General features: G+C 38.2%; 2 protein-coding genes across 2 annotated transcripts in view; one reads left to right on the top strand and one right to left on the bottom strand.

Moving 5' to 3' along the window:
* mylkb (myosin light chain kinase b) overlaps window positions 1-3,344 on the bottom strand; it is a 40,046-nt gene extending 36,702 nt beyond the window's left edge. The window contains exon 1 of the mRNA XM_083524102.1: window positions 3,058-3,344. The gene's annotated coding sequence lies outside the window, so the exon portion shown is untranslated. The remainder of the gene's footprint in view (window positions 1-3,057) is intronic.
* A 46,545-nt stretch (window positions 3,345-49,889) lies between these two features.
* Window positions 49,890-109,319, top strand: asic4b (acid-sensing (proton-gated) ion channel family member 4b). Its single transcript, XM_083524125.1, has 10 exons — window positions 49,890-50,932; window positions 87,807-87,951; window positions 90,029-90,156; window positions 92,771-92,924; window positions 93,463-93,516; window positions 93,702-93,855; window positions 94,823-94,914; window positions 95,171-95,250; window positions 96,527-96,694; window positions 106,846-109,319. Exons 1-10 carry the CDS (start codon window positions 50,354-50,356, stop codon window positions 106,948-106,950), a joined length of 1,659 nt encoding a protein of 552 aa, XP_083380251.1. The 5' UTR covers window positions 49,890-50,353; the 3' UTR covers window positions 106,951-109,319.
* Window positions 109,320-111,835: the final 2,516 nt, after the last annotated feature.

Genomic DNA, 111,835 nt, shown 5'->3' with positions numbered 1-111,835 from the left:
TAGCTTAAGCACGTATTCTGGATACACACAGCATTCTTGATGGCTGTTTGGAGAGTTCGGTTTGGGTGATGGTTCAGCAGATAGCATAGATTTTTAGCAACCACCTAGTGGACATTCATTGATTGGTAAATGCAATTAAGATACTGTTTGCTCCTTTTCCCAAATACTAGAGTTTGCTTTTGATTAAACTGCTTAAAAAGGTATATCTTCAAAAAGAAACAGTTTTAATTAAATCTCATTATACCTTATAGCATAAAAGAAAGAAATTAATTAAATATTATTATTATAATAGAAAGGGTTTAGATATAAATATAGCTTCGAAATAAACTCCCAGCCTTACAGGTCATCTACCACACACAAGGCCTGAGGAAGGCTAAAAATCACAGCTGATCGCAGTCACCCAGCACACAGCCTTTTCAACAAACTGCCTTTGGCCAGGCGATACCTCATTCATTCATTCCAGAACCAATAATCTGAAGAATAGGTTTTACCCTCAGGCTATCAGAATCATCAACAAACTGTAATACACTCTCAACGCAGACCACAATGTCCAACTGACTTTGTTATACATTTCATTCATATTTGCACCTGTTTGACACACCGGGACGGCACAATTATTAATTCTCAGAATTCTTAAAACACTCTGTTCTTTGCACCTTACTTGCAAACTACGTATATTTGCGTATTTTTGCCCACCTACTGTATTATATATACATTCTACTTGTAATCCTCTCTTTTCCATATTTCTATAAAAAAATACCTCTAATCTAATATCTAAAGCAGGGGTCATCAACGTGGTAGCCAGCAAGGACCACATGAGTAGCCCGCGGGCGTTTTCTAAAAATAGCTGTTTCCTACTTTGTTAAATCATTGTTGATAATTATTATGAGAAATCATTAACATGATCAGTGTCTTCACATAGATAAATATCAATAATTATTTAAAATAACATATAATAAAAGCACCTACAGGGTGCTGGAGGGTTCATGGGAGTTTGCCCAACCAGTCCACATGTGTTTTGTGGATTTGGAAAAGGCATTCGACTGTGTCCCTCGCGGCGGCCTGTGGAGGGTGCTCCGGGAGAATGGGGTCGGGGGCCCTTTACTAAGGGCTGCCCGGTCCCTGTACGACCGAAGCAGGAGCTTGGTTCGCATTGCCGGCAGTAAGTCAGACTTGTTCCCGGTGCATGTTGGACTCCGGCAGGGCTGCCCTTTGTCACCGTTTCTGTTCATAATTTTTATGGACAGAATTTCTAGGCGCAGCCAGGGGTCGGAGGGTGTCCGGTTTGGTGACGACACGATTTCGTCTTTGCTCTTTGCAGATGATGTTGTCGTGTTGGCTTCATCAGACCAGGACCTTCAGCATGCACTGGGACGGTTTGCAGCCGAGTGTGAAGCGGCTGGGATGAAAATCAGCACCTCCAAATCCGAGGCCATGGTCCTCAGTCGGAAAAGGGTGGCTTGCCCACTTCAGGTTGGTGGGGAGTTCCTGCCGCAAGTGGAGGAGTTTAAGTATCTTGGGGTTTTGTTCACGAGTGAGGGAAGGGTGGAACGGGAGTTTGACAGACGGATCGGTGCAGCTTCTGCAGTAATGCGGTCGATGTACCGGTCTGTCGTGGTGAAGAAAGAGCTGAGCCGCAAGGCGAAACTCTCGATTTACCGGTCAATCTACGTTCCTACTCTCACCTATGGTCATGAGCTCTGGGTCATGACCGAAAGGACAAGATCCCGGATACAGGCGGCCGAAATGTGCTTTCTCCGCAGGGTGGCTGGCCGATCCCTTAGAGATAGGGTGAGAAGCTCAGTCACTCGGGAGGAGCTCAGAGTAGATCCGCTGCTCCTCCACATCGAGAGGGGTCAGCTGAGGTGGCTCGGGCATCTGTTCCGGATGCCCCCTGGATGCTTTCCTGGGAAGGTGTTCCGGGCGCGTCCCACTGGGAAGAGACCCCGGGGAAGACCTAGGACACGCTGGAGAAACTATGTCTCCCGGCTGGGCTGGGAACGCCTTGGTGTCCCCCCGGAAGAGCTAGAAGAAGTGTCTAGGGAGAGGGAAGTCTGGGCATCTTTGCTTAGACTGCTGCCCCCGCGACCCGGCATCGGATAAGCGGGAGAAGATGGATGGATATAATAAAAGGTAAATTGAGAAAATGTATTATTTCAGATCAAACTGAAAACTGTGTGTATCAAACTGGTAGCCCTTCACATTAATTGGTACCCAAGAAGTAGCTCTCAGTTTTAAAAATGTTGGTGACCCCCTGATCTACAGTATCTGTATTGGTGCTCACTGAAGCCTCAGATTCATGTTCTTAGCTAAACTGGGATAGACTTCTGCTTAGTTGTAGCAAAATTAACTAAATTCTTTACATTTTGCTTTATTTTTATGCTCACCATTGATATATAGAGGGGTTACTGGATTTACTTTTGCCTTTCTCTCATATTGAACAACCATTAAACACCTCTGGCATAATTTCATCGATGCCATTTTTTAGAACTATTTTTTTGCACCGTTATTTGCAAACTGCATCGACACTGCGTGAAAATCGCTGGAGATCAGCATTTCTAAAATACTCAAATCAGCACATCTGGCACCAACAAGCATGCCATGGTCAATTTCTTTCCCCATTCATGATGGATGTGAAGGTTAACTGAAGGTCTTAAACTGTACCTACATAATTGTGAAAGCATTAGATAATTGCAGCAATGAGCGAGTCTATGTAGCACATTAAGTACTAAATTGTTCAGCCTAAATAAACATACAAAAATCATTTCCTGATGGACCAGTAAAAAATAAAAGGAAAGGAAAACATTTGAAAATATATTCACGCATTAATGTCAAAATGAAGCGAGTGCTCGTAGACAAGGAAAAAAGAAAAAAGATTGGAGAACTTTTCATGTGGCATTTACCAATACAGAATTGTAAATCTCGAACACAAAGATAGTTTGCAACCTACTTATATTAAAACAGGCAGTCAGAGCAGGAGATTGGATATTACAATTTTTTCGGGTTCTCTCTTAATCCCAGCGAGTTCCTCCTAAACAGGAAATAATGCATTCTTACCAGGCAGATAATATGTCATTCTGTGAGATGAAAACCTCCCACTCGCTCTCTGTAAACATGGTTGCTATTCACCGTGTAGATTGGAGCCGAAGAGGGTTTAATGGCCCCCTTTGTCCGAGGCCTCTGAGCAAGTTTGCCTTCCTTACACAACATTTAAAATCCCAGTGTGAAAAAAATTAAATGATGTAGACAGTGCCTTTTGAATTTGTTAAAAAAAAAAAAATACACAATTCTGTTGGTGACCAATGTCTGTGAGTGTTTTGGTGTGTGTGTGTTTGTGTGTGTGCATGCAAGAGAGAGAAAGAGAGAAAATAGATGAATACATAATAGCTCCGCCAAGAGACCATTGCAATCTTTTGGACAAAGTAAAGAAAAAGATTCAACACACACATTTCAAAAGGATTAATTAAATCTACGTTGGTTTTAATGTTAATAATTGAGCTTTATGAAGTTGCGATGTTTTTTTTTTTTTTAATTGTCATATTTTTGGAAAAATCAAAACAATAAATCTTTTCTACCAGTGTACAAGCACGCTAAAATGAAATTTGGTAGATAGGCAAAGCATATGAATATGAAAATGCATTTATTTATTGATAACATGGTTTCGGTTATCTCAGTCTTTGCATTCACGTGTTATCAGTGTGGCTATTATCAGTGGAAAGGTTTGTGGATTCCTTTGCCAATTTCATAGAACCTTGTTTGCCGTCAGTAACTGGATTTTGTCTGTCGAGAGAAATCTTCTGTGAACATATTGGCAGTCGGTGATGCGTGTGCTGTGGATCAAAGTGCTTAACATGTTTATGCACATACACGCTGTCTAGACCCCTGGCAAAGATAATGCTGAGTGTATCTCGGAATGTTATTTTTTTTTCATGTTTACGTTTGTTCGATATCCAAACCAACTGTGCATCCCATCCAGGTTCTGTCCCTGTCTTGTGGCCAGTGTTTCCGAGATGGTCCTAGGATCCACAGCCAGCCTGAACAATACTTATTAAACATAAATTATTGGTTGGATGTCCTCAGGATTTTTCTTAAATAATAATAAAAAACTCTTAGCTAATATTAAAAAGTTAATATAAAATAAAACAAAATGTATGTTTACAGAATAACAGAACACACAGTATACTGTATATAAGATCACTATATAATGTAGCTACACACACATAATGCATTTAATACTGGAAGACTAAAAGTCTTCATTTAAAGTTTTTTAAATTTGAAATAATTGAATTTTACGACCTAGTCAATATCAAACATGCTTGAAGGCTACACTTCAAATGCCAAATCTGTAGAGAGAAATAAACATCCCTGGCAAATTTTTAATCAGCTTACTTTACTTAATGCTTTGTAGGAAACTGTGTGATACTGATTTGCACATTTTGCTAACCAAAGCCCATAGAGCTATCAGCATTTCACAGATCAATACCTGACCTGAAAATCTGCAGGTAAGCCATTAGACAGGTGAAAGAACTAGGAGCATCTTTACTAAATAACTATATATCTTGAAACACATTAACATAAGCTAATAAACCTAGAAAGATACTGAAACCCAAACAACATTTGGCTAGCCAGCTATCTTGCCTTTCTTTATGTAATGGTAATAACCAGGTTGGTGTTTGCTTTAACATAGCTCACTTTTTTGTTTTGTCAAAGCATATTTGCAAAAATTCTGAACTGAGATTAAGAGCATTTTCAGATTAGAGTGTGTTTTGGATCAGATCTGAAAGGGAGCTTTTCTTTTGAACGGAGTTCATAAACAAACCTCTTGGAATTATGAACATCAAGATAGCACTGTTTTATTAACAAGAAACATTAAAGTAACACAGTCTCTTTGGTATCAGTGGAGCTGATGGAAATATTTTTAGAATTTTCTTAGCATTAACATTCTATCATCCTGTCTGCATCAACGTAGTTCAATTTTGAGGGATCAGCACACCTTCTTATCCTTTTCCCTTCTGTGAACTCCATTTGATCTAAAGAGTTTGAGCCCATTTATGAGAAGTGATCCTCATTTAGATTCTGTGTTGTTTTGATGAGCTAGCTCTTTTTTCCATGTGCTATCAGATACGATTGCACATCATGTCCACATCAATCCTATAGTCCTAAGGGTTTTTGAATAATGTAAGAGAATCTCCCTTCATGAGTATATTTATAATTGTCTTTGCTCTGATTTGAGATTAGAAGCTGTCAGACTCGATGAACCCCACTCTTTGGCGCAAACTAAGCTTAGTGCTTAGCCCACCCTCGCTGTGCTAGCACCTGTCAGGCCTCTGGGCTGTGAAGACATTTTATCTCCTACAGCCAAGTTGGAAATTTAATTAAAAGTCTCCTGGCTTTGTAGTGCTGTGTGTGTGTAGAGGGAGTTCTAATCATTCAGCCATGTTTTGCTGATAAAACCTGGGTCTGATGTTGCATTAAAATCCATCAACAGATGGATGCGTTTGATACATTCAGCTGAAGGTTAGCTAAGTGACCTGAAAGGGTTACGCCCAAGTAAATTGGAAATGACAGGAAAGGAAATCAGAAATGCATTGCCCTACTAATTAATTCATCACACTACATTATTTATGGCTTAACACAATTAAGACAAATAGCACAATACAATAAATGTATTACAGTATACAGTTTTTTACACAAACAAAAATTGTAAAAGAAATTGTTTATGATTTGAGATTGGCTATCTTCTATCTAGAACATATAGTGTGAAGTTCTTTCCAGCAAGACAGACAGTGACAAACCTCTGGTTTGGGTAGTTGCATAGTAAATGATAGATGAGCACCAACACCAACAGGTCACTTTTCAAGTTTGTTGACCTGGAACTTTGGTTTTTCCTTCCAATGCTGATTGAGCTCAGCTTTCTTGTGAATAAGTTTGAGAGAGATCACTTGTGAGGGATTCTTCTTCCTTTTTATTATTGAAAAATTAGCATTTTTTCTCCTTCTGCAAACCCTGGATCTTTTTAGACAGCATGTTGCTGATTAACATAATAAAATGATTATTGTTATTCGTTGTACACCTTTGTAGACAAGGTGAGAGAGGCACGATTGAGATGATTTGGACATGTGCAGAGGAGGGACATGGGGTATATTGGTGGATGAATGCTGAGAATGGAGCCACCAGGAAGGAGGAAAAGTGAGAGGCCAAGAAAGAGGTTTATGACTGTGGTGAGGGAGGACTTGCAGGTAGTTGGTTTGAAAGAGGCAGATGTTGAGGACAGGGAGGTATGCAGAAGGATGATCCGCTGTGGCGACCCCTAATGGGAGAAGCTGAAAGAAGAAGAAAAAGTTATTTATGTACACCGAACAGGCATTTCATTATGACATTATAACATTATGACCAGTAAAGTGCATAACACTGATTATCTCTTCATTATGGCATCTCTTAGTGGGTGGGATATATCAGGCAGCAAGTGAACTTGTGTGTTAGAAGCAAGTGTAAGGATTTGAGCGAGTTTGACAAGGGCCAAATTATGATGGCTAGACGACTAAGGCAGAGCATCTCCAACACTGCAGCTCTTGTAGGGTGGTCCTGGTCTGCAGTGGTCAGTATCTATTAAAAGTGGTCCATGGAAGGAACAGTGGTGATCTGGTGACAGGGTTATGAGCAGCTAAGGTGCATTGATGCGAAAGCTGACCCTTGTGGTCTGATTCAATAGACGAGCTACTGTAGCCCAAATTGCTGTATTTAATGCTGTTAATGCTCAATGGGTCAAGATTGCCAGCAAAAGGGGGACCAACACAATATTAGGCAGGTGGTCATAATGTTATGCCTGATTGGTGGACATAATGTTATGCCTGATCAGTGTAAGAGAACACAGTAATTTCCTTTTTTTTCAGGTTCTTTAGGATCTTCAACATATTCACTGACATAAAGAACACGCATTATCACACACGCTATTATAAAATATGTCGTACAATTTAGCATGTAATAATGTTAGAAGTCCTTGAGTCCTTGAGCATAATGGGAGTCCATCAACCAGTGTGTACAATAATTTCAAAACATTTTATGAATCATTTGAACCTTCTTCTTCTATTTTACTGTATCATGTGATCTTGTGTTCTACCTAATGGTTGTTTTTCATGACCGTTATACAATAGTTGGTTTGTTAGTATGAATCTGATTTTGTTGACTTGGTCCTTTCAAGTGGTAATTGTGGGTGAGTCAGAAAGAGACATTTGACCACTCTAATAGTATCCTTTTAAATGCACGGGCCATTAAAAGATCCTATTGCTAAAGATCATGCTCTTTATGATGCTTTTTTGACCAGGACCCAGATTTGTCCTGTGAACAAGAACCTTAAGAGGCTGTAGTAGAAGTGCCATCCATTCTGAAAGCACAATTCAATTCTATCTTACAGAGTGGGAACCTAAGCTCATAACTCCTAGTTGCTTGTATATCTCATCCCACATACAGGTCTATGCCTGTATCTCTGAATGCTTGTAAGCCTTAGCATTTGGTCCTGGTTGCTTAGGGACTGTTTCAGGCCATCCTCCAAGATACTTGATCTATGACTGGGTTTTGAGATCCCTGCTCTATTAGCAGTTCCTGCCTGGACAATGCCTTCTGCCAAACCCTGCTTTGCTAATGCCATCTGAACCGTCTGCTCCACCATGATTCTCTGGACTCAGCAATATTCACTTTAGTCCCTTGTATTAACAACAATTCTTCTTATTCTTCAATTAAAATTCTGCCTCAGTTCTACCGCTCTCTTTCTTATTCCTGTACAAAAAAATAACTAAGGAAATATAAAGCAGGCATCTTGATTATTCAAAAGCTCCATGCAAAGCGGAACCCATTTATCACAGTGAGTCCATCAAGTTTAATATCTGTAACCTTATGGAGATAACCATATTATATTATATTGTTAATTTTGCTGTTAAGAATGGTGCGGTGGAGCAGTGACAAGCTTTGCTACCTAATAGAGCCACGGTCCCTTGTTTGACCCTGAGCTTAGTTGCTGTTTATGTAGAGTTTCTCTAACTGATATGTTTAACTGTATAGGTGAACTTGTGTGAGAGTGTATGTTCAATGATCTTTTATCCAAACACCATCTCTGCCTCATGCCCAGTGTTCTAGGGATAGCTTCTGCATCCACAGTGATGCCAAAGTTAAAGTGGTGAATGAAGGATGAGTGAACTTTGCTGTTATTGGGTGGCGAAATGTACTGTACATCGTGTTGTGCAGAGGAGAGCTGTGCTATTTCAGGAAGCCATGCTTGCAAATTAGCGAATAATATAACCTAATGTTGTTTACACTGCACTACTCAGACTTTTTATACAGTAATTTATTCCAAATACATCCAAAAACAATCAATCCAAAATTCTTCTTTTACTGTAAACAGGGAATCCACACCTATTTTATGAGCACAAAATAGGATAAATAAGAAGTCTTTCAGTCTTTGAAAAATACCTCTTGTTATTCAATGTCAATACTGCACTGAAAAACATGTTTATGAACCAATCTCAATAACAAGGGTGCTCTACATACAGATAATCACAGCTGTTCAGCAATGTTTGAAATGGAGAATAAAGTAAAGTACTTCCTTATTACATTTAATGGTAAGCTTTTTTTGGATGGAGAGATGCCAAAGGCCTTGGGTACTATATATGAGTTAAAAAAAAACCTTTGCAAGCATCTTTTTAACTGTGTTTTGAATAAAAGTAATAATAAAAAAAAAAAACCTTGACAAATGTTTGCATCTATGTTTGGAAAAACAGCAATATAACAACATTGTTGTTAACACGATATATAAAATGATATAGTGTAAAAAAAAAAAAAAAAAAAATCAAAAACAAAAAACCCAAAGTTACACTTCAGATCAAAGATACTGCAAGTCAGAAAGACAGAATGGAGTGAAACAAATGGGTCATATCAGAGACCAGGAAAGCATGAAGGCAATTGTAGAATTGGCGACTGCACAAAATCCTAACACCGTTCCACAATCCTTTTCTTTTCAATTGATTTTAAATGACAGCACCTTACATTGGGCAAAATCTATTTCCCTTTACAAATAGGCAGGGTCTTGATAATTTGTCCGAATGCATCAGTTTATTGGTCTGCAAATTAGACTAATCAAAATAAAAGGTGCAAGAACAGGCTGGGTTTCCTTCCCTAACCTTTCTAAAACCAGTGGACAGGATCAAAGAAATGCAGCATGGGCTTAATGAGGAGTTGTTACTAGTATTTCACTCACAGCCAGTGCATGGAGTGACCAATGAGGTCATTAAGGCAATGTATAAGCCATCAGTCTGGAAGAAACAGTTTCCTCACTAATTTGGAAGCTTGTTTTTCTTTTTTTTTCCCATTGTCTTTTCCACCATGCCAAGATGAAATGTGAGGAGAGACCTTTGTTTGCATTGCGGTGCAACACAGTTTCGAGTAGCCTTGCAGTAAAATTAGCTCCCTGATCACTGTTCAGTTTCAGTGAAATGTCAAACATAGGGTAAGCGTACTGTACCAGTGTACTAGCTAGACTTAACTTTCTAAGTGAAAAAAGCTTTAGTTGAATGTGATCTAATCAGCCTACCACATTAGTAAAAAATCATGCCTTCAAATCTGCTATGCTACCTTACATGTAACATTGATCACAAATGTTGAGCTCAGTAGCTCCTACTTTTATACCAAAGACTGTAGAAAGAACATTACTTATACTCCAGTACTCATGTTAGTTCTCACTCTCCAGTGTTCTGTATTGTTGAAATATTTATGATCAAACTCTTGATGTCACCCAAATAAGGATGGGTTCCCCTTTTGTGTCTGGTTCCTCTCAAGGTTTCTTCCTCATAACATCTAAAGGAGTTTTTCCTTGCCACAGTCACAGGCTTGCTCATCAGGGATAAATGCACACCATTCACCTTAACTGTTGATTTCTGTAAAGCTGTTTGAGACAATGTCTGTTGTGAAAAGCGCTATAGAAATAAACTTGACTTGACTTGACATGACATGTAACATGAAAAATAACTTTTTTCACCCATTAGTGCATTATTTCATTTGTGATTAATTATACTATATGGCTAAAGTTTTGCGGCCGCTTGACTATCACAACCAGATGTGCTTCTTGAAAATCCCTTTTTAAAATCATGGGTTTAATATGGAGTAGTCCCACCTTTGCTGCTATAACAGCTTTTTATCTTCTGAGAAGGTATTTAACAACCCAAACATTATTGAGGTTGGGTAATGATGTGGGGCAAGAAGGCCTGGTGTGCAGTTGGCACTCTAATTAATCCCAAAGGTGTTCCATGAGGTTTAAGTCAAGACAAGATTGGCAAACCATGTTTTAATGGCCCTTGCATTAGGCAACTGGCAGTGGTTGGTCAGTTGTTAAGGTTTTGGTTTATTTTTAAAGGGTTGTTGTCATGCTGGGACAGGTTTGGGTGTATCATTTAGTTCCATTTGGGGGAAAAACATTCTTCAAGAGACAAACGAAAGGAGATATGTGCAACTTGTTTCGAGCTAGGGTGAACCCAAGGTTACCGGGATGGTAAGATTCACCGATTCGCATCGGTGCATCGGCATAAAAGTGATGCATCGGTTTTAAAAAGTGTGCATCGGGACATGCGGAAGTTGGCATTTGTATTGTGATGTATAATTTGTAACAATTTTTTATAGATAAACAATTAAGTATCTATATGTAATTAGTAGTAGATGTGTTGTACTTTGATTATTTAGAAAGTGACAAATAATTTGTGACCAGTATTTTTGATGTAGATTGATTTCTCCTCGCTAAACTGTTTCTCAAGTGCATTCTCTTAGCTCCACTGCTGCTACGTGAATGTGATGAAAACAAAACTACTGAGACCGAGGCATGTGCTGAGAGTTACATAGAATACCTTTTTTGTAAAAAATTTGAATTCAGAAGGCACTTAAGTACTATAAACGGACTATAAGCCGTTACTGTTTTCCCACGTTTTGAACAACGAAGTGGCTTATTCATTAATTTTTCCTGGGTTTTTTTCCGGTTTCACAAACTTCAAGCCAAAAAACTGAGCCCCATAACATTAGACCAAAGAAATTTCCAAACGGAAACGAAAAAACGCACCTCACCTGTGTTCTGAGCTGCACGGCATCGGGAGAAAAAACGTTTTTTTTTTTAAACGCACGACGATGTCAAAAGATAAACTCCCGAGAGAAATAGTTCTGAAAGGAAGGGGGAAGACAGTGAACAATGACTTTCTTGATTAGACACAAGCCGTTGTAACGCGTTGAGTCTGGGTGAAAGGAGAGCTCGCTAACTCCAGTTGCAACAGAAATCATATAAGCACAGACAGGTTTCCAAAACTCGTGCTTTTTTATTTTTCTTGGCAACAGCGTTACGGGTTAGTCGAAGAAACTTAGAAATGAGCATCAGAAAATAATAAGGACATATTCCTCGTCTTGCACACACGCTGTAATAGCGGAAAAATGCAGTGCCAGGCTATTCCCAAAATACCGCTATGCTCCTAAAGGACGCGCAACATATTTCACCTGTTACACCGTATAAATGTATTATTTGCTATCTGTTTAAACCAAAAAAATTCAAGCAAACTATCTGTAATATATTATATTGCATAACATCATATTTTTTTCCATTGCATTGTTTTGCATTCAATCGCATTGTGTTAAATTCAAATCGAAATTAGATCGCACTGCATTGTAATAGGGGTGAATCGTATTGCATCGCATCAAAATGCGAATTGCATCAGCTTTAGTTATGGAGACGCACATTCCTACAAGGTTTTACAGTATGTGTAGCTTCTCATATATTGCACTAACGCTTGGTGCATGTTAGTCTTTCCTGAGTTCATCTCCACTTTGCGCTGTATGACACATTCTTAAAAGTGTCTATTGTTACCACAGTCAATAAGTATAACCTACTGTCATTACCTGCCAAATCCCACTTCCCTTGGTTGTCAATGTTATCTTGAAAAAAGTCATTAAGAGACTTGTTCAGCTTTGGCAGGCAAATCTGTTTTCTTGCATTGCCCTGGGAGACAGAATCAAGAGATTTGGTGTGGGTTTTGCATTTTACAGCTAGCTGAATATGTTTAGTAGCCTTGGAATGTCCTACACATGTATATTTTTACATATATAATGTTTTAAACCGCACATATTTTCCTGGTTGTATATTGTGTTCTCTTTTTGTCACAAGCAAAGTTTGGTAAGCAGATAACTCAAAGAAACAGACACATTGAGCATCTAAAATAAAATGCTATTTATTTATTTATTTTAGTTGCATTTTATTTAATATATGACAAATGAAACATAAAATTAATAAACGCGATCATAAAAACGATCTCTGATTTTATACCCGCGTTTATTTATAGCCCACAGACTAAAAGGCTATTCAGAAAACCGGCCCATCCATCAGTCATTCTTTTTTTAATAATATGCTTTATTCGATAGGAAAAAAAAAGGCAGCCAAATATTATCACATTTGAAATGATTATAACCTAATTTTACATTATATTGAGCATATTATTCTGTGGCTTGTCTCAGGAGCCCTATTTTAGAGAGTTTGAAAGAGCTTAGTGTCTCTGGGGAGGAATGAATGCTTGAAGAGTGTTTTCTAATATGTAGGATATGTGTAGGCCAGCAGAGCAGCATTTCAAGTCAGGTCAAGAAGCTTTTTTAATTGTAATTTTTATCATATATAGCTGACGCAGTAACATCTTGCATTAGACGGGCAATTAAGATGTAAATCACTAGGGTTGTAGTATAGACAGCAATAGAGAAGGGTAATACAAAAGAGCAAAGTCCATTAAAAGTAACTTTAAAAGTCCAAATTAAATGTTCGGGTTGAATGTAGTAGTAGTAGTGAAATGTAGTAAAAGTGACTCCAGCAAAAGTAAGTTAAGTGTAATGAGGTCTGAATAGGTAGGATGTCAAGAGACGAAAAGTAACTCTGGATGAGATGGAGGGGTGGAGGGAGGAGCAAGTCAGATGCGAGAAGCGGTTAACAGGATAAACATAGCACAATGATAAATAAAGCTGAGTATAATTGAAAGCTGGTGAAAAGAAAGCTAGAAAAAATGGCACATGTTGTGGAGAAGGTTCTCTGGTTTGTTGAGGCAAAAAACAGTGTGACAAACTCTCCTGAGCCTCTCAGTAAAGCATGTCGGTGGCAGCGTCACGTTGGGAAAAAGCTCAGAGTTGAGGACAAAAACAAGCCAAAGCATGCTGCCAAAGCTACACTAGAGTGGTTCAAAACCAAGAACCTGCTTGTGTTCGAATGGCCCAGTCTCAATCCAATTAAGAATCTGGACCAAGACTTCCCTCACAAAATTGACTCTCTTATATGACAGTGTTTGAGTCATGCTGTCAAGAACAATGGGCCCCATAAGGCATACAGCTGCAATTTCAGCTCAATATGGTCCTACCATGTTTCTGAAGACTTTTGGTTTACAGTTAATTGACATTAGTTTAAAAATTGAGAAATAATTTACTTTAAAATTTGATACATATAATAAGAATTGAAAATAATACCAATTAATTTCATTTGAATTTTTTTTGCAACATTTCAAATCGTTGAAAGGTAAAAAGAAGGTGAATATTTAATCCAGGGCACAATATTAAGTCAGTCACCACATCTAGTCTTACTTGTACTCCTGCAATATTATAAGGCAGTTGAATGCACTTGAGAGATAGAGAGAAACAAGTTCAAACTTAAGAGCAGTCTTAGTTACGCTCTCTTGGACTCCTTTTTACAAGATGGTTGCGGTGTTATCAAAATTCATTCCCCAGCTGAAACAATCTTGCAACCAGAGCCAAACTCTTGACCAAAAGTCAATTGTCCAGGCAAATTTTCTTACAAATGAATGATGGGAGTTTTACATGGGCTATTAAAGCAACTAGGATATCATGTTTTTCAGAGAGGGAACAGACACAATCCTTGTTAGAGCTTCACAGCTGACTGGGCACTGACTAATTTGGGGAGAGGTTTAGAAGGGTTCACTTCAGAGTGAAAGTGGCTATACAACCTACAGTACTATAATAAGAAGCCCATAGGTGATGTCTAGAGATCAAAGCAGGAAGGAGGAGCAGAGAGAGATGAGAACCGAGAAAAGGAAAAAGACATTTGGAGCAAGGAAAATGGCTTTTGCTTGAAAACGAATTTCATCCATTTTACCAAGAACAATCACAAACTAAAAGATTCCTTTTTGTTGTCCTGTGGGATAAGGAGGTGGTGCTAAAAAAAAAAAGAAAAAAAAAAAAGAGGACAGTTGTAAATATTTGACAGGAAACACAAGCAGAATTGCTACAGACTGGTGCTCCATCTGTGTCTACAATACACAAAAAAGGATGTAACCTGTCATGGTGATTTTTTTAAATAAAGGAAATCATCCTTTATTTAAAAAAATCACCATGAGATTTTTAGTTTAGTCTTACAAATGTAAATAAATAAATAAAAATTACGGAGAAGCCAGATGACTATTATACCCACACTCATAAATTACATAAAAGAGTCCCATTTAACACAGTTGCACATTTTGACTGTACAGTATTCAGCAGTGGTGGGCCGTGCATTTGGTACCTGGGCCACCTCTTAATATCACCACTATAACGTCGCAATTACAGAAATCATCAATACTATACAAAAATGCAAAAAAACAACACGTGGCATTACAGTATTTGTCAAATAACATGACACAAACATAAACATTTTAATAAAATACAACCTACTCACCAGATATGCATACTTATAATTTGCACGCTCCTCAGAGGTTTTAATCCAGTGGTACCGCTCGTATTCACTGGTCTGGAAGTGGTAACCAAACCCTTTCCCTTTTCTTTCCTCTCCTCAAAAGTGTAGCTTTGCTTGGAATTTTTTTTTTTTAAGGATGTCCGAAACCAAATCAATTTCTCTTTTTTAGTAGGCATAAATAAAGTCTAACTCAGATGTATTAATGTGTGAAGAGCACTATAAATGTGTTTTGCCAGTTGAACTCGTCTGTAACAGTTTCCCTCTGACCAACCAATCAGAGGATGGAAAAATGCTGATGCTATTCTGGGCCAGATTGCTGAAATCTGAATATGAAATCTGATTGGTTAAAGAAACAGAGCTATTTCTTAGGAAGACTATGGTAAAAAAAAAAAAAAAGGCCTGACTTTGCAGGCCCTGGGCAGATTAGATTGACATGGCAGGACATAGAGGCTGAAAATACACGTACTGGATGCAGAGCAGCCAAGAGAAACACTATGAAATGAAGAGAATAAACTGTTGGGAATAAATTAAAACAATTTGATGGAACAAATATTCAAATTTAGGTCATAAATGTAGGTCAGTGCTTCTAATAGTGTTTAGGCCAGCAAAGAAAGCTTTGCTGGACCTTGAACGCCCGCCACTGGTATTCAGTTATAGACGGAAAATGATCAACCAACTGTAGATGAGGATGGGTTCCTTTCTGATTCTGGTTCCTTCCTAGTGTAGTATGGCAGTCTAGGTACCGCCCTAGTAAACGTGACTGTCGCCTAAATGACTGGTGTGACAGCCTATTGGCTGCCGTTCCCCGCATATTTAAGACGTTGTTAATGCCACCTGAGTGTGCATGATTCCAATCATTGTCGTTTGTGGGCGGGTGCACGCAGCTTTGTGTTTAGGATTGGCGCCACATTGCTGTTGGGTACAGGCTGTCTTTTACTCCAGTCTGTGTATGCACTGATGGAACACCTGCATATTTGCAGCTCGTTGCTTTTGGATAAAACTGCGAGTAACTGAACCTGTGTGTTTAACAATCTACTTCTGGTGGGGGTAATTGCTCGCGAGCAGTTCGTCATTGTGGACTGCAGGGCAAATAGGTTACTCCTTATACCACATTAAGACTGCAATGTTTGTTCTGCTGCTATTTTTTTTATTTTATTACTCTGTGACCATCTGTATTGGATTTGTCCGTTTTTGTTTCGTTGCCCCACGCTCATTTTGGTGGCTTAAAGGAAGAACACTCAATATCTGGTACCTGGGAAGATTAAGTTTTTGTTCCCTGTTTGACTGTATTGATTTAAGTATTTATTGAGATCTTTCAGTTTCCTCCTTGATTAATGTTGCTGTTTTTCGTGATTTGATTTGAACCCTGATTTTTCGTTTGTTTGTTTTCAATTGTTTCCCTTTTGCTTTTGTTCTTCTCTTGAACTCTTTGTTGAGTCATTGTGACAAGGTTTATGAGCTTGTGGTTCCAACCTAGCGGAGTTCCTGCCTCTCTGAACATTTGTGGCAAGTAAATGGTCCATACTTGTCACTCATGGTTTGAACTTGATCCAATGCAAATTGTTAAATTGTATGTGTGTTTTGATTAATTGTTTGTTTTTGTTTATTTCAGGAGCTGAAGGCGTCCAGTGAGGAAAGCTAGCTGTTTTGACCCTGTGGTGGTGGTGTTTCTCTCACAGAGTGTTTTTGCCATGACCATTGCATCCCTCTCACTTAGTGTGTGTGTGTGTGTGTGTGTGTGTGTGTGTGTGTGTGTGTGTGTGTGTGTGTGTGTGTGTGTGTGTGTGTGGCGTGAGTGTGTGTGTGTTTGTGCGGAGCATACTTGGGTGAGTGGGGTGTCTTAAGATACTCACTGTGCAGCTAGCCACCCTACTGGTAAGCCTCAGCCTGAAAGTATTTTATTTCCTTTATTTTATTTCTGCCTGGTCAACAGTCTTCTATATTTGAGCTAATTATTCTTATTGAGAAATAAAAGCATTTTTGTATTTATATTCACGTCTCCTGTGTTTAGTGGAAACAAACCTACTGTGCTCTATTTTGGGTCTAAATTTCCCCTGTTCATAGAAACGGGGTGGCGTAGTCAGCTTTTCATTCTAGTTGTATACTAGTGTCCATTCTTACAATCACCGCCCCGCCACACTTTGGCGTACTCGGCAGGATTCCACATTTGACAGAGACGTGAGTGTATATACAGTTGTTGTTTTTGTTTTTCCTTGGTTTTTTTTTGTTTTTGAGTATTGCAGGATTGTTTTTTTTTCCTTGGTGTAGAGTGGCAGCAGGACAGCAGTGTAGTCTTGTATTAAACCTAGCCCTTATTGTGGGCATATTTTTCACCTTTCATTGGTAAGTGCCTCTATCGTTCAAGTATGGAAGAGGAGTTACAAGAGTTAAGGGAGATGATTGCTCAGTTAAGAGCAGACAATGAGAGGTTGCGTCAGGAGCGTACTCCTGTGCCCCCAGGTCCCAATGACTTACCTGCTTCTGCCCCTGGGCCTTCTGTTTTATCACAACCCAGTAATGTAGATGTCACTAGACCAGAACGATTTGTTTTTGTACCACGAGACAGAAAGTGTCGGCCTTAGTATTGAGGAGTGGGTTGAGGAGGCCCAGGCTTGTATGCGTGCCCATCACCTTTTTGATACTGACAAGGTGTTCTATCTATTTGACCACTTAGAAGGGGAAGCAAGGGAAGAGATTAAGTACCGCCCAGAGGTAGAGCGTAAAGACCCAGACAAAATTATTTCGGCTTTGCGGGAACTGTATGGTTGCTCGCAGTCATATGTTTCTTTGCAGGAGGCCTTTTTCTCGAGAAAGCAACAGGAGGGTGAGAGCCTGTTGGAGTTCTCCCTCGTCCTGATGGGTCTCCTTGAGCAATTGAAACAACGATCAACTCATGGTATGCCAAATTCACATGTTTTACTACGGGACCAATTCGTTGAACATGTTTTTGATAGCACCCTGCGTCGTGAATTAAAGCAGTTGATACATCATCAACCTGCGTTAACTTTGTTGGCGGTGCGTAACGAAGCCATTAGACGGGAGCGGGAGGGCATGCCAGGAAGTACAAGGACCAGAAGTGAAGTAATTCTGTTCCATTAGTTCATGGGCTTCAATATGGAATACAAGGGGATCCATTTGTTGGCATGAGTAGGTCATCTGGGAATTCGGAGATGGCTGAATTAAGGGATATGCTCAAATGCCAGCAAGCACAGTTGACTAAACTTACACAAAGTTTTGCCCGTTTACAGGCTCCCTCGTTTCGGGGTCAATCTTTCCGACAGGGACCAGTTATCTGTAGAAGGTGTCAAAAACCTGGGCATTTTGCCAGAGACTGTGACGAGGAACGTGTCCCTTCTCGCCCTCAGCTTTCCTCACCCTCTATCCCGTCGAGAGCTGGAGGTAGACGGCCTGGCCCATCAGCAACGTCGGAAAACTAGCCCCCACCGTGCTTCAGGGCCATAACACGGGTGGGGAGGTAACTGGCTCAAACGTTTCAAATATGTCGCACTTAACGTCATCGTGCCCACACCTTGTCGTTTCAGTTGGCAGGGTTCGAGTGCCCTGTCTGGTGGATACTGGCTCCATGGTAACTACGATTACTGAGAGTTGTTTTTGTAAACATTTCGAACCATGGGGCCAGGATCGACCTGGATCGTGCCAGTGGTTGCAGCTTAGAGCCGCTAATGGTCTTTCAATTCCCTATATTGGGTATATGGAGTTGAATATCGAACTGTGCGATCAAGTAATACCAAAATGTGGTGTGCTTGTTGTGCGGGATCCTCCTGGTGGCTTGTGTACACGGGTCCCAGGTGTTCTGGGAATTAATTTCCTTAGTCGATGCTACCAGGGGCTTTTCGGACAACATGGCCCGGCCTTGTTTAAATCACTCTCAACCACAGATGTTCCAAATTCTGTTTTACAGGCACTGCAACATTGTCGTCGAGTTGATAATCAGTCACCTGTGGTACGTTCAGGAAGGGTTAGAGTACGAGGGCGGAGACCATGTCGCATCCCAGGTGGCATGATGAGGTTTGTGGCAGCAACTTGTTCCAAGCAATATGCCAAAAGTACTGTTCTTTTTGAACCCCCAGATGCCAGGTTACCAGCTGGTCTGTTGGCTTCTCCTGTACTAGTGCAGGTTACACGAGGTACTGTTTATTTACCTGTGGTAAATGTGGGAACCACTGATGTGTTGCTCTATGCTAACACTGTCTCTGGGTACCCTGACTAATGTTTGTGTGGTTAGTTTGCCTTCAGGAGTTAGTGAGGTCCGGTCGGTGGTGGCCACACTGCATTCTCCAGCTGGTGAAGTCATCCCCGGCATTAAAGAACAAATTGACGCACTCGACTTGTCTGTTTTATCAGAAACAGAACAGGGTCTGGTAAGGGACCTGCTTTATAGGTTTTAGTCAGTGCTTTTCACTCATGAGGGTGATCTAGGATGTACCGGCCTGATTTCGCATGATATTCCCCTGCTAGATAACGTCCCCGTCCGGCAGCGGTATAGGTGTATACCTCCGTCGGAAAATATGAAGTGGTGAAGTCCCACATTAATCAGCTGTTGGAGGCTAACGTTATAAGAGAGAGCTGTAGCCCATATGCATCCCCAATTGTTCTTGTTTAAAAGAAAGACGGTAGTCTGTGTATGTGCCGCCAACTGAACGCAAAGACCTGTAAGGACGCTTTCCCTTTGCCGCGCATCGAGGAGTCGTTACACTCTTTGACGGGGGCCTGCTGGTTTTCCACCATGGACTTGGCCAGTGGGTACAATCAGGTCCTCGTTACTGAAAGAGACAAGTTTAAGGCCGCATTTTGCATTACTTTTGGATTGTTCGAATGTTTAAGTGTAGATTAAAAACATATCTTTTTAGCAAAGCCTACACATAACACACATCACATATCATAACTTTGTGCTCCAGAACATCTGATCACATGCACATTATCAACTTGTGCTGTTAATATCATGAACAGCAGCTACGCTAATTCCTCTCCACTGCTTCTCTTTCTCTCCCCATCCCGAGACACCCTGAGGTTTGGCCAGCTCCAGTCACCTCCCACCTCGTGATGATTACAGACCTTTGAAGAAGTAGATGCCGAACTCGCAAACATCCCGAACCATCTAGAGACGTACCAGTGCCATTTGGATCCCGCTACATGTGTGGAGTTTGACATTGGAACTCCTGGAGTGTTTAAAGGCTCTGGCATGGAGAAGCTGATGCTGGATCTGTGATGATCACAAATGCTGAGCTTATAAAACTAGGAGCTACTAACCATATAGACTGTATAAGACTGCAGAAAGAACATCACTTATAATCTTATACTCCAGTAATCATGTTAGTTCTCACTCTCCAGTGTTCTGTATTGTTGAAAGATTTATGATCAAACTCTTGATGTCACCCAAATGAGGATGGGTTCCCCTTTTGAGTCCGGTTCCTCTCAAGGTTTCTTCCTCATAACATCTAAGGGAGTTTTTCCTTGCCACAGTCGCCAGCGGCTTGCTCATCAGTCAAATTGTTAAATTGTATGTGTGTTTTGATTAATTGTGTTTTTATATTCTTGTTTGTTTTTGTTTATTTCAGGAGCTGAAGGCCTGCAATGAGGGAAGCTAGCTGTTTTGACCCTGTGGTGGTGGTGTTTCTCTCACAGAGTGTTTTTGCCGTGACCATTGCATCCCTCTCACTTAGTGTGTGTGTGTGTGTGGCGTAAGAGTGTGTTTTTGTGCGGAGCATACTTGGGTGAGTGGGGTGTCTTAAGATACTCACTGTGCAGCTAGCCACCCTACTGGTAAGCCTCAGCCTGAAAGTATTTTATTTCCTTTATTTCATTTCTGCCTGGTCAACAGTCTTCTATATTTTAGCTAATTATTCTTATTGAGAAATAAAAGCATTTTTGTATTTATATTTACGTCTCCTGTGTTTAGTGAAAACAAACCTGTGTGCTCTATTTTGGGTCTAAATTTCCCTGTTCATAGAAACGGGGTGGCGTAGTCTGCTTTTCGTTCTAGTTGTATACTAGTGTCAATTCTTACAATCACCGCCCCGCCACACTTGGTCTTCTCATGGAGTTTTTTCCTGTCACTACTGCCTCTGGCTTTGCTCATTAGACATAAATACTTACATTTTAGACTTATATTTGGAACCCATACATTTCTGAAAGCTGCCTTGGTTTGTGACATGGTTCATACTTAAATGAACTACACATATAATTGAATTAAATTAGGTTTAAATTTAAGGAACAGGAAAGCACTTATTTAGTAAGTATACAGAAACCCAAGATTGGACATAAATGACAATAATGCACAATAAGGCTCATAGGGTACATAAGAAACATAGGTACAAGGTTCAAGGCATAATAAACAAAAGCCATGCAGTGAATACGTGACATTTTTTTTGTACAATAAAACAGGCATTAACACCTAAAAGAGGCTTACTACTTTTGGCATAATAACACTTCCCCATCCTCTTCAACATTTTTGCCTTTGGGATGTGTTTTTTGCAGCTTGTTTTAATACTTAATAACTTAATATGTGTGTAATCCAATGAAGTCTTTCATGCATGTGAAAAGTCTTAAGTATATTATGTGAGACAGGATTTAGTAGTCTAGTTGCAAGCATAGCATTGAACCAGGTTTCTCCAGAATTTACTCAAGGAAAACACATCTTATCCTTATCGCTATAAAACCTCAGTATATTTTCAGTGCTTTGGTGAAATCCATAGCTTATGCATATTTTGCTCGCACTGAACTTTGATGCAAATTATTTTTTTTTAGCAAAAAAATATATTATATTATGTCCCTACAAATGACTTTTTGCATGATTGTTTCAATAGAGACCTTCATTGGCCATTTAAAACTGCAACAAGGACCAACGAAATGGGAACAACAAATAAGAGAGACACCATGGGCTGACTGAATTACCAGTGCAAGAAAAATCATAATGCATAAACGAAGGACTTTGTCACGTTTAGGAAACATTTCCCATGAATCCCTGCCCTGTGTCCATGGCAACACTGATGGCTGCCTTGCAGCACCGACTCCTGAAGTAATTGGGTCAAAGCAATGCATACTTCCACCAAATTAATACGACTACCGCTTCAGATCTCCCATCTGCCCTCTCTGAGATGCACTGGGACATGGGTGATGCAGTTTGCATGTAAGATACAGTTTTCTTAAAGGGTGCATTGGAGCATACCTAAGTGAGAAGAGTGCTGTATACAAATGTGAGCATGAATGGCATTAATCTGAAGCTCAGTGTTGAAGCTTTGTACATTTATTGATTCCTCTGTTGAGAACTGACATTGTTGTGTATCGACTATAGAAGTGAGATCCATTTCTTTCTTCCGAAAATCGTATTTGCAACATCCTGGTTTGCAGCACCTGCTGAGAAATTTATTTATTTATTTACAACAGTTTTAATGTATGTTCACTCACCACTCACTTTTAATGGGACACTTGTACCCATGCACATTCATGCGATCATCCAATTATTGGATTTTCACAAACAGTCCACAGAGTTTACACTTTAGAATGGTGTAAAAACCAAAACAAATAAATCCTGTGAGAACAGAACTGCCTTATTTAAGATAGAGGTTCAGAGGAGAATAGTCAAACTGATTTAAACTGACAGGAAGTCTACAATAACTCTACTTTAGGTGAGCCTGTGCCCACTGTAGCATCCCAGTGTGGCTTTCTGCTGTTCGAACCCATCTTTCTTGGTTTGAAGTGTTCTGATTTTCTGCTCAACACAGATCTAAAGGGTGATTATTTGATTTTTTCTATAGCCCTCCTTTCAGGTCAAAAAAGTCCACCCATTCTCTTCTTTAATAAGCGAGGCACTCTTGCGCAAGGAACCTCTTTTTTTCCTATTGTGTCTAAACTCTACATTAGATTTTTTGCTTTTGTCAGACGCCCTTTTCCAGAGCGACTTACAATTATCTCATTCATACACCTAAGCAGTTAACGATTAAGGGCCTTGCTCAAGGGCCCAGCAGGGGAAGCTTCTTGGTGGTGGAAATTAAACTCACACCCTTCTGATCAGAAGTTCAAAATCTTAACCACTGATCCACCCCTTCCCCTAGAAGGGGAAACTCTAGAGACTGCCATCTATGAAAGTATGAAAGGTTAAAAAAACACCAAATCCATGGTCGAAGTAACCAGGACCAAAGCATTCAGAATCTGTAAGATTGATGATTGGCTGATTGGATAATTTCATGAATTTAGCGGGTGTATGTCCTGTCAAAGTGGCCTGCGCGTGTATATAGAAATCTGCTTTTAAACTGTATGTATTACTCAAAACTATTTGGTAAAATCTATGCTCTGGATCTTTATTATGCTAATGCATGACATCATTTTCACTTTTGTAAATAGGCAGGCATGCAATACTCGATATGATTAATATATTCAGAAACACCCCCAGGCTGATAACCCCTGCGTAATGTTTATTTTGACCCGTGCTTCTCATCTGCTCGCAGCGAGTTAATGTAGTATCGGGAGTAATTTAACACAATTTAACCGATTTCAGCCAGATTCCATCTTACTTTGCACGAAATGAAGAATCGTCACATCCCGAGGAGGCAAAGAGAATGAGCTTCCTCGCTCGATAGCTTTCGCTTGTCCTGATTCATCAGCATGCTATGTTAGTCAGACATTTTATCTTATCTGAAGGCATGTTTTACATCCACAGGCACATTTGTTAAACGCTCTGTCTGAGACGACCTGGTTGACAGGGGGTGTTTCACCAGTTTCAAAAAATCAGCATAACATGCCGCTATAATTAATGAGAGCATCACACCCCTGGTCCCATCCCCGGGGTGCCATTTTGATTTGGGTCACAGCCTTGATTTGTCTTGTAAGTCAAATACTTAAACGTGTTAACCTAAAGCTATTTTTGTGCCATCCTGATGAGTCAAGGGGGCTTTAATTAGCTAAAACGAAAGTGTAATTTAATCTAATGAGCCATGCTGTGCCACTTTTGGCACCCCACTGCCGTACTCAGCCGGAGTGCTGATAGGTTAGCGGCTGTTTAAGCACTACCCCGCTACGTTTAATAGTGCGTTACTTTCAGCCACCATTTCACCTAAACATTACCATTAGTGGAACCAGCTCCCACATTTAAGTACGAAGGTAAATGTTAAGTGCAAATGAAACTCTAATTAATAACCTTCAAGAAGGATTGGTGGAAAATACAGTAGGTAAAAACAAAAGACCCTGTGTTCGGCGTTGCATAAGAGAACATCATCGAGAGATTTAAAAGTGAAGCGTTAAGTGCAGACGTTGCCCACTCACTAACCCTCGTAATGGCTTGAATGTTCACATTCGCAGTGGGGCTAAGATTCTGATGGTCCGTCCTTCGACAGAATAATAATGTGCATTTAACATATTCGCAGCACTTCAAAAGGCAGATACGTGAAGGGTGAGACTTGTGCTGTCTGAAAGCTTATGATAAGTTGTCTTCGGCAGTGAGGACACTGTGATAGCATTTGATTGTTACAATTTTAAGCTCCATCTCACCAAACGCCTAAAACCTCGGCGATTCATCCATTAGTGACATCTTTCAGCACTCGCCAAGACCCTGGCCTGTGCTGTATGAAATATTAAAAAGTATCGACAAATTTATGCACATTACACATTAAAATTGCATTTATAGGAACGCGATAAATATGCTGTCCTCACCGAGAATCCTACCATGTCCGAGCAAACAGCTCGCAAATGTTTTTTAGTGTCTGATGCAACACCCTTTTGTAGTTCTTTTTCAAAAAATCAGCCAGCCAGCCATGAAATTTTTCAATTTTTTGGTTTGATGACAGTTATGTACACAGGCAAAGCAAAGTGTGTTTCTGTAGCGACATGGTGAAACTCATATAGGCATGATTTATTTAAAAAAAATTTCTGCAATCGATGGAAGGTTTGCATAACAATTTTAATGCTCTCTTGCAAAAGTATTTTTTAGTATTTTTAAAATATAAAAATACAGTAGATTATTTTGGTGTTTGGTGTGGCTGCTGTATTTTGTTGTTAATTTTGATACAATTTAAGTTAAGGTACTTGGTGTTTTATTTTAAAATACATTTTGATGAATCTTTGCCCAACCCTGATTGGTGGTATATTCTCATTATTGTTAGATTGGGGTGATTGCAGGGGGATGGTAGGGATGATGCCCTCTACAGTTCGGGAAGAAGTTGCACATTTTCCTGATTTAATGATCCTGTACCTAACAATTGTGTATTGGGATTGGGTGGATTCTTTGATGATTATTTATAGCATTACATTACTCCCAAATAAAAGGTATTACAAAATGTTATCATTTAATAGTTAGTATCAGCCATAGCAGTTACAGCAGTTATACGGATTTACAATGTAGGGAACTCGGAAACTGAATGAGACGTAACTCTCAATCGCTTTGTCAAACGATATTGTCGCATTCACAGTCGATCTTACTGCTCACTGCCTGAAATCTAATAAGCTTTGTTTTTCTGTACAGTTATTCAGGTTCTGACATTTGTTTAAAACTTGTTTATACATTATATAGACAAAAGTATTGAGACACCTGAATTTCCCAGCCACTTGTGGTTCTTTCCCAAACTGTTATTGCAAAGCTGAAGGCACACAATTGTATAGGGTGTCTCTAGATTCCGAAGCATGAAATTTCCCCTCAATTGAACTAGGAGACCCAAACCTGTTCCAGTATGACAATGCCCCTGTGCACAAAGCACACAAAATTGAACATATGCTTTGCATGGGTTAGAGTGGAAGATCTCCTGCTATTACCTCAACCCTCTTGAACACCTTTGGGATTAATTGGAACACCAAATGCACCCTAGGCCTCCTCAACCTCACCTACATCAGTATCGGACTTTACTAACACTCGTGTCTGAATGAGCGCAAATTTCAACAAGCACGATAAAAAAAACTAGTAGAACATCTTCCCAGAAGAGTGAAGGTAATTATAAGAGCACATTGGGAATAAATGTGGAATGCAAAAAGCACATACCGCACTTATGACCAGCTGTCCGATAACTTTTTTGATCACGTTTTTGGTATCTCTTTTTTCAAATTTCACACATTTTACAGTCTTCACAAAAACTACAAACTGTACTCGCACCTGTACATTCTAAATTCATTTCTTTATCATTTTTGTTTGTTTATAATTGTAAATTTATAGTTAGATTATTTTATATAATCTCATTATCAATGCACTCTTCTTATAGATATTATATACATATGTATTCTTACTTTACTTGCTGACAGCTTCTGTACTTTTTCACTACTTTTCTATTTATTTATTTGCTGTAAATATATTTACATATTTATCTGCACTTTTTCACTTCTGGTAGATTTTAAACTGCATTTTCTTGCTATGTATCTGTACTATGCAATGACAAAGTTCAACAGTACTTTTTTAACATTATAAAACTTTTACCAGTGTTGTCTTTTGTCAGTAATGGTGATTGCAGGTGTGGATCATTTTATCTAATAAAAAAAAAAACTAAAACAATACAATATAAACCATAACCTAAATCTGAACCTTAGCTCAGATTAAAACCTCAAGCATAACCTGAGCCATAACCTGAGCCATATATATGTGTTAATAATATACAATAAGAAACAGATGTTTAGTGAGTGACCACTAAAGTCATGTGGTATGTAGGGGCTGATGGGTAATGTAGTTTATGGCCAACTATACCATAAAAAGTCGACAGGCCATTCTGACTATTGTCCAGAATACTTAAAGTAATGTAAAAAAAAAATTATTTAGTCCAAATAGATTAATAGAGATTCAGCAATTCACTTTTTAATAGAGAGCCAAAAAAGGTTTGACGCCCCATGTATAATAATTTTAGTTTCCTCAAATACTTGTCTTGAGACTCTTTATGTTGCTAGACAAAATCCCATTGAAACCAAAAGCAGTGGGTAAAAAAAGACAGTAAATTTTCCTAGAATGACTTTGCCGTGAGTGCTGCGAATTCACATAATGTGAACACAATTTAAGTCTGATTACCAGAATGTCTTTCTATCAGAGGAAAAAGGGGGGGAAAAATTAAATTGAACCTCAGGGCTTAATATAGCCTTTCAAACAATTTCAAACAGCTGCTCTGTTAATTCAATGTGAATTCAATAGATTTTGGTTTGGGAAAATCTGAAAACAAAGACAGTAATGAGTTATGTATTTCACACTGCCAGTTTAATCTTCATCCTTCATTTTACTTTTCCAACTTAAAGCAAAGCATATGGCAGCACGAGTAAAAATTAATTGCAAGCTTTCAGGGACAGATTTTTTACCCATCTGGTATATCAGAGCCACATAAATGATCCAAACCAGTGTAAATACTGTAGCAGGCTGCTTTTTAAGGTAAACGCAGACACATCCAGCAAAGGTATTATTAAAGGTATCAACATATAGCTCCACATGCTTCTGCTGTTTCTGTTTACTTTTTTTTTTTTTTTTATGATAGGAATCAGAGAAGACTCTTGGAAATCAACATTCTCAGAACTATTCCTGCCATACACTTCCAGAATTAAAGAAATCTATATAAGTATGAGGTGCCTGTACCTCAGGTTTTATACCTTACATTTGGTGAAAATGCATCATCAGGCATTACTACGAAGCACATCACGTCCCTTTTTAATACTAATGCACTCAATGTGTAATATCTTTAGGAGCTTATATGATATAGAGCTAATCACTAATGATGAGACTCATGAGTGCCAGCATTCTGATCACTGCAGTTATCCAGGTTTATAATTACATGACAGATTTAAAGTAACCATGTTGCATCATGTAAATATTACAGGAAAATATGGAAATGTGATATGTGAGAACAAATGTGAATATAAAATTACACATGCTACAAGTAAAACAAAATGAGCATAAAACTATTAGAGAATCATTAAAAAAGAAAAAATAATCATGTATGAGCATAAATAAACCATGGAATTGAAAATTAGCTTCAAAATATAACTGAGTGAAAAAATCGCATGTGAATATGAATTGCGACAACAACAAAAAAAAATCCTGTGTGAATAATTAATGAAAAATTAATCTGCACGAAAATGCACAAATTTTATAATGGTAACAACAAAAGATTTTAATTATGACAGAACAAGGCATAAGATTAATTATCATGAGAGAAAAAAACATTGAAATAAATAAATCATGAATTAAATCACATATGAAATGAAATTTATTGTGAAATCCTATAAAAAATGGTATATACATTGAAAGTCCAGAAAGTGTCATGTATGGAACAATCAAAATAATTTAAACATGTTTAAAACCAAATGTTTTCCAATGGGAATCATAAATATTCAGATGTGAATTTCATGTAGATTTCCTGTAAGTGAATACTGTCCTGACCTGTTTTTCTGCAGCCCTGAGGGCTGGGTTGGCATGATCATGTTCTCTATAACTCTATCCACTGTCACACTTTCAGCACACCTTGTTTATTCAATCTGCTTCATTTCCCATTACCTCACTCGCCTTTCTTCTTCAGTAAACTGGAATTGATGCTTATCGGCAGGTAACGGAGGCCGCTGATGAAATCACCAGAAACGTTTTTGAGTGAGGGAAAGAAAGGAAAGGTGCTCTGCTATGTGTGGCGAAACCAGTTCTTATTTAATACATACGCTCTCTGATTTCACAGCATGTCCGAAGCATTTCATTCCTGACAATATCAATGATGGTCAACTTTTAATGAACATTTCCAAAAAAAATTTCCATACCCTGAAAAAACCCCACACATATTATATGAACAAAAGTTTTGGGACACCTGACTTTTCCAGCTATGCTTGCACTGGACACAGCTGGTGTAGCTTCTCCTAGTCAGTTGCTTGAAAAAGAGGAGGATAGAATGCCTGCAACATGACAGGTCATGGGGGAACTGAGGGCACCATAGGTACACTCCCCAGTTTGGGGTAAAGAAAGGCACTAGCCATGCTGGGAGTAAACTCCAGGAGGGACAGAGACACTTTAAGCCCCACTATGTTGGCATACAACGAGACATGTATCCATAGAGTGTATTTCAGCATCAGTTTTGAATGCAATAATAATAATAATAATATTCAAAATGATCAGATACACATTTCATGTACTGTAGTTCTGCATCATGCATTTTCTAAATATAATACAAGACAATTACAGTAGCTTTAACCAACATCAAGACATTGTGCATTGACTGGTAAGACTGGATTTGATATTTCTGCATTTTCTTTTTCTTTCATGAAAAAACCCTCAGGTTATTTTAAAATACCCACTGCCTTCTCAGCTTATATCACACTTACTCAGCAAAGTTTGTGTGTTGCTGTAATTCTCACCTTAGCAAGGCTGTTGTAGTGTTCTATTCTTTTCTCACTTTTGGACTCACATAGAAGTGATGCTCATATCTCCATCTACTCTTACAGTATGTAGATGGTAACATGAGTATTATTCTCTAACTTGTTCTGGTCATTACTGCTGTTCTTCTCAACTACAATTATCATTCTTTTATTATAATATTGCAGGGCAGTACAAACTAGGGCCCGTAGGCCAAAGTTGCCATTTGGTCTGCTATACCATATATATGAAGAAAAAAAGGGAAAAAACACAGAAAAAGAGGACCAGCTTCATGTCTCACATTAGATGTCACTGAATATATGTATTACTCACTGAACTCTATTATACAATAAATTGGATTCTCATTGTACTAGAAGATTCAGTGAACCAGAACTTCTTCAAATTAAATTTTTCTATCATCTGTTTATTTATTTTTCAATATTAGGAAATTATGAATGAGAGGAACCAATGCAACATTTAATTTTGTCTCTCCATCAAGTTAGCCCTTTATAGGAAAAAGTTTTGGCACTGCTGTAGGGTCATGATTTTGATTTTCAAGTCAAGTCAAGAAGCTTTTATTGTCATTTCAACCATATATAGCTGACGCAGTACACGGTGAAATGAAACAATGGACCTTGGTGCTACATAAGAGAATGTAGAGCTACGTTACATAGGGCTTAATACTTAAAGTAACTTTATGTAAGGTGATGAATTTTCATAAAAATTCATTAGAAAATCTCCAGTAATCCAGTTACTTCAAGTTTTTAGTTATACAGTAAGACCAGTGTAGCCATGATACATGGATTTATTGAATTTAATGGATTTTTAATGGTCAATGGACCATCCTACTATTTACCAACTGCATAAACAACAATGTCTGCAAACAGTGGAAACAAGATATAAATAAACCAATGGAAGCAAAGTAATGTCCAGATTGGATGTGCATGTAAAGTGATTTCCAGACTCGCAGTAGATTTGTATGTGAAAACCTGTCACCTTTTCACAAATGTCTGCTAGTCGCACACCTCTTAGTGCTGCCCAGGAGTTAACTATAGCCTGTGTCAAATGGAATACAATGCCTCTTATTGCTGCTAGATTTATTGCTGCTACACTATACACTGGTTTACAGACAATTGTCACAACAGTTTCCTAACACTTCTCTGTTACTCTGTAGGGTCAATGTACACTATCCTGTGTTTTTATTGTCCATTGTTTTTGTCGACTTGTAATTGATTCGCATTGTTTTTGCACTTAATGTAGTCCTGTGTACTGTGCCAATGTGCTGCACTATGGTCCTAGAGGAGGACCATTTTCTTCTGATGTATACAAGCTATATAAAGGAATGGTAATAAACCCACCTAGACTTAAACCACTGGCCTGCTTGCAAGTATTACTGCATGATTATTTTCCTCACCAAGACCAAAGAGCTCATTTGCAGTTCTCCTCAGAGGACACAAACAACTTGGGCCTGATCTCATCTGCAAGTGCAGTTTGATTGATAGGTTTGAACACGTTTTCGACAAGTTTGAATCCTGGTTAATCACATAGGCATTTCATAATGGATGCAATTCAGTGACTTCATGTCTGGCCATAGTGATGGCTAGCAAAAAAACTTGGTTTATGTGAACGCCGTTTTATACCCATATCTTGTACAGGTTCACTGCAACAAACTGACAAACACCATTATTCAGGTCTCACTCTAGGTCCATTAAATTGCTTTGGGGACATTGGCAGGTACATTCCTTACAACTGAGAAGTGCTTTGATCTGCTACGAACATCAGTAACATGTAGAACCATAATCAGTTCATTGCTATCAACAGTATCAAATCCAAAGTATGTTGGATGAATTGCAGTACAATCTGTAATAATGCCAGAAGGAGAAAATGCATTCAGTCTTAGATTTGGTCAGTCAAGTGCAAACATAACCTGGCCCAGAGCCCCTGTCCCTGTCCTGTCCCAGCAATTTGTCTTCTTTGAAATAATTTAAAAATTATTGACTGTGTTTCTTTCCAGAAGCCATCAGACTTCTCAACATAAAGGAACTGGACTGATACACACACACAATCAACAAGAAAAAATTTTTTTAATGTTAAACAGTATTTAATTTTGATTTGTAAATGGACAATCTGCTTGCACAACGTTTTTTAATGTACTGGTGTTAATTTATGTTGTTTGATGGACCACCTTTGTCCTGTGGAAACGTTGTTTCGATTCGGCCTACTTGACTTGACTTGACTTGACTTCCTGTCTGCCATTAATGTTTTAAATTAGCTGAAACACTTGTGAATCTCTGGACAAAGGTTTGCTGTGAGACCGCACATCCTTTGTCTGATTAAAACAGCCTGATAGGTAGGTAGCTTTCCGAGACAGAAGGTGTGCATCTGCTCATTTTCAGTTTCATGCCAGTGAACTGCATGGCCTTTGCACGACTGAAATGGCTCTCCTCATGATTGACTTTTAGTTCCAGAGCTTCCAGATGTGAAATCAGGAGCTCCGTCTGTCTTGTCGCTCGCTGCCGAGAAATCATCTAGACAGGGAAGTGCACCCAGAACCTGGCACGGCAAGACTTTTAGGGTGACAACACACTTCATGAACACCCAGGATGCTACAGCTACTGCAAACTCTGAAACGAAAATGTCACTGTTTATGTGCAAGTGGAGAAATGGTTCATATTTTCGTTTAGGTCTGTGGATATGAGACAGCCATGTTTGTTAAATGCTTGGACCACATCTAGTATGCACATCATATGGAATGGCACCATGTACTGAAGGTCTCTCAAATGTAGAATTAGAGCAGGTTTTCTCTCCTTTGTTAAGAAAAAATAAATAAATAAAAATGGTGTCCATGTGCAAATACCTATTTGTCTAGAAATGACTGTCATTATAGACAATTGGCTTTGTTCATACACCTCTATAGGATGGTCATCTGTGTGCCCTTCATTGACTATGTATTCACAAACCCAGTGACAGCATTCTTCAGCACTTCCAATCATTCTTATGAAGTTTGCTCAGACTTCATTCAGACTTCATTCCGACTTTTGTAGAAAATGGTGCATACTCTATTATGTACACGGATCAGGCACAACATTATGACATTGTAACATTATGACAAGTAAGTGAATAACACTGATTATCTCTTCATCATGGCACCTGTTAGTGGGTGCGATATATTAGGCAGCAAGTGTACACATTGTTCTCAAATCTGATGTGTTAAAAGCAGAAAAAATGCAAGCATAAGGGTGTGAGCAAGTTTGATGAGGGCTAAATTGTAATGGCTAGACGACTGTCAGAGCACCTCCAGCTCTTGTGGGGTGTTCCCGGTTTGCAGCGGTCAGGTTCCAGCTGCTCAGACAACTTACTTTGGTCCTTAGCTCTGTGTTCTGTTATGTAGCTCTATCTTGTGTGATATAGCTCAATGTTGTTTTATGTAGCCCCAGAGGCCATCAAAAGTGTTCCAAGAAAGGAACAGTGGTGAACAAGTGTTAGGGTCATGGGTGGCCAAGGCTTATTGATGCATGTTGGGAGTGAAGGCTGGCCTGTGTGGTCCTATTAAACAGACAAGCTACTGTAGCTTAAATTGCTGAAGAAGTTGGCACTTAAGCTTGCAGCCTGATGTTCCATATGCTAGTTACAACCAAGGAGAGAAGATCATGTAATACCTCCTAAACCTGTGAACCACTGACCTGCCCATGCTCTAGCAGCAAGTGGAGCATAGAGCTGTCATGAGCCTGTGGCAATGGCATTTCAGTAAGCCAAGTCTACCTTTCATATTTGAGTCAACCGGGATTCACCATGCACTTTTTTTATGGCTCCCAAAGATCCTAGAAGAGTTCCGCATGTAAGTCTTTGGTGCTTATTGAATCTTTGGGTGTTGGCTTTGAGGTCCATAAGAGCCAATGAAATTATGTCATTGTATTCGTGATGCGATTTACTGCCATGCATTTAGTGTGCTTTGTAAACCAGTGTTACAGCTCTTTATATTCAAGTTTTTTCCCACAGCACTTTATCTTTGAATTCCACATCTGCTACATTAGAATCCAACATCATACTAGTTTCCTTTTGTCACATATCTAACTCTTAACAAGTGTACTATACCAATTTCATTAGTCTTTAACCTATATAACATATAGAGAGGCCATATAGATAGGTGGAAGTGGTGGTACTTGGGTGGTGGTATTCAATTCCTAAGGAAGTCTTTGACAAACAGTATCTGCCTGTGGCTTGTGGAATCACCTGATTACTGAACATAGCGGCATGTTGTTTGCTGTGTCTGCTCTAAGTACTGCTGACAGGGCATTATCTTAACAATAAATGATCAATGATATTCCTAAACACTCAAGGGCTGTGTGTAAACAGTGCCTACACTCCATCAGTGTTTAATGAAGAGGTCAGTGGCTATCATTAAAAAATGATAATGAACCCGAAGCTATTTAAAAAAAAAAAACAACTCTTCTGAATGTGGCATAGTCTACTGTGCTTGGCAGTAATGTAAAAAACCAATAGTCTACAACCAAATGATTAAAACTCTATACCCACTATTAAAACCATGTAGCTTTTAATTAACTAAATCTTTCCCTGATCTGGGCACTGTGTTTATCAGTCATAATACAGAAGCACCATGTTTTCTTGTTAACTTCTCCTGTTAAACAGCACTTTCACAGTGGGGTTTTCCATCCTGATGTATAATTAGCTGCTAGCGTTTAGCCTCTATCACCCTGCAATCACAATCACCAATTAAACAGTCCTTTTTGTTGTGCTATTCACTGCTTACTGTGTAATGATTGCGTTTTTTTTGCCAGCATGAGGTAGAGGTTACTGGAAGGTAGTTTGTAATTTCACAAATGTGAATAGAAAATAATGACAATAAGATGGCCTCCTTAGATAGTGCTTAGTATGATCAAACTTTGTGCATTTTGTGAATGCTTTTCCTCATAAAAATAAAAAAAAAACACATTCAGGACACTAAGCACTTAGTGTTTGCTGCGGGTTGTAAATACAAGAGATTAGATTAGGAGTTTAAATCCTATTTCCTCCCACATCATTACTTATTTTAACGTTCAGTACGGCGTAGGTGGCAAAACGGGACGAGGCAATAGCCTGCAGGGACAATCTGGGGTTTGGGTGTAAGCGACAGTGTTCAAGCACACAAACCTAATTTCTTGGAGTCTGTGTTAGTCGTTTCGACACCTGGAGGCCATCTGAAACTGGCCTGTAATTCTCTCTAACTCAATCAGACCTTTTTTGTGATGTGAGCTGGAGGTCGAGTCACGAGCAAACTGTGTGACTGGGTAGAGGCAGTTATATTTAAGTATTTTGAGAAGCTATTCATGATCTTTTGCCTTCAATATGGTTAAGTCGAAATTCAGGCCAGTCTTTACCGACTTTAGTACCATAACAGCAATAACAACTATATATCCAATAACAGCAATGACGTAAGAGTGCATTTTTTAAAGTACTTTTAACTATATATAAAAAATATATATAAACGTATGTATATATACAGTATATATACAGCATATCCTGTTAAAAACCTGTTAAACTGATTGCCTTAAGGTAATTATGGTCAATCATCATGTCTTCAGTGTGTCTTATCAAAACAATAGCTAATTTCCGAGACTGCTAAATCAATTTGCAGAAGATTGCCATCAGCCCTAGGCTGTATTTAGGAGGGTGATTATGACTGATTAAAAAAGGCGCTCTAATGACCTCTTAATTGACTTGAATCATGTGTCATCAAATTATCATTTCGGGTAAAGATCAATTAGCCCGTGAGGAGAGGTAATACAAGCAGATTAATTAATTGAATCCAGCTTTATTAATATGGATAGGTTTGTCTAGGGATATGTTTGCCTAACATTTCATTGCAAATGCCAAAAATGATTCCGTTGACAGGGCAGGAGTGAAATGTCATATTAACATATGTTTGTCCTTGCAGAGGCTTTAAATAGCCTTTCCTCCGGCCACAATTCAACAAAAAAAAACCCTGTCTTTTTCACTACTGTAGAAGAACACAAATCATAATAACAATGGCAGTATGATCCAAGCAGCAGGTGTGTATGTCTATGTGCATGCAGGTGTGTGGAATCACTGGCCCTTCTGGGCACCTCAGGGCGTCCATCAGTCACCGCCCCAATAACATGGCAACATTTGGGTGTCGCTGTGACATAAAATCGATACAGGCCCTGTTTCTGTGACTGTTTAGCAGTCAGGACAGGGCTTGGTGCAGAGTGTGGGTCTCTATTAGTCAATGAGGCAACACACAGACACCGTCTCCCAATAGGTGCATAGAGCATGAAACTAGTAAGGCAGATAAAGACAGAATTAGATATCCATAGCAAATATCTGCCTAGGCTTGTCTGCTTAGGTTCTGACTCTCTGAGAAAAGTCGAATACAAAGATGTCTCTTAAATTCAGCCCTTTTCAATACGTCTTATTGTAAAAATGAAGATCTTGCTATAGGCAGTCTAACCAGCTACGAGTGCCGTTCTGCCAACAGGCTTACAAGTTCACATGAATCCTCTCGTGTTCTTGATATTACTGACAACGTGGTACCATTTTCAAATGTCACACAATGCTGCAAAGCAGGCTGAGAGGACTGTAAAACTTGTGCTGACAATTTAGAGAGAATAAGAAAAACACCCCCAGTGCACACATCTTACATCTTCCTCCGATCTTTCTATTTCTCACTCCCACCTCTACACTCTCCATCATACCATTCTTCTTATGAAAGATAGCAACAACCGGCCGGTGGATCACACCGACTTTCCATTTTGAAAAATGACACGACGATAGCGGTTATCAAGCTTTATAGAGCTATGAATAGAAGCAAGTATGTTTTCTTAGCGTTCGTATGCCAAATCCTGTTGTCATGACCTTAGCATTATTTTTTCTTTCCACCCTGCATGGTGTCGGATTTAAAATAAATGCTTGTGTGTTTGCCTCTACAGCCGGAGTCAAGATATTGAAGTGGACAAGTACTAAGCTGCGCAAACATTGCCTCTAAGGTCCTATTTGTGTGTCTGAACCCAGTGTCAAACTCATTACTGTGGAGGATGGCAGGTTCATCTGGAGCCTGAAGCCAAAGAAACACACCGCTGCATTGAGAGGAATTCGCTGATCTCAAATCAGTCTCAATAAATGTATTTAGCTATTCCCTGCAGAGGGATAATGAACAGGGTCAATCATGGGCTGATCAAGAATCTCAGGCTCAGGGAGTGTTCACTTAACATGCTATCAAGAACCCGGTTAATCACTGTGGATTCACGTTTATGTTACAACACAGCTTAAGTGTCTACACAGCTTTAAATGGTGGAGGAGGAGGGAAAGGATTTGTGTTTCAAGGATTTGCAGTTGCGGCGTAACCTACTCTGACCCTGTTCGTGCAGCTGAGAATGAATGATGACTGTGTATATGTAGTCATGATGTGCTCTTTAGGCTCTTATTCATCTTTTATCATACAAAAAAGGAATTCTCGCATCCATACGAATCTTTTCACATTACTTACACTTTTACCTTTCAAGAGTATAAGAGGGTGAAACTCGCATGCATAACTATGTATTTATGCTGAATACGAATTCGACTTCTACCTTGTACGTGAGGCTGGGGGCATCGTGTCTGAATAGCGCAGGTTCTGAATAGACCAAGTACAAAGAAAAGGCAATACTTGTTCATAGTGGTAACCCAAGGACAATGCAGTGGACATTAATTATTAGGGAGGGCATCATGTTGAAGCTCGAGCTGTCTTTTTTTTTTTTTTTTTTATAAAGAAATGCTAATGGTAATGATTTAAAGGAAATAGAGAGGAAGACATAAAAAAGATGGCAGTCTCACACACCAAGAGCACCATCACAGGGCACCAGAAGCACATATCATACACTCATTCACACCAATTTATTTCATTTAGCATAGTTGGGGAAGCCCAAGTATATATCATTTTCATTATAAAAAACTCCCCATAGGCACTAAAAGGAGCTTCATGGAGTAAACAATGTACATTTAATAGCAGGGAATGAAATGAAACAGTTGATACTTTTTTGGAACATATCTACTTCTTTCAGCTGCTCGAAGCAGACCATTCATTCATTCATTCATTTTCTCCCGCTTATCCGTAATTCGGGCAGCAATCTAAGTACGAAGCAGACCATTCATCTCCATATCGCTCTGTCCTCTACATCTGCCTCTTTCAAACAAACCACCTGCATGTCTTTCCCCACCACATCCATAAACCTCTCCCTTGGCCTTCCTCTTTTCCTCCTGCTTGGCAGCTTCAGCCTCATCATTCTTCTATCGACATGCTGTACCCCATGTCCTTCCTTTGAGCATGACCAAACTCATCTCATCTCACCACTCCTACTTTCACGGTCCCGCTAAAAAACCTCCCTTCTAATCCTGTCCATCGTCGTCACTCCCAATAAAAATAGCAGCATCTTCAACTCTGCAACCTCCAGCTCCACCTCCTGTCTTTTTGCCAATGCCACTGGCTCTAAACCATACAACAGAGCAGGTCTCAGCAAAGTCCTATAAACTTTCTTTTTCACCCTTGCAAATACCCTTTTATCGCAAATCATTTTTGCCACGCTTTGCCCCTGCCTGCACTCTTTTCTTTTCTCCACTTCTCTAACACATTCTTCATTACTTGACCCCAGGTATTTAAACTCAGCAGTTGATACTTAACAATTCTTATTATTATATGGTTGTATGACTCACTTGGCTATTAATGTAAAGAAACTGTGATTTTCTGATATGCTAAAGAATGGATCATGTTAATAAAAGCATATGTTCTGTACTGTGTTACAGTTGTGATTACTGAATAATCATCACCCAGGTGACCGAATATAAATGTTAAAAGTTAATGAATTCACATTTGTTCTGTTCAACACGAGGTCAGGGACATTGAGTCTGAATGGTGCGTGTTCTAAATAGAGCGTGTTTGAACTGACAGAAGCTGTGAGTATCTGTCATGGCAGTAACCCATACACAAAAGATTTACAATCCCTTCTGATATTTATCCCTTTTTTGTTTTTTTTGTAACCCAGAATTTACCCCATCCACCACCATAATACTATACCTACCACCAAATGTTTACATGGAATTGTGATTCAAAACCATTGCTGTTCAAACCTATCGTCTACTAATGTTATCTGGTATTACAGAATATTGTATCTAATCCCAGCCTTAGTTCAGGATTTGCCCTAACCTTCCCCTCCTTTATTGCGCCCATGTGAATGTAAGCGTAACAGCCAGCAGCATCTCATTTATTTCTCTTGTTCTAAACCATGTCTTTCTCTTCAGGCCCGAGGTGCTTGTTTACTCCAACAATAGCATAATGCGTCGTGAAGGAGAGCCATTGATCACAGTGCACTATGAAGTGTCACAGCATACTGTACCTACAATTTGCCGAAGCAAGCTATCAACCATGTTCTACAGCTTTTAGAAATCCAGCCCGTACTTTGCCTACAGCCTCTTTGTACAGTAAGGTACAACAGGTCTGTACAATAAGATCATTTCTCGTTGCTTTGATCAAATTGCAAATTGATTGTGTACAATTGTCTGCTGTTTCTTACATTATCAGTTGTTTATGTTATGTTGTTCAAAATATATTATACTGGTATCACCTGAATAGTCAACCCCCAAAACATCTAGGCATCAGTTTATTGAAAAAGTCATTGAATGCAAAATGATTAACCCACATGTCATCATTTGGCATCTCAAATTTAACGAATTGTGCAGATGAATCTTGAATGTTAATAATGCAGTTGAGTGAATGACATCAGATCAACCAATAATCAACTAGTTCTCTAAAATAGGTCAAAGGTTAATCTGGTGAACCTTTATTTAGTGAGTGTATAAAGACAGAGCAAAACACAGAACTACGAATTCTAAAAATGGATGAACAACCAAGAAACGAACGAACACTAGTACAGTACAGTAAAAGTGGAAATCCTGTCCGGTCTCTTAGCAATCAATATAAATCTTATATGCAACTAAATAAAAAAATTGTGCTGCTGAAATTCATAGATGCCATAAAGAAGAAATTACATTTTTACAGTTTTTCTCAGCTGCTTTGAAGCATTTTTCGAATCATCCTTATTTGCAATATTTGCAAACCAGTTTGTATGTTTCTCAAAACAATTTGTACACACAGCAAATTTTGTACTTTTCTCAAATCCTTAGTTCAACTCTCAGTAATTCTGTCAATGAACATCTCATTCACATAAGAATGAAAAATCCCTTTGTCATTGTTTACAAACAAAATCATTAAGATTTCTTGATATAAACTATGGTTTGGATCACAGTGACGGTAAATACACAAACATTTGACCTTCTGTTTGACATTTATAGACATTTATAGACCAGACAGTATACACACTTTTACTGTACTGTACTAGTTTTATTTTGTTTCTTAGTTGTTCATCTATTTTCAGAATTTGTCATTCTTTTTTTTCCGCTCTGTCTGTATACACTCTTCAATTGAAGTTTCACAAGATGAAACTTTGACCTGTTTTAGAGAACTAATTGATTAATGTTCTTACAGTTTTTCTCAGTTTCTCAGATCAAAAATGAAAATTTCTAAACTACTTGTTCAACCGCCACATCATTTAGTCAGTGTGCTCAGCATAAGAACATTTTCTTGTTGCTTTGATCAAATTGCAAATGCTTTTGTACATCATTTATTTGACGCAAATACTTACTTTTGAGAGATGAACTAAAACTTTTGAGAGCAGTTTGGGCTTTTGCAAGAAATCCAATGTGTTGTGCTGTTTGCACACATTGTTTTGAGATTGCACTTACTGGTTTGCAAATATTAAGGATGCTCCAAATATTAAGAAATGCTCCAAAACAACTGAAAAAAAAAAACTGAGTCAATAATCAATCTTCAATGGGACAGTGTAAAATTTGATAATTTAACATGGATGAAGATGTTTTTATTAGCAAGGATCAAGTTATTGTTGATAGACAACCTTGTGAACCTGATTTTCAGTATTTATGTGCATAACTCAATGTGATAACAGTTAAAAAGGAATGTGAGAATGCTGCTATGAACCTGAGGTATAACCCCAATCATATCAGATTTGACAAGAAGCACCTCAGTGCTGTTATTCTCTTCTAAGAATAGGCTCCTGAGAAGGCTTTCCCAAACATTAAATATATTTGGCTGGGCAATTGTTGTGAAAATCATCAATGTAAATGTAAAATAAAATCAACACAGTTTAGGCTTACCCTTGTGGTTAAGCCTAAACTGTGTTGATTTTATTTTACATTTACATTGATGATCATTTTTATGGCAAGGATGCTGACTTTTTAGTTGATGCAGTGGATGTCGAGGACTGAGAAGCTGAGGACTGTACTCAGTGTATTCACTGTAACTTCTATAGAGGATTCAGATATATTGAACCCTTTTGGTCTGCTGAAGACTTGATAATTTAAAAAACATTGTATTTGAAACCCTTTTCACCCTTTCTTTGCTTTTTCTGCTGTCTTGAAACTTACTTGTGCCTTGTACAATTCCTTCATAATTAACTCATTGAACCTAATGGCTCCTGATCCACACGGGAGTCTCGAACTAAGTTATGTTGTATTCATTAAAAGATGAGTCAAACTATACATTTTAAAAGGCAAAACTTTTACACTGATTATGTTTGGAATCGTTTAAGAATTATATCATGCAAAAGGAAAAACTGAAGCCAAACTGTCATGGAGTTCCCCTGCCACATGGCCTCTCCTCTTTTTTTTTTTTTCTAAAGTCAAGTACAGTGTTTACTTTGAAATGCTTTCCGGGTATTTTTAGAATTTTTATCATATAAAGGGTATTAACGATTCTTTCGGATATAACGGAGAGGTTTGAAACATTAGCACTTGCATTAAGAAAATTCATGAAACATTAGAAACTTGCATGAGTAGTGTGCATGATGTTTATGTACATATTGTTCTATTATAATTATGAAAAGAAGCACACGGTTCAGACTTTGTATAAAATATCAGATGGTGAAATTCTGTTTTCTAGCAAACAGCATGCCAAGGTTACACACCATCAACCAAATCCAGATCACAGAGAAAGCAGATAAGGAAGTAAATAGAAAGAAGTTATTATGTAATATACTTGAATATAGGACAGTGCCTCCTTGGGCCCTTTACAAATAGTTGAATACGCAAATATTTTCACGATCACAACATTCTGCAGTTTTCTCTTGGTAGCTGTGCAACTTAGGTCAGCACAGAGTATTTCAAGACAAGTCTCCTGGTAGCCATAATAGCAGGGCAATTTCATCCTCGACTCAGTCTGAAGTAAAACAACAATCTCTCCGCCTCTACCTCTCACAACTGAATTGATGGAAAAAAACATGCAGGACCAGGACCACCTACCAAACGTGAAACAAAAGCACTTCATCTAACCGAGAATCTGAGAGAATATGTCATGATTCTCATCTCCTCCACCGTTACCTTGCCTCATAAAAAGACAACAAAAAAAACCAAACAAACAAAAAAACAAAAAAAAAAAAAAATATATATATATATATATATATATATATACATATATATATATATATATATATATATATATATATATATATATATATATATATATATATGTGTATATATATATATATATATACAGTGAGGAAAATAAGTATTTGAACACCCTGCTATTTTGCAAGTTCTCCCACTAAGAAATCATGGAGGGGTCTGAAATTGTCATCGTAGGTGCATGTCCACTGTGAGGGACATAATCTAAAAAAGAAAAATCCAGAAATCACAATATATGATTTTTAAACTATTTATTTGTATGATACAGCTGCAAATAAGCATTTGAACACCTGTCTATCAGCTAGAATTCTGACCCTCAAAGACCTGTTAGTCTGCCTTTAAAATGTCCACCTCCACTACATTTATTATCCTAAATTAGATGCACCTGTTTGAGGTCGTTAGCTGCATAAAGACACCTGTCCACCCCATACAATCAGTAAGAATCCAACTACTAACATGGCCAAGACCAAAGAGCTGTCCAAAGACACTAGAGACAAAATTGTACACCTCCACAAGGCTGGAAAGGGCTACGGGGAAATTGCCAAGCAGCTTGGTGAAAAAAGGTCCACTGTTGGAGCAATCATTAGAAAATGGAAGAAGCTAAACATGACTGTCAATTTCCCTCGGACTGGGGCTCCATGCAAGATCTCACCTTGTGGGGTCTCATTGGTCCTAAGGAAGGTAAGAAATCAGCCCAGAACTACACGGGAGGAGCTGGTCAATGACCTGAAAAGAGCTGGGACCACCGTTTCCAAGGTTACTGTTGGTAATACACTAAGACGTCATGGTTTGAAATTATGCATGGCAAAGAAGGTTCCCCTGCTTAAACCAGCACATGTCCAGGCACGTCTTAAGTTTGCCAATGACCATTTGGATGATCCAGAGGAGTCATGGGAGAAAGTCATGTGGTCAGATGCGACCAAAATAGAACTTTTGGGTCATAATTTCACTAAACGTGTTTAGAGGAAGAAGAATGATGAGTACCATCCCAAGAACACCATCCCTACTGTGAAGCATGGGGGTGGTAGCATCATGCTTTGGGGGTGTTTTTCTGCACATAGGACAGGGCGACTGCACTGTATTAAGGAGAGGATGACCAGGGCCATGTATTGCGAGATTTTGGGGAACAACCTCCTTCCCTCAGTTAGAACATTGAAGATGGGTCAAGGCTGGGTCTTCCAACATGACAATGACCCGAAGCACACAGCCAGGATAACCAAGGAGTGGCTCTGTAAGAAGCATATCAAGGTTCTGGCGTGGCCTAGCCAGTCTCCAGACCTAAACCCAATAGAGAATCCTTGGAGGGAGCTCAAACTCCGTGTTTCTCAGCGACAGGCCAGAAACCTGACTGATCTAGAGAAGATCTGTGTGGAGGAGTGGGCCAAAATCCCTCCTGCAGTGTGTGCAAACCTGGTGAAAAACTACAGGAAACGTTTGACCTCAAACAAAGGCTACTGTACCAAATATTAACATTGACTTTCTCAGGTGTTCAAATACTTATTTGCAGCTGTATCATACAAATAAATAGTTTAAAAATCATACATTGTGATTTCTGGATTTTTTTTTTTAGATTATGTCTCTCACAGTGGACATGCTCCTACGATGACAATTTCAGACCCCTCCATGATTTCTAAGTGGGAGAACTTGCAAAATAGCAGGGTGTTCAAATACTTATTTTCCTCACTGTATATATATATATATATATATATATATATATATATATATATATATATATATATATATATATATATATATATATATATATATATATATATATGTGTATATATATATATACATATATATATATATATATATTGTATATAATGTGCACCCCACCTTTCTGATGAACTGAGATACACAGCACCCAATGGTAGAAATGTTCTCACATACAGTGAAATATGAATCTTCCCTAGTGGGGAAAATAAATCTTAAAAAGATATCTTCTTATGATGTCTGTAGTTTTTTCAAGACAGCAACGAGAAAAGAGAACGGAAATAAAAAGAGAATCTTAAGAGTTTTTTCTGCTGAAACAAAAACGTGCATTTATTTCACATATGTCTCCTGTAAAGATCTCAACAAAGTCATACACTAGGCTCAAATCTGGCAGGTTAACCCATTTATGTTTATTCCAAGCATTTTAATCAACTGCAGTAATTATTTTTGATATACACCTTTGATATACAGTTTATTAAGAACATTAAAAATTTCATTATATCAATCAGCCATCAAGGTAATGTATAGTTCAAACATCAGAATGGAGAAAATGTGTTCTCATTGATTTTGAACATGGCTTGTAAAGTTTGAGAAACAATCTCTAGAGTTTGTGCAATTAGTCTAGGAGAAGGATATCCCTTAATAAGAAAACTGTTTAGAGCAGAGAGGACAGATATGTATTTTCAATAACAACTCTTTACAACTTTGGTGAGCAAAATAACACCTCAAAAACACTGAAATTATGAGACTAAAATTCAAAGTTTTAAAGTTTCTCCATTGGCATCTGCTGCTACACAAATGTTTTTAGTTTTCTGCACCATTCTGTAAACTTCAGAGATTGTTGTTTGTTGAAATCCAAGGTGATCAGTAAATATTTAAACCACCCCATCTATCTCCAACAGCCATAAAAATAATTGCTATTAATAAAAATGACATATCTATTAAATAAAACTTGCTCTATATACAAGCTGTCTTTTAAAAGTATGAGTATTGAGCTACTGGGCAAAAAAGATTCTATCCATATTGTTGACTCGATTGCTGGTGATGGATGGGAGATGCCACTGATTTTCTTTTTGAGAGTATGTCAATAGAGATACACAGTAAGATGCCCTTTTGACAGTTTGGATACAGGTTGAATATGCAGTGTCTATAGGCAATGATTGTTGTTATATAGTATGGTGCTTTAATTCCATGATCAGTAGTCTTCCTGACTAGACATCTAATGTAATGTATCTAATGTGTGTAACGATTGCCTTATTAAACAGCAACTTAAGGACAAAGGCTTGTTTAATTACAATTCACTGAGTTTACAAATTGTTGTTGCCACGAACAATCCGATTGATTCGGCAGGGGAAAAACAGGGATAGCACAAAAATAATGTCTCAATTTGAGCATCAAACACACTATCATACTTCAGATAGAGTTTTCACTCTTTGGCATAAAAGACGAACAGCACGCCTGCAGCTAAAATCGGGCCGCATGGTGATTGTTGATTTCTGAGTTAATGTATTCATATTTTTCTCTCCCCCCACACACACGCAACCCCTCCCTTTTTATAATTTTTTTCCCTCATTGCAAGCATCAACAATGGCATTCACCATCTCATTAAAGACCCGGGCGCCTGAGGCGGGCCGATAAACAGAAACCATTTGCATAAATATGAAACACCTCTATTTCGGAGAGGCGCCGGGCTAATAAACCTTGTGCACCTAGCTTAGGCATAAAAGCGCATTGACTGGCGTTTGATCCTGCTGGAGACAGATGGACTGCATCCACCTGGCAGTCTGATGTGTTAAAGCTATTTGTTGAGAAAGAACACTTGTTGATTTGCCATGATTATTCCCCCCCCCCCCTCTCTCTTCCCTTGCTGTTCAGTTAATTAGGAGATTCAGTACAACTGCAAACATATAAGCGAGATAAATTGGGTTTTTGTTTTTTTGCTAAGTCAAAAAAAGGTCTTACTGTGTCCCAAAAACAGCCAGGGAATTTTTTCTCTGGACACATATAAAGCCTAATTCTTAATTGCAAAATGTCTCAATTATGAGCATGAAACTCTTTGGTATGAAACGCTTTGTACGATATCTGGCCTTGTAAATCAGTATTCATTAGAGAACAAAAGAGTAGTGAAGGATGAGACAATAATGCTTCCCAATATACAGCACGGTATTAGATGTTTCTTTTTCCCTCTGTGGTTAACAAACACTAAGTAAAGTTCGGTTCTCTTTATTTGTGGCTTTTTTATTTATTTATTTATATTTCTATATTTGTTTTTCTCCGATCCAATTATCCAGTTTGCATTTCTCATACCCAATTAGAACATTTTATATTCCCTCTGTCCTCTGAAAGTATATTTATGTCTTTGTTAATGTAGCGCAGCCTCTGTATCAGAAAGTGCCACCAGCAGCATGGGTCACGGAAGCTAAGCAAAGTCAGAACCGCAAACAATCCTTGTTAGGATTCTTGTGCTTTTGTATTGCTTTCACCATTTTTATTCAAAGCATTTGAGAAAAAAACATTGTCTAAACCAAAGCATTTCTGTCTGACCGAATGTGTGTGTGCACACGCATGTCTCCGTGTGCCTGCATTTTCACGCACACAAACGATCGGTATCCTCACAGCAGACACGAGAGTGCTCTCTGTTTCCGTCACCTACTCTCCCCTCGCTCGACAGCTCGTCTCTGCTCTCCATCTCGCCCTCATCTTTGCATGTCAAATGATGAAAGCGTTTGCAGAACAACTCACTGTAGTAAGGGTTATGATCCAAAAGCATCAAGAATATCACTGCGGGGCTCGAAACTGTTGAAAACTGTTTTAAAAATGCATACTGACTTGATGAACTGAGTTAGATAACAAAAAACCTTCAGTGTCACAATCCTGCAGTGTGCGACAAAAAAACAACAAAAAACATTCTAAACTCAAGAGCTATCACGTCGTCGACTGGAGTACACTATTTGGGGAGCCTTCAAACACAGCAAGGTGTCCTGAACATTTTATTTTCGATTTATACACCGAACAAAAATCATACATTTCATTTGTACATATTTATACTTAATGTTGTGAAAGGTTTGTATGAAAAAAGGGTTGGTGCTGTTATCAATATTATATTGTCATGGTGACTGTAAAGAGTCGTTCCCTCACCAGCTTCTTTCTTTGTTTCTTCTCAGTTTTTAGAATAAGACAAAAAAAAATTCAGCTTGATGAGAAGCTGGAAATCCGTCCATAAGGAGGACTTGTTGTAAAAACAAACAACAACTTAGAGTTAGAGCTTTACTTTAGATTGCTACAATGTAATGACCCTGTGGACAAAATACAGACAGACAGATAGATAGATAGATAGATAGATAGATAGATAGATAGATAGATAGATAGATAGATAGATAGATAGATAGATAGATAGATAGATAGATAGATAGATAGATAGATAGATAGATAGATAGATAGATAGATAGATAGATTGCTTAGTATCACTGTGCAAAATGCAATTTAAATATATAAAACATATACCATAAATAAACAATGTGAATATGTGCAACAGTTATTGAGTAGATCACAAAAGCACTGGTAAAAACATTATGATAATAATTAAAAAAACTCAAATATAATATATACACGCATTAGAACAAGCTCATTAATATAGTCATGTTATTTGCCTTATTTGCCAGTTCAGTTGTTATAGATAATCAATCACTAACTTCTATCCATATCAATCCATATATATCTAAGCAATACACACTGGTGGTATAAATCACCTTGTTTTTATCTTGCACATTTTGTTGGAGTTATATAGGCAAAATTCTAACTGGTACAGAAAGTATGTACACATTTCAGTGAGCTTCAGTAAAATAGCAGGCTTCTACACATAAATAGTGTAGAGTAGTGTGATTACAGCCTCTCACTATCCAAGAAAGAGCCATTTAAAATGAATACTTGTGTTTTTGGTATTTGAAAATATGAAAGCTTTGGATGTGTCTTATTTCCATCAATTCTTTGCAGCTCCCTTGCCTCTTATATACTGTAGGTTGATATGGACTAATGTCCTCTGTGTGCAATGTACTGTAGTGAAAATTGGTGCAGTATTTATATAGCACTTATGGACTATTTACATGCCAAGAGCTTAATGTAATGTTCATAAAGATTAGTTCTTGGGGAAAAATGCTTAATGGATGAGAAAGTTCGAGAGGAGAATAGTCTGACTCCTGAAAAGCTACAGTAACTCACGTTACCAAGCTTAACAACAGAGCTGAGATGCTTTTCTGCTCACCAGAGATGTAAAGAGTGGATATTTAAGTTTTTGTGGAAGAGCTTTTCTGACCTCTCTCATAAAGAAGGCTCCACAGAGGTTTTTTTTTTTGTTACTGAAAATATCCTGAAATACTCAGAGTAACCTGTCTGGCACCAACAACCATGTCACTGCTGAAATGTATTTTTCTCTCTCTCTCCAGATTTAGGAACTCAACATTAAACTGAAGCTCTTGACCAGTATCCGCATGATTCCATGCATTACACTGATGTCTGACTGGATAAATGCAGGTTGTTTTCATGAGTGTATATTGCCGCACACTGCAAAGTGCCACCTCATGTATTGGGGATCCACTCTGGTGATCCATTATTCAATTAAGAGCGATTTTGGAATCATAATGGTTGTCGTAAGAGAGTAGCTGCAGTCCAACATGGCGCCTCAGGCCTCAAAGCGCTTGGTCAAGAGCAGCCCAATTAGCCTGTCACTCCTGAGCCATGAGGGAAACTACGTTGCGGCAACTCGGTGGAGGAGGAGAAATCACGCAGCACTTAGTTTCATATCAAATCTTTCTCAACCTTGGTGTGTGTATATATGTGTGTGTGTATGTCTGGCAGTGTCATTACCTGAGGGGAGTTTAATAATTCATGAGAATGTCGGCGAAACTCAAAGATTCCCTCTGCATGGCAGGCCTTTTGTTGCATGCTAACGCGCTCGACTTCACCACGGTACACGACGCTACACACCCTGCAGTACAGGCAGAAGACAGACTGCGCTTCTGGAACTCTTGGATGTCTTGATAAATATTAAAAGTGTCTTTGGTCTATGTGACTGAGAACACGCTCAGATGCTTTTTGAGCAGTTTGGTGGCCAAAAAGGTGAAAAAACATTGAAAAATGTGTAGGAAATTTTTTTTTCCGTTGTTGTTGTTAAAAAAGCATGGAGAAAGAATAAACATTTTGTTACAAAAGTGGCTGGAAAGTGGCCTATATTGCTGCATTGAACTGAAGAAAAGAGCACTCATGCCTCAAGTGCTCATTTTGTTTTCAGAACGGGGTTTTGTGTAATGTTAAAACTGTATCACCTGAAGGCACTAAAGGAACCTGCTGTGATTTTCTTGTAACCCAACATATTATTTTCAGACAGTGACGAAATAGCATGACTTGACATCTCTCTCTCTCTCTCTCTCTCTCTCTCTCTCTCTCTCTCTCTCTCTCTCTCTCTTTCTCTTTTTGAGCTATAGATATACAGTATTGGCATAAAATAATTCAGTTATTCATAGCAAATAAAGCTTCAGGTTGCAGCAGAAGTAGCAGAGTTTTTCGTTAATTCGATTAAGTCTTTTAAATTAAAAATGCTAAAAAATAAATGTATGGTACTGATGATGGGGTGTATTTGTGTATGTATGTATGTGTGTATTTATACCGACAGAGCTGGCGGGTCACACTCCTCCATAATCACTCGTTCACCCGTCTGTCTGATCAATAGACTGTCAGTCTCTGCCTGAGAGGGAGATTGATCATCAGCAGTCACCCCTTGCTCGTTACACTTCTCTCAGTCTTCATTACGTACACCATTAGTCTCTCCCTGAGCCTTTCTCTCTCTCTCTCACACACACACACACACACACACACATTCACATGCAGCATAACTCACAGTAGTTAGACAATTGTCATTGTGTTAATATACACAGGCAGGCAAGCAAAGACACACACACACACACACACACACACGCACGCACGCACGCACGCACGCACGCTCATGCAATCACATTTAAGTATTATTAATACATACAATTTAAGTTTTAAGCACAAATGGGACAAATTTCCTTTGTCGCACATATACATGAGCAGAACACATATTCTGGAATGTACATAAACATGACACACACATGCACCTTCTTACCAACACTCAGAGCGCTGCTACAATGGGGGAGATGGAGGGGGGGGTGTTATTGTTGGGCTATGTGTATGTGTGAAATATGATTGAGAAATCTCTTTAAGTGAATGTAATAACCTGTCACTGGGAAATACAAACCTCACTGCATGTGGATGAGGTTTCCGACACAGAGGAAGAAGTAATCACAGCCTTCTCTCATCATGTGCTATTAAATGCCTTTCCTTTTCTCTACTTTCTGGTTTTTCTTGCCTGCACCTTTCTCCCCTCCCTTTTCTCTTCCCTGTATCCGGTCCTTTCCAAACGAGTTCTGTACTTTGCACTGGTCTGCAAAGCTTAGAGTGCATGGCTAGTTACCATACTGTCTCTCTCTCTCTCTCTCTGTTTCTTTCTCTGTTTTTTTCACTCTCTCTCCCTCGCAGTGAAAATATGTGTGAGAGGACTTTGGGCAGCAGCTACGTCAGAGGCAGAGAGGAGTCGAAGAGAGAGAGAGAAAGAGAGAGAGAGAGAGAGAGAGAGAGAGATGTGGAGCTGAGTTGACAAGCAAGGCAGCGTCTCACTCGCACTCTGGAGCATACAGCACTGAGCCTCTACTCTTTCCTTTCTCCTCGCTCTCTCACTACCTTCACTGGAAGACTTTTGCGCTGCTTCTTTTCTGGAGTTTGAGGAACCACAGCTTCATTTAGAGTTCGCAAAGGTAACAGAAGACCAGAATAAACACAAAGGATGGAGGAAAAGAAAGCGCAGAGAATGAGAAAGTGTTAAAAGAGACAGGATTTGTGTAGGGAAGCGGGGGCAGGCAGTGGGAATAAAAACAGTCAAGAAAAAAGTCTGCAAGCACTGAAAAGTAAAAAGAAAAGTGAACTCTGGAAAACTCGAAGAGTAAGGCTGAGAAGCAAGACTCAGGTCCACGGGAAGTGTTGCAGTCCTGGCGGCCCACATGCCCATCGAGTTTGTGTGCAAAATCAAGTTCGCTGAAGGAGATGAGGCCAAATCGGCCCCACCTAAAGGAGGTGGTGGCAACCCAATGGACAACGGAGCAGGTATGGCTGACCTGGCTGCTTTTGCTAGCTCTTCATCTCTGCATGGCCTCGCCCAGGTGTTGGGGTCATCAGGATCAGGCCGAGCAAGCATTAGGCGGACAGTATGGGCACTGGCTCTGCTGGCATCATTGATGCTCTTCTTATATCAAGCATCTTGGAGCACAGGTACCTACCTGGAGCACCCACATGTGGCGGCACTGAGTGAGGAAAGCCGGCGTGAGCTTACCTTTCCCGCCATCACGCTGTGCAATGTCAACCGCTTCCGCTTCTCTGCACTCACTGACGCTGACATCTACCACCTCGCCAACCTGACCGGGCTGCCGCCAAAAAGCCGTGGTGGCCACCGACCAGGTGAGCTGCAGTACCCACCTCCGGATATGCTGGACATCTTTCAGCGTACTGGCCACCAGATTGATGATATGCTGAAGAGCTGCAACTTTAGCGGACAAAACTGCTCAGTGAATGACTTCAGAGTGGTGAGTATGACACCCTCCGATTGGCTATGCCAAGTAGTTAATCGCATTTGCTCATTGGATTTTCTTGTTGGGTCTTTATTGGTTTTCGAACATTAAAGCTAAGGTTTTTTTTTTAGTTGAGCAACAATGTTAACCTCCAAACCTTTTTAACTGACAGCCATTTGAATGTCATAACACCCCCTGTTGATGAACTCTGTCCAAACATATTGTATAGTTTCTCGTTTCATATGCACTATATGCATTTTTTTGGATTTGCAGTCTAATGCACCTATTTCAGAGATATTGTGTTTGACATCTTGTTTTTGCTCTCAGATAGCTTTGAAAAACCTTTTGCCGAATGGCCAGACATGAATCCTCAATAATATGTGTATATAAGTGTGACTGATCAAAACATCTTGTGTAAAAGCTATGTGGCTGCTGAATATAATACAAATATATATATTTTTTTTTAATCTTGACATAATTGTGGTTTATAATTTGAACAAGATATATATTTTACTGCTAAACTGTAAAACTGAGAGGTTGATTTAAAAATGTTTCTATTTTGGTCTAAACTCTGTTCTATTTCTCCTTTTCTGCTTGGTATTGTAATATTGCTCATAGTAAAAAAAATCATTTATAGAAATATAAACAGATCAGCCACAACATTAAATCCATATGCATTATAATGTGTAGGTCCTTTTGTGCAACCAACACAGTTTTAGTTTGTTGAGGCATGGGGTCCACACTGAGTACACCTATACTGTAGGTGCCCTTTGGTACCTGAATTCTTTGTTGTTTAAACCATTTCTGAACACTTTTTTTTGTGCCAGGAAGCATAATTTTGCAAAAGAGGCCACTCCCATAAAGGCGTAATGTTGCCATGTACCTATTATGCTTCCAGATGCTATCTCTTTTATAGGTAAACAACGTGCAGAAACCCACCAATCCACATCATGTAAAAGAGAAATGCTATTTTTCAGACCAGGCCATGTTTTTTTTATTGCTCTTTGGTTGACAGGTTCAACCTGGGTGCTGTGACCAGTCTATAGCTATGAAATTGTGGCTGTAATGCACTGTGCATTCTGACAACATTATGTTATATCCAGCATTAACCTTTCAGCTATAGGGATAAACTTATAGGGACTTATTTATGACACGAAAACGCATGTTCGCAGTCTATTTAATTATGTAAACCCGCTTTGGGCCAATGTCCATTGTTAAAAATGCTAGAAAAATATAAATAGAACTGAATTAAATAGAATAATTTGTGCTACAGTAGCTCTTCTGTAGGATCAAATCAGGCAGTCCAGATGTCAATTGAGCACCCATGACCCTTTGCCAGTTAACTATTGGGCCTTCCTTTTGCATTTGTACAGGTGCTACTACTGCATACTATGATATGACCCAGTTGTCTAGCTCTTTTTCAAAGATACTCACATCCTTACACTTGCCCATTTTTTCTGCATCCAACACATTAACTTCAAGAACTGATTATTTTCTTGCTGCCTAATATACCCCAAACCTTTACAGGTGGCATTGTAACAAGAAAATCAGTTTTATTCATGTCACCTTGCAGTGGTTTTTGTCCGGTTGTTCTGAAATTTTCATTACATTACCAGTGCTGCTTCTGTCTTCTATCCTCTTCTGAACTCTTCATCGCCTACCTCTGTCTCTTGCTCTTTCTGTTACATTACGGTTTGTCTCTCCTGACGAGGAATGTTATTTTGGCCACAGAACAAATTAAATATGCAGGAGATGGACAGAAGACATGATTCTTGCATTAACCAAATCAGCTTAGAGGAGAAATGCACGTCAGACCATGTCTCTGCACAGCCTTTGGAATACCTACAGTGTGCTGTGAAAAAAGTCTTTAATTTGAGAAATTAAGCTTCGAAAATCTTACATAAATATTTCAACTACTAGTATCCACTGAGGCTTGTGGTCTAAGTGGGTGTTTTAATAGTGGGTGTTTGTTTCAATATACACCCAGTTGCCACTGTTTATTTTAGGTTTTGGAGCTTTATTTAAGATTCGGTTGAGGTCAGTTTGCCTACAGTTTACTTTTTATTTTTTTATTTATTTCCAGTGCACTTTATGTTATATAAATTCCTCAACATCTGCAGGAATACATCCTGGATGAGAATCCTTTTTATCCTTAATACACTTCACATTACACTGATCGTAAATAAATGAGCTCTAAGTAAATAAGCGGTGTGACATCACTGTCCACTTCCGTACAACGTCTTAATGCCGTGGAACTCAAATGATTTTTACAGCTTAAGTTTAACAAAGCATAATGCTCGAATCCTAAAATGTTAATTACCCTGAGTGTGTCTACGTTCTACCTTTCAGAAAAAACACCACAATACAATGTAAATGTCTGGGTGCATATATGGTGTGTGTGTGTGTGTGTGTTATAGTCCTTCCTCACCTCTTATTCTTCCATCCTCTCACAGGATTATTGCTTGTTTTTTTTTTTGTTATTCCTCGCTTGTTTGGATGTGAGGTTCAATTCGGCTGCACTCCATGAAACCATGTGTGTGACATATTGTCTCTGGATTGTCTTGTTATTCGCGAAATCCTGCCGAACATATCGAACAGGATTAGAGTTGTTCGAACACGATCAGAATGCGAAGACCTTCGAACAGGCAGAGGACGACTCTTTCTATTTTCTCTTTAAAACGTGAATTTTTCCCGATTGCCTTGTGGTTTTCGATTAAACAATCTAATTACAGTAGCAGAGATAGTAGCTTGTATTGTGGCGCTTCGGGAGTAACATGAGCTAAAATGCTTCGCCTAAAGGATATAACAGAGTGAGAGTGAGATTAGGGACACACTCATCTCAGATTAGTGCATTTTGTGTGTGTGTCTGTGTGTGTGTGTGTGTGTGTGTGTGTCTGTTTGCATGTGTGTGCTTGTTTCATATGTTTGTAGTGAATATGATAACAAAGCCTCATGCAAGACTGGATCTCAAACCACTTCCATCTGTTGCACGGATGTGTGGATATAAACAGAGAGGTTTGTTTCAGTCCCTCTAATCTCTCTCTCTCTATTACCGATCTCTTTCTCCGACATGCTTGGTGGCCGCTCTTGAGTGAGTAAATAGCACACTAGCTTCGCACAATTTAATATCATTTAATAAAGGGTAAATGTGCATAAGGTCAGAACGGTTTCATCTGAGTGGGCTCCCGTGCGCTTTTTTTCTAAATAGGAAATCTGAAAAGTCACACACACACACACACACACACACACACACACACACACACACACACACACACACACACACACACACACACACACACACAAACGTGAATGCCCGCACGCATCTGAGCAGTCAAGCTTATATGAAATTGCAATCGATATTAAACTTTAAATCAGTTGAGATTTGTCGAAGTGCCTCACACACGACGCCTGTGTCCACATTTGTCAGCGTGTGTATCATTGTGCACGAGGTGTATGTGTGCGTTTGTGTGTGTGTGTGTGTGTGTGTGTGTATGTGTGTGAGTGTGTTTGCGGCAATCTCTTCTGCAAATAATGACTCCACACAACAAGCTGGGAGACAAACAAAAGCAACAAGCTAACCCCCTGAAGGTCACCAGAAGCTCGAATCATGGATAAGCTTGCGCCCCAGCCGCTGTCTTTCGGCGCCGTAATGATTTTGCGTGTTTGATTTTCCACAGCAGAGCCGCATAAATTAGTGAAAGTCATGTAAAACATTAATCAAAGCTTTCCCAAGCTGGGGGTGTAATGGATGGCTCTGTCCTTGCTACGCACCTCATCAAGACTTTAACTAATCACCTATCACACGCTCAGACAAGCGCACATCACGTCATGTAATAGCTTTAGGGTAGCACGTGCATTCACCTGTGTTTCTGTGTTCGCTCAAAAGCAAATCTAGGGAACCATCTCTTTGAAAGATCCTCAGGCCATCACGTCCGCACTTCTACGATATGCAACAAAATGAGGATGGAGCCATATGAAAAATTGACCATGCAGCTAACATTATTTCAGTGAGTCATCTGGTTTCAAAAAGGAATGCCATTTAAATGACACTGCAACAGAACTGCAAATGTGCATTATTTATTTTTCAGACCAATCAGAAGCCTAGAACAGGCAGAAATTGTGAGCGGGCTATTAATTTCTTATGCGTAGTTGCTGAGTAGGTTTTAACAACCAGAAGAACAAAAAATAGACCCTACTTCTTATCAGCAAATGCAAAATTTTTTATTGCTGTATGCATATTTAAATGTAATGCATTTTATGGTGGTGCGGCGGTAAGTATAGTGTACGCCCACTGCTTGCTGGACTACACACATTGGACGACATGGGAACAATGTTTACTAGGTGGATTAATTACTGTGCATAGTGGGGATGTGCAACTCTTTAACTAAGGTCGATGCAATTCGCATCTCGATGCATAGCCAACGATATGATACAGTAAAGATACATATGAAGCAGCTACCGATGCGATGAGATACAAATCAACCCTATTACGATGCAGTGTGATCTGAATTTGATTTGATTTATCACAATGAGATTGAATGCAAGGGAAAAAAATATGATGCTTTGCAATTCAGTATGGTACAGATTGTAATCATTTCTTTCGTTCAGACAGACAGAAAATCATAAATGTACTAAAGAGCCTTCTGACTTCTTACACATGGTTCTTTCACAAACAGGACTTTGTAATGCAAAAAAAAAAATAAATAAATAAATAAATAAATATATATATATATATATATATATATATATATATATATATATATATATATATATATATATATATATATATATATATATATATATTAAAGATGCAGCTCTACCTCTGCCATGTTAATCTATATTCTATGTGACTTTCAGGACATGCCTCAGTCTCCATAGTGTTGTGATACATCTTTCATGTAGCAGCAGTTTATCGAGGAGAAAGTAATCTACAGTCAATCTATAAAGAATTAGTCACAAATTATTGGTCACTTTCTAAATAACAAAAGTATAGTACATCTACTAATAATTATATATAAACAAATAGTTTTAACCAATGCAAATATGTTAAAAATGAAGCCGATGCTAACTTGTATCGGATGCACACTATTTTTAAAATACAATGCCAATCGGTCACTCTTACCATCTCTAGTGCATAGATGACAGATAAAGAAAACTAGGGTATGTGAAGCTGTCCTATAACTTTTCCTGCTCTCAAATGATGCACACTATATCATCTCACAGTCAAACACGTAGGCTGAAAAGAAAGACGCCACCGTATTCAGACCCGAATAATATTTAAACTTGGAATGCAAGGCTTGAGAAGAAAGCCTTAGTTCATCTCCCTCTCTCTGGGAATTCATACTCATTCATTTCTCTTAGACTGTATTAATGTATTTAAATAGCAAAAGGGCTGAAGCAGTTGATATCTGCTGGCGATGTTAGATGTGAAGGCTAAAATTTAATATATCTATCAATGGCTCAAAAATGAAACTATTAAGCTGGAACGATGCATCATGATTGAGTAATAAGAGTGATGAGAAAATACAGAAGTGGCAGCACAGTGGAGATTGTCTGTTCAACATTAAGCAGGTTTTATTACCTCCAAATCTTAAGAGTTTTCCAATGCTAAAACACACCTGATCTAACTGTTTATGTAACAGTTAAGCTGTAAATGAGGATGCCCATGTGTGATGAGGGAAATTAAAAATTTCAACCATTGCTTGTTGAGTCTGACCTAAGGTAGCTCTTGTTCTCTAGATGGAGTCGGACAAAAGTTTAAGGTTTAAATTGTGTTTCCTGTATTTCTGTAGTTTTGGTTCCAGTGGTTAAGATGTTGGACAACTGATCATAAGTTCATGAGCTAAATCCCCACACCACCAAGCTGCCAATGCTGGGCCCTTGAGCAAGGCCCTAAACCCTCAACTGCTCAGTTGTATAAATTAGATAATTGTGAGTCGCTCTAGATAAGGGCATCCGCCAAAATGCCATAAATGTAAATGGTAATTGTATTGTACATTACTGTTCAGCAGCCAGGGTTACGCTTATAGTAGGAGCTAGATCAGGTCCAGGATATTTTTGTTTGTAGCAAAGACTTAGAAATGTTTTCAAGAAATTTTTTAATTTTTACACATAACATCATTGAAAGTTAGCTCTTTATTTTTTTAACGCATATTCTGCAGTATAGAACGCACCTAATTATAACACATCATTCACATTTTCTTATTGCTGAATATCACCGGAGAACAGAAGTCCTGTTCTAGTTTTCCTTTTTCCACATCCTCTGCTCAGAAACAGACGCTCTTTGCTGACATTCAGGTCTAATTGGTTGCTTATACTCTGATTAACTGACATGTTTACCTAGATTACCGTGTACTTCATACTTCTAAATTCTCTGCACTGCGCACTTGCAGACTACATTATCTGTGACTTCCTGAAACACATCCTCTATGGCACTATTGATAAAATGTACTCCGAATGACATTCTGAGTCATAGGAAATGAGTCACAGACGATGAAGTGGTTTATGTTCAAATACCCAATAAAGTCACATTTAGCGCCACTTCCAACTACAGGATCTGTTATTTCGAAACGTTAACCCCTGCATAACTTGTATTAAAACCACCCCGAAGTGATGCAAAATACAGCAAATGATAGGTGTTGGTTTTCCTTATATATATATACCAGTTCTATTGTTGTCTTCTATTAAAATGGAATTTGAATAAATGCTTTGTTCCCAAGAGGGGTTGAAAATGAGAACAGATAGGATCCAACAGTAACAGCTGCAGGCTAAAGCTTCTGTTTTTTGGAAACTGGTGATGCTCACTGATAACATGGTTCGGCTTTTTAAATGCAGAACTGCAGATTTCACTGTGTGTTAGCTTCAGTACTCCTTTTGCCATAGGATTTTGCATTTTCAAAACTGGAGATTTCACATTTCATCTTAGAAGAAGAGACACACTTTATGTTTCACATATTCACCAATCGTTACCTTGTAATTTAATGGAAAAAAGTATGCAAAAACAATGTTGACTAAACAAGCAACTGAAGAGCAGCCAATTTTTTTATAAGCATAAAAGTTTTGGGAATAGCTCTCCAGACATGAGCTGTGTCGTTCCACTACATGTGTTTAAATGTGAGGTGATGTTACTTTGTACTTTCATTAAAGTTTTAGATTGGACAACATTGCTGGCCCTAGAAAAGCACTGTATATAAATATAAATAATTGATTATAATGTTTCATACCACCTTTTTTTTATTATCAAATTTGCTAAAATGCTTCAGGGAGAATGTTCTTCAGATCAACACAGTCTCAGGCATGTCATGATATAATCACAAACTTTAAACTAATGCTTCCTGTTCACAGACACAGATTTTCCTCTTTTTCCGTGTCACTCAGCACAACTGTCTCCGTAGCAATGAAGGCAGAGGATCATGGGTAATGCTAACATAAATACTAAAGCTAAACTACCCCCCCCCCCCCACACACACACACCATTTGTACCAGAGAATATATACGGTTAGGGTTAAGATTAGGGTTAAGCTGTAATAAATGTTTGTGTCTCCAATTAAGGCAGTCTCTTTAATTAATCTGGAGAATATATTTACTGCATTTTGACTGGAAGAAAACTTTGGCGGAGGCACCAAAAATACTTCCTATTGAAATTACATTACAAAGAAAGTCGTCCTGAGTGACATGCACAACGTGGGAAAGTTGTGTCTAACACGTATCAATAGATTACATTTCGTGACTATATCATGCAATGTCGTGAGACTGAGCTGTTTGAACAGAGGAGACAAAACTGGAGCTTTTTGGCAGGGCATGTCAGCTGTACAGTATGTTCACAAAAAAATGGGACAAAAATGAAGTTTGCAAAGAAAAGAACAGAATACCAAATAGGAAAACCAGAATACCAAATAGGAGGATTGAGCATGTTTTGGGGATTTTTTGCTGCACTGGGACCCTTGAATCTGTACAAGGGACTAATAAATCTTAAAACTACCATGCCATTGTGGAGCAAAACGTACTGCCCAGCTTCAGAAAGCTCTGTCTCAGTCGCAGCTCATGAGTCCTCCAAAAAAATAAAGAGAGGCTAAAAACAAAAATATTTTAAAGTGGTCTTCTATGATGCTTGTTCTGAATCTGATCCAACATGTACTGTATGGAAAGAGTGGAACCATGCAGAGGGCACACTTGAAGAAAGAGGGCCAAAGTACCTGTTAACAGGTGCAGGAGTGTTTTTGAGAGCTATGGATATCACTTGTTTGCGGTGATTAGCATCAAATGCAATCTATGTCACTATTTTTGTCCATGCCAATTCTAACCGTTGCATTATATATTCTTTTGAATCCAAAATCAAAAGTAAAGTTGGATTTTTATTAAATACGGAATAAACAACAATGGACGGCAATTTATTTTGTCTATTTTATAGCATTTTTTTTTTTTTTGTAGCATTATCTGTTTTGTAGTTTCTAATTATTTCCATGCAAGTTCTTGTTTTTTCGAATACCAATACCAATGGTACCAATACATTTGTTCATTTCTGTACATAGCTGTTTTTTGTACAAATTGATTTTTCATCCTGGTTCTGGGAAGATCTAGTCTAGAATAAAAAAAAATTAGTTCCTGTGAACAGAGAAAGAAAGGCTTCGATGCTTGTGCATAGTACACTGGGTAACAGGCTTTGCGAAAGATGCTTTGTGCATTTGCACACCCGCTCATTTGTGCAATCATTCAATCAGCTAATCGTGTGCCGGCAACTAGACTGTTGGAGGTTTGGCAAAACCTTGCTTCTTCTAATAACTGTCCAGGTCTCATTGTGGCCTGAGATTCCTATTTCTGGATTCCAGGGACAGAATATGAAGTGGTGTTTTGCTGTTATTGCAAAATGGCCTCAAGGTTCAATGTATTGTGCACCTCCTGAGATGGCCACAATGGTTGAGATTCCGTAGCCTTCCTTCGTCTTCAACAAACTTGACATTTACTGTATGCTTTTATGTTGTTTGCACCACTTTTCTGTATATGGTTGTGTGTGTGTGAGTGTAAAAAAATCTCTGAAGATCAGCAGCTTCTATGTACTTTAGAAACAATACCATTAAATGACTTGTCCTGGATGTCAGGGCTAACAATTTGCTGGTGTGTGTATGTGTGTGTACTGTCTGCTGCAGTGACTCGTACTCCTACAAGTGGAATGCAGATATCTTACACAGGAGGAAATTCACAGGGCTAATGATGAATCTGATGCGTTATGAGCCACGCAAACACCTCAGCCACAGGTGGTGTTAAGACACAGCCTACGTGGAGTGTGTCGGCGATGAATCAGCTATGAAAATGCTACAGCATTCGGCACACTGAAAAAGTGTGTTCGGCTGGATTGCTGTCTCTCTCTCTCTCTCTCTCTCTCTCTCTCTCTCTCTCTCTCTCTCTCTCTCTCTCTCTCTCTGCCTCTCACTTGTTTTTGGTCACAATCTTTCAGTCTCAATCTCTTGCTATTAAGCTCTATTAGAAAACAGGCAAAGATTGTAACTTCTTATTCGTTCTGAAATATTAAGCAAGGGCAAAAAAATGTTCCCCAATGTGGCTGTGGCTCAATTAGATGAGCTTCACCTCTGGATTGAGGGGGTGTGGGTTTAAACCCCAGCAGCGTCCCCAGGATTTGAAAGGTGAACTTCCCGGGAAAAATTATGGAAGGTTTGGAAGGTTTAGGGTGGCTAAAAGAAAAGGTAATTATAGGGTTTGGAAATGGGGGCAATATATGGGCAGCTGCCCCTTATGGTCTGAGGGGTTAAAAAGTGGGGTTATGAATCAAAAAAGAGGTTTTAATTAAAAAGTGGCTGCTTAGTGGTTAAGACCTATAACTGCTCACCAGTAAGTCATTTTGTATAACGTCTGCCAATTGCATAAATGTAAATGTTCTCTGTGTAGTTTTCTGTCTCATTCTCCCTCTGTGAGTTTTGTGTCTGTTATGCACCTGTTTGTCATTTCCTGAATGCTAAACCAGAGTTTTGTTTGCCTTCGGATCGAAATGTGTAAATGCCACATGTGTAAATGCCACATTAAAAAATCCCTGTGTTCTCATCTATATACAAATTAGGAATGCATCACTGGAGTCTCTGCCTAATGCCTCCTGTTAGACATCCAGCATCTCCCATTTCTTTTGTCTGTTCTCAAAACAGTGTGAAAAAAGTACATTATGTAAAATCTTTTATCTGCCCTGATTTTTTTCCCCATCACAAAAACATCTTCTTTTTTCTTCTTTCACTCGTACATGGTGCACTACCTGATTATATCTCCTTTAAACTATTTTTGAAACTCTCGAGAAAAAAAGGGTTGTCTTGTTTTCAACAGTTTATCCTATTAAACTGTTAAAATTCTTTTGTTTCAAGGGCTTCTGTCAGCATGTCACTGAATGTTGAAACAGCATAGAAGAGCAAAATGCAAGCAAAAATGCAATGGATGCCACAGAATGACATGATCTGTTGGCATCTGTGACCCAGAAAAACATTCTGATTGATTTGTCAGGTGCTGGAATAATTGTACTGATTGGATTAGACGTATATGATAGGGTTTTTATTTATTTATTTATTTATTTATTTATTTATTTATTTATTTATTTATTTATATTTAGCATCGCTGAGTTGCACTGATCTGGCCTGGGGTTCTGACCCATTTTTGGCACACTAGGAAATTCAGAAATGGCAATGCAGCTGCATCCTCCTCTTCTTTAATCACACAGAGAGTGTGGGAATGTTATCATATGCCGCATGGAGCATGTGCCAATGAACGTGTTTCAGTTTTCGACTAAAAAGTTCTAAAGTCTGTTAGGGAGCCAAAAAATAGGTCAGAGCCCCAGGCCAGATTAGTGCACCTCAGCGAAATACAAACCCTTACTCTGGGCATTTACCTACAGTAATCCAATCACGATGATCATTTTGCTACCTGCCAACACAATCAAAGTGAATGAACAAGACTTAGAAGTCTGTAACTCTACAGATCATGATTATATAAAGTCTATTCCATTGTTATCAAACCTTTATCTTCTGTGTTTTATTAATGGATTAAATCTCCAGAAATCTAACAATACTATAGAAACTTGAATATGATTGAAGGAGTCTGCACTGCACGGCAAGATGTACCTCAAAGCAACAGCACATGTTCAACTGCAATCACAACTACACTATTATATGAAACGCAATTCCCTTAATGCTTTTTTTTTATGTCTAGAAGTGCTTAACAAATGAGATCATTATTTAAAACAGTGTTTAAATTGAGTGACATGGTCAAAACATGTTCGCTTTAAATGGAAAAATGGAACTTCTTCTACCTGTCAATGCTTGGGGCAAAAATGTTCGCTTCACTGTCCAGTTACATTTCTCATTTGTTAGTTAAGTGGGAAACATCTGTCAAGTGCTGCCAGAAAATACAGGCAGACTCATTAATTCTTCAATCATTCATCCTTCACTTCTGACATAAAGCCAAACAGCAATGTACATTTATATTTATATGTACATTGCAATTTGGCTTTATATATATATATATATATATATATATATATATATATATATATATATATATATATATATATATATATATATATATATATATAAAATAATGCAAACAAGTCTTGCTGCCTAGCTAATAATTACTGTTAGCTTTCACTTATGACTAGCCATGTAAACAATTTACGAAATACAGGCAGATTCATTAATTCTTCAATTATTCATTCTTCACTTCTGACATAAAGCCAAACAGCAATGTATACACACACACACACACACACACACACACACACACACACATATATATATATATATATATATATATATATATATATATATATATATATATATATATATATATATATATATATATATATATATATATTCATATGTCTTTAACAATTATACTCTGACTTTTGGTAGCCTGCATAGTGGATCGGATGCCAGAGCTGTAAATATACATTTTGTCCCATAATTGTTACCAATAGACAAAGCCTTTGCTTTTGGGAAATCGAATTTCTGAAATTTACCCATTACCCATTTGCTCTGTTTTCGTCATAGTATCAAACCGATATATATAAAATAACACAAACAAGTCTTGCTGCCTAGCTAATAATTACTGTTAGCTTCCACTTATGACTAGCCATGTAAACAGTTCTAACCAAGCTCCATTTAAATCGCATTCGGTTCATTATCCTACAGAGAAACATTTCACAGCCGTAAAGTCTTAGTGTATTCATGCTGAAGTGAGAAATAACAAAGGAATATTGTGCCAACATCATCACCACCCTGAGAGAATGAAACTTGAGGCAGAACAATCAAGATCAGAATCCACATAATGCAGCTCGGATGAAGTCCAACAAATTAAATCCGAACTTTAGTGCGAGATACGTTAAAGTGTAATCATCTCTGCAATGGAAAAAGAATATCTCTAATTGAGATTAAACAGGAGTACAGCAATGCAGAAATGGAGAAAGGCACATATTATGGAAAGAGAAGAGTCTCTGAGGGAGTTGTGGTTCTACATACCTCGCCAACCACCCACAAACCTTCCCCGCACGAGTTATTCACACAGCTCTTCAAGCAGTGGGCTAGTTTGCAGAAGTGTGATTCAGATGAAATCTGATTTGTGGGGGGAAAATATATGAAGAAAGGCAGAACGACAGGGTCCATCTGCAATTGACGTGCCAAGGAAACTGAGTAATTACGGGTCTCATACTTCAGGATAAAGATGCTAATATTTCAATTCGTTTATTGAGGCAAAGATTTTCTAGAGGGGTAATTTCTCCCAATTGGATATAAATATTCATATGTCTTTAGCAATTATACTCTGACTTTTGGTCAGGGTCCAGAGCCTATTATAGCCTGCATTGTGGATCGGATGCCAAAGCTGTAAATAGACATTTTGTCCCATAATTGTTACCAATAGACAAAGCCTTTGCTTTTGGGAAAGCTAATTTCCGAAATTTACCCATTACCCATTTGTTCTGTTTCCGTCATAGTATCAAACCACTTTGCACCTCGGTTTAAAAGGCTTAATAATGATGGCTGCAGTATTGCATGGCCTGCAGCTTCAAAGACGAAGCTGGCCACAGTAACGGGATTTAGAGATTATATTTCTAGACCGGCGGTAAATCTATGGAACCTTTTGAAGTTGTCCTGGCAAGAATGCAGCACTGCAACCTTACTCAGCAACATGTAAATAGCAGGGTGTATGGGGGCTGAGCGAGAGATCAGGAGCTGAAGAACTCCTTGGCCTTGCTCAGCATGGATCATAACGCAAATCTCACAGCGCTCTAATGGTGCCCTACTTCAAAGTATTTCACCCGGCTACTTTCGATCAGCACTTTCATCTAGTTTCAACCGAGCTACTTTCAATCAACTCTCCCTTTAGTTACTGCAAATGTAGCAAAGCGTGTGTGTGTGTGTGTGTGTGTGTCTGTGTGTGTGTGTGTGTGTGTGTTCATGCATTTTTGTGTATAGATGATTCTTAATTATGTAGTTAAAGACTGAGGAAATTAAAATAGCACTCACTTCACTGAACGGTCCTTAGTGAATGCTGTGGCTAATGAGTTGTGTGTTATCTGGGAGCAACACTGAGTAAATACCCTGGATGTGCAATTCATACTTGACTTCACTGTAGCAGCACGTTTTCCAGTTTGACTTCGGATCGATTCCTTAGTGAAGCTAGTTTAAACTCAACACAACTCAAACACGTCAGAAATGGGAGGGAATTATGCAGTGTCAAGGATGTAAAGTATTGAAAAATAGAAGTAATTACATTTGTTCAAATACATCATGTGCATTTACAAACAAAAATATTTCACATTTTTGGTCAATTTGTAAACCAGTCACATGAACATGTCTAGCTGAGAACAATGATTTTATCATTGACGTAATCTAGCCGAGGTTAAAGAACTGTCAGAATTGTGTTTATGGTGGCTTGGTGGTAACGCTCATATTCATTTCAATAAACTAACAAGCAAAAGAAGCACTTTAATGCAATTTACTTAAATAAAGAATGTAATTGAATTTTACTTGATGGAATGTGTATCATTAAGTGTATCATAATGTTCACCTTTACCTGTATAGTGTGACATTAACTACTGCATCATACCCTTACTGTTTCATTTAACTAATGAACTATTGGTTGAATTCAGTGTCTCTGTACTTGTACTCTGACAATAGAATTTAACCTAACCTAATGTGTACATTACATTGTCTTATAGAATAGATCCCTGTATATAACTGCAACTTTTGTGCAGACTACTTCTACAGAATATTGAGACACTCTTTACAACATTACTACAATGCAGAATTTTACAAAGAAAAGCAGAAAGCACAGGCTGATAGCATGACCTTCATAGTGCTTGTTTTGATGTATTAATTACTAGGTATTGTATGTAATATGTGATAATTTAAGACAGTGGTGTGTGTAGTGTGTGAATTATAGTTTTTTAATAGAGTTATCAAACTGGAATCTGAAAATAAAGTGATCTCAGTGGTTTTAACCCCGATTTGGTTGTTGGTTCCACATTGGCTGGTTTGAGAATAAAGGAAAGGTCCTGTGCTTACACAGAATGATCTGAAAACTTAAACTATAGAATAAACATGATTCAAATGACCTATCATAAAATCAGAAATCCTGTCTGGTTAGCTCATGTTATCAAGCTTTCAGAGCTAGCTTATATTACCTAGCTTTAATAGCAATGAAGATCATAATGAATATGACTTCAAATCTTTAAATCTGCAGGATGACAAATCTTTAAATCTGCAATATGCAGCTTAATAATAAAACAACTGCTTTCCACTTTAAAAAGTTTAAAAGCAACAACAGTAAAAAAAAAAAAAAAAGAAATCTTCTTTAGAGTGATGTGTATTTGTCTGAATCCAGTCTGTCAGACTCTAATCTAAGTCTGACTGACTGCACTTTCAACCAATTACTGCACAACAAAGAATGGTGTGAAAACTCAGTCTCCTACAGTTTCAGTGTGACTCAAACATCCTCTCAAAAAACCATAAATCCTGTCAGGTTAGCTCATGCAATAAGCTTCTGTAGCAATCGTTTATCAGATTAGCAGTGAAGATTGTACTTAATATGACTTCAAATCTTTAAATCTGCAGGATTCCAAAATTATGAATGCATTTTAGAACAACTTTTAACTTGAAAACCTTTCCATGGGCTGTTTTTTTACCTCACACTTTTAGGAAACTCTGCCATTTTATAATCGGTGATTATAAACAGCGACAAAAAAACTCAATAGCAAAAAATATTTATCAGAATCATGTGTATTTGACTGAATCCAGTCTGTCAGACACTTTTATTTCGTTTAATCTAAGGCTGACTGAATGCACTTTCGACCAATTTCTGCTGAACACAGAATGTTGTGAAAACTCAAACTCCTGTTCAGGTGAATCAAACATCCTCTCACAAAATCAGAAATCTGTCAGGTTAGCATGTCATCAGGCCTCCCAAGCAATCTTATATCAGATGAGCAGTGAAGATTGTACTGAATATGACTTCAAATCTTTAAATCTGCAGGATTTTGAAATTATCAATGCAAATTAGAAATAAAACAATACCTTTCCACTTGGAAACATTAAGATGTGCAGCATTTTTCTTAGAACAGAATAGCCTTTATTTGTCACATACATTACCGCACAGTAAAATTCTTTCTTCACAAATCCCAGCTTACTTGGAAGCTGGGGTCAGTGCACAGGGTCAACCATGATACGGCACCCCTGGAGCACAGAGGGTTAAGGGCCTTGCCCGAGTGAAGCAGCTCGGCGATACCAGGGCTTGAACCCCTGACCTTCTAATCAGTAACCTGGCACCTTGACCACTGTGCTACCTTACTCCTCACGCGTTTTATTTTTTATCTTTTTATTTATTTTATTTATTTATACCCTCACACTTTTAGGAAAAAATGCAACAGCAAAAAAAAAATCTTCCTTAAAGTGATGTATATTTGACTGAATCCAGCCTGTCAGACACTTTAATTTCCTCTAATCCAAGGCTGACTGACTGCACTTCCGACCAATTACTGCTAAATGCAAATGCTATGAAAAATCAGTGTGACTCAAACATCCTTTTCGCTGAATAAGTCCAAAGTGTGCAGTTGCAGCATACAGTAGTAGCCCTGGTTGAATGCCTTAATGTAGAATGTAAAATAAATAGTGTGGGGTATACATTACTATAGGGTTAGTGTTTATTAAAGCAGGTCAGAAATAATGATGATGATGATGATGATGATGATGATGATGATGATGATGATGATAAATGTCCAGGATTACAGAATTATGAATGCATCTTATAAATAAAACAAGAGTTTAAAACGTTCAAATTTTTATTTTCTGGCATTTTATAATTTGTGATTATATAAAAAAGAAATCTCCCTCAGAGTGATGTGTATTTACTGAATTCAGTCCTTTTATTTTGTCTAATCTAAGACTGACTGACTGCACTTTTGACCAATTACTGCACAACACAAAGAGTTTCCTTTTCTTGTTAGGCATGTCCTGCCTGTATCTGTTTTTACTTTCAACTATTCCCTACATTGACATCTGAGCAATAATCTGTTATGCAGTACGTGTTACTATTTCTTTTTCCGACAAAGAAAATGACACTTCAAACACTGAGCTGTCATTGTCTTAATTACATAAAAAATTGTTCTTCACCATCTACACACACTGTGCCAAACATATGAGATCTTGCCATAACACATACTCTGACATAGATTGTTTTGTTTGGAAGATTTTCAATCTTCAATCTCTCTCTCGCTCTTTCTTTCTCTCTGTCTTTCTCTTTCTGGCACAAACACCCACTTATAAACACCCACATGTTTTGCCCCCCAGCTCTGACAGACTTGTTGACATCTCTCATAAACTCTAACCTCTTATATCCGAGACGTCACGAATGATCGGCTGATCTTGACAGTGCGTGACATTGTATTGTAATGCTGCAAAGTGTTGTGGTCAGAGTCAAAATGCCACAGATTTATTCCCTGCAGCACAGATATAGCTTACTCTCTGGTGTGGTTCGGGGCAGGAAGACGTGTCAGAAAGTGCTGGAGTCTGCGGATATTGTTGTGTTTAAAAGGTCTTGGGGTCAAAGAATACACACAGACACACACACACTCACGCATGCACGTGCATGCTGCATGAAAATATAACACTGTAACATTCTGAGTCACAATGAGGTGGCAGACAGAAAGGATAAAGGAGAACAAGTGGAGAACAACAAAAAGATTAAGGTCTCAGATGATTCTATAAAATGCTTTTCTATATATGTATATATATAGAAAAGCATTTTATATATGTATATATATTTTTTAATTAACAGTCAGGCAAAGCTGGTCTTAGTGTTTAGTCAGGTTAAAATATCTTTTGAATTGCTCAACCGTGAAACTATTACTGCTGAGCAATGCATAAAATCAGTGAGATCTCATCAATGATGTAATAAAAAATAAATCGACAACACAGATCCACAGCTGCAATTCTTTTTAAAAGTGGTCTAATCCATTATAATTGTGAGTACGTGCTACGTTTCCTTCAACTACCGAATGAGAAACAAAAATGTTTGATTTCTGTCATCTCTTCTTTTGTGCTATTTTGAACGGACAATGTGAGCAATGTAAGATACACAAACACATAATCAGAACCAACTGATAAGCAGATTCAAATACAAATAGAAAGCACACAATCATTTATATAAAGCATCTTGAGATCTGGTAAAGACACTTATTATGCTTGCAGGACAAATGAAAGCTAAGATTAAATAAGAGAAAGGGGCTTCTACTTGTTACAAATACATTACAGCATAGTGATATTTGTTCTTCACATATCCCATATGTTAGGACCAGAGGGCAGGGTCAAGCATGATACAGCAGCCCTAAAGCAGAAAGGGTTAATTGCCTTGCTAAAGGGTCCAACAGTGGCAGCTTGGCAGTGCTGGGACTTGAACCCACACCCACAAAGAAAGAAAGAAAGAAAGAAAGAAAGAAAGAAAGAAAGAAAGAAAGAAAGAAAGAAAGAAAGAAAGAAAGAAAGAAAGAAAGAAAGAAAGAAAGAAAGAAAGAAAGAAAGAAAGAAAGAAAGAAAGAAAGAAAGAAAGAAAGAAAGAAAGAAAGAAAGAAAGTAAGTAACCATAGTGCAAGGCTATAATCCTGACAGTGACTATATTTCACATTAGCCTTCTTATTGCTCATATTTCACATTAGCCTTCTTATTGCTCATTTCAGAAGTGTCCCTGAGGGGCTGTATGATTCTACAGCTTGGACTAGAAAAAAGCCTAGCCGTGCTTCATACCATTCTTTTCCATTATTTTTCTTAGGACCACTATTGATGTTCCAAAAAACATCAATATAATAGTTTTAAAGAATGGTGATGAGTATGAGGTAGTAGACTGTAATTTGTTAATTAAAAAACTTTCTTTCGGCTTCCCCCGTTAGGGGTCGCCACAGCGGATCATCCGCATGTTTGATTTGGCACATGTTTTTGCACTGGATTCTCTTCCTAACGCAACCCTCCCCATTTATCCAGGCTTGGGACCGCCACTAAGAGTGGCTGGGGTTGGTTCCCTGACCGGGGATCGGACCCGGGCCGCAGCGGTGGGAGCGCCTCATCCTAACCACTAGACTACCAGGGGACCTTGGACTGTAATTTGTTAATAATTTAACAAAATAAAGTACATAATTTAGCAAAACAGAGCAAGTTAGATTACCATACTTTATTAACAATACAGTGTATATATATATATATATATATATATATATATATATATATATATATATATATATATATATATATATATATATATATATACGTGGCAATGAGCACCGGTTTGCGATTGGAGGGTGGAGTCAGACGGAACAAGTTGTAAGAAGCACACCTGTAGCTGATAAGACTAATCAGTGCACTCAAAAGGAGAGAGACAAGAGCTAAAATTGGGCATTGAAACACCAAAAATCAGTCCTCTAACACCGAAACAACTGAAGGCTGACTGCTAACGAGAGAACGGCGTCTCACAAGGTGGAAGATGCATAAATCCTGGCAGCATCTCAACCTATCACACTGCATATACACTGCTACGTTGCAAAACTTCAAATATTTGTACAATTTTGTCATACCGATATCGTCATCACAAGATCGAAAAATTGTAAGATGAACCTGGAGACTACCTGTAACAAAATAAAACATTATATAGATGACTTTATATGTTTTAAATGGAGGACCTAGTTCCTAGTTTGCTTTTAAACATATTAATTACAGTGGAACCCACTTATCTCGACCTCGGTTAACTCGAAAACCCTATTAAGTCGATGTTTTTGAAGTGGAACCGCCAAATTCTCTCTTTTTCTAAGCATTTTTTATCGGTTATGTCGACTTTTTTATGTCGCCGAACCCTGATATCTCGAGCACAAGGGGGGAAAAATTTGCCATTTAACGTCAGTTTTCTCGATCAGGGCTGTGCAGCAGCAGAATAACTGGCGAAAATGGTGGAAAAATCAAGCCTTACAGCTGCTACAGGTGTTGTATTGTATACTGGTGAATCTCTGCTGTTAGTTGGTGCACATATGCCTTTTGTTATTTAATGTTATGCGATGAACGGGAGGCGAAAGCCGCGCTTGGTAGGAGGCACGTACCGGGATACGCATGAGCGATAACAACGACCGGCGTGAACCAACATATACCAACAATAACGGACGGTGAGAGTGTGGAAGTTTAAATAGGAGCTGGTGATGATGATAAACGAGCACCATATATGCGCGATTGAAGCCGTGAGCTTCAGATAAAGCGGCCGAGAAAGCACCTGACACGCCGAAGGGGGCGTGGCAGGGGGATTCCTAACAGTTAACAAACATGTACTGTATGTATTTTTATAACATGCCTTCATCAATCAAATCGCAACAACGCTGTTGTGTAAAAAAAAAAACTCAAAAACACGTGCATGCAAATTCTCATTTATTAACGCACATCATGTACATAAAGAAATTTCAAGCACGTTAATATATTGCCGCCATTTTGATTTTCGTTTATCTCGATCATCGGTTATCTCGATGCTTTTTGGCAATTCCCTAGGACATCGACATAACCGGGTTCCACTGTATTAGGTTTTTGCTGCTTTAAATGACAAGTAATGCATAATGTAAACCAACAAATTAGGCCAAAAGGACATTAGAATCATAGTATAGCTACTGTCAAATGCTAATTGAACTTTGTTACAAAACTTGTAGTTTTCTTGAAAAGAAAGAAAGATTAAAAGAAAGAAAGAAAAAGAGAGAGAAAAATGAGAAGTGAACAGATGAGGAGCCCTACAGCTCTACTGCAGCATCTGCTGCTCTGATTCAGCCCAAGGCTACCAGCAACTACACATTCAAAACAACTGCTCAAGGACAGGAACGCACACACACACACACACACACACACACACATAGAGACATGCACACGCTAGACAGACGTTTTGAGCAAATGAATAATAGCAGGCATATTTCCTTGATACTGTGCGTTCTTGCATTTTGGGAATTGATGATTGGCCTTTGAGACATAAAAGCAGTTGAAATGTGTCTTTGCATGTTTGTGTGCGAACGTGTGTGTCAGCCATAAGGCAACCTAAATCATAAACTTGTAATAGGCCATTCACTTTAAATTAGGTGACAAATATGGACAGATTGATAGCTGAATTATTGCCATCTTCGGAGACGGGATATGCAACGCTGAGGCTCTGCTGAATATGAATTTCTACACACGAGCTGCTCGGCATCACAATATGCTTGTGCAATCCAGTCTCACAGCATTTTGTGATATAGTCACGAAATTTTATCTATTGATTCGGGTTCATGGACATGAATGTCCCTCTTTTTTACGTGTCATTCAGAACAACTTTCCATCCAATGTATATCAATACGATGTATAGACGTATATAGACGCTGTATTGTTTTTTTATTTTAATCTTCAAGCACTATTACTCAACATTTAATCAGTAGATTTTATTCTTGTTTTTAATGCTTTTTATTCTGTGAACTACTCGAATTATAAAGCATCTGTGCTTTATTTGTGCTACGGCCATCGCTTCTTAACGTTTCTATTCGAAGAAATACCATTTTTCCATCGGTTTGATGTGTGAAATCTAGCAGTAAATACTACACAACCTACCATGAGGCTTATCGACCGTTACTATGGTGAAGACACCAGCTGAAACTTCTTGTGGACCCGCCACCAATTCTCTTTTAATGATTTCCTCGTCTCTTCTCAAAACACAAACACGAAATTGTGCTTTATATTTCAACAATGCGATGTTATGACAATCAGTTTTAATTCTTTCCATTTTGAGTGTGAGAAATAAAGTTTTTTTGTGGGATCAGTTGTGGATTAATAAATACAAATGTATCAAAATGAAAGATCTTTTAACTATAAAATTCTATTCTTTACAATTGAAAGAAAGAAAGAAAATGTTTTGGATGGTGGATGTCAGCATTACCCATGATTCTCAGCCTCTGTTGTGTGGAGCACTGCATTATTGTGTGGGTTGGGGGTCATTTGATCTGGTGTAGAAAACCTTGGAGATTTGGGGGACATTTACATTTAACAACGTGAACTCCTATGTTCATGTTTTCATGTTAACATTACTACACACAACTACTTCTTCTTCTTTTGGCTGCTCCCATTAGGGGATCATCTGTCTCCATACTACTCTGTCCTCTACAATCCACAAACACAAAATCCTTCTCTTTACCTCAGGAATCCTCTCACTTTCCAAAATCTTGTTGAACAATCTGGTTAAAAACTCCACTACCATCTCTCCTAAACATCTCCATGCATCTACTGGTATGTCATCTGGTCCAACCGACTTTCCACTCTTCATCCTCTTAATCGCTGCTCTCACTTCCTCTTTACTAATCCTATCCACTTCCTGCTTCACCATCTCCAACAAGTAAAGAATTGTAAAAAATTAAATTTTATAGTTAAAAGATCTTTCACAAAAAAACTTTATTTCTCACAATCAATCAATCATCTTGTGTTGAGAAGAGACGAGGAAATCATAAAAAATAAATCGGTAGTGGGTCCGCAAGAAGTTTCAGCTGGTGTCTTCACCATAGTAATGGTCGATAAGGCTCATGGTAGGTACTGTAGGATTTACTGCTAGATTTCACATATTAAATGGTATTTCTCCGAATAGAAACGGCAACATTAACAAGCGATGGCCGTTGCACAAATCTGCAGTCTTGTTAATTAACGAATCAATAGATTAAATTTCGTGACTATATCACGAAATGCCGTAAGACTGGGTTGACTTGTGACAGAAACGTCTTTGGGCATAACTTTGGCATCATCAAACAAGTCTAAAGAAATGATATTTTATATGTTTAGCTTTGTTGTGGCCTGCATTAAAATTACCTCTAGATTTCCTTCCACTTATGGAATATTGTGTTAGATGGTCTAGAAACTGTTAAAAAATTTCCAAAGAATTACCAGAGAATGGTAAAGATAAACATAAAGCACTCAGGTCATGACATCTCTGTTGTGCATAAATACCTCATCAGATGTCAGAGGACACTTGAGCTGACAGGAAAGTTTTGTTAACAAACACAATCGTGGTGAGCCAAAGAGCATCTCAGGACTTAGTCTGGAGTGTACAACAGCTGACACGAGAATCTGAACTGGACTAAACGAGAGGAAAGGATCATTTCATTTGAATAAACCTGCTGGTAAACAAAAATAACTGCGGTTGAGCAGGTGTACAGGTGTTTGACACACCACCAGTGTCATGCTTTGCTGAATGTTCATGCAGAATTATGCAGGGATTTGTAAAGCCTTCCACAATATTTTTTTGAAATTCTGCAAATATGCTAGACACCATATGGTTAGTGTGTGAATGAGTGCGGTGCAATTTTGTGTATGTTGCCTGTAAAAGAATGAAATAGCGTGTGTGTGTGTGTGTGTGTGTGTGTGTGTGTGTGTGTGTGTGTGTGTGTGTGTGTGTGTGTATATATATATATATATATATATATATATATACAGTGGGTACGGAAAGTATTCAGACCCCCTTAAATTGTTCACTCTTTGTTGTATTGCAGCCATTTGCTAAAATCATTTAGGTTCATTCTTCTTCCTCATGAATGTACACATAGCACCCCATACTGACAGAAAAACACAGAATTGTTGACATTGTTGCAGATTTATTAAAAAAGAAAAACTGAAATATCACATGGTCCTAAGTATTCAGACCCTTTGCTCAGTATTTAGTAGAAGCCCCCTTTTGATCTAATACAGCCAGGAGTCTTTTTGGGAAAGATGCAACAAGTCTTTCACACCTGGATTTGGGGATCCTCTGCCATTCCTCCTTGCAGATCCTCTCCAGTTCTGTCAGGTTGGATGGTAAACGTTGGTGGACAGCCATTTTTAGGTCTCTCCATAGATGCTCAATTGGGTTTAAGTCAGGGCTCTGGCTGGGCCATTCAAGAACAGTCACGGAGTTGTTGTGAAGCCACTCCTTCGTTATTTTAGCTGTGTGCTTAGGGTCATTGTCTTGTTGGAAGGTAAACCTTCGGCCCAGTCTGAGGTCCAGAGCACTCTGGAGAAGGTTTTTGTCCAGGATATCCCTGTACTTGGCCGCATTCATCTTTCCCTCGATTGCAACCAGTCGTCCTGTCCCTGCAGCTGAAAAACACCCCCACAGCATGATGCTGCCACCACCATGCTTCACTGTTGGGACTGTATTGGACAGGTGATGAGCAGTGCCTGGTTTTCTCCACACATACCGCTTAGAATTAAGGCCAAAAAGTTCTATTTTGGTCTCATCAGACCAGAGAATCTTATTTCTCACCATCTTGGAGTCCTTCAGGTGTTTTTTTTAGCAAACTCCATGCGGGCTTTCATGTGTCTTACACTGAGGAGAGGCTTCCGTCGGGCCACTCTGCCATAAAGCCCAGACTGGTGGAGGGCTGCAGTGATGGTTGACTTTCTACAACTTTCTCCCATCTCCCGACTGCATCTCTGGAGCTCAGCCACAGTGATCTTTGGGTTCTTCTTTACCTCTCTCACCAAGGCTCTTCTCCCCCGATAGCTCAGTTTGGCCGGACGGCCAGCTCTAGGAAGGGTTCTGGTCGTCCCAAACGTCTTCCATTTGAGGATTATGGAGGCCACTGTGCTCTTAGGGACCTTAAGTGCAGCAGAAATCTTTTTGTAACCTTGGCCAGATCTGTGCCTTGCCACAGTTCTGTCTCTGAGCTCTTCAGGCAGTTCCTTTGACCTCATGATTCTCATTTGCTCTGACATGCATTGTGATCTGGAAGGTCTTATATAGACAGGTGTGTGGCTTTCCTAATCAAGTCCAATCAGTATAATAAAACACAACTGGACTCAAATGAAGGTGTAGAACCATCTCAAGGATGATCAGAAGAAATGGAGAGCACCTGAGTTAAATATTTGAGTGTCACAGCAAAGGGTCTGAATACTTGGGACCATGTGATATTTCAGTTTTTCTTTTTTAATAAATCTGCAACAATGTCAACAATTCTGTGTTTTTCTGTCAATATGGGGAGCTGTGTGTACATTCATGAGGAAGAAGAATGAACTTAAATGATTTTTGCAAATGGCTGCAATATAACAAAGAGTAAAAAATTTAAGGGGGTCTGAATACTTTCCGTACCCACTGTATATATATATATATATATATATATATATATATATATATATATATATATATATATATATATATATATATATATATATATATATGAACTTGCTACAGAAAAGAGAGGAAGACACCGAACAGTGGGAGATTCTGTTGAAAGCAGCATGGTCTGTGTGAGTCAGGATGCGGAGGTCAGGAACTCGGCAGGAGATCAATCAAGCTGATTATTAAGTATGATGTGGCGCATTGATTGTCCTCAGCGTGTGTTAGGGAGAATAGCAGGCAAGAGTGTGAGCAGATATCATGCCTTTGTTGGCTTTGCATGCACCGAACAGAAAATGAAACAGGTGACTCGGAGCTCATGGGAATCTAAACACAAACACGCCATATGGAGTCGAATGGGCAAAAGTGGATCGAACTGGGATCGGGCTGAATTGCCTTCACCTTTTGAACGAGCATGTGTGCGAATGCATAAAGGACAAAGGGTTTAATTTAGCCTCTCAGCTGAGGCTTTTTTCTCTTCAGTGTGTTTTTTTTTTTTTTTTTTGGGGGGGGGGTGGGGTTTTTGAGAGGAGGGGGGGGGGGGGTTGAAAAAAAAAGAAAAGAAAAGAAAATAGTCTGTAGAAGAACTGATTGTCTGAAAAAACAGGATGAAACATTTCATTTTATGTTTTCTTGCTGTGTGTATATTTTGATTGGAAGCAGTTCTTTTGCCACCGGCAGTCTCCACAATAGATTTGAATCCAGTTTACTGTTATATTTAGACATAAAAGAGAAAAAGAGAGAAGAGAGCGGTATGGGTGGGGGTGGATGGGGGACATATGTCTTTCTACCCCAGACTGCTATGCAATTTCTGAGCAGAATAGAGCAGAACAGCTCGAGGAAACATGTATCACTACATAATACATTTCCTTTGCCCTTTTGAGCATAAGGAAAACAGACAAAGGCTATTTGTGTGTATATGCCGATCTCTCTTCTCTTCACGTGTGTTCCATGTTCGGAAATTGCTGTTTGCACGAGAATGAATAATAAATATGAGCCATTTTTAGGTAGGGGATATCCCATTTTTTTCCCACTGCAAATGAGACATCCTCATTGAGCAAACAATCCATTTACACAGCATGAAAACCAGCCAGAGATGCTGCACTGTCTGCTTTATAGTCCTCAATTATTCCTCATGTGGAATCAGACAGATCTTATAGGACAAAACTAAACTCAAACCTATTGAACACCTTTGAGATGAATTGGAACTCTGACTGCACCCCAGGAATCCTCACCCTTTAACAGTACCTGACTTTACTAACAACCTTTTGGTTAAATGAGCACAAATCTCCACAAGTACACTCCAAAATCTAGTGGAACATCTTCCCAGCAGAGTGGAGATTATTATAACAGGAAATAGTGACTAAATCAAGAATAGGATGCTCAAAAATAACATATGAACCTTATGGATAGTTAATGATTTACAGGTCGCATATACAGTATCTGAAAATAATGAAATCCAATTTTCATTTATATAATGAATATAATATAATGAATCGTTTTAATATATACAGGATGATTCAGATGGCGCAAAGGCTTAGGAGTTAAGGGGTGTCATGGGGTAGCAGCGACCTGCAATGAAATATCATTATTCACCCAGGATGCTTGTTTAATTTGCATTTTGGAGAACAAGTGTCATTCAGTTATTACACAACTATTAATATTCATGTGATTTCAGTTACCTTGATCATCAATGAGCCTGACCTATTCGTTTTTAATATATCAGAAAAAAAGGAAAGCTAAAGAACAATGTTCAGAGTAATGTTTAATGGATGAATGTTTAATTGATGTCTAAATAGAGCTGGTGCAAGGCAATGCTGATTTTCCAGTAAAAAAAAATTCATATACTACTGTATTAGAATTTGCCATTTTGTTTAGAAATTCATTCATTTATTCATTAATTCGTTCATTTGTTCATTCATTCATTCACTGAATCATTCACTGAATCAATCAATCAATCAATCAATTACAGTATCCATTCATAGTGGATTCAGGACACAATGCACAGTAAGGACTTATTTGCAGCTTGGGTTATTGCATTTACATTTACATTACATTTGCCTGCGTGTTTATGCATGTTATTCGAATGCTTGCATCAGATCCTTCTAGGGTTTTCCGGTTTCCTCCCACCTACCAAAAACATGCTGGTTGACTGGGTAAACAAAATTGCCCCTAGGTATGAATGAGTACATAAATTTGTAAGTATAATGCCCTGAGATGAACTGGCATCACATGCAGCGTGTATTCCAAGCAGATCTACTATCAGATCTATCAACGGAATCCACCTATCTGGCATATAGTGGTTACTGAAGACAATGAATGAATGAATGAATGAATGAATGAATGAATGAATGAATTTCTAAATGAAATGGCAAATTCTAATAGTATATGTTATTTAAACATGTGCTGAAATTACTTCAGGTACAGGCTAGAATATGCACTTATGGTAACCATTGCTGCAATTGTTATTTAGTAATAGAACCCTTGGATGCAAAAAGGTAAATAGATCCATTCTAAATGTTTCTGAAAGAAAGATAAAACTGAACTGCAAGGCATAGATGTGACTGAAAAATAGATTGAAAGCTGGAGCAGTGGGCTATTATGTTAATTAACATGGAACATTAATTAAAACACAGGAAAACTTATTCACAAACAAAAAAACACCTGAGGCAGGGTTGCTAGCTGTAATGTCTCCTGCGCCTCATGACACTTTCGCACACGTACACCTAATCGTCCTGGGTATCATCCTGCCACTCTGGATTACTTATCACAGCTGCTTGCCCAAAGCTCTCAAGATCCTCCTACCCTCATTAAAACACTTTCTTCCCTTTTCCCTTTCCCTTCCTCTTCCTCAGTGCAAAGCTAGAACACTTAAAACACTAAAAATTGAAAATATTCCAGCATTTGGGCCACTTTTTCAACGGTTTGCACTTAATTCTATATTCATCGCACAGTGGTTTGTTTAAGCAAATGAGGTATGAGTTTTTTTTATTTTTTTTATGACAAATTGTTCCAGATGAGATTTCCTGTAATTTGTGAGGCTTATTTTCTCTGACCTGCCAAAGTAATTGTTAATTTGTTGCTGGTAGCATGCTAACAATCCAGGCTACTAATCTATATATATATATATATAAAGCTCAAATACCACTGTCTGACTCACTTACTCATCACGAAATCTCAAAAACCACTGAACGGATTGCAATGAAATTTGGAACATACCTTCCTCTTGGGTCTTAGGTGCTCACTAAGAAAGGGTTTTGAAAAATTCGGCCTGGATCGCGGCTTACTCGCGAAAAAAACAACTTTCTCACGCATTGTAAATTCTTCGAAATAACAGTACGGATCCTCATGAAACTTACTACATTGTTTCTTATTACATGTTAGATGCACGATAAAAATTATTTTTAAAGTAGTTTGCCCTGTATCGGTACTACAAAGGGGTAGTACGTTATTTGTTGACGTTACGTTCTGATCTCTGATCATCCAGTCCTGCTCAGTGCTTACTGCTTATTGCCATATTGCTTAGCGTTCTGCCTTCCGTAGCGAAGCACGCGTACTTTCAGCTAGTTAGTAATACAATTAAGTTGGCTATTGTGTACAAATGACCACACTTAACCAATACATATTGCAAATATTGAAATGTTATTATAGGAAAAATATTTTTTCATTTATAAATCAAATGTTATTTGGATTTATAATGATCATAATTGATTAGGTGATCATAATTATCTCAATTTCTTTGCTTATGAGATGATTATGATTATTTTAAGGTGATCATTGTTCTATAGAGTCATGTGTTTTACTATTTTAAAAAAAATAGCCCTCAAAACTAATATTTTTCAATGCATTTTAGATCATTTTCTATTTACCATGTAGCATATGTGCTGTCAGTGGCAGGTCACCAGGGCCAGCAAGGCCTTCTCTGCTGTCCTAAACTCTATCAGAATCACTGACTTACATTTTAATATATCTTTGTCTATTATTATGTATTAAATTATTCCCAATAATACATTCTCTACATTCCATAGCATTTCTGTAGGGTATGGTACTCTTCCTGTGATGCCGAATGAAAGTTTACGTTGGAGTTTCTATCCAATAAGATTTCAGCCGCTGCATCATTTATTACTGTAAGGCCAGCACTGTGAGCACAGCAGGCTTTTTTTTTTAACTCTATGTTGCCCAAAGCAGTTGCTTCAAACAATCAAACTGCGATTTGACCATTTGGGGGCCCACTCGCAGGTGTCAAAACACCCCAGCATTTTTAGGTGGTCTCAAATTAATGGTCAGATGCATGCTAGTTAGAGCTTGCGGACCGCATCTGTAGCAAACTGCACATGCTCTAATACATTCATGTGGATTTAATAGCTGCCTCTTCATTCTACAATGGCTAATAGAGGAATAGAAATTGATTTGGTTGCAGATATACATAAAATGATATTTACAAGACGGTCTTTCAAAGAAAAGTTAGACAACGTGAGGAAAGATCAGCCAAAACAATTCAAAACATGTTAAGCTTTTTCATGAACCATTTATACTTTAGCACACAATTTGCCTTCATTTCAAATTCCTATGTAAATCGTAATGCACTAAATAAATGCATAAAAATGTATCTGGTTAATAATAGTGCTTCTGATAGAGATGCACTGTGGCTGCAGTCAAAAGAGACTTGAAATGTGTCGGGGTTTTTTTGTTTTTAGTAATGACATTCTTTCTCACTTTATAAGAACCTGTCTGTGATGCATGGTATTTCTGTCATCATAATGATGGTATATTCAGGTACTGTGTGCAGTACTATGAGTAATTTCTTGTGCTGAGAAAAACAACAACAAATAATTGCCAAAGAGCACTCTTTTTATGCAAATATAAAAGTATAATTATTATAATTATACAATTATAATTATATGAATAAATAAATAAGCATGTTCAATATACATTATATATACTAGATTTGCAATGCAAACTACTTGCACTAGCACAACATTTTTTTTCCAACCTTAAGATTTTATGTTTTTCTATTTTAGAGCATCTGCCTGTAAATAAGAGCTAATTAAATATGTAAGTAGTGAACTAAAGAAACCTTGGGCTAACGCCAACCCATTTCGTTTGGTCCTAGGAAACCATTAAACGTTCAGTATTGTCACCTTAACACATCATACCCAATTTGCATAGAACTGTGTAAATCAGTAGAATCAAGTCTCTTTGTCATGCGAGTACAAAGAAAATAAATGATCTCTGGATGTATTGTTGTTAGCTTCCTGAGAACATTGAATAAGAAGGTATTCGTCTGCCCATTTACCCACCAGGGGCACCTATATAACCATATGCATATTAAGATATATGCCTATATAGTGCCTTATGGGGCAAAATTGACAAAAACTCCTTCTGCCATAACACAGTCACTACCTATTTCTTGGTTGACTACATGAACACAGAATACATTTCTTTTTTTCAAAGTTGTATTTCTATTATTCTTAGTACGTCTTATTATTTAAGACGCTCCTTATCATTCAGTAACCCTCAGTCAGGTTGTTTCCAAGGCAAGTTTTTCAGCTCTGCACTTAGCACTCAATGCTGTTTGGATGCTCACTTCTAAAAAGCTCCCGGGCTTTGAATGCTTTTTCCATGTGTGGATATTATTTACTGTCCGCATTCACTGAGTCGGTACTCTGTCAATTTCTAAAGTGTGTTATTCTCCTTTGTTTGCGTTGAATGCTTTTCGGCGTGCAAAGCAATTCCCTGCCGAGTAAACATGACATTGCTCTTTTTTCGTGCTTAAACTGTTCCACATTCTAGTGGCTTCTGCAAGTTAATTGTGCTTGTGCTAATAGGGGTGTAATAGGATTCTCCCATGTATAAAGAAGGTCAGTAAAGTAATATGAAAAAGAGACGCTAAATCTGACAATATTTTCAATCAAGTGAACGGCACTGGTTAAAGTGTTAAAGGTGTTTATTAAACCGAAAAATGCAGCAGGAGGGGACTGTCGTTAGTTAAACTATAACGCAGACCAATTCGATAACTCAGGTTTGCAGGCATTAGCTTAATCAAATAATCAAATAAACATATTTTTTTTGCAAACCTCTTCATGATGAATGTACTTTTTTATAAAAATGGATCCATAATGAATGAGATGGAGGAGGACATGATTTCCATAAGTAAGATCAGGGCCTGGATAATAATGTTGAAAATGCTACCGGAATGGGCCGGAATTAAGTTTAAGGAAAGACTGTAGTTTTAGACCAAATCAGTCAAAATCACATATACATGTGCTTGTACAATCATTGTATCATTGTGATATCAGGGGCAAGAAAGAAATTTACAGGTGTAGTGTCCGGGAAAGTAGGAAACCGACAACTTGCACTATGCCCAAAGATACAAATCTAAAAGGAGATGGAAAAAATTGTTCTTTGGAGAGAATATTTTTTAGACTGCTGAAAGCAATGTAGGGAAAAAAGAGATGCACTATCAAGGAGGGAATAAAATGGAGTTATATCTAGTATTGAGGACTGTATGGGGACCTTTGGTTGAACTCATAATACTTATAAAAGCAGTCTTTATTGGGTCAGGAATGCAAGCTGTTAATAAAGCAGGTTTGGTTAATAAAACCTAATAAAAAATGTTATATCAAGCCCAATGTACACCAGAAAATACATCACTGTTTGAAATATTAATTGCAGTTAAAAATGTATTAGGCAAGCTTGAAAAAGTTTTTATTAACAATCTTTTCCTAGCAGTTAACAAAATATCCATTCACTACCTTTTACATTTATTCAAGTACAAAAAAGGCAAAAAGCAAATCCTAATGGCAAGTTCATACTATTCATGTTTCTGCTGAGTCAGTTATTCTAAGTTGAAATTTCAGGTAATCTAGTCCTCAATGGTTTGTGGGGTTCCCTGTTTGTCTAGTGGTTAGGGAACCAAACCCAGCCATTAGGGTTGCACAAGCCAGTGCACTCTTAGTGCCGGTCCCAAGCCCGGATAAATGGGAAGGGTTGCGTTAGGAAGGGCATCCAGCGTAAAAACACGTGCCAAATCGAACATGGGGATCACGAATACGGATGATCCGCTGTGGCGACCCCTAATGGGAGAAGCCGAAAGAAAGGTTTTTTTTAGTCCTCAATTGTTTGCAATCCATTGTCCAGACATAAAAACATCTTGGAAAATAATTATAGGCATTAACTATGTGCCTACTGCCTTGAAATTTACGTTCTTAAGCATGCCTTAGACAACCCTGCTTTGACAGGGCTGATAATGCTGAGTCGCCACATGGCCACATGGCCACAATGACAACCAGTAAGCACGGCAAGAAGCCTGGAAAGCACTCTTCTTTGCTATCTGGATGAATGAACAACTTGGCAGCAGACATGGCTCAGCTAAAATGATTGTTCCAGAAGCACAGACTGTGTAACTCAGAGGTTTGCACTGTTCAGAACAGCCCTTGTTATTCTTCAGTGGCCGGCCATCCTGATGATGACCTATAAGTGTGATGACCCAAGCAGCACTTATTAAGCATGTACCTGAAAAGTATGGGCTACTGATATGATGTCCTACTGCCAGGCAAGTTACTTTCTGCATGGTGACTACAGTACATGTACCCCTGAGGGGCTTTTTCACACTGAAGAGGGATAATTACAACAAATGCTTTCTTTAGCTGTCTGTGGTGCCATTTTGGACAAGTGATAATAATGGACTCAGACAATATTAAAACAAATTAATCTTTTTGTTTTGCACAGAATCTCAATAAAATCTCACATAAAAATTGGTGTTATATTCTAGGCCAAAGGGTAATACAAAAATTGTGGCCCCCAGCAAGGACGACATTTTACTTGTTTTCCCCTGGTTCTTAAATCACTCTAACAGCTTTTCTCTTGAAAGAAAATGCTGTTTAAGAAGAAAGATGAGTTTTGGCATCCTCAACTAGGTTGAGTTTGGCACCTAAGGCTGAATCTCCAACCAAGGTTTATAATTTACCAATCCGGGATACATGTCTGAATGCAAAAGTCCATAGCATGGGGGCTTTGAATGCCCATAGGTGGAAATTGTTCTGTGAATGATGTTGACCTTATTCCCTAGACCATGGGTTTTGTCCATATTCTCGAATCTTAACCCTTTTTTCATTGATTGTTAAACTGCTGCAAATCTCCATTTATCCTGAAGGTCTATGTGGCAGCTATTGCAGTGCACCACAGATTTAATACAGCCTTTCTTAAAGGGGTGAAGCACCTCCATCTGCCACAGTCCCCAAGGAGCCCTGTGATGAACCTTCATTGCATGTTCTGGTGATAAGCTTGACTTTTACCCATTGGTGTTACCTTGTGGCAAAATCTAGGATGTCTGCCCAAGAAATTACATATTACAAGTCCTTTGGGTCTGAAGCCTTAAGTAAGGCATAGCTTATATCACAAAAATAGCAATCTATGAGGTATAACACTTTTGTATAAGTAATATGTAGAGTCTCATATAAAGAAGTAACATTTTACATTACATTACATTTTGAATGTGATCTGGATGGTCCAATTTGGATGGTCCAATTCCCCAAAGTTTTCTTGGGGAGTTATTTGGCTGTATGTTTGAAGGTTTTGAAATGCCCCAGATTCAGTTACATGGTCATTGAGATTTAATTAAACCCTGGATATCGTAGTATTTCACTCTAGTCTTGTTTCCATTGATGATGTGTAATGTCACAGAACTGTTTGCAGATAAGCAGTCCAATATTATGGTATTTGGTAGACGTCTTTAACCAGCGCAATTTGCAATTGGTTATACAAATGCAAATGAAGGGACAGAGATTTGCCCAATGCAGCTTAGCAGTACTGAACTCACAACCTTCTGACCAGAGGCCAATGTTTTAACCACTGAGCTACAGTACACAACACAATGCTTACTTCTCCAAACAGCAGAAGCTTACATAGTATATTGTTCCAAATAAAGTTTTCTTTTGTCAATTGCTTTTAGGCATGTATCTCTGTGCTCCATTTTATCTTCGAGTTTTGTGTTGCGGGTAGAATTGGGCTTCAGCTCATTGCTTGTTGTTCTTTCTGTAACTGTTGCTCCTGCTGTTTTTAGGTCCACCTTCCACTCGTTATCAGTGATTGTTGGCTTCTCTTTTACCTTCCTTATGATGAATCTGAGAGCACATTTTGAAAATCGTGCATGACACATCTATCTATCCAGGGTCAGTAAGTTATGGTTATATAAACTTTCCACTTGCATATTTTTAAACCAATTGTACTGACAGAGATCTGCTCTAGATTAATTTTAGATTTTGTAGATTCAGTCCCTGAGAATTTAGGAAGCTGCCTCCCCCATGATTGATACTTCTTTCAGGAAATCTTCACAACAAATGACTATATCTTTTATTATTGACACCAGGTGCAATTTGCATGAGAAGACCTTTCGCAAGCATCTATATCTAGATCTTGATTTATTTTAATGTAACCTTTAAACAAATAAGTTTAGTATATTGTCCAAATACTTTTTCCCCCTACCAATTTTATTTTAAACACATAAAACCTATTCAAAGTCCAAAGACATTATTGTGTGTACACTGGAAGTCTGTGACAAATTCCCCCAAACTGCTTGTTTCTATGCTGTTATTCATAATGTGCACCAGTTCAGTGAGACGGTTCTAGTGAATCATTGTGTATAACAGCAGCATTTCAATTGAAATATCTCAGCATGCATGTGCATGCATTCAGTGGGTTATTTAGCTGGTCTATATGACCTCTTTACATTTCTTTTCATTTCTCAATTATTTTGCACATGGAAACCTAACACTGTAGTGAGCATAGTTCAAGGTAAACCAGGAAGAACATATGTGGATGTTATAAAAAAACATTTATATATTTTATGAAATTGTTCAGCTCTTCAGCTTTAACAGCTACAACAGCTCTCATTATTGTCTCATTCTAAGGCACAGAGTGTAAAGATTATAGAACTGTAAATAAGTTTTGAGTAAACAGGTTTCCCATTTTTTCGATGCAGAGAAAATGAAAATGCTTATCCATGGTAATTGTACATGCACTATAAATGCGTTGGTAGACTTAGTTTGAAAAAGAATTCTAGGTTTTTCTTTAAGATGGTGTCAGTTTTTTCCCCACAATGGGTATTGGCAAGGGAGTTGACAAGGCGATATTAAAAAAAGTATTGCAACTCAGCAAGGGTAAGAAGTATACAGAAAACGTGTATGCTATTCAGATTTCATACATTTTTATTTGTCACAGTCACTGGTTAGAGAGAGGAAAATGATTCCATAATAAGAATTGACCAAAATAAGGGCTATGTCTTGTCAGAGGTATTTACATTCACACATATATCATATACTGTATGCTTCCTATATTTTTTATAGCTGCTTCTTGTTCGATATAAAGTACCCTCTAAAATTATTAGTACCCTTCATGGAAACAAGCCAGAACCATGAATATTTTTGACTCCTGGCTTTTCCCCTTCTTCAGCAGCCTCTTCACAGTGTGGGGAGAGTGTGTTCAGACATGTGAAACATTGCATCCCTCGCAGCCCTCATAACTGTTCGTGCATTTTTGTATATTCATATTGTCCTTATATTTATACCAATTTATGCCTATCAACAAGCACTTGTCTATTTTCTATTGTAATTTATAACGTCTGTTTTTAACGTGTGTATCTCCCATGGTGACAGCACATGATTAAATGTTATAACAATACTTTAAATACATAAAGAAATGTTTTACTGAAAAAAATTCTATTTCAATTTCAATCAAATGTCTTCTATTTGGTCAGCAGAAACTTTGCATAATATTTATTTGAAGCAATCATTTAGCTCATGTTATGATTTGATTTAGTTTGTATTACCTAAACCACATGAGAAATATAATAACATTCCTGCATTGATCATGCACAGTCATCATCTTATGTGTCACCTAAATCAGAGAATCCTGAGAAAGAACTGCTGAAAAAAATGCTGTTAGCTTGTAGGTAAAGTGATGGACAGACAGAAGGAGGAAGGTGGAGTATGTGTTCAGCATGCTTTGTATTAGATAGAGATTCTCTTGCCCTCTAGGGTGGGAAAGGTGCAGGTTTAATCCCATCTGCTCCGCTCTCAGGCTTATCATAACATCTGCCGAGGCACAAGTCTGATTCATGTGGAGGAAGGTGCAGATTGAGATTCAGAAGGAAAAACTTCTTATGGGGTTTTTCTATTCAGCATACATTCATAGTGAAGTTCTGTTTCAACATGATGAATTCTTGTGCCATGGATATAGATTCATCTTTTTTAGAAAAATTATTTAATTTGTGTGTATAATGTGATACAATGTATAATTTGATACAAAATCATGGGTTCTTAATCTTTACAAGTCCTCCTAGTCTGAATTAAATCTCACTGTAAATGTTCTGAATCTATATTGGTTTTGTCTAATACAGCATAAATGTTGTTAATTATCTGTAGAGTAAAAAAAAAAGGCTCTACACAGCCCACATAGCCATTAATTGCCAATCAGCCAGTGCTGATCTTTGGATTCTGGCTGTAACGAAGCACTTCTAATGACCCCTTTAAAGACCAAATCAATCACACCGTGCTGACAAAGCCACCAGAAGTTACTTTAAAAGGGAAGACAGCAGAATGAGTATAATTGTCCATAATTGTTCCTGTCTGACCAAGAGGAAGAGGAGCGTAGTACTGGATGTATAGCTACCGTGCATTTGTAATGGTTTCTTAAATATAGGCTATTTGCAATTTTTACAACCAAATTGCTTGCTTTGGTAACTGGTATGCAATGTATGTGCTTAAAAACAGGTCGGCTTTCCAGCAGGAAATTGTGTGAACATGTTCACATGCATGTCATCTCATAAAAAAAAAAAAAAAGGGACCACACAACAAGTGTTTCATCATTTTTCTTCTGCTTTTAAGTATGTCTTGACTTGTAGCTACAAATTCTTCATGACAAAGGACGAGGACCATAGTGTGCTGTGCTGTGCTGTGTGATTCATTAGAAGACACAGCGGATTGTTGCATAAGTATTGCTGGCTCTTATAAACGAAAAAAAAATAAATAAATACATTTACAGAACAGCCGAACATTGTCTCTCCTACTCAGATGAAATCGAGTGGCAGACAAAAAAGAGTGGCAATTGATGTGCATTACCAAAGTACATTCATGGGCAAAATCTTCGAATGATGCATCTTTTATGCACCAAAAGATGTCACTACACAAACTATATGTTGATGTTGATGCTATTTATATGTGTTTCTCATCTGCAGGTATACACACGCTATGGGAAATGCTACACATTCAATGGGAACAAGACCTTACCAAAGCGGACACGGCAGGGGGGGATGGGGAATGGCCTGGAGCTGATGCTGGATATACAACAAGACGAATATCTCCCCATCTGGAGAGAAACCAGTGAGTCAGTGCAAAAATACTTAATTACAAGATTGTGAGTTCAAATCCCAGCACCACCAAGCTGATTCTGTTGGGCCCTTGAGAAAGACCCCTTACCTTTAACTGCTAAGTGAAATAAATAAGTTCCTTTCTCTACAATTCTTTCGGCTTTTCCCATCAGGGTTCGCCATAGCGGATCATCCACATGTTTGATTTGGCACATGTTTTTTTACGCTGGATGCCCTTTCTAACGCAACCCTCCCCATTTATCCGAGCTTGGAACCGGCACTAAGAGTGGCTGGGGTTGGTTCCCTGACCGGGGATCGAACCTGGGCCACAGCGATGAGAGCGCCTCAGCCTAACCAATAGACCACCAGGGAACGTAAGATAAGGATAGGTTCCAAAAGCCATAAATGTAAATGGATGCATTTTCCTTTGTTGTGAGTGTCAACATAACCACCAATCATATCTAAGACAATAAGCAAGCACTATTCTAGGGCAAATGCAAAATGATAATAGTTTTAAAAACAAAACAACTGTCAGAAAATAAGCAGTCCTTTGCCCCCATTTGCTTGTTTAGTTTTGCTGCACTGACTTGTTTGATGGAAAAGCTAGACACAGGGAAATATACTTCCATAGACTTCTTAATTACAGTGACTCATCTGCAAATTTATAATGCTTAAACATTTAAAGAAATCAAAGAGAAATTTTATCCAATACTTATTTCTCTCAATTTGTGTAATTTTTATCATGTCTCCACATTTAAGCTTTCAGCCTACACTGTATGGATAAATGTATTGGGACACCTGCCTTTTCCAACTGAATGTGATTCTTTCCTAAAATGCTTTCACAAAATTGGAGGTACCAAGTTGTATAGCATGTCTTTGGATTGGGTAGAATTACATTTTTTCTTCACTTGAACAAGGAGACCCAAACATGTTCCAGCATGACAATGTCCTTGTGCACAAAGTTCCACTCCAATCCATAAAAATATGGTTTATGTATTGGCCTGCTATAGAGCTCTGATCCAACTCTATTGAACAACTTTGGGATAAACTGAAATGCTACAATAACTGCACCCCAGGCCTTCTTACCTTACATCAGTATTTGACTTTTCTAACACCCTTGTGGCTGAATGAGCACAAATCTCACACAAGCACACTCTTGAAACACTAGTAAAACATCTTCCTAGACTGGAGGTTATTATAACAGCAAATGCAGACTAAATGTGGAAAGGGATGTTCAAAAGGCACTCACAAATCTTATGGTTAGGTGTCCACAAACATTTTCCATGTAGTTTTTAACTATGTGCAAGGCTTCGAATCAAATCCACAACAATTTGTGTGTAAAATCAATTGTGTGAAAGCTATTTTTTTCTCTTTTTTACATTTAACTTCATAAAGTATATTCACCTGTGAGAATTTTAAAAGATTTTCATTGCAGAGTAATTTTTTGTGCTAATAATAATAATAAAATGGAATGGACAAAACTAAAGCATTAAATTGAGGCACTTGAAATCCCTTGCTTCACCACCAGACCACATCATACAAATGCTTGCTGGTCAGAACAGACTTAATATCCCCAGTAACCTGCTGCACACAATAAAAGACATTAAACTCTTTACAACAATAATATGGTGTATTGTGTATTACAATGCATGTTTAGCCAAAAAAAAGTTTTTATACTCTTTTTAAAAACTTACTTCATAATGTTTTACACATGTCTATTTATATAAAGCACCATTTATATCCGATATAATCTCAAGGTGCTTTACATAAAGCTATGAGGCTGAATTTAAAGTAGAAAATAAAAAGTGATGTCTTTTTTTTTTTTCTTTTCAATGTCTGTTCCACAGTTAGAGTGATCATAAAATCTGTGCGGCCTTAAAAAGCCCATAATAAATTACAGCGTGTAAAATTATCAGCAGACAAGAGGGAAAAAAAGGGAGAGTGATGTACAATTTATTATGTATTCAGCGTACAATTAATTATGTATTCAATGGAAATGTGGTGAATCATTGGATATACAGCTTTCAGTGCCTTTCCATACAAACATCCTGAGGTAAAAAAAAAATGTCTTTCTGTCATTTTCTTCACAGATGAAACCACTCTGGAGGCCGGGATACGGGTTCAGATTCATAGTCAGAACGAACCTCCTTACATCCATGAGCTGGGATTTGGAGTCTCACCAGGATTCCAAACCTTCGTGTCCTGCCAGGAACAGAGGGTATGCTCCAGTCCATGTATATGCTCCAGTAACTTTTGAATGATTCTTTTAAATGACCTTATATAAAGGATATATATAATAATATATAGAAATTATACTTATAGAACTTATATATCTTTTAAATAACCTTATATATAACTTTTATAATAGTAATAATTATTCTGACAAACAAAAGGAAAAACAAGGGTGCACACATATAGCTCTCATGAGAGATAAAGCATTTATTTATTTATTTGGCCTATATTTTATATTATCCAAGGGATTTTTTTTTTTAATACTGAGAAAGTAAAGATGAGAGCCATTGATTGCCACCAAGGGACAGCTTATAGTCAAAGTCTTTGATCATGTCCAAGTCCAAATTACTAGCACAGGACCTTTACTGCAGTGCAATGCCACTCCTCCTGACTCAAATAATACACTATGTGGACAAAAGTATTTGGGACGTATGACTTTTCCAGCCATGTGTGATTCTTCCACAAACTGTTGACCACAAATTTGGAGGTACACAATTGTATAAATGTCTTTGGATGTGGTGGCATAACATTTTTCTCTTTAATTGAACTAGGAGAATTAAACTTTTTCCAGCATGACAAGAAATCCATGCACAAAGCCAGCTTTAAGTAGATATGGTTTACATGGGTTGCAGTGGAAGATTTTGAGTGTTCTGCTATAAATCTCTGACAACCCTCAACCCTGTTGGACAACTTTGGCGATGAACTTGAATACTGAATGCAGCCCAGGTCTCCTCACTTTACTTTACTAACACCCTTGAGGCTAAATGAGCACACTCCAAAATCTAGAGGAACATCCTTCCAGAAAAGTGGAGGCCATTATAACAGCAAATACGGCTAAATGTGGAATTGGATGTTAATGCGAATCTTACGGAGAGGTGTACACAAACTTTCAAACGTGTCATTGTGTTACGCAAATTAGGCATGCAACCAGTTCTGCATTCAATACTCAAAATGAACAGATAATGTAGAAATAGGTAGAAATACAGGTGCACTTGGATTTTTTCTTTGTTTTTGTTTTGTTTTACTTTTTTGCCCATATTTCGCACATCTGTTTAAGACTATGATGTGCAGCAATCGAAAAGTGATGCAACCAAAATAATGAAAAAAAGGGCAACATTTACTTTTAGATATGAAGCTCACAGAATAAAAAAAGAGCACATTCATTAAAACCGCTCGCTGGAACCGTTATTGGAAAAACGCTGCTGCTGCGAATGGCCTCATATGGACAGCCTAAAGATACACTTAGATGATGGCTTTAGACTGCAATTGATACCAATAGTTTTACTATGATAGCTTTAGGACTGCAATTGCCACAAGGCCTCCATCAGCATACAGTTCACAACTTCAACAAAACAGACTTTATATTAAAAGTATAATGAATGTACTGGTTACACAATTGCACTTATTGACAATATAGCCGACAGGTATAAAAGAAAATTATTTATAATCCTTCTATCCTATGCAACCCGGATGAATATATTTTCCCTTTTTTTTCTGGTTCCTCTGAAGATTTCTTACTCTTGTCTTTTCAGGTTGAATTCTGATTATATTTTGGGAAACAGAACCAGCTGAATACATCAAAAAACTTTGCAAGTACAAATAACTGCATGAGTGGAATAAAAAAAAAAAAAACACCCTGTGTGAGACCCATCTTGAGACTAATTATAAAGTGTTAAGTAAACGTTTCAGCAAAACATTTAGGCTATGCCTACTTTTAAAATGGAATGCTGGTAGATAAAAAAGCACAAAACAAAACCAACAGATATGGGTAGTGTCATTTAGTGTCAAGTTTGTAACCCATTTAAGCGTTTTAACTTCCTCCACGCTTTGTGTTTATGGATTCCACCTGTGTCTTGAGAGCATTTTTGTCCATTTTCAAAAAATTGTTGCATGTATTTTAATGTTTAGTGAACAGTTTCTAAATGTTCTGGGTCTGGCCTACAACTTTAGTCCAGTTTTAGGTTATGGTTGTACCGAACCGAATGACAACATATACACTATAAGGATTAAAGTTAAGACTTAAACGCTTTTTGAACATCCCATACAACATTAAGACCCTGCTTGCTGTTATAATATCTCCCACTCTTATGGAAAGATGTTCCACTAGATTTTGGACTGTGAAGATTTGTGCTCATTCAGACACAAGCGCATTAGTAAAGTCAGGTATGGTGAGGAGGTCTGGGGTGCTGCTTTTCCAATTCATCCCAAAGGTGTTTGATGGAGTTAATGTCAGAGCTCTATAGCAGGCCACTCATGATCTTTCCCCCCACCCCATGTTAACCATATCTTCATGGAGCTCATTGCACGTCTCCTAGTTCAAGTGAAGGGAAAATTGAATGTTACCACATCTAAAAACATCTGATACAATTGTCTGCATCCAAATTTGTGGTTACAGTTTGTGGAAGAGCCACATAAGGCTGGAAAAGTCAGTTGTCCCAATACTTTTGTACATATAAAGGCTTAGAGAGGCTAGGTTAGGTTTCTGCTTGACTTCCCTTGTTTTGCATTGCAGGTTGTGTAGGATGTGCAAATTGTTCAAAATGTAACCTTACAAAGAGATTTCCTCCTCTAACACTCTCTGTGTTTAATCATCCCTTTAGCTGTCGTACCTGCCGCAGCCATGGGGAAACTGCCGTGCGTCGTCAGAGCCAGTGATCCCCGGGTATGACACCTACAGCGTGAGTGCCTGCAGACTGCACTGTGAGAGCGTCCATGTGCAGAGAGAGTGCAACTGTCGGATGATACATATGCCAGGTGCGTGCCTGTTAATAAGCACGTATGTATACGTGCTCACGTACTCAATAAGCTGCTATTAATGTGCACGTCTTGTCTGTAAACTCGCTCTTATTGACTGGCAGGGGCCAGTCAGTAGACCCATCAATCATCCTCACACTTGTCACTCAAAGCCTCTGCCAGAAATGGAATTTCGGGGACATTTATGTAATGAGCTTTCCACTTAGATGAGCCAGTCAAATGCAAGAATGTCATACCTCATTGGCATTCACGCTTTCAGGATCCTGACCTCTTTCCTTGCCACTGCCTTTTCTATCATTCTTGTCTAATCATTATAATTCTTTTTTTTTTTTTTTAAGAAAAAAGTGACTGGCCTGAGCGCATTAATCAGATTATATTTTATAAATAAGTATAAATCATCCATTCATTTACTGACCTTGTCATATCTATTCATCTTTCCATAAACCATCAAATCATATCTATGTACATCATTTCTATTCATGCAATGCTGCATTCAGACCATAGGCTTTTTAACACAAACAAACGGCTTTAATTGCAGGAACGGCAGATATCTGTACGCCATCAAAAGTGAAATGTGTCGACCGAGCACTTGGTAAGGCCTTCTCCAATAAAAGAATATATTAATATTCACTTGATCCTTTATGCCACTAGATTTAACTTAATCCTTCAACAGTGGTTTATATTATCTCTGTATGTACTGAATTAGTAACTGCAGTGCTTGAGTCTTATTCTATATGTGCTTTAGAGACACATCTCTATTCTTTGTTCCTCCTAAAGCGTTGCTGGAGATAAGCGCAGGAGATCCGTGCGTGTGTGAGACGCCGTGTAACGTCACGCGCTATGGAAAAGAGCTCTCTATGGTTAAAATCCCCAGCAAAGGCTCAGCACGCTACCTCTCTCGCAAATACCACAAAACCGAGGAGTATATCAGGTGACTTGCATGAGCACACGCATATTCCAAAACACATTTTCATATCATTTTTTTTTTTTTTGCGGAAGACCAAAATCCAAAACCAAACCAAGTCTTGAAAGGTCACATACACATAAACAAAAGCATATCCTATCTACTAGCTTTTCTAGAGATGCCCAAACCTTTTCCTATGAAGGGACCAAAATCTAATTTGAGAGAGGTCCATGGGCCAAAAGGAACTGTTGCATTTTGCAAAGGGTCCCCTCATTTTTTATTTTATAACATTTAGAAATAAATAAACATAATCTGTAACCTGTTTTACTAATGCAGTTTTATTTTATAATTTTATAATTCAATGGAATTAATACCACAAAAGCATAGAAAAAAATCCAATCTGTGGTACAATATTATTCTGAATAAGAAATGAAGATCTTTGTCAATGGCAGTTGTTCCCTTTTCTTCCCTTCTCCCATATATGGCATAGCGGGCCAAATCAAGGGGTCACTGTGGGCCAACTTTGAGCCGTAAGCCGTATTTGGACAGCTCTGTTCTAGTTAGTTTCTATGATAGAATGAGCTCCTTCCTGAAAAATAATTATCTGTGTATTTAAATACAGTGGCAGAAATAAGCCAAGGGGGAAAAAAACCTTTTCGCTGTCCGAGCTTTTCTGATAATCGCGTGGTCTCTCTCGATTTCGCTCACTATTGTTTGCGAAACTGCAATATTAAAAATGAAAATGTAATTTGGCTCCTCCATGCATAGGCTAAATGAAGTAGCGCTTTTTAAATAGATTGCTCCAAATTGAGATTATGTTCGTTCCAGTAATTATTTTTTTCCTTTTCTGTGTTCGCCGCTGACAATCCTTTATTTAGAACAACACAATAAGCGACGTCTCCCTGGGTTTTCTTTTTTTTTCACCCAGCCAATAGGATATTAAATGTTTCTATTAAGAATGTCAGAATTTTGCTGCTTATCTCCAATGCTGCAGGGACAACTTCCTCGTCCTGGATGTTTACTTTGAAGCGCTGAACTACGAAACGATCGAGCAGAAGAAAGCATACGACATAGCCGGACTGCTAGGTGGGGTCCTGTCGTGTGCACGCATACTCAGGGTGTTCTTACAATACCATTCACACACCATTTGTTCACTAATACCATATTTTATTTTGTCAAAGCTACAGTAAAGGACAAAATTACCAACCTGAATTACATGCACATAATTTAAAAAGCCACTTAAACACAATACTGATGTAAATGGTCACATTTTTTGGTTTCCACCAATATCCCTGTGCAGTCACTCTCACAAAAAGCTTTCTTTTGTCTGTTTGATTTTCAGGTGACATTGGAGGCCAGATGGGACTTTTCATTGGAGCCAGTGTTCTCACAATATTAGAGATACTCGATTACATCTACGAGGTAGAGTTTATCATTGTTGTTACACCCTATTGCACCCTCTTTCGAAAAGGATGGTGTGTGCATAGAGTCTTTTGTTAATAATTCAAACAAATGAGAATTGAGTTAAAGACTTTATAATTTTGCTGTTTGCGAAAGTTCTGTGAGTCACATTGACAATCCTGTAATAGGAATTTACCATCAGGGCTGTGTCTGATTGGAAGTCTTTCCTTATTTGGTCAGAAATGTCAAATATAATTGCACACAACTTTATGGGCACTGGAAGAAGCCTGGATACAAGGTGACTTGTAGGATCAAGTCACCAATCAAGAGAGAGACAAATATTGTATTGCATGGTCCTTTTTTATATATTAGCTTTTTTAATGTAAATGCTATTCTATGCACAATATGTAAAGCAATGTGCAATGGGGAAAGCGGTAGCTCAATGGTTAAGTTGTTGGACTTGTAATCAGAAGGTTGTAAGTTCAAATCCCAACCAGCTGCCTCTACTGGGCCAATAAACAAGGCCCTCGCCTACTCAGTTTTAAGTCGCTCTGGATTTGAGCCAATGCCCTACATGAAGATGTAAATTAGACCACACTTACATTAGTTTTATGGAGAGGTAGTAGCTTAGTGGTTAAGACTTTGAATCTGAAGGTCATGAGCTCAAATCCCAGCCAAGCTGCTACTCGAGGGCCTGCTGAGCAAGGCCTTTAAACCCATACCTGCTCAGTTGTATGAATGAGATAAATGTAAGTTGCTTGGGATAAGAGCTTCTACCAAATGGTGTAAATTTAAATGTTTTAACAAAATAATTAATAAGTAATCTTGGTTAATAAATACAAATATATATAAACAGAATTTCTGAGACACCTGACTTTTCCTGTTGTAAAATGTTAAACTTAGAAATGTGGACTGTGATGTTAAAAAAACAACACAAAAAGTTTTAACACTCAACTTGCACAGACTCATCAAACACGCATTTATATGTACAGACACTTTAACTTACCTTTAATATTTTTTATTTAGTATTTTTTAGTATTTATTGAATGCCTTATCGCCTATGTTTGTGGATACTGCTGGAAGCTGTAAAATTCCCAATGGGATGAATAAAGTATCTATCTATCTATCTATCTATCTATCTATCTATCTATCTATCTATCTATCTATCTATCTATCTATCTATCTATCTATCTATCTATCTATCTATCTATCTATCTATCTTATGGTCTCTCTCTCACTAATATCACCGATATTGCGTGCTTTGCTGCCTTTACTTATATTTCTCTCCTATTTTAAGGTAATCAAACATAGGATCAAAAGATTCCTGAGACCACAAAAATACCAGAACCAGCAGAGCCAGAGGAACCAGACGCAGAGAACAAGGAACCACCGTGATCTGAATTTGAGGGCCCAGCTAACACCAAGCACCATTGCAACAGTAAGACTAGAGGAATTTAAGCCCAGAGTAAGTCTATGGAATGGTTAAGTATTTTATTTGTTTTTTTATTCATATCATACGCATTTTACACTGGAAAAGTTCTCAAGCACTTCTTTAAAAAGTTTGCTCAAGTTTTAAAATGTATGCATCAAGGTTTTTTCCACAAGTTGTCTAATGAACAAATAAGAGCAAATTTTTGCTAGTGGGATTTTCCCAGAGGTGACAAAAGTGCACACATCCTTTACTTAAGTAGAAGTACAGATACTCATGTTTTTAAATACTCGGGTAAAAGTTGAAGTACTGATTATACTTTTATACTCAAGTGAAATTAAAGAAGTTTTGGCTCTGACATGTACTTAAGTAAAAAGTAGTTATTACTTCCACCTGTTTTAGCTGTTAACTGGACCTCACATCATATAAGATAGATAGATAGATAGATAGATAGATAGATAGATAGATAGATAGATAGATAGATAGATAGATAGATAGATAGATAGATAGATAGATAGATAGATAGATAGATAGATAGATAGATAGATAGATAGATAGATAGATAGATAGATAGATGTGGGTTAATGTCAGGGACCCACGAGGATGAGTTTGAGAGTTTGATTCCTGGTCGAGCTGGTTGCTGTGTTGGTAAATAAAACTTCTGGACCTTGTCCACTCTGAAAGCATTTCAATTCTGTGTTGGATTAATTTCTTGATTATCTGGTCTTTAATGAAAGATAACTCTTTCATTAACTCTTTCTCATAACTCATAACTCTTTCACCAAAAAAAAAAGAAAAAAGAAAAAAGCACTTCTGTGGTAGCTCAGTGGGTTAAGGCTTGTGCCTCACTGAAGTCCTAGACTTAACACTCAACACACATTCATTACTCATCTCAGCCCATTCCACCATCATTTATTTTTTATTATTTATACTCTACCGTACTACACTGTTTACATGCTGTTTTTTGCACCTTTACTGTTTCTTATTACACTATACTGTTATTATAGTATACTGTTTACATGCTGTCTTTTGCACCTCTAGACTGCTGCTGTTTTTTGCACTACATTGTGTCTGTTTATATTCAGTCCCGGGTATAGTCTTTACAGTTCTCCTTATACAGTACTGTATATTAAGTACTGTATAAGTACTGTATATATACAGTAGGTTTACTAGTTGGCACTATCTCAGGCGCTATCTTTGTGTCTTGTCTTGTGTTGTCTTGTGTTTTCTGTCTGCACTGTCTGTATTGTTTTTTGTCTGCACTGTTCTCACTAGGTTGCACTCGATGCACTTTATGTAGCTTGTTGTTGTTTGGTGTAGCTCCAGGGTTCCGGAGGAACGTTGTCTCATTTTTACTGTGTACTGTGTACCACTGTGTATAGTAGAAATGACAATAAAAGCCTCTTGACTTGACTTGACTTGATATTGAGGATCAGGGTTTGAATCCTGCTAGTTGCGATGTAGGTTATGTTCCTGCTTCCTAAATCTTTCTTTAGCTTTATATGCTTGTGTTGATGGTTTAATGGTAGATAGACCTGCTCTAAACAAACTTCCTGACCTGTTTTCCCTGATGGTTCAGTGGGTTGAATCAGGTGTCTTGCTTTTGGTGGGGTTCAGGGTTCGAATCCTGCTTTCTGCCTGCCAGTCACGATCAGGATTCACTTCCAACATCTTTCTTTAGCGATATATTTTTGTTTTTAATGGGTTGAAAAGAAAGATAGACCTGCTCTAAACAAGCTTCCGAGCCTGTCCTCACCGATAGTTCAATGGGTTAACGTTGGTATCTCGCTGGTGGTGGGGATCATGGTTCGAATCCTGCTTTCTTCCTGCTAGTTACAATGTAGGTTCAACTTGTGCTACTTACATCTGTATTCCTACATCTTTCTTTAGCGTTAAAGTCTTGTGTTGATGGTTTGAAAAGAATGATAGACCTGCTCTAATCAAGCTTCCCATCCTGTTTTTATATACTGATGGCTTAGTGGGGTAAGGCTGGTACTTTGCTAATGTTGGTGGTCAGGGTTCAAACCTGGCTTTCTGTCTGCTAGTCATGAGGTAGGTTAAATTCCTGATTCCTACATCTTCATATTCTTGTTTTGATGGTTCAAAAAGAAAGATAGACCTAAACAAGCTTTCCAGCTTTTCCTTCCTGATAGTTCAGTGAGTTAATGCTGGTGCCTCGCTAATAGTGTGAATCAGGGTTCGAATCCTGCTTTGTCCCTGCTAGTCACGATATGGGCTTGCTTCCTACGTCTGTCTTTAGCATTATATTCTTGTGTTGATGGTTTGAAAGAAAAGATAGACCTGCTCTAAACAATCGTTGCAGTCGGTTCTTCCCGATGGTTCAGTGGGTTAAGACTGGTATTTCGCTGTTGGTGGGGTTCAGGGTTCGAATCCTGCTTTCTGTGTTTCTGTCTGGTCTGAATTTCTTGCGTTGACGCATGAAATGAAGGATAAACCCCCCAAAAAAAGAAGGTGTGTTGTGGGACTTGATGGCTTTGTAATAAAAGCCTTGCCTCAAAGGTTGCTGGTTTGAATCTGGCTTGTCCCCACACTGGTTAAGCTGTGTGGAAAGTAGTGTGTGGTGAGTAATGGAGTGGTTGACTGTGAACAAAGGTTGTGAAGACCTGCTGCTTCACAGCCTCAGAAAAAGTAAGGGTGATAGGTTTTTAGCAGAATTTTTCCCTATATATGCAAAACTAAGTCGATACTTTTTTGGACGTTTTTGCTTCATAACCCACTGTTTTCAGCTTCTCAGACACTGGGGGGGGGGGGCAGATGCCCGGATATTGCCCCCCTGCTTTAGGATACACCCTCCGAATCCGACCTTCCACGCAGCCATTCCTGACACCTTCCACACTCTTAACTTTGAGCCCTGGCCGGGGTTTGAACCGGCAACCTCTCAACCCAGAAGCAAAGCTCTTCCAATTGAGCCACAGGATCTCCTGCAAGAATCTGATTTTTAGGACCTTTTTTGGTTCCTTTTTTAAACCTTTTTAAACGAAAGCTAAGCGGTAGGAATTGAACCGGGTGAGTCAGATAGCAGCGACCACTTCACTGACCATTTCGCCAACACAGGAGAGGCAAATAAGCCTTTGCTTATTGGACTCTTGGCTTTTCTATAGTTAGGAGACCAGTGTTTTCTCTTGGATCATGATGGTAGAGGGTCAAAACTTTTCCTTTCTGTACATTCTCTCAGTAACCGGAAGTCTATGAGAAGTGACTCAGGTACAAGAACCACATCTCCAACACCTGCACCACTGATATACCATGATTTACCAGCAAACAATTTTAATGACCTTTCATTGTTCTGTTTTTAAAAACTTCTTATAATGTTCAATATGAAACTAGAGGTAAGAATCGAACCAGGGAAGTCTTTCATCATAGATCGCTAATGGCATTACTTCAAAACTCAAAACTTTGTTAGACATGTAAATAAGCAGGAAAGACAGAGACAAAGACAAAGAGACACAGACACAGCTTTACAAAGAGTGAGAAACAAATAGAGAGACAGCAAGAGAGAGACATATACAGTGAGACAGAGACATTTACTAAAAGAGACACAGAGACAATTAGATAGAGAAAATAGAGAGACAAAGATAGCGAGATATAGCCACTTCCTGTTGGAAGTGTTTATCCCGAGCGACTCTTAATGATCTCATTTACTAAATGAGCAGTAGTGAGTTAAGGGCTTGCTCAGGTGCCCAAAACTGGCAGCTTGGAGGTGTTAAACATGTATCATATTTACAGCATGTGATATACTGTATATGTAAGCATATGTACAGTGATTAAATATAAAGGCTATATCAGTGCAGAGACGTGTGGACATCATTAAGAGCCTTTGCTATGTTTCCACACGGACAGTTAATGAGGTGATACCGGAGAGACTGCACCTCTTTAAGTCAAGTCAGGAAGCTTATATATAGAAAATTATAGACATTTTACAGATTTGAATGATGTATTGTTTTTATCTGTACGATCAATAAAGACAGTAATTTAAGTTTGTGTCGCCATTATGAGGGAAAACCCCACAAAACGCCACCTAGAGGGTTAATGGTGTGAATCATGGCGGATTTTGGTGTTTGATTTGAGACTTGGCGCAGAAATAAAACAAAAGTTTACTGATTAAAAATATTTTTATCTGGAGTTTATTTATTTATTTTAGATCTAAGTAAAGAAAGGACGTCGTGGATAAATGTATTTTTTTGCCAAAGGTTTAAATTTGCCTAAATTTCGTATTTAGTTCTTTATTTATGTATTTAAATTTTTTATAAAAATGGTGAAACAGTAATATATATATATATATATATATATATATATATATATATATATATATATATATATATATATATATATAAATACAAAACGAATTAAAAATGTTGTTACCTAATGAATGTGTCCAGGCTGAAGGTCCACATATAGAACACAAGCAGAGAAAAGATGATGATTATCAGGAATGTGTCTGTTCTCAGTCATGTTTACATCACTGACTCCCTCTGTCTCATCCACATTAACCCTAAACGTCTTACTGCCTTCTGCCTGCTGATTCTTAGCTCCATAAACTAGTCTACATCTGTGGTGAGTGAGAGACAGGCCTTTATATACCAGTCGATTGAAAAAGACGCGCAGTAACAGGAAATCGGTTGTTTGCCTGAAATTGGCATGCAGGGAAAATAAATAAAAAAAAATCCACCAAATCAGTAAATTAAAACTAAAGTCACGAGTCTTTTTTGAAAATGTAAGAAGTAAAAAGTACAGATATTTGTGTAAAAATGTAATGAGTAAAAGTAAAAAGTTGTCTGAAAAATAAATAGTGGAGTAAAGTACTGATACCAAAAAATCTACTTAAGTACAGTAACGAAGTATTTTTACTTTGTTACTTCCCACCTATGGATTTTGCTCACAAATATAATAGAGGTTTAATAGTACAGGAAATAGTACACGAAATAGTACGGAAATCTGTAGGTTCAGGGCTTTCGGCTTGGTACACGCAATCCTTTTTTAAATGCAGAAAATTGTTACAATCTGAGTGTCCTCAGGAATGTATCAAATATGAAACCATATAAAAAAAGTAACTAGAGTTAGTGCAGGGTCATTGTGGCTACTTACTGTGTACCAGAACTAAGAACTGTTTTGCGCATGTATGTTAACACTAAAGAATGAATAGCGCTAGTAGTCACTTCCTGATTAGCAGCTAACGCTAGCGCTATCAAATCTTTAGCTTATGTCCAGCTTCAAGTATTTCTCTTGAAAAGAAAAAACTGACAATTCCACAAATTGAGGGAATAAATGCATTAAGGATAGAAGGAATTAAAGTATGCTATATAAGTAGAGCAATTAAGTAGATAACATCCTTAGGAAATAAAATTTTAAATGTAAAACACACGCACTTATATACACAAACGTTTTATTTTGTTTCTTTTATTTAATAAATGTAATTTGTGCCAATTTAATTGATTACTCAATTTAATCAATATAACAAAAATGTATTGCATTTGATTTATTCTATTAATTATTTTATTTAAAAAAATTTCCTCTACACCTGCCTCTATCAAAACAATTACCTCCTTTTTGGCCTTCCTCTTTTCCTCCTTCCTGGTGGCTCCATCTTCAGCATTCTCCAACCGATATACTCCTTGTCCCTCCTCTGCACATGTACAAACCATCTCAATTGGGCCTCTCTCACTTTGTCCCAAAAAAGTGCTACATGCGCTGTCCCGCTAATAAACTCATTTCTAATCCTGTCCATCCTCGTCACTCCTAGTAAAAATCAACATCTTCAGCCCCGTTTCCTGTCTTTTAGCCAGTGCCACTTTCTCTAAACCATACAACTTTGCAGGTCTCACCACTATAAACTTTCCCTTTCACTCTTGCAGATAACCTTCTATTCACGAATCACTCCTGCCACTCTTCTCACCACAAATAACAATATCATCAGCAAACATCATAGTCAATGGAGACTCCTGTCTGACCTTATCCGTCAACCTGTCCATCACCACTGCGAACAAGAACGGGCTTAGAGCCAATCCTTGAGGCAAAACAACCTCCACCTTGAATCACTCTGTCGTTCCTACTGCACACTTTACTGCTGTCACACTGTCCTCATACATGTCCTGCACCACCCTCACATACTTCTCTGACACACCTGACTTCCTCATACAATACCACAACTCCTCTCTCGGCACCCTGTCGTATGCTTTTTCGAAATCCACAAATACACAATGCAACTCCTTCTGACCTTCTCTATACTTCTCCATTAACATTCTCAAAGCAAATAATGCGTCTTTGGTGCTCTTCCTCGGCATGAAACCATACTGCTGCTCACAGATGGTCACCTCTTCTCTCAGCCTGGCTTCCACTACTCTTTCCCATTGGTGTGACTGATACATTTTATTCCCCTGTAGTTACTGCAGGTCTGCACATCTCCCTTATTCTTGTACATATGTACTCCTGCCTTCTTTTCTCCTCATGCCTTCCTGCACTTCTTCATTCCACCACCACGTCTCTTTGTCTTCCTTTCTATTTCCAGATGTCACACCAAGTACCTTTCTAGCAGTCTTACTTTTTGCAGCAATTACTTTCGCAGTAGTTGCCCAATCATCCAGCACCTCTACACCACCACCGAGCCCCTGTCTGACCTCTTCCCTGAATCTCACACTACAGTCTTCCTCCTTCAGTTTCCACAGTTGCCATCTTACAGACCACCATCTGATGCTGTCTAGATTTACTGTCCCCTGCCAACACCTTACAGTCTCCAATCTTCTTCAGGTTGCATCTCCTACATAGAACATAATCCACCTGTGTGCACCTTCCTCTATATTTGTGTTATACTTCAATTATAAAAAAAAAGAATTTTATATATTATTAACAAAAGCAGGCATTTTATATAAAATTATTTGAAAAAATGTAAATTGTTGATGTTCATAGATGTTAATAATAATTTCTTTCCCTTAACAGTACCGAAATTGAACTGAACGGTGACTTAAAAACAGAGGGACATACCGAACCGTACATTTTGTGTACCGTTACACCACTAAGATGTAACACCTCAAAAATTCAGCTTTAAAGACAACCACCAATACAACCATGCATTCACTTTTCCAATCAGTCAATCATGTGGAAGCAGTGCAACACACAAAATAATGCAAATACAGGTCAAGTACTTGAATTCAAACACTTGCTGGTGCTAGACGGTGCCAAGTGCACTGCCCTCCTGGTATTTGCACAGACAGGTCTGCAGAGATGACCCAGAATACTGTTCCAAAAAAAAAGTACTAAGCATCAGTTCTGTGGGTTAAAATGGCTTCTTGCGGACAGTAGATAAAAGACAGAGGAGAATGGCCGAGCTGGTTTGAACTGAGAACACTTAAAATAAACATGTTTTACAAACATAAAAATGCACAAAATTTCATCTTGAGGTAGATGAGCTATACCAGCTGAATATCATATAGAAGTCACATTCCTATCAGTCACAAAACCAGAATTTGTTAGTACCTTAAGCACAATTTTTTGTAAACTAAACAGTTGAAGATTAGAGCATGGCCTGGTCTGATTAATTTTGATTTCTGCTTTGCAATGCAGATGGTGAGGTCAGAATTTGGTGCTAAGCACATGAATCCATGGTCACAATTTGCCTTGTGTCAACAGGTCAAGCTAGTAGTGGTGGTATAATGGGGTGGAAGATGTTATCTGGGCACATAGTGTGTCTATTAATATCATAATATCTGAGCATGAACACAGATACCCCCTTATTGCTAGTTTGATCAAAGCCAATATGATAATGGACCATGTCACAAAATGGTTTCATATACATGACGATAAGTTTACTGTACGTTAATGGCCACATCTATATCCACCTTTGGGTTGTAGTACAATGGTAGATTCACTGAGAGTGTGTGCCAGAATCTCAAAAGAATAACCATGAGTATTCCAAATAAAGTGAATGTACATACACAACCCCAATTACAACACTGTAAAATGTAAAAAAAAAAAAAAAAAACCAGAATAGAATGATTTTATGATCTCATAAAAAACTATTATATTATATTTACGATATAACACAGAAAACAAATCAAACGTTCAAAATGAGAATATATGCCATTTTAAGAAAGAAATAGGAATATATTGAATTGTTTGATAGGGCCATATTAACCACTGTGTATCATCATGTCTTCTGTCCGTTTACATCTGGGAACTGAGGAGACCCGTTGCTGAAGTTTTTGGGAGAGAAATGTTGTCTCATATGTGTACAGGATTTTACCTGCTTTAATGTTCTGGGTGTCCTTTGTGGTATTTTTTGTTGCATGTTTCGACAAACGTTTTCAAGTGGTAAAAGGTCTATAATGCAGGCAGGCTAGTTCAGCAACTGGACTCTTCAACTACAAAGTAATGCTATTGTAATAGATGCAGTATGCAGTTAGCATTCTCTTAATCAAATATGCAAGGCCTTCTGTGAAAAAGATGTTTTCTGGAAGATGCCATTCCTTAGACATGATAATGCACCCTTATACCTTCAGAGATGCAGCTTTTTGAACTGTGTGCTAATAACAAGCCAGATGATCCCTCTCCTCTTTAGTCCGGATGACATGGTGTCCATGGTATCCAAAAAGAAATGCAAATTTTGATTTGTCTGAACAGAGAACAGTTTTCTACTTTGCCTCAGTACATTTTAAATTAGCTTTGGCCCAGAGAGGATGGCACAGTTTTTGAATCAATTTCACACATGCCTTCTTCTTTTCAGAATAGAGATTTAACCTTCATATGTTCAACTGTGTTCACGGACAATGATTTTTGTAGGTGTTAATGAGCCCATGCAGTGATTTCCATTAAATAATCATAACTGCTTTAAATGCAGTGCTGCTTGAGAGCCTGAAGATCACAGGCATCCAATATTGATTCGCCCTCATCCTCTGTGCACAGAGATTTTTTTTTTTTTTGATTCTTCAAAACTTTTGATGATATTATGTAATGTAAATTATGTGATATTTAACTGGTTTGCAATTTAATGTTGAGGAACATTATTGTGAAATTGTTCCACAATTTGAAGTCTTTCACACATTGGTGAAGCTCTTTAATTCTGAAACACTCTGCCTCTCTAAGATACACTATTTATACTCAGTGATCTTACTGACCAGTTGTTCATTCACCTAATTTGTTGCAAATTGTTTCTCCAAATGTTCAATTGTAATACCTCTTAATTTTTTAGTTTTTTGGACTATACGCCGCTACTTTTTTCCCACGTTTTGAACCCCGCGGCTTAAACAACGAAGCGGCTAATTTATGGATTTTTCCTACGTTTTTTGCCGGTTTCACAAGCTTCAACCCAAAAAACAGAGCGACATAACATTATACCAATTAAATTTCCGAACGGAAACGAAAAAACGCACATCACCTGTGTTCTGAGCTGCATGGCTTTGGGAGAAAAACTTTCACTGGTGTTGATTTTTAAACGCACGACTATGCCAAAAGATAAACTTCCGAGAAAAATTGTTGTGAAAGGGAAGGGGGAAGACAGTGAACAATGACTTTTTTGGTAGACTACTGTTTAGATACAAGCCGTTGTAACGCGCTGTATCAGGGTCAAGGCATAGCTCGCTAACTACAATTGCAACAGAAATCATATAAGCACAGACAGGTTTCCAAAACTCATGCTTTTTTATTTTTCTTGGCAACAGCATTACGGGTTAGTCAAAGAAATTTAGAAATGAGCATCAGAAAATAATAATGACATATTCCTCGGTCTTGCACACATGCAGTAATACTGGAAATAATGCCGCGGCAGGCTATTCCCAAAATGCCGCTCTGCTCTTAAAGGAGCCACAAAATATTTCACCCGTTACACCGTGTAACAGACACTGTCTTTCGTTAAAGCCCGTGTAAAGTTCATTAGTTTCAGTGTAGACTGCGGCTTATAGACAGATGCGGATTATTTATGTTCAAAATAAAAATCTTTGTCAAATTCAGTGGGTGCGGCTTATATATGGGTGCGCTTTATAGTTCGGAAATTACAGTACGTCAAATTCAAAATTTCTAAGTTCTATTGTGAATAAAATATCATTTTATGAGATTTGCAAATGGTTGCATTCTTTTTAGTAACATTTTACGGTGTCCCAAAGTTATTTAGGCCTACAAAAAAAATCATATATATATATATATGGTCTTACAATTGTCATCTTTTTTTTTGTCAACAGGAGGCTAGTGATGGGACGCGAGCTCAAGCACACAGTGTCTATCCAGCGTCAGTGTTACCAAACCACCACACACAAGCCACTGGACAGCAGGACTTTGCTTGCTAGGAGATGATTTCTCTTTTAGTTTCCACCCTCTGTCTACAACAAATTGCTCATCAGACTTTTGGCCCTTGGATGACTGGGAATTGAACATTTTCTGTTTAGCACCTGTAAAAGCTGCAGCCAAACTCAAACCCACAGGGAGCTCATACTGAATGCCCATTTTTACAGTCAGAGGAAGGTATGTGGCTTGTTGGGGGTGGGGGGTGGGGCTGAAACTGGCTCATACCGCCTCTGATACATCAGCACGTGGTCGTATTCGCATCGTTCTGCATTAGCACTAGTGGAACAAGGCCAATTTGATTATACTGCATGTCAGTTATGTTCTGAAGTAGATGTTTAGAGTTTTTATTGTTTATTTCTATACTTACTTGTCAATTTTTTTTCCAATTCAGATTAATCCTGTCACATGTATACAGTATCTCACAAAAGTGACAGGACCCCTCACATTTCAGCAACCATTTTAGTATATCTTTTAAGGTGACAATACTTTAGAAATGATACTTGGATATATTTTAGATTATTCAATTTGCAGTTTGTATAGCAGTACAGGTCTACTGTCCTCTATAAATAACAACATACAATCATTATTATCAAAATAGCTGGCTATAAAAGTGAGTACACCCTAAGTGATAACATCTGCATGTCATGTTACTATGCAAAGCCACATGTCCTATTCATCATGTTAATGTTTTTGTCAGCTTGACAAGACCATACAAATTTGTGTATCTTGTAGTAGAACAGTTACAATTTGGTGCTTAGAGTACAATTTTCTCATACTGAAGACTGAATGTCCAAATTGCAAAGACTCTGCGGATTTGAAAATTAGAATTGTTGCTCTCCACAAAGTCGGCCGAGACTATAAGAAGATCATTAACACTCTGAAACTAACTCGCCAGGGTCATACAGAGGTTTTGCAAGAAGGTTTCCACTCGGAACAGGCCTTGCAGGGGGTTGATCAAAGAAGTCGAGTCCTCCTGCTGTGCGTCAGGTGCAGAAGCTGGCTTCAAAAAACAGGTGCAAGAGTGCTGCCAGCATTTCTTTGGAGGGTGCAGAATGGTAAGTCAGTGCTCACACATACACCGCACACTGCAACAATTCAGTTTGCATGGTTGTCGTCCTCGAAGGAAGCCTCTTCTGAAGCTCGCTCACAAGAAAGCCCACAAACAGTTTGCTGAAGACAACCTGTCCAAGAGCATGAATTACTGGAACCGTGTCCTGTGGTTTAAGGAGACTAAGATGAACTTGTTTGGCTCAGATGGTGTACAGCATGTATGGCAACACCCTGGTGAGGAGCACCAAGAAAATTGTGTCTTGCCTACAGTCAAGCATGGTGGTGGTAGCATCCTGGTCTGGGGTTGCATGAGTGTTGCTGGTGCTTGGCGCTGCGGTTCATTGAGGGAAACATACATGATGCCCTCGTTTCAGAAACGTCAGTTTTCCAACATAATAATGACACCAAACACACCGCCAAGATGACAACTGCCCTGCTGAGGAAGCTAGAGGTGAAGGTGATGGAGTGGCCAATAATGTCTCCAGACCCGAACCCTGTTGAGAACCTGCGTGGCATCCTCAAACAAAAGGTGGTACGGTGCAATGTGTCTAACATCCAGCAGCTCCATGATGTCATTATGGAGAAGTGGAAGAGGATCCCAGCAACAACCTGTGCAGCTCTGGTGAATTCCATACCCAGGAGGATTGAGGCAGTGCTGGATAACATTGGTTTTCACACAAAATATTGACACTTTGTACACAGTTTTGACATGTTCGCTTAGCGTTTACTCACCTTGGTTGCCAGTTATTTTGACAATAATGGCTGTATGTTGAGTTGTTTTCAGAGGACAGTAAATCTATACTGCTATACAAGCTGCACACTGACTAATCTAACATATATTTAAGTTTCATTTCTATAGTTTTGTTCCTTGAAAATATATACTTAAATGGATGTGAAATGTAAGGGGTGTACACACGTCTGTGAGATACTGTATATATGAATTTATTACAAAATCCTGCAATTTTTTTTTTATTTTGATCATTTTTTATTCATTTACCCTTTTATTAAATAATTATCTCCTTTATGTGCTCATGTAAGAATTTTATAAGGTACATTTATAGACGTTTTTTGCATTTCTGAGAAAATGAGACCAGAGATCTCTACAGTCTTGGCCCCCACAAACATATTGTAGATATGACAATAATAAGCTGCATATTATTTTCCAATTTTATTCTTCTGTGAAGCGATGACCAGAAAGGACTGAACTGCTGTAACCGTGTTTAATATGGACTCTAACTGTAGTATGACATCGATCATTTCTTAGTGCAATTCATAAGAACTTCTGAGCCATCTGATTTTTAATGGTTGCATTGCTCACCATATTTTCTGTCTCGTATCCTCCGATTCATACATTCTCACAGATCTTATAAACACACACAGTCCTGTTACAGACCTTTGCTCTGAAATGCCAAGCGCAGGTCTCATAAAAAAAAAAACGGAGTCATAATGAAAAAAAAATGTCAGTGAGTTGACCAAGTGCTCAGTTAAATCATTTTCTTACTTGTTTTTCCATGTGTCATGTATCTTAGAATGAAACAATAGCCTATAGTGCCTCTGGGAGCCAAATACTAATAACAGCTCGTCCTAGAATCAAAGGAAAATCAATATTTGCTCGAATATAGCTTGTGGATATGACCATCACCATGATTTCTATTTATTTATTTATTTATTTGTGTAGCAAAGATGTTATTCGCTCTTTTTGTTCATTTGCTAGAGAGCATATAAAACATAACTCAATAACAGTATTTTTTCAAGAACAGCAAAGGTGGTGAACTAATTGGGTAGTTTTATAAATTAATTTCACAATAATAAGTTTTCATGTTTAATAAGAGCATCCAACTATAAGAAACCAATCTGGGAATTATAGGAAGCAACACTTTCAGAATGCTATCAACGTAAATAAGACTTACGGGATCTTTCAGCCTTTCTTAGAATTGTATCCTTTCATATTTAAAAATGAATAAAATTAAGGTTGCATTATCACCTAAGTGAGATGGCTGTCTGCATCGAGGAGGATGAATTATGCTAGTGAAGTGATGTATTTGCCTTTCATGCCATCTAGTGACTATTATTGAAACTACAAGGAAAAAAAAAAAAAAGTCACAGTAACATATGTAGTATTTATATTTTTTATCACAAATAAAATAAAATAAAATGAACTTCTCTTCAGGCTCAAACATGGAAAAAAGGTTACCTGCATACAAACATCTTTTCACACTTCTTTTCAACGAGCAAATAAGTGACCATAAACATATAGGGACGAACATTTGTGGACACCCGACCATAAAATTGATATGTACTTTCTAAACGTTCTGCTCCACTTTTGCTGTTATATAATCGAAACTCTTCGAGGAAGATGTGCATTAGATTTTGGAGTGTGCTTGTGGAGATTTGTGCTCATTCAGCCACAAGGGTGTTAGTAAAGTCAGGTACTGATGTAGGGTGAGGAGACGGTGGGCTGAAGTCAACGTTCCAATTCATCCCAAAGGTGTTCACTAGGGTTGAGGTCTGGCCTCTATAGCAGGCCAGTCTTGATCCACTCCAACCAATGTACACCATCTCTTCAGGGAGCTCACTTTATGCACAGCGATATTCTTTGTGGTAACATTTTGCTGAAGAACCACATATGGCTGGAAAGTCAGGTGTCCCAGTACTTTTGTCCATACAGTGTACCTTAATTACATGAAATATTTTACAATCTCAGCACGTGGTACTAAGCAGGGAGTTTTAGTAAACACATTCTCTGAAAGCATAAAATTTTTGCTGCTGCACAACTGGACAGATGGTTAAAGGGTCTTGCTCAATGACGCAACCTTGGCAGTGTGGTGATACTGGAATGTGTAACCTCGTGTAGTTTATAGTCTTAACCACTAAACCACACTGCCCTGAACAGACATGTAAAGGATAATAACAACTGAGGAAAAAGGTACATAACTGGACCTAAAAAAAACCGTAATAAACGGATACATTTGTTCGTCTACGTTCACATTACAGGCTCGATTGCACAATGCAGTTTAGATTGGATCTGCCCATCATTACAAAAATGCAAACTCAATGCTGGAATTCATTCGATTCCTTCGAAATGTTTGCTTCAAGTGAGAATATTTCCCAATTCTCCTGTCCTACCACTAAATACAGTGACTGCCATTTTCAGATTTGATTTCATTTGCTGAAAAAACAACACGCACTCGGTTATCCATCGACCGTAAGTAATTATTAGAGGTGTATTAAATTTGATATAAATTTTTGATTAATAGAAAAGTGAAACAACTAATGGTGTCCATGTTCATGGTTGTAAAAGTACCTGCTATGATAAACCCATTTACAGCAACTAATTAGTACAAATTTCAACTAGAGACAGTTTCATGGTTTTTCCAGGTTGAAGTTTGGCAATTATGCCGTGTTCGTGAACAAGTAAACTCGTTTAAAAGGGTCCTCCTTTTTCGAGACAGAAACAAGAGTTGCATTTCTTTGAGGTTGCCTCGACATGGCGGCGGCGCTCGCGCCCGAACCGTAATTAAAACGGGTTGTAATTGAAGGTTACAGCGGTTGTCTGCGTTTCCATTTCTAGGTGAAATCGCTACATACAGGGCGATACCTTCATAACGGAAATGTTCTTGGATCGAACTGATTTTTCGTCCTCTTTTCATCATATCCACCATAAACAACTCACTAACTCCAGTTTCTGTAGAACAGTGAGTACAGTGAGTGTTCATTTACTAGCTGGTGGCAGGTCACATGAATGCTCTGTTGAAGGAAGTATGAGAGTCCGAGTTGGAAAATATATTCAGCTCGCGGTCGTCACACACTCAGCGAAGGCAAATTACCTCAGGAAAA

Source organism: Silurus aristotelis (assembly GCF_946808225.1).
Source record: "Silurus aristotelis genome assembly, chromosome: 2".
Lineage (NCBI taxonomy): Eukaryota > Metazoa > Chordata > Actinopteri > Siluriformes > Siluridae > Silurus > Silurus aristotelis.
Note: the sequence above shows the minus strand (reverse complement) of the source record. Positions and strands in the feature narration are given on the sequence as shown.

What these genes read in the sequence shown, in the direction of transcription:
- asic4b (XM_083524125.1), top strand. Translation starts at nt 50,354, where the DNA reads ATGCCCATCGAGTTTGTGTGCAAAATCAAGTTCGCTGAAGGAGATGAG. An exon ending in ATGTGTCGACCGAGCACTTG is followed by an intron (nt 93,517 to 93,701) that starts GTAAGGCCTTCT and finishes TTCCTCCTAAAG; the next exon opens with CGTTGCTGGAGATAAGCGCA. An exon ending in TACTCGATTACATCTACGAG is followed by an intron (nt 95,251 to 96,526) that starts GTAGAGTTTATC and finishes TCCTATTTTAAG; the next exon opens with GTAATCAAACATAGGATCAA.